Here is a 142,778-nt window from a genome sequence, read left to right as displayed (position 1 = left end):
CTCCGAGTTAATACAGTACGACAAACACAGGGTTTCAAACAAGCTCAGAACCCAGATATGGACACACTTTTTTTTTCCACGTAACGGTGACGTTTCGTGATTTTTAAAACGCTAGACGTACGAAAACATCGTCGTTTTAATATCCACAATGCGGCCAAAAATATAAACGGGTCGACCTTGTGTTAAGTATGCCCGCAAACCTTGGATTTTGATGGAAAGTCCCCGAAGGCGAAAGAAAGAAAGAAAGAAATTAGTAATTTGATCATCTTTAATCGGGTTGGTCCTAGATTTTAAATGCGGGCCAATGAAATTTGGGTTTAGGAGAAATACCCAAACAAAATAATGAAAGGGTTTAGGAGAAATACCCAAATAAAATAATGAAAGGTGAGTCGAATTAAAAGTGTGTCTAGAATGGAGAACATTTTATTACCGATTATCCACATTTTCAAAAAGCACCCACAGCGTAAAGATTAGTTACTCTTCCTGGTAGTGGACATTTTAGGGCTAGTTTGGATGGGCGTTGTGTTTACCTCCGGTGAGGTTAAAAATAGCGGTGGCGGTGAGATTAGTTACTGTAGCGGTGAGATTAGAAATAATTGTGGAGTGTGTGTTTAGATTCAAAAGCAGCTGTAGCGGTGAGGTGAGAATAAGAAATGACTATTAAGTACATCAGATTAGAATTGATATATAATAGAAGTTATTTAAATTATTTTACTTTTTTAAAATTATTAAAATATATGAATTTATAAATTCATTTAATAAAATGTTAAAATGTATCTTCTAATATTTTAATGAATTATATAATTAATTTAAATTATTTATTAGATAAAATGATAATTATTTTTAATTTTTTTATAGTTAAATACTTTTTTATAATAATGATAAATATTATTTTCACAAATAGTAACATTATATTTGGATCAAATTTCTGCTGTTTAGTTCCCAAATCTGAAAACAAATAAGATTGAGAAAGAAATTAGTTTAACATCTAAGGATAAAATGATAAATTAATAAATTAAAGTAAGGGTATTATTGTCTTTTAAAAATATCAATTGCTCTAGCTACACCTAACTGAAGCTTTTACCTGCAGCCAGCTCAAGGCTGTCCAGTGCAGTGGGAATCCCTCACTGTGCTGGAAGCCAACACATCCAAAGGCACAGCCTTTCCACTCCACTGCAGTCAAACTAATAATAAAGGGTAAAAAATCCAACGCACTGCTGTGCGTTGGCATCCAAAGGGGACCTTAGTCTCAACTAAAAAATGCAGTACATTTGGATAGATAAATTAATATTTTAAATTTAATCTATTTTAAAATATTAGTATAATTTTTTTTGTTTGAATGAATACTTTTAAAAAGAAAATTTATGCTATTGGAATTTAATATTGAAATTAATGATAATAAAAAAAATACATACTTTCAAAAAATACATATATGAATAAAAATATGGCATATAGATATAATTATATTTTTAAAATATGTAAATATTATTAATAATATAAAATATAATATATGCATGGGATGAAATAAGTAAAATAGAAAAAAAACCACTTTCTAAGGGTAATTTTGGATAAAGGATTTTTTTTTAAAATTATCATAAATTTTAAAATTTTCATTATCTTAATAAAAGTGTATTTGAAAACAAAAGCCATGGATTTTAAATTTTAAAAATATGTACTTACACAAAATTAAAATCCTTTTAAGAATGCAGTGATATTCCTTTAACGGTGCGACGTGCTCATAATAAATGCAAATAACACCACCCACAATTATGGATCATCTTGAAAATGCTTCAAACAATTGGCAATTCCTTAATGGTTAGTACAAAATGCGAATCACAATAGGTAGGTAACTTTGTGGGCTAGGAACAATTAGAGCAGCAGCAAAAGGTTACAAAAATTAAAATTTTAAAAAATTATGAAAAACTTTACGAATATATACAGATAGGTTATATAAAATTTAAAGGATAATTTTGTTATTATTATAATCAAATTTAAGTATAATTGATAAATATATATATAAACATTCGTATTCGAAATTGTTAATAAATTTTTTATAAAGATGAGTTTAACGGAAAGAAAAGATTATGAAACATATATATCATCCTTTTACAATAACCACTAATTTTTACCTAAAATTAACTTTAATAACCACTAATTTTTCAATAGATACTGAAAAAAAAACTTATTTGAGTATATGTGTTGTTTTTTTCTTCTTCTAAATTTATTATCTATGTTGTTTTTGGGACGCGCTTTTACTAAAAATAAAAAAATTATTTTTTTGTTAAATGGTTAAATATTAGTATTTTTATCTTTGAGTCTCAAGTAATTTTTTTGTTAGATAGTTAGTTAATTGTAATTTCATTATTGAGTTCTAAGTTCGATTAATTAAAAAGAGTTATTGATTATAAAGATGAATTAAAAATAAAAAACTTAAAAGATCTAGTCAAAAGAATTAATGTGTCAAAAACGTTAATAAAAAAAGCATAAAACAACATGAAATAAAAAAAATACAAAAATCGAATCTAAAACTGAATATACAAAAATACTATCATTTAACTGTATGAAAAAAAAATCTAGTTTTGGTGAAAACACGCACTTGCCCTGTAACACGCTCATTTAATAATATTATTCTTACTTAAATCCTACACAGAGACTTATGATTCTCTGTTTTTCAAATTACCTTCTTTTGAATTCCAACTTAAAATATAAACTAAAATTTTCAAATTTTAATCATATTCAATCGCCTGATGTGCATTTGATAAACAAACATCAAGTCGAATCAAAGTTTTCATTCAACCATTGAAATACATCTATCTATTCCACAACCGAAACGACACAACAAGTGATATCTCTCAAGTAAATAAACCAATTCAGAACACACAAAGAATTTAAGATCCCATATTCATGGCTGCCGCAGCTTCCTTTCCAGCAAGGTTTTGAACGGCGGGTTACAGAGATTCCCATCGATAAACATGTCGGCGACAACCTTATACATGGCTTCGGTGAGATGGACACCATCCCAGTTGATATATTGGGCAGGGTTGGAACAGGCGGTGACCGAAGGATTCCCGCACGTATTGAAAACCTCGAAGTTGTACGGCTCCCCTGTTCCGCAACATGCTTTGAGGCTCTCTTTGAATCCGTATTTTTCTGGGCTTTGCATCACCGTGCGATAAGCATTCCAGTAATCAGCGTAAACAATGATGGCTTGGGGAAACTGTTGTCTGAGATCCGACACCTTGGATTGGAGGACGAGGTTATGGGCGTTGCTTTGGTTGTTCACGCTTTTCACGCACCCTATGTCATCTCTGTCGTCTGAAGGAGCCAATGTCATCGCCAACGGTAAACAACCTGTCGTCGGCAGTGCTTCAACGACCACGTATTTTGCACCTTTCTTCAGCAATCCCTGCAAAATCAATTGAACCAAGTCAGTGCCATACTTTATTAACATGATAAGAAGACACAAATTTTGTTGGTTACCTGTAAAAACTCAGTAAAAGTATTTATGGCAAGCTTTCGAATGGTGTCGCCTGACACAGTTGATCCAATAGTATATGCATAATCATTGACGCCAATTTCACCAACCCAAAACAGAGCATCATCAAACGCTTCTTTGCACTGATCCGATTCTGGATCTTTACAACCTTCACTCTCCAAATACTTGTCAAACCACATCATTTGTGTTTGAATCGACTCGGGAGTGATATCAAGCGAAAGGTTGTTCTTAACAAAGAAAGCATGGTTTATCGCCGTCGAACCAGCCACCGCGAAGTTAACCCCGTAAGTTCTGTTGGCTTTTCTGTTACGGTACGGCGGCAAGAACGGCAGAGACAGTGACTGAGCCACGAAGTCGATGACGAGTCGGCCATCGGAGTAGCGGTTGGTGGGGTGGTGAAAGAAGGTGGTGCCGTAAGGTGGGTTGGAAACGCGGACAAAGCCATTGGGGCCGGTGAGGGACTCGGTGTTGCCGGTGTCGGTGAAGGAGTCGCCGAAGGCGTATATCTTCTTAAATGGGCGGCGTTGGTCAGTCTCAGTGATTGCAGAATAGGAAGGCAGAAGAGATGATGCGAGGAATATTATGGTGAACGTAATGAGGATGTTTTGTGAGGAAGAATGAGTTGAAGAAAGGGTAGCCATGGATTGCGTACTACAGGTTTCTTCAATGTCCTTTGGGACTTCAGCATATATATCTATTGACACTGACACTATTTATTGGATGGCATCGCAATGCATGGTGGCTGTACATTTTCTGATCACATATAATCTGTTAGTTTGGGTGGAGTGAATGTAAAATTACATAATAAATATTTTATAAAATAATAAAAATAAATGAGATTTTAATTCAACTTAAAAACATTTTAAAAGTTAAGGGTGTGTTTCATAAATAGTTGAAATTTTTTATTTTATTTAATATTTTAAATGCATTTAATAATTATTTTAAATTTTTAATTGATATAAAATTTTCAAGAAAAGAAGGTTGAATAGAATAAGTAGGTAACTATTTAAAATCATATAAATTATTATATTAATAATATTAACATTTAAAATAAATAATCTTTTAAAAATCAATATTTACTTTTATCAAACCACATAACTATGTTCACTACTTATATTTATTAATTTATCAAACAATTTTCCAATATAAAATTTAGCAGTAAAAATTCAGTACTTAATTTTTCAGCACTTGAATTTACAGTTTATCAAACACACCCTTAGAGTCTCTTAAGTTCAGGTCTCATAATATGTTTTTATTTAAAAGACAAAATAAAATAAAAATACTTTCAAAATAATATAATTGATTTTGTATAACAAAAAAAATGTTGTGATTTATGTTTCATTTGGTTACTAGTATAATAACATTAGAAAAATGATTATCTAATACATGTGTTAAAATATTTTTACGTAAAATAAAGAAAAATTAAATAGTAAAGATTAAACTTGAAATTAGAAATATGAGTACTAAAAATAAGAGTTTTTCAAAATAAGCAAAAAAAGAAAAAATAAACTTCTCTTTGTAAAAAATAAGTAAGATACGCGGCTAAAAGTTACAAATTAAAATTAGTTTATTATTAACTAATATATTCAAACATGATTAAAAATTAATATTTTTTTACCAAAAGTAGCATTAGAGTTCAATTTAAGATTTATAGGATTTAGGCTTCATGATTTAAGTTTTAGCGTTCAAGGTTAAGATATAAGATTTAGAATTTAATGATTTGGAGTTCAAGGTTTAAGAATTGATATTTAAAATTTTTGGGTTTAGAGTTTAAGATTTAAAATTGAAGTTAAGAAACAAGTGTAAGATTTAGGATTTTCTTCGGTTATTTAATTATGTTTATTTTTCAAATAAATTTATTAGATTTAAATTAGAGCAAATATGATCCACATCTTTTTATAATTACGTATCTTTAAAATTTTATAATGTGATGTTATTTTTTACTATCTAAAAATAATACTTTTTAGGATCATCGTAATATAAAATAAGTTAAAATATGCTCCAATCTTTGTATTCTATGTAGATTTGGAATTTAGTCGCTTTATTTTTATTTTTAAGAATTTAATATAATATGTAATAGAAAGGGACAATTTTTACATTGATAAAAAAGTTACAAAATAAATTTATGATTTAACACTCAAAAAGAAACACGCCAACATTTTAATTTAGATTAAATTTTGATAAATAAATATATTAGACTTGAAATCACTGCAATCATTCACGTGAATTTTAGATAAATATTTTAATCTTACTTTTATGTTGTTTTTTTTAGTGAAACAATTTTTTTTTTATAACTAGAGGTAGTTTTTATTGATTTTACGATTTGAGTATAGTTCTATCCGAGCCGAAGTGATATTACTCTTTTAAAAATGTCTGGAGAAGTAGTCTACTTCGATCTCTTTCAACTAATGTTTTTAGAACCGAGTTTGTGGTTGAACCGACAGATAATTAGTTTATCGGTTTGATTGGTTCAATTAAATAATTATTAAATATTTAAAAATAAAAAATATTAATATATATATATAGTTCAATTGTTAGTTCAAATGTTTTTTAACCGATTCAACAGGTCTATATTGATTCTTGACCTAATTGATTCAAAAACCATTCTTTGAACCGATACTCCGATAAATTATTAGTCTAACTAATCCGACCAACTAACCTGATTCGATTCAAATATCACTGGCAGCCCATAATGAAATTCACGATTTATAAAATAATAATAATGATAATGATGATAGTGGTGGTGGTAAGGAGTGTTTTATTTAAATAAAGAGTAAACTATAATTAAAGTCACTAAATTATTAGTAAATTTACGTTTTGAACATTTAACTTTAAAAAATTACAAAATGGCCACTAAACTATTCAAAAATTTTCATTTAAGTCATTGGGATATTAAAATCGTTGTTGTATGGCTTTCTCTCTTCGCACCGTCTACACCAATCGAAAGCTCTTCTTCCCTTTTTCTTTTACAGTTCAATTATTTTCATGAAACAATTTTGAATGTCACAAATCTATGAACCAGAATCCAAATAACTTTTTTCTTCAATCTCTGGCACTAACCATTAAATCAACTTGAATCTAAGGTATGTTATTCTAGTTGTTGATGGGTACTGATTTACCGTACTGTTCATCAATAGCCATACTTAAAAAAAGAAAAAAACTTAACAGCCTAATGATTAAAAAAAACTTTTAAATAGTTTAATGATTTAAATAAAAAATTTTAAATAATTCAACGATCATTATGTAGCTTGATGAAGTTGAGTGATCAAATATAAACTTATTAACAGTTGAACATTAGTTTACCCTAAAAGAAAGAAAAGAGTAAAGAGTATTAAATGCTGTTGGAAGAAGATAGAAAAGTAGTTGAAACAAAATTTCTTTTCATGGAAGTAGTTGAAACAAAATTGGTTGGGGGCTTTAAATGTGAAAATTAAACCAATCAACTGTTTCTTCGGTGACTTGTAAGAAAATCAACAATTTATTTGGTTCGTTAAAAGAATTAGAAAAATAAAAAAAAATATAGCTTTTTGGTTAGTGAGATAGAATAAAAAATAAATAACATTAAAATGATTTGGTTGGTTAAAATTATATTAAAGAATACTTTTTTGTTTACTTTTAACATATTTTGATATTAAATTGGATATATAATTATATATATGAAAAGTTGATTTGATTCAATTATGTTTATTTTAAAAAATATATTTGCTTATTTTTGTATTGAATAAATATAATTATTTGTAGAGGTAAAATGTAAAATAATTCATTATTAGTTGACAGCATTAAATTCAAATGGGATAAATTTTAAAATTATACATGGATTCTAATTTAACGTGCAATATGATACATGAAATTGTGTATTCTATATATGATATTATGATTTGATTAAATTTTTGCAAATTATTAACATTGTTGTCCACGTAGTACTATTTTACATTTGCATATTACATATATAAATAAGAGCTAATATTTAGTATATTGGTAGTGTATTTTTTTTCACAAACAACTTTGAAAATTTAATGTGTGTTTAATTTTTAAAATATTTATTTTAATATTTTTTATGAATAATTATATTTATCTTGTATGAGAAATTTTGATGTAAAATGTATGAATTGAATTAAAATTAAAGTTTTGATATTTTTAATTAAAAAAATAAAAACTTAATATAAAATTATAGTAAATAAAAATTTATATATCACATGCATAAATTTAATAATTCACAATTCGGAGGTGCAGATAATAAATTCAGTGTACAATCGGTAGCCAATTTCCACGACAATGATGCAACTAGTAAAACGGTGTCGTTTAGAATTCATTCCATCTAAGTCTGGCACACAAACGAGGGAGTGTCGGCGCCTACGTATCAACATTCACATTGATTAATTTGTTTCGGTTGGTTAGTACGAATTTCCCCATTTCACCTGCTTTTTAAAATTGTTTTTATATGTTCCACGTCATATTATTATATTTTGCAATGGCTTTCAATTTATTTTTATTTGTAAATGTTGACACGAATTAATGGAACATTAATTTAATTTAAAAACGATCATTTATATTTAAAATAAGATATATTATCTGTAAGTATTTTAATCTTTTTAAATTTTTTAAAAACCCAATAAAATTTTTATGCGTGATTAAATTTAAATCCCATGCTATTTACATCAATGAAGTATTAACTTTAGATTAAACTAAAGCTTTATTTTAATATAATATTTATATTTTAATTATATTATGGATACTTTATATACATGCAATAGAATTTCTTATTGACAATATTGTTGATTCAGTTGGTATAATAGATTAACTCAACAATAACTCAAGTTTGATGAAAACACCATAATAAACATTTTTAGTGATTTAGTATTCTTAATATGATGTATTTATGTGTTTAAATTTCATTTTTACTCACAATTTAATCTCTTTTCATTTTATTTTAATATCGTACATATTTCATGTGTTAATATTGATCGTTTTCAAACCATACATTTCATTATTTATTATATGTTTCTTAACACACCTTTATATTCTAAATATGTTATTTTCACAAGTATACGCACGTGATAGAATTTCTAGTTGAATATAAAACTCTTGACTAAGTTGATATCAAGTATTAATTAGACACTACCTTAAATTTAAAGTGACTAAAAAAATAATTTATTTAAAATGTAACAAATATTATTATAATAATATTTTATTTTTTTTATGTTTTTATAAATTTAAACCTAAAATAAATTCAATAGTAGAATTTGAGCATAAAATTCAAAAGACCTCAAACCTTAGTTTATCTTTTTTATATAATTTTTTTATAAATACTAAATTATGGCGCATCCGTGAAAAAATAAAATCATGTAGCATTAAAAATAAAATCATATTTATAGAAGATTAAAATAAATAACAAATGAGGCATTTGGTTGAATGGTAAAGTATAATATTAAAAATTATAAAGGGTTTGATTCAAATATTATTATATATGAATATTTTTTTATTTTTTATATAAAAGGTATAAAGTAATAAAAATACCTTCAAAATAATGCAAATTACCTTGTAAAGAAAGGGTTTATGTATTTTGCCTCCTGAACTTGCCCATTTGTACCTATTGGGTACTTTTTTATGGGGACTTAGTTGTTATATGCACTTGTATTCTACCATCGAGGTTGGTACCTCTACAATAACACTGTTATAATTTGTGTTCATGTGGCATTGATCACCAATCCAATGGTGAAAGCTTATCAGTATGCCACATGAAAGTCTATGAGTATGCCATATGGAAAACATTAAAAACCTTTAAAAATATATAAAAAAAATATTTTTTCACATCAAGAATGAACATAAATACCCTTATGTCCAAATTCATTCCAAAAGTATTTTTAACAAGTTTATATATTTTTAATTTTTTTATAAAAGATCATGTTATTTATATTATAATTATAAAATTAAAAATTATATAAATATTTAAAAAAAATAAAATATATAAATGAAAAAAAGTATAAAAAAGTTTTTACATTAAAAATTATCTTATGTAGATGGTTGTCCGGATTCAATTGCATTTGGATGACATTTTACCCTGATTCATTTTTTTAGCTTTTTAATATATTTTTCATAAATTTTTAATTTTTATAAAATTTATATATTATAAATTATATATTTTTCAAGATCTTATAGGTTTATATATATTTTTTAATTGTATATATTTTATAAATTTGTATTTTATATATTTCTCAAAATAATAACCTAAAAAGATATTTTATAGAAATAAACTAAAAATATATAAAATGATACTTTTTTTTTTACCATTATTGTCCTTGTCCCCAAGGTTAGATGGTGAACTCCCGACGTCGCTTTCTGAGACTCCTACTGTCCTTGTCCCTACGGTTAGTAAACCGACTTCCTTGAAGGATCTATAACCCATTTCTTTATGTTATAATGTGCTCTATAATATAGTGTCGAAGGTCTTCGCAAACTGCTCAAAGTTAATCTTGCTTTCTATAGTATCAGAGAATCAATCTGCTTTTGTTCCTAGAAGATTGATAACTAATAGTGTGCTCGTGGCATTTAAATTGTTGCATCATATGAGGAAGAAATCCCGAGGCAGTGGCAGTGAGGTGGCGATGAAAGTGGATATTAGCAAAGCTTAGGACAGGGTTGGGATTTCCTACGAGCCATGCTTGATGCGTAGGGGTTCCATAGAGATTGGATTCACCAAATGATGGTTTGTGATACTTCGGTTAGCTTCTCGAAGTTGGCAAATGGTGAAGAGGTAGGACCTATCAGGGTATATAGAGGTTTTCGTTAAGGGAATCCATTATCCCCGCACTTGTTTGATATAAGTGTGGAAGGCCTTTCGGTTTTTTCCAGAGATGCTGAACGTTGAGGGAGCAATATTACTGGGTGAGGGTGTGTAGTTCGGGACTGTTGGTTTCTCATTTGTTTTTCACGGATGACTCTTTCTTCTTTTTAAGGCTACAGATAAGGAGTGTGTTGAGGTGAGAAATATTCTTAGCAAATATGAGCGTGCGGCGGGACAAGCTGTGGATTATGGGAAATCGAGTGTGTGTTTTATCCCCAACGTTGTCGACGATGTTTGACAAAGGCTCTTGGGGATATTGGGTGTTACGAACCCTCTAGATCATAGTTGATACTTGGGTGTTCCTTCACTGTTTGGAAGGAGTAAAAAAGCGGTGTTCGATTTTCTTCGTGACCGTGCATGGTAAAGAATACAAAGATGGAATAAAAAATTCTTATCTTGGGAGGGGAGGGAGATTTTGTTGAAGTCCATCGCTTAAGCAATACCATCTTATTGTATGGCCTGTTTCCTTGCTGTTGATTTCGCTTTGTGAGGAGCTGCAACTAACTCGTTTTAGTGGGGTTTAGCAGGTAGGAGTCGAAGGGGGATGCATTGGCTTAGTTGGGATCGGATGTGTGGTAAGAAATGTTGGCGTTTGATGTTTGCAATAGAGTATAAAATTTACAAAGCTAGATATTTTTATTGATACCTTGGGGGCTCCAAAGAGTTTATCCGAGCTATAACATCGATTGATGACGGTAGCTTTTCACCGATAGTAGCGGAAGCCGCAGCGCAGTGGATTGTTCACAGTACTATTGATGTTGCGGTTGCATGGATTCGTAGAACAAATAATGAGATAGCTCGATCCATTTTGATGGTCATACTATTTAGAATTTAATTACATATTGTATTTTAAACTTTTTTACATTTTTATAAGTTATGTATTATTATTAGTGTCACGTCAAGTATCAATTAGTAAATTAAGAAGCAAAATATATATTAATACTTTTCTTTATTAGGAAATCTAGTATATGGATCTAATGCTGATGCTGAAACGACAATTGGGGAAAAATGAATGATGGCATAATAAAACTAATAACGACCAACCGAAAGGAGAGAATAAACAGGGAATTTCCTAAAAAAGAGTGTGTGCCTCAGCCTCTAACCTCAACATGTGTCATATTTAACAAAACAAACATTCCTTAGTATCCTCCTATTTTTGTCTCTTTAAAAACATGTTTCTATCCATTTTTTTCCTTTGTCCCCCTCCTCTTTGGAAATCCCCTCTCTTTTTATCTTCTTAGAATCATATAATCTGTCATTCATGGCGGTATGTAATTTAATCTTACACATTTCTTTTATCTCACTTTCAATCATCTTCACATTTCCTAGCCTTAATATATATATGATGTCATAAATATATATATCATCGATCTAAAGATTTTTAGATTACATTTGGTATGAGATTTTTTATTTTGGAAGCAAAAATTTTCTTATGAATTTATCCTTTGATTAATTCAATGGGATATTGTTTTCCTCTCAACTTTAGCCTCTTTAATGAGGCTGTAGACTATGTTTTTTTTTTGGTACAAATGAAGAAATACTACTACATCAATTAATCAAAGATTAGATTGAAACTTCATAAGTAAGAGTGATATTTTCCCCATAAGAAAACTTCTTTGCAACAAAACCGTTAGATAAACTTTCCCTCAAAAGCAAATGGTATCTCAGAAATTACGGATTGACAATATATATACTATTATTATTATTATTATTATTGTGTACACCGTTAGTGAAATAAATTAACTTTGCAAACAAGTCCATAATGATGGGGTTTATATTTTAGATATTACAACATGAAATACATTTTTTAGATATGAAGGTTTGTATTTCATATATAAGTGAGTGGGAATTGTACAAGAGTATTGATTGAAATTGGATGATGAGGAGCAGGAAAAAGGGAAAGCGTTGCCAAAGTTTGGGGAGTGGGACTTGAAGGATCCAGCAACGGCAGATGGATTTACGGTGATATTCAACAAAGCTAGAAATGAGAAGAAAACCAGAGCTACTGCTCCTCCTCCTCCTAGTATTGTCCCTCAAAAAGTTGATATTGTCAATAAACCTCCCCCTTCTCCTCCTAAGGTATCTATCTATCTATCTATCTATCTCTACTCGATTTCCTAACAATTTTAACTACCACAAATTAATCTTATTATAGATCCTTATCATATCTATTCTTTTTTATATAATACCTAGAATTACCCATAATCCCTCCCCAATCCTTAAATAGAAAGATAACGTTGCACTGGCAATAATGTCAATGCCAATTGAGCTAAGATTCAATCGATAGATTACTATCTAATTAGATGAGAATTTGAATAATAATGAAAATAAAAGAATTTAAGTATAGGTTGGATTATCCAAAAATTTTTTAACAATTGCACAATTTCAGTTAAGCTTCCGGTACTTTATATTTATTTATTTCCTTCTAATTGTCATTTGAACCCATTTTTTCTTTTTTTTCAGACCAAATGCTTTTGCTTTGTTAGAGTTTAAAAGGTAGCATTTAGGGGGAGATCGGAAATGGAGAATTGAATGATTTGGCTAGTGATGAGCAACTTGCCTTTCCCCTATATATGTATATATAATATTACACTATTCATAATTGGCTGCAATGGAATGGGACCACCTTCTACTCTTCTAATGTATCTACCTTTTCCTTTTCTTTTTCTTTTTAAAGTATTGCGGGCTTTGTTTCGAATTTACAAATCTTGAGTCATGCTACTCACTATTATTTACAGAGGGGGACCAAGGAGATGGAAGTACAAGCACTAACGGCCACTGACGATTGTATTTTATTCCAATTTTAATATATTTTACAAAATATAAAAAAGAGGAACCTTGTTTAGGAAAATGTCTTATATGTGTATATATATTCTTTAAAATGCTCACTTTCATGCATTCAACATATATGGTTTAATGCGGTCTAAATCGAACCAGACCCGGACCGACCAGACCAGTTACCATTTCAAAAACCTGGCAAAGACAACTTACCTAGGAAAGAAGTCGAAGAAGAGGTGACGTAGTTCACACACCATTTCAAAGGAATTGTATTAGTTTGTAGTATGACATGAAACCGAGATAATTTACATATCCTGATTTCATTTTCAGCTTCAAAAACTAGCAACACAACAGCATCCTAACTACGATATATTATATATTGCCATCCCCAAAAAGCTTGTGGCAAAGGAACACGGGGTAGAAACAAGTTAAATGGAGTCTTGCAGTTCAGAAAATAAAATTTAGAATCCTTGCTAATGTCAGATCTAAAAAGCTAGGGAGCGTTGGCTGAAAATTCTTTTTACACAGGCTGCTGAACTGCAGTATCAGTACCAGCGGCGATTGCGGTTTGTTCTGTAGCAGCAGAATGGCTGAATGGTGGAGGCTGATCCAGTCCGGCCATTGCCATTGTTGATGGAGCTTCCTGTTTTGAATGGTCAAATTTACAGGCTGGTCCAAACTTGCAAATACCATAGCGGCTATAGTGTGAGCAGATGGTTTGATCCTGGAATTCCAAAAAAAATAAAGGAGTTGAAGCATTAATTTGTTAAATGCATCAGAACTGAGAATTGAATTACTATAACCGAAACCGCAATCCACTAAAGGGCCTTTCCCCACGAGCTACATTTATGTAGAAATTCATTTGTACAACAGAATAATCATTAACTAGTTGAAGAAATCAACTACCAATTTCTAAAACATGCAATTTCTATTGATTTTTCTTAAGGAACTTGTTTCAAAATAATTGGAAACATAAGGTCACAAAAAGAAATGAAGCAACGACAATTGTGAGAATATTTACTATTACATGTATTACTTTTGTTTTCATTTTATGTATGCATATACAAGCTTTGAAACAATCTATATCCATATCTGGTTTATATATGTTTCATGGGAAGAACCAAAATAAGCACAAACTTACAGGTCTGAGTGGCAATCCCTTGTCACTGAGAACACATGGAGCCATCTTTGCAACTCTATTTTTTGGATGATGATATTTGCAATTAGATTTAAACTTACAGTCCCCAGTTTTCAGGAAGTAACTACACTCAGGTTGGCCAGGCCGTGCAGGGAATTCATCAGCCACCATCTGAGGCTGGTTATGAGTATAGACAGCGGTTTCAGTTGCCGGGTTGTTCATGACATATGCTGGGGCTGGATGCAAACTCCCTTCTGGTGGGGGGTACACAGTTGTCTTGACAAGGCACGAAAAGATAAGTTATTATGCAGAAACATACTGTAATAGGAATAAAAACAATAAAAGTCTGGGAAAGACATCATTTAAGAGATTGTGGGTGAAGGTAAGAAGCATGTGATGCAAAGATCAACTCAATAGATGCTATGAACTACACAGCATGCCACGATACACCCATAGATGCTATAGACTCAAGGATAGTATACCACGATTAACACTAATAGCATAAGAGCAATGACAGTACCTGATACCCATTCCATTCTGGGTTTGGTGGCGGAACAACTTGCGGAGGTGAAAACAAAATCGGTATATAGGCAGCAGTCTCATTCAATGCCCTAGGTGATGACCAGGGCAACATATTCACTTGTGATGCAGCTTGAGGTGAAACAGATCCACCATTACCATATCCGGAAGTTGGGTCACAAGCCCCAGCAGCTGTAGGATCAGGATGATTAAACCTGCAGTTGGCTCCATACTTGCAGGACCCATTACGCATGTAATAGGGGCATTCTTTCTCCCCCTGTGATGAACTAAATCTTTTCAATTCCCAGAATGATTACTATAATTAATCACTAAAACTAGATCTGATACAATTCGGCTGATAGTAGAAAGAACTCGACGAACATCAGGACTTAGTATAGAGTCCACAAATTCAATTATTCAGTAAGAGCATAACTACCTGTCGGATAGGCAACCCAAGAAAGTTAAGCTCTAAAATTGGACTCGTTGAAGATTTAGCTGTTGAGTGGTTGAACCTACAAGCATTCCCAAACTTACATCCACCAGTTCTTAGGTAGTACTGCAAAGATCTCCAGCAAATTTGTAACATCAAATAAATGTACCATCAACGAAAGCACATTTCTTAAAGACGTAGCTGAAAATATATAAAGATGAGTTCCAGAAGCATCTGAACAAACACTAAAGATATTTTACAGGCCGTAATAGATCATAGAATAAAAACAAGATGTGATAATGACCTGAAGGACCAGCTACCAACCAAAACATAACATAAAAAGCATTCAAATCAAATAAGTAAACACTCATCAAAGTGATGTCCATTACTATCATAAAGAGTTATTGTGCAAACATAAATTAAGAATATTGACCTTACATTCTGTCTGGCTAGGTTTCTCTGTTGATTCAACTTCTTCCTTGACCTTTTCCTTAACAGCCTGCAAACATCATAATTCCAGAACACCCAGAATGACAGGAGAAAAGGAATAAATATAGGTCTGTAGATAACACCCAAAATCATCATAATTGCTATGGGATACCGGAGCGCGTACCTATGGTACTAGGCAAGGCGTAATGTATACAAAGAAAAAGCTAAAAGTTGTATTTATATCGACATGAAGATACTCAAATCCCAATATTAGATTATATCTCAGCTGTTGTATGATGATCAACCACTTCAGCGAGGAAAGATGGAATTTTTTCCACCAGCTGTCTGGGACAGAAATAACCACATTTTCCTCAATAATTAAAAAAAAACTTACCTGTGATTTTTTTCCAAAACGTCAACACACATACCGTATAAAACAACTTAAAGAAAATAAATCAAATTAATCTTTCATAAATTGTACTACTATTATAGCGACAAAAACAAAAAGAAGGGGGGGGGCATAAAAGCAGCTCTCAATCAGCTAAAGGAAAAGCACTTCAGCACATATAAAGACGATGACTAATAAGAAGGTTAGAAAAAAAGACCTGGGTCGTCCTTCGAATAGGGTGATTAAACTTGCAATTATATCCAAACTTGCAAAGTCCAGTCTTCATATAATAAGCGCAACTCTCTGCATCCGGTCTCACCGGATAATGCGACCTCTTTCCTTCACTTTTCTTCACGTTTTCACCATCAATCTCGTTATCGTTTCTTTCTTCCTCATTCTCGCCGTCCTCGTCTTCAGCAGCGTTTCCGTCGGCATCGTTGTTGCTTTCTCTCTCTCCGTCATCTTTCCTATCAGTCTTCACTTCTTCCTCCTTCAAATCGAGATTCTGGAGCTGCTGTTGGAGACTGCTTTCTTCGTGCTCGGTTTCTACAGCGGAGTGATTAAGATCATACGGTGAGAGGTCGGGACTCGAAGTAGAACCCGGATCGGGAGATTGAAGCCCTAAGTGAGAGGTTGAATCGGTAGGCATAGCGTCAGGGACAGGAGTTTCTTCAGATTGTGACATTGTAAATCCACATTTCAAAAACCCTAAACTTTGCAGAAGAAGAAAATAGGGAGGGAAGAAAGAGAGAGAAGGAAATGTCTTTTTTTAGTGGGGAATGGAAGTGAAGCGAGTCATTGAATTTGAACCAGCGGCGAATCAAGTCCACATGGCAGAGTGAGATGTTACCCCAACTCACTCACTATTTTCTGATGAATAATTTAATAAATGAATTAACAAGATTTTGAAATCCATTATTTCAAAAAATAAATGTATTTATTAATTTGTTAGATTATAATATAAATAACGTATTCTAATAATTATTTGTATTTTATTATTTTGTATTTAACAACACAAAACATTAGTCGTTTGCTTGTCTGTAAACTTTTAGTTATCATCCGACTGTGTGTTAATAATAATATCTTTTTCTTCATTTAATTTATAGCAACTAACTTGGGGCAAATGACAAAAAAAAAAAAGTCCTTTTTTCAGAAATTACTGAAATGGGTCAATTATTTAATTATTTTTCAGAATGGTCCATTTTTCGCGAAATCGCGTCCATGTCAGCGCGATTTGCTGACGTGGACACAAATCGTGCCCCCTAGGACGCGATTTGCTGACGTGGCATGAACAGTTTATGTTTTTTAGCTTGGAATCGGTTGTCCGATTGAGACGATTTTTTTTTTATTTCGAATAAATTTTCGAGATCTACGCTCTGACAATCAGCCGAAGGCAGTTTGCCGAACTTTTTATCGAAAAAGATCCATTTTTGCCCCTAAATTTCGATTTTTTCGGTTCAAAATTGAATTTTGAAACATTCAAATCATTATTCTCCTTATTTATTTGGAGTAAACACCGAATTTTTTTACAGAATTGTTGTATTATTTTTTCTGATTTGACACGTGTATGGAATAGGTCCAATAAATCGTTAGAACGTAAGTAATATAGTTAAGATAATAACAATATTTTTATAATATATCAATTAGTTAGTTTAGTTTAGTTGGTTAAAATGTTTTTTTTTTCTTTAGTACATTGGTTCGAATCTTGTTGGTAACAATTTTGAATCTTTTTCCAAAAAAAAAAATTATGGCCTTTCAAAGAAAAGATTTTTTTGGTCATTTGCCCACTAACTTGAGCATATTTAATTTTTTTTGTCAATCACATATTTATTTATACTATAGTTAAAAGAGTTAGTGTTACCATTAACTAGGTTTGTTTGATAGATCAGTGAAAAAATTAAATTAATAAAAAATAATATTTTAATGATTTAAATTTTTAAACGTGATTTATAATTTAAAATAAAACAATCTTATAGAATTTTTCTATAAAAAAGTGAGAAAAATAGCAAGTAGAAGAGCTAGTTATTAGTTAATGTAGAATATTTTCAATTAATTTAATTTAATTTAATTTAATATTATATTATTCTATAAATATTTTGTGTTTAAAATTTGATTTTTGTTTAGAATAAAGTAAAATGTTTTAAAAATCAACATAAAATGTAGAATATTTATTTATAATTTAAAATCTGCATTTATCAAACAATCTAATTATATTTAATAATTAATTTTAAGTAATATATTAAACAAATTTATAACTTAAATTATGTATTTAAATTTATCAATACTTAATTTTCAATTTATCAAATAACACCTCAATTAAAAAATTACAAAAAAACAATTTGTATAAAATAACAAATGTTATTTTGAGGGTATAATAAGAATAATGAAATTTGAACCCAATACATCATACTCTTAACTAAACTACTTTACCATTTAAATCTTATCATATATTAAAAGATTAACTTTGTATCATCCACCTACCAAATTAGGAGTATTCATAGTTTGGTTAAAACCGAATTAACCGATTGAACAGATCTAATTCGGTTAATCGGTCGGTGACTAAATTTAGTTATGTCGGAGGTCGGTTAATGATTTTTTTTAAATTTCGGTTATCGTTTCGAAATCGGGTAATTAACCGAAATATTTATCGTTTACAAGATTTATATAGTGTTTGGTTGTTAACTTTCAAGACTTATGTAGTGTTTCTAATATCTTATTTGTTATTTTCACCTCCATTTAAAGTTTTTTGAACTTTAGCAATGTATTTTTTTTATATGTTTTATACTTATTTTAACCAAAAGACAAAAACATATAAATTTCTGTTAACCGACCGAATTAACCGAAATATTTTGGTTCGGTTAATGTATTTAAAAAAAATTCGATTCGGTTAACGGTTAAAGATTTTTACAATAATTTTTTTTATCAAAAACCCATTTCTCTTAATCTATACCATGCATTAACATCCCGTTTGGTACGTCGGATGTAAAATAAAAGTGATGTATTAAATAATACTTAAGTATTAAAAAGATGGATAAATGATAGATGTTATCATATCAGATGTTAGGTTGTAGGAAATTATGATATTTATTAATCTTCTTATCTTGTGTTTAATAAGTGTTAAAAGATAAATGTTATTTACGAATATGTCATCTTTTAGTTGTTATGAATGCTATTAAGCGGAAGTTCATTATAATTAACCTTTCACATTTTATCTTCCTTAACTTTTCAACTTTCATATCTTTATAACTGTTTTTTCTATTAATGTATTAGAAAATAAGGAGTCTAATCTCCCTATATGAGTATCCTACTTGTTATGTGTAGAATAATAATAAAAATGCAATAGAAATCCCCTCCATTCTCATATCCATCTCTTATCTATTATTCTTGTGTTCTTTACATTATTATTTTATAACATTAGTTTCATATTTATTTAATTGTTTTCACTGATTATTATATTTTTCTTAGCAACATTATTATATTTATAAACTTAAAATATAATATATTTTAGTATAAGATAACTCAAATTGTATTTAACCAATGTAATATTTTTTTATACAATGTAACAGCAAATTGACAATAAATCACAATTAAAAATATAAATAATTCAAAATAGTCCAAGCAAAAAAAAAAAAGAATAGTTATACTCATTATAAACTAATGTTAATTAGTAAAATTACATTTACATTAAAATTCATTATCCACATTATGTTTCAAATAATCAACCTAAAAATGTATTCATTCCAAGAAAAAAAATTAAATAAATGAATGAACTCATATGTTCATATGCTTCAATATATTGATCCAATAAATAAACTATTTCACATAAAAATAGAATGTAAGTAACTTGAAAATGATTTAAAAAAAATTAAAAGTGATACAAATCAGATAATATTAACTTATGCACCATATTTAATGCTAGTTTCCTAGCAAATTTGCTTAACAAAAATACATTACATCTACAAAAGATAACACAAAAGTTGGTTCATTTACTTCAAATTTTAGATAAATATTTTTTCTCGGATAACAATCTCCCCACCCACATCTCTTTTTGTTCATCTAGGATAGATTGGATTACTAGGGATCTTGTAGCAACAAGTTATTTTGTTCAAGATAGTCTTATAATTTTCATCCCAAAGTTGCATAGACCTCTGAGTAATCAAGTGCTCCGTCCCTAAACTCTTTGTTAATTATTTTATACCCTCAACCATTTTGCATCTCAATATCTCAACAATTCCGTAAAATTCAGCCTTATCTTTCTAGTTCCACCACTCTTCTAATCTTGACTCTACTAGTAGATGGGGACCTTGAATGGTTATTATCTTCGAAATCCATTGACAAGCCAAGGTTTTCAGTTCCATTAAAGCCATTAAAGCCATCTTCTTCCACACATATACTATCTCCAATGTTCTTAGTTCCACCATTGTCATTCAGAACAAGTTTACCAAATGATAGGCTCAATCATACTATAACAAGAAACAAAATGAGAGAGATAAGTGACGTTTATTTCTTGAAAATAAACAAATGTGTTAACATAAAAACTAACGTGAACATAGAGTTTATCTCAAAAAACTAACATGAATCATGGAGTTAATATATATATATATAAATGAGATTTTTCAAAAAAAAAACACAGTTTTTCTCATGAAAATAAACAAAAATAAAGTAAAGAAACGGGTTTCAAATTCCTTACTTTGTTTTGGATTAGATTGAAAAGAGAAGAGTAGTTAAGAAATTGTAGAGATTTCTATCATTTATGCAAAGCTCACACCAACATTTCTCATGCATTGGAGATTTTGAGTATCGGTTTAATTTAGAATTTTTGCTTAATCCGAGAGATTTTGGTAAATTTGAGAAATTTTAGAGCAAGGATAAAAGTTGTAATTTATTTAATTATATGAGGATATAATTGGAAAAAAAATAAGAATCAGCTCACAAGACACTTGTGTTAAATAAATACTACCTCTACAACCGTGATAAATATCACTCAACTTGCGTCTAACAAAAAATGATGTATTCATTTACATGTCTACCAAACACATGGTTATTTCCATGTTACGTAATACTGACATATTAAATAACATGATACTTGAGTATCAACCCAACCAAACGAGACATAAGGGATTGGTTGAGTTGGCATCACCCATCAACTATATCCCAACTCAATAATACGATACGTGAGTATCAACCCAACCAAACGAGAATATCATTTTTTTCTATAATTTTTTTGGCATTTTTATCATGTTTATAATTGTTTGTTATTTTTATATATTTTTGTAATTTTCTACAATTTTCTATTATTTTCTATTAATTAATAATATTTTTTTAAAAAAAAACTATATACTTTTATTTTATTAATTTATATGTATTTGTAATTATTATGATTTTGTAATATTCTTTTAACAAATTAAAAAGAAAATATCATTTTCTTTGCGGCATGATACACAATTATGCCATGTGACAAACATAACCTAAAAATTTTAAGAAATGGAACCGTTAGATTTTAATGATCAACTATTAAAATTAACAATCAAAGATGTAGTTGAATTGGGCATATTTTTTTTAACTCAAGATTATTTGATTTCTTCGAATCCATTCAAAGACTTTATGTACCCTTAAGCCATTAAAAATTTACCAAAAACTTATTTCTTTTACAAAACAACAAATATTATTCCAAGGGTACAATAAAAATCACAAAATTTAAACCCAAAACATCATATTTTTTTACCTTTTTGAACTAAAGTCATATTTGATTTTTAAAAAAATGTTAAAAAAGTATTACATACATATTTTCACCCACATTATAATCTAATTTATTTTTTAAACAAACTAATTTATATACAATTGAAAAAGAGAACTAAATAAAAGTTTACTCGTTGTCGTTTTATTTATTTATTCGCAAAGCCTCGAGCTGCATGTCTCAACTCTTAAGTTGAAGGCAAATTAAAGGCAAGATTGTACTAATTAAAGCATTGAAATGTTCGTCTCCAACTAAATCCACCTCTTTTTTTTTGTGATCCTAACTCCCAAGTGATCCAAACACAAATTCTTATATGTACACTACAGAGTTTGGATAGATTTCTGTAATCCCAACAGCTCCAGACTGGGCATAAACAAATCTTTAATATTAGGGTGAATATTCAATCGAATTGAGTACAAAAAATTTTAGTTAATTAAATTAGCAATTCATATTTTATCATCTTAACTCGAATTAAATTTTTTTCGAATCGAGTGAAATTATTCGAGTTAAATTAAAAAATCAAACATATCAAATTAAAATATTATTACAGTATAACTAATTTCATGTTAAAACACATAAATTTGATTTTCAAAACAAAATAATAATAAAATAAGATATTTTAATATCATAAACTTGAATAACTAATTAACTTATTTAAGTTCCAAAATTATTATTTTAATTTTTTAAAATTTTAACTTTCTTTATATATTCTTTAATTTTTTTTAATTTTTATAATTTTTAAAAATACAAATTTTGAAATTTTTATAAATATTTTGAGTTTTTGAAAATTATTTTGAATTATTTTGTCATTTTTGTTGAGCGAGGTCAATTTGCTCATTTTCAAAATTGACAGGGATCAAAAAGATATTTACCCAAATTTATTATTTGAATAATTCGAATTGTAAAATTCAAATCAGCTTGAACTCGAAACTTGAATTACTCATATTCAATTAACTAGAAATTCAATTTTTATTTTCGATATTTTTCGAATTAAATCAAGTTTTGCTCACCCATCCTCAAAACTCTCTTCATTTTAGATTAGATCCGAATCCCTTCAACTTCCTTAAATTAATCCAAATCTTAAACGACTCAACTTAGTATAATCCAAACCCAAAATGAACATGTTAACAAGAACCTAGAGGGTAAAAATGAATACTAAAATGACTAGAAAATAATACCAGAAACTACTTAAGATTCAACAACTACCGTTCAATATTACAATTAATATCATTACATGTCATTTGTCTTCTTTGCACCCCTCTGAAAGTTGCAAGGAAACAGGGCAATGGTCACTCCCATAGAAACCTGCAAATTTTCAAGATCAATGCAGGATGTCTTATGTGCCAAAAACAAAGCAAAACTCGTTAAACTAAGGTATTTAAATAATACTGAAGTTCCAATAATTGTTTTTGGCTAAAATTCTTAAAAAAAAGCTCCCAAAATGTCATTTTCTTGAATAAGCCCCTAAACTCCATGTTATTCAGATTCAAACGCAAGTGTCCGATATGGATGTGTCCATCATGGGTTTGCTGAAACTTTTAAAGTTTTTTTCATTCACTTTTACCAAGGACACAAGTTCGAACCCTTGTATTGCCTCAGGCACAAGGCAGAAAAGAAGTGCTAGGCTGAGTGAAGTAAAGCACAATCCGTATATGTGTGTGTTTTTCTATGTGTCTATATATAGCATAAGATATATAATAAACTCTAACGTGGATCTATATCTATAAAACATGCAATTTTTATTGGTCAATATGCATTATTTCCCTATGTTCCATGTCTGTTATTGAATACTCAAATATAGAGAGGTATATAGTTTAATACTGTCACATTTTTCCTAAAAAAAGGTATATATCTAATTTAAAAAGTGAAAAATAAAAGAAATTGAAGATACCTTCAATGAGGCGGGCCTTTTTTATGCCTATTGTCTTACAAAAAGGGAGCCTAGGCGCAGCAGGCATGCGCCTGATTAAATGGGCATCACCCGAAAGGGTTTTAGGCACTTTGTTGTATAGTGCTAAGGTGCAAGGTGCAGGGATGCCTAGGCGTGCTTGACAACACTATTTCCATGTATTTGGAGGGTTTGAAGGATCATATCCTCATACCCTGTCCAAATACATATTGGACAAAAGTGTCGGGCAAAGCTACTTCAAGAAAAATGAAGAGTTGGAGTCACATAGTCTATACTTCGATTGTCCCCATCTAAATTAAAAGTCAGGGACTTATTTGGTTACAGGTTACAGGTTACAGGTTAAAGGCTTGCACATACAAATTAAAATAGTTAGAAGCTTATTTGGGTATTGTAAAAGGATAGAACCTTACTGAGATGAAAGGGTCTTTTTTATTTTTTATTTTAGCCATTGTTTTTCTATGCGTGTTAGAAAAAGAAGGCAACTCTATACTACATGATAATGGAGATATGGAATTGAAGGTTCATAGCTAGCTACCTAAAGATATTGAAGAAATGTGACCATGTGCTTGCCACTTGGCCCACACAAGCAGTCAAGCAACTCAAACTAAAAAAAATGGCTTACACTAGCTCAACGTTTTTATTGTAGCCAAAAGAAACAAGGAAAAATTCACACCTTCTAATTCAATCCCTTTCCCATGCATTTCACATTCAGCAACTCTTTCCTTGAGCTTCTCTGAAACAATGAAATAGTCTATTCTCATTCGTTTTCCTCGATACCTGAAATAAAACCACCCATGATGCATCCCAAACAGAGATTAGTAAACTATCTCCTACAAAAATAGGTACTTAACACATTTAAATAGGTTCATAAACTCCATCCAAAAATGGTCCCAACGCCTTTGAATAATGTTAAGAAATATAGGAACAGTCAATAACCACAAAATATAATATAATCATAGATATTTAAGTAGGCATAAAAACTACGTACTTCCCAATGGGGTTCCCCGACCATGAAAACCCACATTCCATGTCCTTCTCCTTGTGCAGGTATCTATACGCGTCTACTAACCTTCCCCTGAGCATAATCCACAAAACTCTTTAAAGTAGATTGAAATGAAAATCAAAGAAAAGATTATATGATTATATCTCATTACATGCAGATAAGTGAAAGTATTAGCTCAAGCTTTTCAGGTTCGTAATCATAAGTTTCAACTTAGGTCAAATGGTCGTGTGGAGATAATATTACTGTACAGATCATGGTTTTAACTTTCAATGTGTTAACCATAGAAGAAAGGGTTTTCCAAAGAAATGACACACTCTTTCAATATTGCCCCAAAGCGCTTCCTCTCAGCTAAGGTAAATCCTGGCTGCCCACAATCCTGCGCATCATTGTGGACTATCATGTCAGTTATTATTAGACTACAGCAGTTTAATGCATTCAATGTTAAGATTAAAAGTTCAAAATTGTACATTCTTTATTGCAAGGCCTGCATCAGCAAAATTAAGTGATACTTCAACCAGCAAATTTCATTTCTAAAGTAATCCCAACCCATCAAATTCTGAACTAGATCCAATATCACTTGGTGGACCACCTAAGATGATCAATTTTGCACCACCAGTTGTGATCTAACTGCCACATGGATTTTTGTGGTTTGCCTCTATGTTACTCAAAGTCAGCTCTGAGGATTGGATACGGGTATGTGTCAAATTCAGGTATTTATATTTTGGAATATATTTGGAGGGTCCTTAGAGGATCATATGCCCGCACCCATGTTCGAATATGTGTCTGATACGGATGTTAGACATTGCTACTTCAAGCACAATGAGAATCAAAGCAACATATATTTGTCTTCTAGTTTTGATATTCATCTGTTTTAGGGATCAAGTTTAAAATGAATATATCAGCATGTAATGTGAACTAAAAAAATATCATGATAATGTTTACAAATGGTTCATATCAAATTTAACCCTCAGTGAAAAGAAAAAGAAGAAGTTGATAACCTCTTTATTTGGAGGAACATAACCATTCATCTTTGCTGCACTGAAGAATTCTGGATGACTCACATCGATATCCTCATGGCTAGATTAGAAAAGGAACTTTATAAGAACACTGTTCATTTGTGAAAGTGATGTATTCTATGAACCTAACAAGTTTATTAGTCCACCCACCCCTTCACCACCCAAAGAACTCACCTAACATTCAAATCTCCACACCAAATAAGAGGTTTATCTGACAATTGCACAACAAACTCTAGAAGCCTTTTATCCCACTTTCTTCTCCGCTGGAAAGAATTTTCCTCATCTTTCCAACCATTGTTCGGTGCATATGTATTCAATATGCGGAGTGTCTCAAATTCAGCTAAAATAACCCGGCCATCTGGTTCATGCTTCGAAACTAACAAGGAATTTGGTAAATATATAACATCCAAAGAAATATGGAAGAACATAAGACACGAAATATCTCCTATTAATTGGTTATATACTATGGTCCCAATGTACAATCACTAGGACAACTAAAAAGGGTGTGCATATATTCATATCCACACACAAACACAGATTACATATGGAGAGAGAAAATTGAAAACTTTTTTCTCAAGTGCAGAAAAGCATAGAATAGAGGATTTTTTTTCCTTTTGAGCCTAATTCCTATGCGAAAGGTTTATAGTTTCAAATGCAGTCCTGTAGGAAAAATTTTCCCTACAGGGAATTTGAAGAATTGGTGTTTGCAAACAAATATACCTGTTCCATCAAGAGAAAAAGAAACTTTTAATGGTCGAAGACACTTCTTTACTAACAATGCAGTGCCTGCATATTTTGTGTCAGCCAGAGACCACCAAACATGATAATTTCCAAATGGTGGACTAGAAAGAGCGCGCATCAATATCTGCATGGTTTAGAAAATTATGAGTAGATCACAAATAAACCACATGCATTACACTGATGTGAAACTGTTCTGTAACAGGCTATTTAGGCCCTTTACTTTTAAGGAAAAAACACTGCCTTTTTTGTAGCCTAGCTGAAAATGATATAACAATTTATCAGGGAGCAAAAGATAATGAAAATATGCCAAAGCATTATAAAACACTCTATGCATGCTCACATGTATGTATTACAGTGAAACCTATACTTTATAATAGGATGCAATCACATAGGATCCTCACAGGTTACACAGCATGTTTACACGCTGTAATTTGTAACTCTTGCAATTAACAAAAAACAGTGTTGTATGATTTTAAAAAAATGTATAAAAATAATAGACTTATGCTGCTATGAAGATGATGATAAAGATTCAACAGAGTCTTTGCATTATGATTGTCAAGGAGAATATAAAACACACTAGGGCAATAACCATAGAGAAGTGATGGGGCAAACACGAATTGAACAAATAGAGTTAACATTACGGTAGCATGAGAGAAAAAACTTACCTGCTTTTCTTCTCTGGAGGAGCTAGTATCATCTTTTAACTCTCCTGGCTTTTTAGGTGCACCTTTTGAACCAGCAGCTGGCATCCTTACTTCCTACCATTGACAGACTATTAGATGGTTTCTCAACAAACACAAAGAAACACAAACTGTAACACCCATAACCATAATTCAGCATAGTCATATATGAACCAATGATATAACCAATTGAAGCAATATGATTAACAACCCATATGGAACAATGTGATTAACAAAAAAATACAGGAATTAACAAAGAACCTCCTAATTACCAGGTAAAACAATCTAGCACAAATAAATGAACTTTGAGAAAATAGCATTAATATCTTCAAATAGAATTCAACAAGAATCTGCCTTCTGCCCATGAAATTAATCAGATACATGATTATGCTCCTATGTTACTTGGACTCTCTTGTAGATGTCAGATACATGCATGCATACATACATGTATATGTTCAATTTTTCCTAGGTTAGGTTTTGCATGTATTAGGAGGATCTTTGGAAGATCATATCCCAAACTCACGTCTAAGAAATGGGAAAGACGCAAGTGTCGTACATGGAAAGTTCAAGAAAAAAGGAAGACTTGTAAAATAGTTTTGTTCACATGTTGCAACAAGAAAAAGACAGCTGCTAGGGTAGAGTACAAGCTGATTTTCAGATTGATCCAATAGGAAGTTCATAATCAGTAATCACATTGCCATTTAACTGCATTTAATCCTCTTGCAGAACAACCCTTTCGCTACCTCACAAACATTTTAAAATTGCTGAGAATGGAAACAATTAACAACAAAATAAACAAGGAGGAGGCATCATCAAATATAAAACAACTCTCTTTTAGCTCCAAATGCAGCAAAAAGGGGGGGGGAAGAAGTCTGTTTCACTTAAACCAGTAAATACCCAACTCTCACCAATAATCATCAAAGCCCCTCACAAAAACGAAAACAACAAAATATCAAGAAGGTAGGAGAAAGTAAGAGAAACAATTCACCTGTATAGCGATGACATCAGGGTCGAGATTGGAAACGAAATTGGAGAATTCGGGCCAATTGGACTTGACTCGAAGAAGCAAACTGTTAGCGTTCCATGTGAGGAACTTCAATGGCTCTTTCTTGACGTCCACTTCAGGTAGCGCATCGCCGTTTTCAGCGCCATTTTTGGAAGGAGAAAGCGAGGGCTTCTTGGCAGAGCCTTCCTTCTCGATGGGTTTGAAGAATCGCTTCATCGTGTTGCTCACAGTTCAAAGTTCGTACGTTCCCAACTCTCGTTCTTTTGTCATTGAACTTCAACTGATTCATCTGAGGAAAGAAAATTTAAAAGGTTGGATTGGAGTGGATTTATACATGACATGGGCCCTATTTGAAAATTAGATTAAGGGCCTGAGTTGTATATATAAGTTCGGTCTCCTCTCTCTGATATTCAAATACTTGGTGGATCAACCCGTCCATCCTCGTGCTGATTTTCTTTGATTATTAAGGTGACGTGGATAAATATTGCCGAGAATTTTAATTTTAAATGTAATCATGAAAATATAGAATTTAATTTAATTTTAGTATTAATTGATGCAATTCAAAATTCATCGAAATTTTAACCAAAACGTTATAGATTATTTTGTACTGGTTTAAGACTAGAACAATATGTTACGATCAATATAACCTATACCTATACAACACCGACCATCATGATTACGCAAATTAACAGAGAGAGTCATATATTTAACTTTGTGTACACATTGCCTTATTTTTGTAGGCCTTTGGTTCTTGCCCAAAGTTGAACAGGTAGATGCTCGGATCTAACACTTGGCTATTGAGCTATTCCAAATTTTTAGGGTTATTAAATCTCATGTTTTTGAAAATTTGATAGATGAAGATGCAAAAGCTCTTATATAGGAGGAGATAAAGGTTTTCAAAATCAAATTGGTCAAATTGTCAAGTTAGTTTGTTTAATTCAATTAAATGAATTATTAAAAAACATGATTTAATAAATTCGGCTAATTAATTAAATAAATTCACATGTGAGTAAATCTAATTTATTATTTCAGAATGAGATTCCGACCCATTGTGAAAAAAGTGGGAGGAGCGTTGATGCTGAATGAAAGAGAGTCCCTCTAAGACCTAGATGGCCTAGGCATCGAAGGCCAACCCGTTGTGGATTTGCTTGGGGTTGTTTTTGTAACTTAGATGGGCTAAATTTAGCTCAAGCATATTGAGTATTAACAGATTTGAAAGTATATTTTTATATGTTTTTAATTATGAATCATTATTTTTATAAAATTTTAAGTAAAAAATAATATATAAAATAAAATTTAAGGGAGATCAAGACAAACTCAAATATATATTAACATAAAAATCTAGTCAGGAACGAACTATAAAATAAGAAAAGCGTCTGTCTATTTGTGGTGTATTATCTGTCTATTTTTCTTTGAAATAATTTAGGTTTGAATTGTCATTATACCAAAAAAACTTAACTAGTATAGTTTTCGGCTTACGCTTCGTGTTGAGTTGATTATATGTTTGTATCAAGTTTCAAAGTAAAAATAAAAATAAATTAAAACATGCTCTAAGCCCCTATACATTTTGTACAGTTGGAATTTAGTTATTTTATTTTTATTTTTAAAAATTTAGACTCTCCACTTTTTAGATTTAAAATTTTCTAGTGTGACATTTTAAAATTAAAAGCAAAATCACTTGGTAATCATGTAACAATAAAAACAACATTAAAAATATGAATTTTTTTTCTTAAAATCACTAATTCGAACTCATCATGTTAAATATTAATTATTCAGATTGACTAATGAAATTATAAAAATGGAGAGCCCAACTTATATTAAAATTAAAATAATAGATTTAATTTTAAGTTTCAACATGGTTTAGAGTCCAAAATTAAGATTTGACAGCATCATAAACCTAATAAAAAAAAAGAAGATACATGTTAGTTTTTAAAACTTGTAGGATATATAATTATGTAATATTTTAATTGGAAAATTAAAAAATAATTAAAAAAATTATAAAAATAAAGAAGTAAAATTATGTTTAAATTAAAGTATTCAAATGTAAAAGAAGAAAAAGAAAAGGTATGGGTGGCCAGGTGTGAATAAAGGTATGAGCTCCTTTACATAGAGTTGTATAGATTGGATTATGAATGAGCATAGCCATAAGCCCATAACCATAGGGCTATGGTGTGGTCCGTCCTAATGGAATTCTGACGCAGGCCATGGTTTCCACAGCTCGATAAAAGATCACATAAAACTAAAATTCACGAGACGTCTTTCACAATATATTCTATGGGAAGCGTTAATGACCAGCTATAGAAATGTAGGCGTATTAAATTCCACAACAAACTCTCCCCCCATTTCATGCCAATATCATCTTTCTTGCATGCTACTCTCCACTCTCCATCTAACCCTTTTAAATATCTCCATTTCTATCTTCATGAACCAACTGCTGCAATTTGTTCCATGAATGATTAGCTGTTTTTCTTTTCTTTTTTATTTCTACTACTAATAATTCCAGCACACCCACCCAATGCATATAGCTACCTAAATCAATCATACTCCACATTTTGTCCTCCACTATACGCCCAATCATCCCACATCTAATATTTTTTTATCCAATTCTTCATGTTTACTTCTACAACTAATCTAATAATTAAGAATGATAATTCCAACACACCCACCCAATGCAAATTAACCATGCCCCACATCTTGCCCTCCACGATACGCCCCATCATCCTACATCTAACATGCTCTTTCTCTATTTCTTCCTTATCCAATTCTATTTCACCCCCAACGGCTATTGCTGGGCTGAAAAAGACATATACATTATTTAATAATTTTCAATATTCAAAAACTTTAATGGTCGCTTTTCGGTGCCTCATCAATTTGTTTGTTTCTTTAGGACTAAAAACAATACGTTTGGATTCGGTCCCTGAATCACAGGTTTCCTTTTTCAACCTTTTTTGCTCGTCTCTTTGCCACTTTGTCCATTGTACAAAAACAACAACTATAAACATAAACCAAACCCCTCCAACAAGCGACTGCCATTTACGTCTGAGTTTTATTTTGGAGGGTCGGTTTATACTATTTTTTAAGAAAATGTAAGAGGGATTTGACATTTATTTAAGTTCAAGTCTCAATTGTGTGTTATTATCCAATCTCATCATATATAGTTTTTATGTTTTATCGGATTATATTTTATTCATAAACTCTTAAAAACCTAATACATTTATTCAAAAAAAATGTAAAAATATTATACAAACACCGTAAACTTATTAGATAACAAATAAAATAATTATCTTTAATATGATTTATAGTTTTTGAGGTGAATCCAAAAGCATGCAAAGATTTTAATCCTATAAAATTGATATATGTTTTCTGTAAAATTGTAAAATTATAAATTAATATCATCGTAAAATTATATTTTTTATTCTTAAAAAAAAAACTGTTAGCTTTCCCTCTATAGATTTAATATATTTAATAATTTATATCATAATTATATTCAAGAACTAATGCTGTTTTAAAAATATATTAACTATATTGATTAATTAAAAGTAAAATTTGCATGGAAAAACAATTAATCAATCAAGTCTCAACAATATGTAACCGGTTGATTAAAACAATTAAACTAATGGATTGAAAGAAAAAAAAATGGAAAAATTAAGATGAAACAATAGAAATCAACTAAGAATTTTCAATCTTCTTCTTCTTCCGAAAAACAACCTCAGTATCGAGACCAAATGCATCAACTTTGCTCACCTCCAAAAGCTCCGATTCCTTAAACAACTCCACCAATGGTTGAACGCTATACAAATCATTGGCCGAGTACTTATCCGCCCGCCGCAGCACCGCCACGTGCAGAACACAAACCCCGCCGGGCTTCAACGTCCTTTCGATCTCCCCAACAAACTTCCACGGGTACAGCGCGTGATCGAACACGTTGGAGAACTCGAAGTCAAAGGTCTGGTTCTCGAATGGCTGTGCATGGAAATCCCCTTTCATTACAAGCGGAGGGTACGGCACCAAATCTATGCCGACCGAGTCCGACACTCCGACCAGCTTCATCGCCGCCACCTCTTGCCCGACTCTAGCTCCGATAGACAACGCCTTGGAATGGTTGGAAATGAGGTTTCTTTGCTTCAAGCTTTGGAAAAAACGGGCGAAGACCCGGATTTTCCTGTCCCAATCGCGCGTCGTCCATATCTTTCGGAGTTTTGGGTTAAGGGTTTTGTTGAGCTGACGCTCGATGTAAGCGTTGTAGGAAGAGTAACCCGGCCGTATACGGAGGCTAGCGCCGCCGTTTCCGGCTCTGGAAGGTGGGATAGTGGGGGTCTGAAGGGCGGTTCTGAGGCGGAGGAGAGGGGAGTAGGAGTGGGAGGCTAAAAAGGCTAGGAAGAAGAGTGAAAGAAAGAGAGAAAGAAGGAAAGGTTTAAGAAGGATCGGTAGCTTGGGTAAGGAGGAGGGGTTCATGGTTTGCATAAAAGAGAAGAAACAATGAAAGTGGAAGCCAAAGGAGAAGAAGAAGAAGAAAACTAAAAGAAGTATTCAGCTGATAAGGGTAAAGTTGTCAGCTGTCATGCATGGCTTCTTTTAGGGGCAAAGTGATTTTTGTTTCGGAATCTGAGTGATGGTAATCGATGAATGTCGTTCGGTTTATCTGTTTCTTCTTTTGGTCAACGTTTGGTTGGTTTGAGTGTTGATTAACATTATGGTAAAGCAGTGCATTAAGTTAGTTAATCCTCATTTCATAATTTTTTTACTTATATTCAAAATGTTTAAGATAAATAGGTAGGTAAGTCATTTTTATCAAATATTAAGTCAATTTTATCTTATTAAATAAAATGAGATATTAATAAAATTAAAATTATACCAATTGTCATATCTATCTTTTATTTAAAACTATACAAAATAATATATTAATAAAATTAAAATTAATAAATAATCAATATTTTAAAATCAATATTTACTTTTATCAAACAACATAAATATATTTCATACTTATATTTATTAATTTATCAAATAATTTTTTTAATATAAATTCAACACTTATGAATTTTAGTACATAATTTTTTAACATTTAAAATTTCAATTTACAAAAATATAAAATAAATTATTTGTTTTCTCAAATATTTATTTTAAAAAATATAATCCTTATTATGTATGTATAAATAAAATTTTAAATATGAATTTGTGGGATAAATATAGGATGAAACTGGACATCTTTTTTGGTTATAAAAGTGGGTTAAGAAATTTAAAAATATATATTATAAATCCATTAAAATGAAAAAGTAAAATTAAAAAAGTTTTGGTGAAAGTACCATAAAACTCCCTATACCATATTTTAAATTGCATTTTAACCCATTTATTAAGAAAATGAGCAAATTGTCATTTGATATTTATATGTAAAGTATAATAATAAATAATAAATTTAGTCCTCAATTTTTATAAAAAAAATATTAGAATTTATAAAGAAATAATAAAAACATGGACGTTAATTTCAGGAAATATCAACCCAAACTCTCATGACTTTTCCCTGTTTTTGGGTCTTCATCAATATCCATTAATGGCGTACTCCAGACCTCGAACCAGCAACACTAACTCTAGGGATAGAGCTGCTACCATGCTACCGATTGCATGTACACCCAAAGCTTTTTCATGTTCATCACCACAACCCTTTCCCCTTATTCGACCATTCGAATTAAAGACCAACAAGATCAAGCCCACTCGTCCTCCATCGTTGATATGAGCGATCACCATATCAAGCCACGTCCGCTTCTCAACATCAATCTCAACCAACTAGCTTTTCCTGAAATCGCTTGAATTTTGTTTTCTTTTCCATGCGTTTGTCGTACAATACAATGCAATCGTAAAATAAAAATTGTTAATTACGGCGAAAGCTTCAATAAGTGGATGTGATTGTGAAATAGTTTGATCATAAAGAAATCAACGAAGGTGGAGATATGTGAATATACTTATAGACGATAAACTCTCCCTTTTCTTGCAACGTTGAAACATTAATTTCTGTTTGTTGTTCTAAATTTTGTTCATCGATTTTACTATTGTTCATCGAGATACAAATGCAACTGCTCATGGTCTGGCAAGATTGGGTCTTAGAACTTATTTCGTTCTGCTTTATTGAGTTATCTGCAAATGTTGGAGAAATTATTGAAGTTAATAGGACTTTGTTTTTGAAGGATCCTTATTTATTTTTGGTCTAAGATTTCCAAAATCTAATCCCAATTTTTTCTTTAAAATTTTCAATTTTAATGGGTGGAGTTTGTTACTTTTTGATAAAAATTTGAACTTTTTTATAACCATTTTATTATGATTTTTTTAATAATTTTTAAATTTTAAAAGGGTTTAATTGATTTTTTTTTTAAAAAAATTTGTTACTAAGGCTTTGACCATTTAGTCTTATTAGTTTTAAAAGTTTCTAATTTACTTTCAATAAAAAAATAGGGGCCAAATTGAATAAAGGTTTAAAAGTTGAGGACTAAATTATACCTTACATATAAAACACCAAAACAAACTTTTAACAGCACAATTATAATGGAGGAACTGTTTTGCTCATTCATCTAATGAACAGGGACTAATTTTCTTATTTTTTCAGTAGAGGGGTTAAAATGCAATCTTAGGTATAGTACAAGGGTTTTGTGATACTTTTACCAAAAGTTTTATTGGCTAGAACGGAACAAACATTCATGGTTGGTTGGACATGTGGGAGGTTTTCAAGGTCTTACATACAAAATGCGGTGACAAAATTGAATTCAACAGTTTAGCTTCACCTGATGATGACAAATCGTGAGAGCGAGCAGTTCACGAGCATGAAATAGTGGTGGGGACTGTTTTGTGGGGCTGTGGGAGGTTTAACTTTCCTTTCTTCAATCAAAGCTACTCCTAGAATTGTGCCTCAAACAGTGGGATCTAATTTAAAACAATTAAAAGTGACTTTAAGTCGGATCGGATTAATACTTGCAGTTAAACAATCTTTGAAAATGAAGGCAAAATCTAAACAGATTTTGTTAACGCTTAACACAAGTGTATTTACGAAATCAGAAACAGTCTTCTTCTCAATCTCAGCTATTCAGGGCAGCTTTGCTTAATCATTGTTGATACAAGCTCGAGAGCCTAATTAGATAATTTTACAACTTCGAGATTCGAATTTCTAAGTTGAGAACCAAAAAGACAACTTGCTTTTTTTCAAGGAAATTAAAGATTTGAATATAAAGATACAAAGCCATGTTTTTTCACATTTCCTCTATACTTGTACATTACATATACACATATTTCAAGGGTAGTTTAATTAATCTGGGATGATAAATGAGGACAAACCTGCACATAATCTAGACAAAGCCACAGTTTTAATCATGTTGGATTTGGCTGCATCAAGCAATGGATCTGACTGAAGTGCTTTGTCAAAGCAGAACTTGGCTTCTTCCCAATGACCCTCAGCAACAAATACAAGACCGAGATTATTAAATGCCGGAGCGTATCCCGGCTGGAGTTCAAGCGACTTCGTAAACATTGCCTTGGCACGATCATATTGCTTTTGTTGTCGGTAGAGATTCCCAAGGTTGGAAAATATTGCATGTGCTTGTTCAGTTGTTGCTAATGAAAGTGCTCGCTTGTATACGCATTCGGCTTGGGATGTCTCCCCAGATAATTGGAGTGAGATGCCTGGGAAAATATATGCTTACAACTGAATTTCAATCTTTAACTGTTTTATTTCAAGGATGGTTAAAGGAAATTACATACCTAGGTTCGACCAAGCATAGCTGCTGCATTTCCGGAATCGAACCACCGCAGCCTTAAGGTACTTCTGCGCCATTTTAAAATGTTGAGAACAGAGACTGTCGAGGCCCAGCTGGTTCCATTGCATGGCATCATCTGGGTCTTCAGCGGTTGCCTGGTTAATTCCGTGGGATGATTGAAATGAAAATATCAATGGATGAAAAGCATTTCTAAGAGTAAATCAGGCCAATACATGTACAATACAGATACCTGCTATAAAGTTTTAAATCTGTCAATTACACAATAACTGTGTTAATTGGACTCGGTTGCGAGTTTCAAATACAGATATGTTAGGTTTTTCTTTCATTTTTTTCCCCTAAGGTTTTTCATGCATCTCTATACCCTGTCAAGATACATGTCAGTTACGGATGTCAGACTCCACTCCTCTTTGCTAAAACAAAACAATCATTTCCTTACATGATCATAGTTTCAATGACCGGAGACAAACTCAAATATTGAAAAAGTAAGAAAGCACGTGATATTCTTTAGTAAGATACATCTCAAATTTCAACCACTAATTTTGGGATAACCATATTCTTCAATTTCATTTTCCAGTCTCTTTTGGACGAAATATCAAGAACCTTTGTAAGATGTACACTACATCCGCAGTCTTAAAAGTACTCAACATCTCACACAAATATTATTTACACAATTGATTCACACTCTCTTTGGTTACATCTTTTAAATGGGAATATATGTAAGAAATATTTAGATGGTTTTGAACCATCAGACAACCCATCTTAACCATTTATAGAAAAAGGTTAACAATTAAATTTGTAGAAAAGATCAAATGAGAATCTCACCTGCTTTAAACTGAAGATAGCACGCTCTTCAACTTCGACCAACTCATTTTGATCTGTCTCAAAGGCTGCCACAATCTCATGCTGTGCCTTGTGAACCATGGCCAGTCCAGCCCATGCAATAGTAGGCTCAATTGGCACAGAATCTCCTTCTCTTAGTACTGATGCCATTTCATTGCCTGCCCAAGAAAGCTGTTCACTAGGATCTTGTGACCTTTCAACATCCTTGATCCGATGGACTGCAACGGCATATCGAGTAGACATGCAATTTGGTTCCAGTTTTGCAGCCTATTTAACAATAAACAAAAGCAATAATAAATTAAAACTTGCCCAAGACCACAGAAAGCAAGCATTAGTAAATTAATTGTGATTTTTCCATTATATGCAGACAGTATCAATGAGCCATTAGCACCTTCTCCAAGCATTTGCTGGAACTACGATGGTCACCGATCAAATAATATGCATTAGCTAGATTTGCCCATGTATGTGCTGCTTTTGGATCAGATTTTACTGCAGCTAACAAACACTCCCTCGCAACATTGATAGCTGCAAACTGATCCCCGGAAGCTCCTTCACTGGCATTTGCACCAGCACCTGAAAAGATAAAAGAATGAGCTTAAGCAACTTACTTTTAGCCTGTATATCTCATTTGCCAATTACAGTCACAAATAATTGAACACATACATTGCTGCATTTGACAGTTGTTCCAAACAACAACGCGAGAACACTAGGGAAACAAGAATTTAGACTCATCACAAGCCTACCTGCAACAATTGAACCATGTTTACAAAGAAGAATTGCAGCATAGTTCATTAAAGCCGCTGGATGGTTTTGATCTTTAACAATCAAATCTTGGAAATACTTAGCTGAAAGCTCCAAGTTTCCACTAGAAACATAGATCATCTGAGTTAGAAGGTAGATGACATGCATTGAAAACATAATCATATTAATGCATCAATGAATGTACGACTTGAATGCAGATTCATAATATCACTGTAAAACAATAGAAGAAAATATTCAGATGGTCATTAGCCATGGCTTGAGGTTCATGTGACTGTTCTAAGATATATGTTTAATGAATTTATCAAGTACATACACATTCTCAGATATAACCACAATTAATTGAAGGGGAATTGTGAGTCTTGGAAACGAGTTATCTGACATGCGTATTGTTAAACTTTTCAAAGTTTTTTTTTATATATTTGGAGAATCCTTAGATGTCATATCCCCATATCCATGCAACAGACACAGTGTTGAACATGGGTACTTTAAGAAAAATGAAGATTACAAGCAACATTGCTTTGCATGAAGCACACATTGAAGACATGAAGCTCTTCTATTCTCGATAAAATTTAATACTAGCTAAGATCATTGACATGACCATCGTGAATAATGACAACTAGAAAAAGGTTAGACATATGAACTAATTCAGCAATACCTGTAGCCAATATGCAGGACAAATGAAAGGAAAGAAAAAGAACAGACCAGAAATGGATGAAAAAGATCAAGAAACAAAGAATCATGAGCAGTTTACAATCCAACCATACGCGTATTAAAATTTTTAATAGAGTCCATATTTGATTTTCTTAGGTAGAAGACTGCTCAAAGTTATCCTCTCTTACCCTCACTTGAGATTTTATTATTGCTTTCCCATTTCTGACCAATTCTACAAGGCATGATAGCAAAGTTTGAAATAAAACCCAAAAGCCTAAAGAACACATAGTGCCATATTGAGAAAACCTTACCTCTGGAGATAAGCAATCCCAAGGTTTCCAAGGCAATCATAGTCATCAGGAGCAAGAGCCAGTAAAGACGACAAAACTGTGATAGCAGTCTATACCAAAATTAAACTCCACATCAGACCAAGTAATGAGAAAAATACTATTCAACCAAATGATAATTTCATAGTTATACCTGCAGTCGGCCAGTTTTGAGAAGCATCAAGCCAAGGGTGTTCCATACACCTGCTTGTCTAATATCAGACTGCATTGACTCCTTCAATTTGGAAAGGATCTCATCGAGCTCTTCAGGTTCAAGCTCTTTGTCCAAAACGTTATCTCCTGAATTCTCTAGGAGAAGACACTGCAAATTTATCAATGCTAGATTAGAAACCATATAAATTTATGACAATATTCACTCTATCATGCTAGAAATGAGTCAAGAGAAAATGAAATTAATTTACAACTGCACCTGTGCGTGGTGAATTTGTACAAAGGAAAGCAACTCTGGCCGTGCAATCTCTGCCTCACAGCGCAGCAATATCTCTGCAGCTTTCTCATATGCCGAAATTGCCTTTAAAAAGAGGGAAAAAGGGGTATTGACTGAAATAGACGTACTGTATATTCATGAAGCTATGGTGTCTGATAAGTCAGATAAGTTCCATACCTTTTGAGGTTGACTGAGCCTTTGATACATTAGACCAAGAATAAAATGAGCATGAGCATTTTTTGGCATCTTCCTTGCAACATGTACCAAGCCCTAAAAGAACATACAATGATTGTTAAGTAACAAACAAGCTGCAGTGTGTCAGTTTATGAATTTACTGAGTACCAAGAATATTATAACAAAAATCAAGATATCCATATAATTACTCAAACCCTTTCGCTGGCCCCTCTCAACAACATAGCTATGAAACGCTAACAGTAGCATAAAAGGGGGGAAATTATTCAAAATCCCACAAAATCAAGGAAAAGTGAAGAAGCAACTGTAGAAAGAAACAAGTCCATGGAATTAATGCTCTCCCTCCTAACCCTACACTGTTTCTCAGTTTGAGATAGTGCAAAACATATAAGAGATGATACAGCACACTCAATTTGATATCCATCGACTAGAGCACCAAGCTTACAACTACATGGAGGATGGGACTAACAGTTTTAAGGCTGCTGACTTTTTCCTCACGAGACGAGGAAGCCCCTTGACTAGGCTGATCCCCATCTGCATCCACTCCACAGTCGAGTAAAGCATCAGCCTTACTTACTCTCGAACGACATTTCTTGTTTAACTTTTTAACTGCGCCTTCTATGGCATCACCGTCTTTGGAAATTAAGGTACTTTTCTCCTGACTGCTTTCATCGTTAGTTAGCCTACATCATGTAAATTGTAATAATGTTCAAACATCACCTCAACTTCTTAACTCAGAAAACACAAAACACAGTCCTTTTAAGCATACAATGATTTCATCAGAGATGTTAAAGCAAGGGTTTTCAGGGTTTTTGTTTTTGAAGCAGTTTAAAACCCAAGCTTCATCAAGAAAAAGCCAAAATTAAATTAAATTGCTCTAAACTCGGCCATTTCCAGAAAATAAATAAAATGGAATTAAATATAAGGAATAAAGAAACCCAGAAAGCTCAATAATTATTCAATAATTACAGAAAACACAGAACGAATCCGAGCAAAAGGAGTAGGAACCTGGAAAGGTCGGGAGCAGGGAGAAGTAGAGAATCGTGGTCGTCGGATTCAGGAGGGTTGACGTTAAGGTCAGCCAAAACGACGACTTTGGGAGGCGGAAGAAGCGTCTTGGAGCTGTCAACGCCGCCTGCGGCGGCATCCACTTCGGGCTTTATGGAAACTTGAGGCGGCGGTTCCGACATTTCGGGTTCCATTTCAGGTAAAAACGCGAAAACACCGCAGTTCAGTACAGAATAGTGAAAGACCCCAAGAAGAAAAAGAGAAGAAAAATGGTGGATTGCGAAAAAGAGGAAGGCAGCAAAAAAAGACGAAGGCTTTATATATTTTTTGGTTGGGTTGTTAGGTTTATTTGACTTGCTTTTCTGGAAGGAGGGTCAGTAAATGGGCTTGATTCAGCTTTACCAGGCTCCAGACTGCCTTCTATTACAATCCATCTTCATAATTTTTCTATTTGTAATAAATTGAAATTGTAAGTGTCGAAAATTTTTATTTTATAATTGATTAATTTATATTAAAACATTATTTGGTAAATTAGTAATTATAGGTAAGGAATATAATCATATTGTTTGATAAAAATAAATATTTATTTTTAAAACATTATTTGTTTTTTAATTTTAATATTATTAATACAATATTTTATATTATTTTCAATAGTTTTTTTTAAGTAAATAAGCGTTTTATGAATAATTTTAGATGAAAGATAAATACATTAATTTGAATGTCTCATTTTAAAAAAATAATTTATTTTAATTTATTTTATATTTTTTACATTAAGTGATAAGCAACTATACCTATTTTATCTTATTAAGTGAAAAATTAAAGAGAAATTACTTAGTACATTGCCTGTGGACGATTGTGATTTGACTTGGTAGGATCTTACTCTCCCATAATTTTCGATCGCGAGGGTCAATGGTATTGCACTCGACCAAAGATTTCTTACCGTAAGTCTTCCCCCATGCGTTTGGAAGCATGGATATTATTGTTAAACCTTGTTCGTAAGCCTCCCCCATGTGTTTGAGAGTAAGGACATTATTGTTAAACCCCATCCGTAAGCCTACCCCTATGTGTTTGGGAGTGGAGATATTATCATTAAACCTTGCCCTTAAGCCTCCCTCGTGCATCAAGGAGTAGAGATATTATTATTAAACCCGTCTGTAAGCTTCCCCCCATGCTTCTGAAAGCAAAGATGTCATTAAACCCCATCCACAAGCCTTATGCATTTGAGAGTAGGGCCACATTATCACCTTCTGTAAGCCTCCCCCATACGTCTAGGAGTAGGGCCAATTTATTGCTTTCCATAAGCCTTCCCTCATGTGTTTGGAAGCAAGGTCACTTTATTACCTTCTATAAGCGTCCCCCCATAAGTCTGGGAGTAGGTCCGGTTTATTGCTTTCCATAAGCCTTCCCCCATATGTTAGGGAGCAAGGTCACTTTATTACCTTCTGTAAGCCTTCCTCCATGCGTCTGGGAGTAAGGTCATTTTATTATTTATTGCAAACCTTCGTGAACCTTTAGGGCTCTCGGCGGAGGTGAGACATATTTTCAACATTCAGGCCCCAACATGAACCCTTTAGGTTCTCAATAGAGGTGAGATATATCTTCAATATTCGGGTTCCTCTGTGAACCCTTCAGGCTCTCGATGAAGGTGAGGCATATCATCTTCATAAAAATCAAAGTTAGGTTAATGAAAAAATTATAACTATGAGCAAAAGCACTTTATCTCTCCATATCAACAATTATTTTCAAATTAGGATTACAATACCACATTTTGTAAGCACTTACTCAATTTTAATTTACTCGTCAAAAACTCAAGCCAAAAGCTACATTCGTTACCATTATTTATAACAAAGGATAATCTTCCCGCTCATATTTTAACGGGCCTTATGCATTTCTTATGTATTATATCGCCAACGAATGATACACATTTCTTCTGTTTTATATTACCAATAGACAATACACATTTCTTACATTTTATATCGCCAACAAATAATATACAATTCTTATGTTTCATACTACCACCAAATGGGTCGTGTCTCTTACATTTTATATTGCCAACAGATGGCTTGAATGTCCTCTTTTTACATTTCCAATCATCACATCCACAATATGCATACATGTCTCCATTGTAGAAATATGGATCTTCTAATTGACAACTGCATCACTCAAGTCTACATTAAACATTTTTGGATTGTCAAGCCAATGGGTATACCACTTGCTAAATCACAAAGCGAAATTTATATGTGTCAACCATAAATCAAAATATCATCCGCAAACACATTATCAAAAAGGGTACACATTAATTTCAATAGCCTTGTAAAGCATCAGATGTTCCCGGGTCATCCAACTAATAAATTGTACCCTTCGTCTCATTCCTTTATTTGCAACAACTATCATCCACGAGAGTAACTTGTGGATAGTCTCGAGGTAAGGTCACTTAATAACCTACCTCTTGATTAGGGGGACTATTATTATATTCCTACTTCAAATTGGACCCAGTTGGACCCTCTATTAGGCCATCCAAGGCCCATTGACCCATTAAGTGGCATAATTGGGTAGGAACCGTCACTCTCCTATAAATATCCAAATGTATCAACATTATAAGGTGACTCCTCTCCACTCAAAACCCTAATACACTAAGCATTTATCCTGAGTCTTTCTATATTTTCAACTCTTAATCCTAAAATGATGAATCGACATTTTTTGACACTGCCTCTTGTCCTCCTCCTCCATCTTTGTTGATACAGTATGTATCAACGAGCAATTCCAAATTAAATGTTAAGTATAGTAATTGTAATAATAACACATCATAAAAAAATATTTCAAGTTAACATCCAATATTTGAGGGGGTTTTTTTGCCTTTATGTCTATTAATGTAGTAATTCTTTTTTTTTTTTGAACATAATGCAATACTTCTTTAGTTTGTTGATTAAAAATTGTAAATTGAATTGGAAATTTCAAACTAATCCCAAATTTTCATGTTTTTAATAATTTGAGTCATTTTCGACCAAAACCTTTTCACATGCACTAATTGGACAGGTTTATAATATTACAAGCAGACACTCCATACAACATACTCAAACTCTCGACCACATAATTCAAGCTAAAATTCTATGTAATCCCAAAACGTTGCTAAATTTCTATTAAATAAAAAAAATCTATAGCTAGCCAAGAAAAACATCTCACAACCACATAATTTCCACCCATACGGATCGAACAATTTAGCTTACTGCCCTCATCTCACCCACTGAAGCTAGCTAGCCAGAAAAAAAAAAAGACAACTCACAAGGACATAATTTCAACTCATAAGGATCAAAAGGTTTGACTCACTGGACTATTTTTACAGGCACCAAGTTCTTAATTTCCATGGAAGCTCAATATAATCTGAAGGTTTTCAATGCATGAGCAGTTCTGCCCATTGTTTCCTTCAGCTCCTCCTCTCTCTTTCTCTTGGGTAGAGACAGCGACAACATAGCTTTGGCCGAGCAGACCTTCTTCACAAGCAGCTTCCACTTCGCATCCTCTCCCATTTTCTGTTGTGCTTTCCATTTGAATTGCCTGTCAACGCTAACTGTCCTAATATATTGATTCAGCCAGTTAATTCGAACAAATAGCAACTTTATATTCAGTTATAAGTTTGAAAACTATATGAAAAAGTTCTAAAAATTAAATTTATCTGTGAGAAATAGATATTTTAGTTTATGGTCATTCATGGTTAAATTGAAAGGGAAGAAAAAAGGGACCCAATTAATGAAGAAAATGACAAAGATGGGAGAACTTGTTAATAAATAGCCGACGGGATGAATGATATTTTAAGAGCAGGACAAGAAGTCAGTGTGTTATTTTTCTGATAACAAAACAAGCTACCAGCCTACCAACACCATCAATAATAATTATATTTGCCAGTTGTAAGAATTGACAAATTTTCAGTCGGCTGTCCAAAAGATTGGTTCATCGAAAACCCAAAATCTTGACAATAAAAATGTGCTGTCTAATTAAATGATGAATATAATAAAACCATAACAAGTGAAATAATAATGGAAATAACCTGTAAAGTGGAACCCTGCAAGAATCAGGGTGATCACAGATGGAGGAATGGAGTCTAAGGAGCTGCCACATGCGGTTGCAGCGACAGCAGCCTACGCCACTTGCCCTTCTCTTACACAAAACCAAATGCTTTATCAACATCTGGACACCTTGGCACGTCGCGTACTTGTCGCAGGGGCTCGGTTTCTTTGCCGTCTCGACGTCGTACGGCCCCACCGTTGTGCACCCTTCCCTGCAAATGTGCTCCAAACACTCGAGTCCGTCGCTTAGTTGTAAATACAAGCGCTGTTCTTTCCTCTGACGCCACCTTCTCTTTTTTTTTCTGCCAAAACAATGTTCACAAACCATTCGTAACCAATACACTCCAAACTTTGGTTAATATTTTAAAGCATTTGAATAGAAATATTAAGTAGTTTGGATGAAAATTAAAATTCAGTTAAAAGATATTACAGACTTAAATTTAAGAGTTGAGGTAGATTAGACTTACTAATTTTTTTACTTATTTATATCACATAAAAATTAAATATATGATATTATAATATAAATATTATTTAAAAATTCAAAAAAATTATACAAAATTAAAACGTACTAAATAAAAATATTATTTTTAAAAAATGAAAAAAAAATCCAATAAGTTAACAATCTATAAATATAGATATATCAATTAACAAGAGATATTGTATTTTTAAGGAAATATAAATCATAAAACGGAAAAATATTTGATAGATGAAATGAGATTCAACTAGATATCTCTAATCTAATCATGTTGGGATTATAATTTAAATTCTTAATTTGGGTAATATTATGATAAATATTTGTTTTTAAAATTTACCGATTCAGCTTCGTCCATAAATCGGAGAATGTGGAGCTCGAGCCAGGGATCATGTTCCTGCATGAATTTCCAGCCTTCGGTTTGCTCGACAGCTTTGAAACGGGCGGTGACCTGCTTCAAGCACTTGAGGTAAAGGTCGGGTACGTCGCAGAGCCTGGCGAGTTGGAGCACGTCCACCGCATTCTCCACCGTCAGCCGCTGACTCACTCCCCTGCTGCACCGCTGCTTCAGCTGTGGCACCAAATAAACGTGTGATAATACTAGCAGGTGAATTCCATATTTCTCCATTTGCTCCTCCGTGCACCTATTGCATTCGCAACACCAGGGGTCATTTCCAATATAATACACGCACCTTGATATATTTACATTTATAAGTATATGCTATCTTAACGTCATTATGATTGGAAGAATTAGAGGAGGGTGAAAACCGGAAAAGCTTAAGCAACTATTTACTAACATGGAATTATAGAGGTATTTAATAAAAGCGGTAACGGCGTCGCATGGAACGCCGAGAATGGGGATGACTCTCTCAGAGCTCCCATGCTTAACTGGCCTTTCCATTATGTTGTCCAGCACTGGCGACACCATTGCCTATTTTAAAATTAAAAAAGAAATAAAAGTCATGAAAAGAAAAAATAAAATCGTTAAAAAGTGAAAAGAGAGTATTTAGAGTCCTTGCCAAGATGCTGAAGTGAGCGGGGATGCGGACGCCGCTGGAAGTAAGGATCTGGACATTTGGTTCGGGTAATTCAGAGGCGGAGGACATGGCGAAGGTGGAGGTTGAGTTATGATTGTTGTCTTCCATGAAAGAAAAGAGAAAAGAACAGAGTATGTCGCTGCTACTAGTTCAATGATGTCCAAATTGGCTGTCTTGAACTTTATAGACAGCATAAGGAAGAGAGAAAAAAAATACTTTAAAACGTAAAAAGCGTAGCAATGAAATCTGATGTGTCGTGACATGTGTGACACATAGCCTTTACTTCTCCTACGCGCTTCCTTTATATCTTTCCTTGCACGTCTCCCAAAAATGTTAAAAACTAGAGCTACCAAAAGAAAACCAAAAAAATGGGAATGCATGATAACTAGGCCTTGAGTTTTGGCAAACTCTGAGCACTTAAAATGCGTAAATTTCATGTGCAAATTTTAAATCTAAAATTTATTTTGATTTAAATATCACACATATTTATTTAAATTTAAATTTAAATATATTGAAATTACTAATTCATCCATGACATTAGTTTAATTTTATATTAATTATAATTGTAATTTGGTAGTTATATGAATGTGTATTAGTTATAATTAGGAATTGCACTTGTAGAGTAAGAAAATGGATTCATGATACACGAGTGAGTTGATTTATATACGGGTTGGGTGAAAAGAAATTTTGAAATGTGCGTGGGGGAGATACGCCACTAAGAAACTTAATCATTCCTATTCCAGATTTATCCTCCGCATTTCCTTAAAATTTCACATTCCACTATAAACAAATATCTATTATTAACTGGACGACCTTTTCGAGCTGACTTGGAAAGTAACAAACGACGAGAGTCAGTTTTAAAAGAGTCGATTTTGTAAATAAACGGCTTTTGGTGAGCTGAAGAGGTCTGCTTCTGTCTGACGTGGCACTTGTTCTCATCTATTCAGCATTTAAATAAACCCAAACAAAACACTTTTTCTGCAATTTGCCATGTCTTTTTCCACGTGTCCATAACCCACCGGCTAAGACTTGTGTAACGATAAAAACCGGTGGGTGACAAACATTTGGAAGGAATTGATTGGCGGGGAATGATTGTCGGACCAATCAAAATTCGTGTCGGAACCGGCTTGGGCTTTGAAAGCCATGTAGGCAGCGGTGGTGCGCCGCAGTGGCAGATAATAGTACTGCCGCGAAATGGATATGGTTAAACTCATTTGATTAATGAATTAATTTTTCAATAAAAAAGACATGCAGTTGAAATAAGAAATATTAGAAATCGAAATAGAGTTGGTTGGTTGGTTGGTTTTAGTAATTGACGAAACGTGAAGGCGATTTGTAATTGGATGATAAAATATTATTCAAGTTGGATTTGATTATTTTTGTGCGACAAGTTGAAATTTGGATAAGATCTGTTTTTCCAAGCCAATGTTGTTTTTAAGCTTAAAAGTTTGGGTGGACTTGCAAAGAAGTTAATTAAGGGGCCTCCGAGTGTACATTTTGGATGTTCTTCAATGCTTCAATTAATTAGGGTCTTTTTTGAGAAATAATGAAGAAAATGTTTTTAGGGTCAGTATAATAATACAAGGACTCAAACAAATTAAATTGGAGAAAAGTTTATGATTGGAATTTCAAATTTTAAAAAATGTAAAAATTAAATTTTATTAATTCAAAAAGTATATAGATTAAAACTAATTAAAATAGAATATAAAAAGTAAATTTATAATTTATTCATAAAAAAAATTAACAATAGAATTTGGCCATAATTATTTAACAACGTGTCTTAAAGGGCACATTAAATACTTTTACATATATACAAAGAGAAAAATATTTGTTACACAATTGATGGAGCTTAAAAACTTCATAAGTAGAGTTAAAGTGATGATGATAAGTAGATATATCAACAAGTGTAGGGTGTAATGGTAATGCATATTGCATTCTTAAGGGGGAAGGTAGGTTTAAATATTAGAAATGACATTAATCAGAGGAACAACCACAAACTTCGAATAAGTAAAATAGCCCAAAAAAAGACAAGTATATACCAATCTATATATAAATAACTAATAAATATTATAAATACCGAAATAGATGTTTTAGGTCCACTTAGATCTCCGGAAGGTTTTATAGTTGTCATTCGGAAATGGGAAATGTTGGTCAAAGGGGGCAAGAGATATAGTGAAAATTGTGCTTAAATCTTTGCTTGAGAGGGATGTTTGAGAGACTTGCAGGTTGGGAATTTGATTTTCCAAACACACTAATGTGGGTGTTGGGAGAGGAAGGTGAAAGTGAAGGAAGTTTCAATAAAGACATCCAGTGAATGGGTAGTTTACCTTTGAAAATAATTTTGACATGATGTGCTCACACTTGTTGCCTATCCAATGTTTCATATTCAGTGGTGCCTTTGGCGTGAACATGACCGTAGGACATTTGATTAATATTTCTGTTACTTTCGCTACTTAGTTGAGGAGACAAAGTTATATTGAAAAAAGATGCAAGTTTATGAGTAGAAGTTTTAGATCAGCTTGGATATCAAATTTGAAAATTATAAGAAATTAGATTTGATTGGAGAAAATTTTTTGATAGTCACTTTTACTCTTATAAAAGCGATAAGATCAACAATAGCTCAGGTATTTGAAAATTAAACCATAATGGAATCTGCCAAGAGCAAGAAAACAAAAGGAAAATTGCTAAAATCTACTTTTTACTCTGTTTGCTTCAATCTAAACACCAACTGTTAGGGCCCTGCATCACACCTAAGTAAAATTTTCATGTATCCAACATTTGCTGTTAGGGTCCTGAATCTTATTTGTAATCATACTTTCAGTGTATATATATATGCTTTTCCTTAAATTCTTTTGAAGAGATTAAAGTGGGACCTCTCAACTGAAGCAAAATCTGAGATCCATGGCAAACAAATATTCAGGATATACATTAAAGTTATGGACTAAGTTTACAATTGGAAATAAGAAAAGTTATTTAAAGAAAAAATAAAGTATAATTAAACTGAAGATTGAGTCTTCCTAGTTTTCTCTGATATTGTGGAAGTCTTAGACTTGATTATTTCAAGTATATCTCCTAGAGTTTGTTTCTGCGACTTCTGGACTTTTGGTTGTTGTTGTTTTTTCCCTTTTCGTTTCGTGTAGTATGGAATCTGTCTCTTTTGTTTGGTACCTCTCAAGTGGGTATACAAATGGATGAAGTTCTTCTTGGGGTTTGGAAAGGCTTGAGATTGATTGAGAAGGAGGGGTGTTGTTGAGGTGGATGAGTCTAATAGTGTGCTCTCGGTGGAGGTGACTGCACGCCGGTGTATAAACATTGAGCACAAAATTAAGACAAAATATAGAGATTTAAAAGTGGCTTTAACTGCAAGTGTGATAGGTCTATTGTAATATTTGTAAGTGTACAATGAAACACTTAGAGCATGTCAAGGATCAAACTCAAAAGAGATCGGGTCATATAGTGAATAGACAACAATTAAGCATGCAATTAGAAAGTCTAGCTAGCTAATGGTTGATATGTTCACTGCATTCCTTTAAATCTTTTAATAGGGATAGCATGTTGGAGCCTATAAAATCAATTTGGCGATTATCTCGATCTACTAGTTTTGTTATTGTGTCTGAACTACTTATGCTCATAAAATTTGGTTCCATAAAGGATAAGTAATAAGTACCGAATGTTAGAGTATACTTGCTAGTCAACAAATTGTTGATATTCTAACGAAACCTCTAACAATAGGATTGTTCTCTTGGTTTAGAAGTAAGCTTAGGGTTTGTTCAATCAAAGAATTGTTAGGAGAAAAAGAATTCGAAAAGAATGTTAGAGTATTAACAACTAAGCTTAGCTATTTACAAAACATAATTTAACATCTTAGTTGCTCTAACACTGGATGGTTGCCCATGGTTTTTTAACAAGAAGTTACTTTTTTTTTTCAAGAATATAATGGTGAATTTCGACCGACAAACTATGCTTTTGGACTATTTTTCCTAAGGTATCCTTCAAAGGAAACAAAAGCAAAAGTTTGAATCATTTTTCCCAGAATTCATCCCAATACTCTTTTACCCTTATCTATACCTGCTGTAGATGACACTGCAGGACAAGGAAGAAGAGGAGGAATGCTGACCTTAGTGGAACATATCCTTGGTGCAGCTAAAAATTACAAAAATAATAATTCAATAACATTCTACACAAGTCAAACTAAAACAATACACACATACAAATTTATTTAAATTTTGATTAACTTCACATACCAGAAGTTATGCATTAAACAAGAAGTTGAGGTATAACAATAATTGTGGGTTTCATACCAATGCTAAGCGTAGCAGCAACGGTTGAGGAAATCACCTTCAATGGTTCAACTTTAACTATTATTGTACTACGGACACCCTTTGTGGTACTAATAATAAGTGGTAGAGAAGAGCTTAACCAAGAGAGTTTAAGACCCCTTGCAAATGAATTCCCTTCCCAACAATTAATTTTAGTTTCTTCTTAGGGTTTTTCTTCTTCAAAATTGATGAAGATCTTTGTTGTTTGGCCCTTTTTACTAACTGAATTCTAAATGAACTTAAACTTGATACTAAATTTGAGCTTGTAGCAACAATTACGGACGTCGTAACAACACTAGCAGTAACGATAATGGTAGCAACAATCGTAGGTATGATACTAGGATCATTGACAATGACCACCTCCTCGTCATCTGCTACACTTTTGGGAGTAATTGTTGTTGGCTTTCTCTACAAACACCTTCATTGCTATTAGTACCACAAATTGTTGCCATTTCTTCTTGCTCTTCTTGAAGATTACCACCTGAAAAACCAAAAAAAAGTATTGATATATATATAAAACAAGTAAAGAAATATCATAAGACTTTACACATATCAGAACTTGTGTTAGATGAAAAGTTAGTATAAAAAAGTAGCAACTCACCTAGATGCTCAACAATCCATATGTAAACATTCAGAGGTTGAACTTTTATCGTTGAAGGATTAGTCATTCTTTGCGTTGATAGCGTCTCACCTTCGTAATATCAAATTTTTCCATAAAAAAGCACATAACCTACACAAGCAAGGCATTTAATCAGAACAAAATTGTAGAATACCACCCACAATTAAATCAATGTTGGAACTTGCATGAGATCTAGCATCCCCGGATGAGCCTTTGCCATACTTATATGCATATCTTTTTCTTTTAGGTTGACTCGTAGGCTCCTCTCCTTCCTCTACACCTACCAAATTCTTATTTTGATATTCCCACTTTTGTTTCGCACAATGGGCATAACTAATTGGAAAATCCTTAGGTTCACTTTCCACACCCAAAAAAATTTTCCTAATTGCATCCTTCGCATCATGTGCCTAAGCTTTACTACAGGGCATCATTCTCTTCAGCTTCCCACTCTCCATAACGTTTACATCAATCTCATCCCAAACATTTGGACTTTTCCCCATCAAACAATACCTCCAAATGTTGTGTAAGCTATGAGTATCCTCAACCTTTAATGGTGAACTTTTGGATAAATGGAGATATTGGTCAAGCTCCACATTGGTGTCTAAGATGCAAATTCAGAGTACTCCGGTCCTTCGAGGGTATACACTAGGATATTGAATGTAATGCCCCAACACTTGATCTAGTCACTAGATCTGAATTTGTGATTTCACATTATGTTGCCAAAGCAACTCAGGTTAACTTACTACTTAATCACATCATTCAATGAAAAATGGTCATAACAATCCATTTATTCATCCAATATATTATTAGGCATTCATTATTTATGTATAAAATCTTAATTTATCAAGTTACGGGGTTATGCTAAGTCAATTTGAGAGTTAGAACTCAAATTCAAACTCAATTACCAAATTCATTGTTGTGTCTCGATACAGGGGACTCCATGTTTTGAGGAAGGCCTTAGTTTATTTTTGAGAATTTTAGTTTTGATGTTCACATGTCTTGAGACACTAGAAGTTGTGTCTCGAGGCAAAGTCCCACATTTTTTGAGATTGGGTCTCGAGACAAACCTCCCCTATTTTCTTATTTTAGCTTTGAGGTTCTTGTCTTGAGGCTCGGAATACGACAAAACTAATTTAGTTTCAATGTGCCTCTGTCTCAAGATAGAGATGAAATTGTCTTTAGACCTAATGAGAGTGGTCTCAAGACCAAGATTGATAAAACATCTTGGATCGTAAAATTTGTTCTTAGAGCCTCGAGGCATGTTCTTGTCCTATGACTCAATGGATGTTAGCCTAAATTGAACATTTCAAAGTGACCAAATCATAACCAAAACTTATTCAACTTACCTAAACATTATAGAAATTCAATTCAACCAATTAGCACATGCAAAACACAATTATACTTCATCAAACAATAGCCTTCAACACATCAAAGCATAGCCAAACCTTTTTTCATATCCACACATACAGAAATATTAGCTACCAATTAAAGGATGAAGTTCAACTTTTAAAACCTTATAGGTCAAATTTTAAATAGCCAAAACATTAATTTAAACACCAAACCACGACAACTTAGTTACATGCCATATAACCAAAACACACACACATTTACATGCAAAAGAGATAATTAAATGATTTCCAAGTTAAGTTGTTGAGTTGGATGCTTAACCACTTCAAACTATGGAAATCCTTGTTTGAAACCTGTGCTAAAAAATAAATATAATCATACACTGAGTATTGAATATTAAGTGATGCTAGTATAATTCAAGTTCAAGTTATATTAGGATTAAATTAAAGTGAGTAATGAATACTAAGTGATGCTGGTATAATTCAAGCTCAATTTATATTAAGATTAAATTAAAGTAAATACATAAACATGACTTTAACTACAATACTTTACATTATCACATGATCGATAATCATATAATTCCCAAACTTTCTCATTCAATGCTTATTTAAATATTTCAATATTTCATATCATGATGTAATCAATGATTTAATATGTCATTCGATATTCTTTTTAATGCTTACTTTTTTAAGCCCCTATTTTATAATTGAGGCTACTCACGACCCTCTACGAATTGGAGCTAATAAACCACTTATATCAGTGACCCTATGACATACCAACTATACTTAAACTACGTCTAACATCGTTTAACAGGACATGATCATTATTACCATCATTATAACACGAATCAACATGGTAACAAGATTCAAATGCTTATATCCATATACATGTCAAGTATATATGTTCATACATATACAAAGCACGATTCAAGAATTCCTACTTAATTTAATAATCACAATGTCAAAATCATCATCTCATAGTTTTTGGGAAAGATAAGATTACCTCGACATTTATTTCATATTTGTTTATAACAACTAACTAGTCTACAAATGAGTTATTGAAAGTGAATTATAAAAGGACAAACCGCAGTATTTAATCGATATTTGTCTTTTGCTTTCCCTTTGCCTTGGATTTGTCAATGTCGTCTTTCACTATGTTCGATAATACAATTTCAAAACGATATCAGTTTCTCAATCAAATGCACATATTAATAATAATTAAACATGAATACATTTTATTTATTTTAGTCCCTATAAACCCGATATCCGAAATGCTCGTAACTTTTGATTTACTTTATTGGATTGAAAATCGATTTCATATTTCTTTACTAGGGACCTTAAGCTTTCAATTCATGACAATATTTTCTTCGCTACTAAACATTATAAGCAATGCATTTATATTGGAAAATTGTTTGAAAAATTAGTAAAATATAAGTACTAAATAGAATTATTTTATGTTGTTTAATAAAAGTAAATATAAATTTTAAAATTTAGTTATTTCATAGTTTTAATCTTATTAATATAATATTTTATATTATTTTGAATAATTTTAGATAAAAGTTAAATATGATAATTTTGAATATCGGTTTTTTAATAAAAGGATAATTTATTTGAGATATTTTTAATAAAATAAAATAAACTTAATATTTTCAACAGTAAGTGATAAGTAACTACTTATCTATTTATCTTATTCAACACTTTTTTTTTTGTTGTTGAAAATTTTATATTAAATAAAAAATTGAAATGATTATCAAACACATTTAAAATATTAGATGTTAAATAGTTCATCAAACACATCCTAAGAGTTTCATTTGTGGAAATTTTAACTGTGCAACATTTAATTGTCTTATTATTTGCTTCAAAACATTGCTTTAAATAATATATATGATATTATGCATGTATCACTCTAACTTTGCGCACGAAATGTTAAATGTGAATTGTTTGGGCTTGCCCAAAATATTGCCCCAATGAAAAGATGCAATCAAACCCAAAGGCTATGGCCCAAATATAAAGTAGCTTCTCTACTAAATCCATCTATTACAATTTTTTTTAATAATTTCATTATAAATTTTGATTATATCTAATTTTTTAGTACAATGCTTAGGAATTATCCATAATCTCTTTCAAACCCGTAAATAAGAAGATAATCCCTTTCACGTCCTCTTACATTGCTAACAGTGCCCATACCAATGGAGTCAATAATCAAATTTTGAAAATTGATATTTAGATATAATGTTATTATTTTGAAAAATAAGTTAATTTAAATAATATTTTAAAATTTTAATATTATGATATATGAAATGTATAATTTAAATAATTAATAAAATATAATGTGAATATATAAATTATATATTAGATATTAAGTCACATAAGCATAACTTTTATAAATTAATAAAATTTTTACAAGTGATGAAATAATTGATTCAAATGTAAAATATCTTTATTATTTTATTTTGATATTAATAAATATTTAACTTAAATTAAAAAATAATTATGAAATATGAATTTTAAATATTTTTAATCAATCAATAAAATATTTATAAAATCTAATTTGAGCATATAATTATGATTTATGATTTATAGTTAATATAAAAGAGAGGTAAATTTATGATGTAATGCGCAAACTAATTTTTGAAAATTCAAAACCAAAGTTTTAGCTTGAATGCGGATTTAGTAACACCCTTAAACTTACAATCTACGGAGTTGGCTCCAATTACTGTTTACATACAAAAATATTAGGAATTAACTTATACTAACATCATCTTAAAATATATAATTTTAGACTGTCACATCATCAACTTTTAAAGGCACATAAATATTATTATACACTCATCCATATATAATATGTTTTCTACCTTACTTAAAATTAATAAATTTACAAATGTTAAAATCAATAATTAAAAATAAAAAAACTAATAAAAAATCATAAGCAGAGAACTGAAAATAAAAAAATTGAAATAAATAACTAAAACTTAAGAAAATTAAAAAAAATTAGCAAAAAAAAGTTGAAAATTGAAAACTATTTTGTGGTGTTATCAAACTTTGGTATTTGATTAAAATTTTAAAATTAAGAATTATCTGCTTAAAAACTAAAAAAAAATTAGAAAATTAGTTGCAGGGAAATAAAAGACTGATAAAATAAAATAAAAAACTAAAAATGACTAAAATATTATAAAAGAAGAATATATGTTTATTTTATAAAATTTTTAATTATTTTTAAGTAATTTCATTAAAATTAAATTAAGTTAGAAAATATATCATATATGAATAGATTTATAATAATATTTATATGCCTTTAAAATTTGATGATATGATATTATTCTATTGATGCCTAAAAAATTATATATTTTAGGTTGATTAAGATATAAGTTATTCTCTAGTATTATTTTTTATTTAAATTTTTAGTTATAAAAAATCTAAATAATAATATAAAATTTATTTTTTAAAATAAATATAAAATTTAAATATTATTTATATAGTAAAAGAACTTGTGGTTTCATTTGGACCTACCAAAGAGCCAACTTTTGATAAAAACAATTTTTAAATTCGAATTTGGTTCAACTTGATCCCATGAAGAAACACTATGCATGTAGATTTATTATTTAAATGCAACTTTATATTTTTATTTATTTTTTGAGCTAAATTTGATTATAAAATTTTTAAAAAGAGTCAAATGGTTTTTCTTTAATGGAAATGTTACCTAAAATATTATTTTTTAATAATATTGGTAAGACAACTTGTGTGACGGTCTACGTGCACTGTATGTTGACATGACATTATTTGTATGATATGTTACATCAACAAATAATTTAAAATTTATAAAAATATCCAAAAAAGGTAAAATACATCTAAAGTCACTAAACTATTAGTAAGTTTACATTTTAGTCACTCAACTTCAAAATGTTACAAAATAGTTATTGAACTATTCAAAAGTTTTCAATTAAGTCATTAAACTATTTGAAAGTTTTTTTTTTATTTAAGTCACTAGGCTAACAAGGTTTTTTTAAAGTCTGGCTAACAAGCTCCAAGCGACAATTTGATAATCAATAGGATGAAACAATACCCATCGATGAATAGAGGAACATACCTTAGATCCAAGTTGATTTGTAAGTCAGTGTCAGAGATCGAAGAAGAAAGTTGTTTAGATTTTGGTTCACAAACTCGTGACGTTCAAAATTTTTTCGTGACAAAAAAACTGAACAATAGAAGAGAAAAGAAATGAGAGTTTTCGATCGGTGTAAGTGGTATGAATAGAGAAAGCCATACAACAATGATTTTAACAATCCAATGACTTAGATGAAAACTTTCAAATAGTTCAGTGACCATTGTGTGACTTTTTGAAGTGACTAAAACGGAAACTTACTAATAATTTAGTGACCTTGAAGTGACCAAAAGTTACAAAATGGTCATTGAACAATTCAAAAATTTTCATTAAGTCACTGAACTATTTGAAATTTTTTATTTGAGTCACTAGATTGCTGAGTTTTTTTATTATTAAAAAAGTTAGATTAGAGAGCTCCAAGCGATGATTTGACAATCGGTACAGTGGACCAGTACCTATCGATGAGCAAAAAACATACATTAGATCCAAGTTGATCTAATGATCAGTGTCAAAGAAAACTGTTTGAATTTTGGTTAGTAGATTTGTGGCGTTCAAAGTTGTTTCATAAAAAAACTGAACTATAGAAGAGAGGGAGAATGTGAGCTTTTGATTGGTGCAAGCGGTGCGAACAAAGGAGCCATACAACAATGATTTTAACTACTCAATAACTTAAATAAAAACTTTCGAATAGTTCAGTGACCATTTTGTAACTTTTTGAAGTTGAGTGACTAAAACATAAACTTACTAATAGTTTAGTAATAGTTTAGTGACATTGGGTGTAGTTTACCTTTAAAAATTTAACGTTTTAGTCAGTATTTTTGTTAAAATAATATCAAATTGCCTCTTTTTAAAAGGCTGATGGTCAAATACAACTTTGTTTAAAAAGTCAAATTTAACTAAAAAAGAGGTCAAATTAACAAAAAAAAATGTAAATATTAAAGGTTAAATTTATCATTATGCCTATTTTAATTTTATAAATAAAAACCCTAGGCGCTCAATTTTTTCAAACCAAATCATTGTTTTGCTAGTGGTGGAGCCAACCTTCAGACTAGTTGTTGGTTGCAACTTCTTCGACAATATTCTTTGATTTTTAATTTTAATTCACATTATCATGGTTTTTGTTTTGTCTACTCTATTTTCTCTAAAAGTAATAGTAGTTTAATTTTAATTTTTAGTTTTTGGTTATGTTCCCACAAATATATAAGATTTGTCAAAGTAAGAGTATAGTCATTTGTTGAAAACTTTTTTTGGAGTTTATTGTCATGTTGGTATAATGATGACAGGGTTGGGATACGATTTTTCAATAGTTTTGATCAAGGTAATGATGCATCTTTGATTTGTTTTTAAATGATTTCAGTGTTGTGATTATTGCCCGTTTATTTTTTTTCTTTTTTAAGATTTTTCTGGAAACATTGCATTTATGCTTAAGTTACAAATTTTTTTTTTGTACTTTTGTACTATCTGTCGTATCTTTATATTTTTATTATTAATGGTAACATTTCCTTAAAAGTCCGAATAATCTCCCAATCAAGCGTATAGCACATGGCAATGAGCTAGTTTTGTTGTTTCTTTTACCCCAAATGTTAGAAAAGCCATATTCTGTACCGAAATCGTAGACCTTGATAGTTGGGCAGGGGGAGGCCTTGATCGTCGCCGTGATCTCGGTTAGACGGCTGCCTTAGGTGGGGTCAACCTTGCGGCTGCCACTGCCAAATCTTGTGAATGGAGGCCAGGGAACGTAAGCCTTTCCATTATATCTACTCATTCGAATCTTAGAAAATCTATGGCAATGTCACCCAATTTTGATTCCACCCCCTACAAGGAATTTTTTATGGTCCAAAAATGCTCTATTTGATGTCTCTTCTCTTCTCTTCTTTTTCTTTTATTTTGGATACAAATTGACGTGTCATCTTTGATAGGCTAATTGTAGTCGCCATCCAATTAGACTCCCCTACGCACTAATCTTCTCCCACATGGTCGGGTCCATAACTTGTGCATCACCAAAATAATCCTTTAATATTCAACACCAAACCTAATCTGAATAATGGTATATTATTACGTAAAAGGGTGAAGGCAGAAAAATTTTTGAGGATTAGAATTAAATTTTAATTTTTATGATAGTAAATATGCAACTTCACCATATTAATCATCTATAATTTTTATCGTTTTTAAAGGAGGTCAAAGTGTAATTTTACTTTTGTTAATTTAAAATTTTTAAAAAAATTAAAGGACATAAATGAAAAATTTTCCATTTTAGGGCCCTTGGCTACCCTTGATTACGTATATATATTTATCCAAATTAATCACAAATCCAACTTGGAAGATTTTCTTCTAATAAACCTCTAAACCGAATCTGAATTTTTTTCAAGCTGGTCAAATGATATAAACATCCCTCCTAACACTTGTCACGTTAACATATTATGCACTTTCTTTTTTCCTTTTTGGTATATTCACATGCTATGTTTGATGATCATAAAGTGAAGTTACATACATTATTTTACATTTTTAAAAAATTGTTGGTAAGCATCGGACATGAATGAGTAATGGTGAAATACCATACTTTCTGGAGAGAAAAGATGGTCCTGGCTTTGGTTAGGAAGGTGATGTCTATATGCAACATCATGCTGCTGTCTGTATTTAGCACAGAAAGAGACCCATTGTGGGGAAAGCAGTTCCAATCCATGTCCCTGCTTGAGAACCACTCACCTTGTTAATATTGTTGGAAATACTCTTCTCACCCAATTGGACCAAAGGGGTCCCATTTCTTTCAAGTTTCAAGGCAGCCATGGCTCTGTTTTTTTGCATCATATATACTCTCGCTACATCTATGTTATCTGATACATAGAGAATACGATCCCTAGCCGACCAAATGAGAATCTGAAAGTGTGATCTGACAGCAGGGCCAAATGTACCCTAGAGCCCTTCCATATTTGAACACTTGATCATATATACACGTATGATATCCTATACGATGTATGCATGGCAAGGAGAGGCCGGTTCCACTGTTCACCATTCAAGGTCTGCATGTGCAAGGGCTAGTGTATGATGAATCCGGGAGTTGGGGTGTCTAAGCTCCTCATTAATAAAGAAAATGACTTGTTGAACTTGGAAAGCTTAGTCACTTTTGTCAAACATCTCCATTATAACTTATTACCAATTTCAAGCTTTGAACAAGTGAGCCGCATATTGTTTTGACTTGAAAAAGTCGAATTTAGATACAAATACTTAATTCAAGTAGTTTACAAGAATAATCATGTTTAAAATTGAATGTGTTTAACTTGATAAATGAGTTTAATCCGAATTAGCTGAAACAAGTGATATCTATTCTGTATTGAATTTAAACTCAAGAAAAATATATTTATATAATCTCAATTCTCAACGATTATACCGTGATTTATGCAGGGGTGAATGAGGACTAATTGCCGACGAATTGTGTGGATTTATGTGGATGGCTTTGAGTGGAATCCCATGTTTGAAAATTTTGTTTTACTTTGTAAAGAACCGATGATGATTTAGTGGTGTGGTGGAGCCAATTTAACTATACTTTTTATACGAGTGGTCGTTCAACTTTCCTTCTCACTCAAATTTAATCCATCAATGTACCCTTTCAATTCTTCGTTTCATTATTTTTAAGCTCAGTTCGTAATTATGATAAAGGGATTGAAAAGAGATGTTAATGGAAAATAAATAAACGTAAACTTGGAATTTTAGTATACATATATCAACACATCTACACTTGCTTTCTCAAAGTTCATCAAGACTCTATAACAGAATCCCTAGATGTTCTAAGAGAAACAGGCCGAGGTTGTAATAATCATCACAGATTCACTGTTGAATGAACAAACAAAGGAAAAAAAAAAGAGGGGAGGGGAGGGGGAAAAGCCGATTAAATTAATCCTATTGGTAGACTTTTCTTCACCTTCACCTTCTTCATTTTCTTTTTCCTTCTAAAAACTGAATTTAATTTGCAGTCAAACACCATTTTCGACCACTTGGTAATTAACGAAGTGTCGTACGTTTTGGATCATATATGTCTCAATCAGCAACGAGAACCTTTCTTGCAATTAAGTGAACCAGCATTAGTGGTTATGGTTGCCACCAGTGAAGATGGCCTAGCACCCAAGCTCGAAGCCTTGGAATAGCTCGACGAGGCACCGGCACCCGACGCCGTGAAAAATGCACCGTTCACCATCAGGTCGCCTTCCGATCTCCAATTCCAGCTCTTCCAGTCACTCTCTGGTGCATCTTCATGCTTGGTCACCTGCATGAAAAGTAATCAAAATTTTACTGTAAATGAAATAAATAAATAAATAAAAACTGTGTTCAGATATTGTTAATTAATGGGTTTTTACCTCTTTGCTGAATCTATCGTTTGGTGCTGTAAATCTGTTGCCTTGGCTATTAATAGTTGGGTTTGCACTTCCTCCAATGGCATACATTTCCCAATGGGTGTAGTCATTGTTAACCACATGGAAATACCCATGTCTACATCTGTAAATACAAAAAACAAAAATTAGGACACTGGGATTCGAATCTTAAACTTTTTGGATATTTGAGTATGAGATTGTTTACCTTGGCATTCTTTGAACAAGCCCTTCACCAAAGTGATTAAAGGCTATAGTGACTTGCATGTTCTTGTCTTGAGTATAGGAATCACTGTGCCCCAAAAGCATGACTTTATCATGGTGAGTCATGTAGTTGTTTGAGATGGTGATTGCGGTGGACCCATGAATGGCATCAACCAGACCATCATTGCAGTTGGACAAGGAGTTATGATCCACCCAAACATGGCTACCACCGAAGATAGACACACCATCCCCATCCGATATGGTTCGCCAACCGTAATGCCGTGGGGAGTCCCTCACCATAGCATTCCCTCCTTGCTTGCAGTCATGGATGTTGAGTCCATGAATGATAATGTTGGTCACATACTGAATGGTTATACAAGGACCCCCTGCAATGTGAACACTGGCACCACGCCCATCGATGGTCTTGAACGAGTTCATGATTAGTTCCTCCTTCAACCGGATGGTCATGTCCCGGGCAAAAATGATCCACAACGGTTCATCTTGAATCACGGCATGTCGTAAAGTTCCCGGTTTGGGGTTCACGGCATCATTGTCACTCGAGTCAGTGACAACATAAATCTTACCATCTCTTCCACCAATGGCATTCTTGCCGAACCCAATTGCACAGTCTGCTAGCCTCTGGCGGTTCTTCTCCCAGTTAGGGTCACATCGCCAGCAGTCATCAATGGGGTTGCCGGTGCCGCAGGATAGATATCCAAGGTTCCTCCTAGACGCATTGATGGCCCTGCCCCAACAACAACAACAGTAATAATAAAATGTTATTTCTACACAAAATGTGACAATTTAGACACCATGACATAAAAATGGGATCGCAGTTTATTTACCTATGCACATCTTCGACAACAAGTTCAGGGTCTTGAACAGGGGAAGAGGAAATGGGAGAGGGGATTAGGAGAGAAGTGAAGAGGAAGAGGAGAGAAAGGGAAGGGAGTGGCATTGTGGCTTTGAGGGTGGTGTTTTGTAATAAGAGGGAGGGAAAGGGTTTGAGCTTGAGAGGGAAGGAATGGGCGTGGGGGGGTTTTATAGAGGGGAGTAAAGCCATGCTCGATGGCGCGATTAAATTAAAAAACAAGGTAGGGCCGACTGTCGTCCATGCTTCGTGATTTCAGGTTTTACGGGATTCCAGTTGGGTAGTTTTAGCCGTTAAGCAAGGCCTTGAATAAAGCTGTCCCCAAACAATCAAAAAAGAAGAACACTTGGGGGGAAAAAAAGGTTGCCCTATTGTCATATTACAAAAAATTCTCTTCTCTCCCTTCGTTTTTGGCGTTTTCCCTGATTTCTCACCCTAAACTTGACTGACTATCATACAACTACAATTATGCAAATAAAACGAGGGTTGGTAAGGTAATTCAAAATCCTCAGCTTTTCCTATCATATGATCATCTCACTATTTCTGGTTTTCAATATTTACTGATCTACACATTTCATTGACTTTTACTAGACTTTACCATTGTATTTGGTTTAATTGGTACTTTTTTTTAACCAAAATTTAAAGTGATTCGAGATTAAGATTGATTTTGGATGCTAAAATTAAAATTTAAAATGTCAAATCGTTACTATTATAAATAGAATAGAAAAAAAGAAAATGATAGAGAGATATGAAACTTAATTCGAATCTAATTTGAGTAAGTTAATTTGCTGAAGAGAGTTGGTCCAAATGATGGAAATGGGTATGACTTCATACACAAAGGGAATCAGTGGGGGAGAAATGAACCTAAACTAAGAAGACTTTGAAGCACCATTGGTTGATTTGTTTAGAAGTAGGCCAATAAATTTTATGGATTTTATGGGTCCCCTTTTAACATTTTGCTTGATTTTGTCTCTAGAGTTGGAGTGTGATGAAAAATAAATAAATATTGACAATGTCTTTATCTGCTTTTTGGTTATTAAATTAAAGGTTAAATTTTGTTATTACTCTCCCTATTTGTATTTATTATAAATTTAATTTTTATATCTTAATTTGATTATTTTTAGTTATTATATCTTTTCAATTTTTAATTTTCAGTTTTCAATTTTAATCAAATGATAACGGTTAATATTTCCAAAATTTAATGCATCAAACATATTATGCATGTGTAATCTTATATCAATTTGTTATTTCACAAGAATTTCAATTTATATAAATATTTATTCAAACGTATTGAACAGTTTCCCAAAAATTTTTACATGCTTCTAGCATTCTAAATCTTTCAAGGATTTTAATATAACATTTATAATATAATGATTCATATAAAAGTTGTAACGACCATTAGACACATGTTAAATCTTTCATAAACGGTTAGACTAATGAGATATCTAAAGGTTTATTACATCCACCACAAAAGAATATTATATCTTCAATTTCATGTACCTAATTTTTTTTTTAAATTTAAAAACTTAATTTAATTATTTTAGAGTTTTAATAATTTAATTAAATTAAACTACAAAGAATAAAGTTGAGCTGATTAAAGTAATGACCTAAAAAATCACATGTTTCGATCCTATATCTAAATTTTTTTTATTTATCAAAATTTAAAAATAGCAATGAAGAAATGGAATATTCAATAATATTTTATATGGGTTTTACAAATATGAATAAACTTCTTTTTTTTTAAGTTATTTTGGTTTTCATCATTAACTATGTTGGTAGGAAGTAGTTAACTATAAACTTCCACGTGTCAGACTGTCTGCATTCTTAAAAACTTGTTCTCTTAAAAATAGATGACAGTTAAAATGCATTAAAAATTATTAGTGACACAGCACATGCTTTTTTGCTATAATTCAAACTTGGTAGGACCTTATATTTTCTTCTTATAATATATGCTTTTATGGCCGCAAAGTTCGCATAAATGATAATAAATAATGAAAAAGGAAAAATATAAGCTACTGTGAATCACACAATCTGCCACTTGTTTGAATAATTAGCCGACACATCTCCATTGAAAGCTACGTCGATTCTTAACTTTTCTCCTTCATCGGAGAATCATGCCCGTTGATTTCGGATTCTAAGGACGATCGCCGCCGTTGGTAGGGGGCGTGGTCCACTTTTACAAAAAAGCTGGACACTGGACAGTCCATATCTACCAAACGTGAAACCCCTTTTCTTTTCAATAGTGAATGTCTTTTTCTTTTTTATAAAGAAAAATGTAGATGTATGGGTAAATTACATATAAAAGTCTTTTTTTTAAATTATCGAAATGGCCCTATTTTCTCGAAAGCGCGCCCACGTCAGCGCGATGTCTGAAGACGTGACAGGAAAACACGTCCATGAGGAAGCGTTTTGCCTACGTAGACAGAAATCGCTCCCTCAAGGGCGCGCTTTATGTTTAAGTAGGCAAAACGCTTCCTCAAGGATGCGTTTTGCCCGTGTCTCCTGCGATTAGGGTTTTAGGTTATTGGTTTAGGGTTAGGGTTAGGATTAGGATTTTGGTGTTTTTAAGTTTAAGATTTTAGAGAACAAATTAAATAAATAAGGGATTAGGGTTTAGGATTTGTCAATTAAATTAATTATAAATTTTTCAAAATTAGATTAGGTTTCGTGTTTATTTTTTTTAGAAAAAATCAATTAAATTAAGGTTTAGGGTTACTTGAGTAATTTAATTAAAAAATTTAAAAATCTGATTAAGGTTTAGAGTTAAAGGTTTTTAAGAAAAAAATCAAATAAAATAGGGTTCAGGGTTACTTTAGTAAATTAATTATAAATTTTTATAAAGTTAGATTAGGGTTTAGTGTTTAAGGTTTTTAAGTAAGAACTTAAATAAATTAGGGTTTGGGGTTTAGGGTTACGTAATTAAATTATTTGTTAATTTAAAGAAGCTCCCACGTGGATGCACTTTTGCTGCAGTAGCTCTTGAAAAAATAATTTTGAGTAGACGTTTCTGAGCAAATAGTGTCAAAAACGCTTTAAGCAGGATGCTTTGTCAGCAAAAGTACTGAAAGAAGCTCCCACGTTGACGCGCTTTTGCTACAGTAGCTCTTGAAAAAATAATTTCGAGTAGACGTTTCTGAGCAAATAGTGTCAAAAACGCTTTAAGCAGGATGCTTTATCAGCAGAAGTACTAAAAGAAGCTCCCACGTGGACGCGCTTTTGCTACAGTAGCTCTTGAAAAAATATTTTCGAGTAGACGTTTCTAAGCAAATAGTGTCAAAAACGCTTTAAGCAGGATGCTTTATCAGCAGAAATACTGAAAGAAGCTCCCACGTGGACGCGCTTTTGCTACAGTAGCGCATGTCTGGCCTGAGGCTATAAATGATGCAATTTTTTTTCTCAAATTGCGTAAGTTACAGCAAAAAAATTTTAGAAAGGCTAAAAATGATAGAAATTGAAGATGAGTGAACGTATCAGTGCTGTTATTTACTATGATAGTGAGGTTTGCCACATCGAGAACGGTGTTATTTTTTTATCGGAGAATACAGTGCGACTGATTTTTAACCAGGACATAGATTTGACAAAACTTCGTAAAAGAATTAGGTGTAAAATATTCGAAATGACACCAATGAAAGTTTTGTCTATTACGTATCGATTTGTTCTTCTGTTGATCCGATGACATATGACTCGTTCGACATGAAATGTGCTCGTAGCTTGGAGGCAATGGTGCAGACTCATCTCATTAGTGGATCACCCTATATTGAGTTATATGTACAATTTACATCGCCAAATGATGCACTTGCGACTGGTGTTCGAGAGGTATACGCAACCCCTGCTCGACACTCGGTTAGTGGGTTACAAAACACGAAACAACCCATGTTTGGTAGCGGTGTGGAATACACAACCCCTGCACGACACTCTGTCGGTGAATGGGACATGCACCTTGGTAGGTCAATGTTTGATGCTGGAAATACGTACTGGGGAACGGCGTCAACTTCTAGTGGTTGACAATCTACATCCAATTGGAGACGTTATGAAACGCCCAGAAGAAGGGATGATGTACTCCCTAAGACGTCCACCGGTGAGGGGACCTCGTACGTTGTAGATGATGGTAGGTTAAAAGATGACTCCGGTGTGGATCCACCTCGAGAGCCAGGGCCCGATGGTGCAGAAGTTGCATTATTCTCTGAACCGGAGCCTATTCCAATCGAACCTGAAGATGTTGAAGGGGGTTCAGATGAAGAAGATCCACGATTCAAGGCATACTCACTTTCAGCCTACATGAATAATATTGATCTGTCTGCAGACGATGCGTTGGAATTTTCAGATCTGCCACACCGGTTGCGTGATTGTACAAGTTCGGTACTAAATTTTGATGAATTTGAAGTTTGTAATCAGTTTTCCAACAAGGAAAGTTTTATTGGTGCTTTGAAATAACATAGCATCAATAACGACGTTAACTACCACGTCGTTAAGTCCAAAGCTAATAAGTTTGAGGCAAAGTGTGCAGTGCAAGACGGTACATGTTCATAGAAAATCTACGCCTCGTTAAGGAAAATGACAGGGTTGTGGGAGATTAAAAAGTATAAAAGTCCACATACATGTGCTGCAGGTACAATATTTAGGGTTTTTAAATAATACTGTTATTATGTAATATTGCATTATTTAATGTACTCCGTTTATAGGTATGTCAGAAGATCATCCCAAGATAGATTCAGTTATGTTAGCTAGCTTGATACTACCCATGGTGAAGACAGATCCCAGGACTTCAGTGCCAGTCTTAATTGCCAATATTCGTAGCCAAATGGGGTACACGTTCTCTTACCACAAGGCTTGGATAGCTAAGCAAAAGGCGTTGGAGAAGATGCAAAGTGGGTGTGACGCTTCATATAAAGAAATATGGCAGTGGTGTCAAGTGCTAGAGAGATACGTCCCAGGTTGCATAACAGACCTTCAAACGGAACATGTATACTACAACGACCGATTGCTACATGGGTGCCAAGTGTTCAAATACCTATTTTGGACCTTTGAGCAATGCCGAGACGCATTTTCATACTACAAGCCATTGGTACAAATTGACGGTACCTTTATGTTTGGTAGATATACCCATCGGCTATTGGTAGCAGTGGCACAGGATGGCAGTGAGAGAATTCTTCCACTTGCGTTTGTAATAACACCAGGGGAGTTAGCTGATAACTGGGATTTTTTTCTATCTAGGTTAAGGAGGCATGTGTGCCCCCAACCTGATATCTGTTTTATTTCGGATCGGGACACTGACATACTAGCTGTAATTGATCGACAAGGAAGCTTATGGCAGTGCACACACCATCGGTATTGCTTAAGGCACGTTGCTTCTAACTAGTACAGGCAATATCCATCTAAGAGTGAACGACGACAAGTGACCAACATGGGTATTTAGTCTCTATTAATATAATTTCGTTTGTCATTTTAGATTTATTCTAATTGAAAGAGTGATATGTAATATTCGCTATGAACTTATATTGGCAGGGTATGAAATAAATAAAGATCGTTTTCATGAGATGTTGGCAGTTTTGTGTTCAATTAACGACGAAGGCGCGGACTATCTTTGTAACATACCTTTCGAACAGTGGGCACAAACATACGACGGTGGCCTACGATATGGTTATATGACCTCAAACCTGGCTGAATGCATAAATTCTGTTTTAAAAGGAACACGCTATCTACCGATAACATCGGTTATACGAGAGACATATTTTCGTTTGGCGGCTCTATTTCCAAATCGAGCAGTGACTTATGCAAGCCAGATGTAGGGAGGCCATGTATGGTGCAGTAAAGTAGTGCAAGAAATTAAAAAGGCCAAGGCGCGAGTGAACACTATGCACACAGTGTGTCACGATCGAGACAACTTATGGTTTCGCGTGACAGAGTTTGACAGACCGCACCAATGTGTTATTGGCGGGCAATATCGTGTACACTTGCAAAATATGACTTGCGACTGTGAGATGTTTGACGCACTTCGTTATCCATGCGCTTATGTAATTGCAGCTTGTCAAAATATTCGTTTGGATCCGATGAGTTATGTCGACGAAGTGTACAAATTAGAAAACATGTACAACGTCTAGAGACACGTATTCCCACCGGTCGTCTGTGTCGCTTGCTCCCTTTAAGCTGTTACCGGATAGAGAATTGCGTCGCAAACCAAAGGGTCGACCTTGCTCAACTAGAATATGTAACAATATGGATATCTGAGAAACAGCCAGTCAACAGAAGTTGTGCGGATGGTGTAGGAACCCAGGCCATACAAGCTGATCATGCCCAAATCGCAATAGTTGAATGTTATTGTAAAAAACTTTGTATTATTTATATTTTTTAAATTAAAAATTGGTACAAATATTCAGAATATTAACTTATTTAAAAGAAAATCTATTTTATTAAAAATATTAAAGTAAATTACAATTACTTTATTCAAAACAACATTTTATTTTATTAAATGAAATAATATAGAAATATTCAACATATTGCCTTATTTAAAAGAATTTCTATTATATTAAAAATATATAAGTAAATTTCTATTTTAGTACATGAAATAATATAGAAGAATTTCTATTTTATTACATCAAATAATATCAAAATATTCAAAATATTTGTACAAATAAAAATCAATCTCTGTGCCCACCGGATTCAGTGCTACATGGCGGTCGTTGACGGTTATGTGCTAGATTCCTCTTTTGTCTAGCTTTCGGCAGGGGTTGTGGTTGCTCCGGCGGGGATTCTAGTTCCTCTGGTAGGGGATCTGGTTGTCGGTGTTGGAACGATGAGCCACCTTGATAGAATAGTGACTGTGGAGGTGTTTGCATCACCAACGGTGAAGCTGTTTGAAACCTATACGGTGATGGGGTTTGGTAAAAAGAAGAGCTCCCCGACGGCCCCTCTTGCGATCTCTCATGCGACGCTGTCCTATACATCAGTTGTCCACTCAGAGTAATCGAAAATGAAGATGAACCGGGCCATTGACTCTAACCTACCATAGGACTAGAAAAATGAAACATATAAGGGTTAGGATACATAAAAGGGCTAGGATACGCACCTGGCATCAACTGAAAAGGTTGTGTCGTTAGTATCGTCGGTTGAACTGCTGGGTCGGGTGACTGTGTCGGTGCTGTTCCTGAGCCTGGTGATTGTATGGGCGATGATGATAGACCAGATGAATGTCTGGGCCTCGTGATGGGCTTGCGTCGTTGTCCATTCTTCTTGGATTTAAAGGGCCACGTCGTTCCCTTTGGACACGTAATTGTCGCTGCCTCTTCTCTGCCAATTATAAATACAGCTTGCAATAAATCCTAAATCATGGTATGTATTCCAGCACGCACGCTAACTTTGGAACGATGATCAATTCCCGAGTTGGTATATAATCATACCGATCTTCTAATATTTGGATGTAGTACGACCAGAATCTCGATCAATCCGTATGCAATTGTCGTAGGTCGATTTTGTGATGATCATCCAACACCTCAGGTGCCACGAAAATCGGTTGTCGGAATCCAAATTGCCGTAATACTCTGTCTGACTGGTGCATCTCCACAGTCGCAAAGTTGACCGATGAGACTTTCATATGCCAAGCGTTTGGATTTTGGAAGTACTCGTCTGAAATTACTGCCCGAATTGCCGGATCCTCGCATGGTGTCCATTGAAACTATATGACCATAATGGAAATATTAGTTATATACTAAATACTAAATACCAATCGACTATCTCATGATGGAAATATCTATTTTATTTAATACTTAGTTGTGCTTCCGACCGTTGGTCTAATAGAAGCCGTATATCTTCAAGACAGGTAGGTAATCGAGTATAACTTACCGGATGGTTCCACCTAATTAAATAAATTTATAGCATTCGATTATATTTTAAATCTACGTAATAATTGTAAAATCTAATATAAAATTTACCTCGTTATGAGTGAGAATGTATACGGGTGGTCCACTTGAGGACGTAAAAATAGAAAGTGAAATCGTGCCTGTAACACCCCTTACCCGAGACCGTCGCCGGAATCGAGTACGAGATGTTATCCAATTTAACTTACCAATTCGGTGTATAAAAATTTGCTTTTAAAATTAAATTCACTGTTTACAACAAAACTATCCACCTGCGCGACTGTCACTAATTTAATTATAATTCAAGTTACAAAACTCAAAATTTAAATCCGTAAATTTTCCCTGAAATTAGACTCATATTCCTACTTACCATAAAATTTTCAGAATTTTTGACTTAGCCAATTAGTACAGTTTATTCATTAAAGTATCCTCTGTTTCACAGCTCGACAGATCTGACCTCTTGCCACTAAAAATCAATTATCTATTTGTACAGAATTCATATAAGGTTACCGTTTATTTCTTTTGAAAATATACTCACTAAGAAATCTATAAATATAAATTATGACCCATAATTATTTCTGTACAATTTATAATGATTTTCCAAAGTCAGAACAGGGGACTTCAAAAACTATTCTGACCCTGTCTCACTAAAATTCAAATATCTCAAAATAAAGAATTCCTTTTCCTACACCGTTTCTTTCATATAAAAATAGACTTGATAAGATTTAATTATATATATAATTCACTCTCTAATTCCATTTTTACTATTTATGGTGATTTTTCACATTCACGCCACTGCTGCTATCAAAGAAACTGCTTCTTTGAATTAGTTACCATTTTAACATATATAACACCAAAACATATTCTTTAATAGCTACTTCAATAGCTAATATTAGCCATATCATTTGAAAATGCTCAAAATGATTAAGACTCTATACATGCCATAGTTTAAACATTTTGAAAACACATAATACCGAGATGGTTATGATAGTGTGATACGAGCTCCGACGATCCCCAATTCGAACAAGCTCAAATCACTATAAAACAAAGTAAATGAGAAAATGTGTAAGCTACAAATAGCTTAGTAAGTTACATGTAAATAATAGGTACTCATTTAATAATTAACACTTTTAGCATATAACTAATCAAAACATTTCTTAGCAATTTCAATCACTTACACATGCACAATCTTACCAATTCACTTTCATATACATTTTCACACTTAACATTTATCACATATGCTCATTCTTTCAATTGTACCTGCATACACACTTCATTTCATATTCACTTTAACTCATTATTAATCATGTTGAACACTCGGAATATACACAGATACGTAGAGATTTAGCACATAAGTGCAACACTGATATGTAGCCGAAGCTACCACTGTTATGTAGCCGAAGCTACCACTGATCAATAACACTGGAAATGTCCACGGGCCTGCTCACACAAGCTGTCAGGTGTCTGCAACACATGCTAGATCACCCAGCACCCGGGACTCACTGTAACACTGATCTCTAGTGACATGTCACTTGTATCCACTTCTATTCCTAAGTTCAACCGGGAATTTACGCTTAACACTTTATTTTCAACACTTTAACACTCGAATAATTCATGAATAATTTTCCTTCCACATTGAATATTAATTCACATATCAAATATAATTCACAATTTATAAAAATATAACTATTATTTACACGTAACTTACCTCAGATGCAAAACGACTATTTTTGTAATTTAGTCGATAACTTTCTCTTTTCCCCGATCACTTCCACTATTTCTTCTTTCTTGATCTATATTAACACAATTTAATACATTTTATCAACATTCCATTCAAATACAATTCATGCACAACATTTTGGAAAATTTACATTTTTCCCCGAAACTTTTCAAAAATTCCACTTTTGTCCCTAAGCTCGTAAAAATAAAATTCACTAAATTTTTAAATTTCAAACTTCACTAAATCATATTTCATGCTCATAACAGCCCTCAATTTCACAAAATCACAACTTTATGCACACTTTACCATCTTTCACAATTTAGCCCTTTTTCAACATTTTCATCAAAATTCATCTAGTAAAACTTGTAATTAACACTTCAAACATTCATTATCTAACATCACTAATCAATTTACAATTATATCATGAATGAGTCAATTTTTAAACTTTAGTTTCATTTAAATTAAATGGTAGAAACATGAAATTCAAGCTTCAATAAGCATAAAAATAAGAAAATAATTAAAAACGGGGCAAGAAATCACTTACAATTGAGCTTAGGAAGATCAAGAACCCTAGCTATGGTGACATGAAAATTTCGGCAGCAAGCTTCTGATTTTTAAGAAGATGGACACTTATTTTCTCTTTATTTTGTCTTTTTCTCAATTTGGACAAAAATGCCCATGACCCATTACTTAGATATTTTTTCTAGAATTACCCTTTTGTGTCCATATCACTAATTTATGGTCTAATTCCACATAAACACTTCCAATTTCATGCAATAATTCAATTAAGTCATTTAATCACTAATTAGACACACTTTGCATTTTTCTCAATTTAGTCTTAAAAATTCAATTAGGCACTAAATCATTAAAATTTGCTATCCATATTTTCACAAAATATTTCAATCAATCAATAACTAATAAAAATTTATAAAATAAAACTATTTCACTTCGGATTTGTGGTTACGAAACCACTATTCCGATTAGGCCCTATTTCGGGCTATCACAGTGCCCATGACTGCGGTAGTGACAGGCAACCTCTAATTTTTGCTTTATTCGGTCGCGTCGCCCCGCACATCTTCCGGTACAATGTTGCCAACACTGCAGACCCCCAACTAAATTCACCAACTGCTCAAAAATCAACGAGTTTCATCATCCAACTTAGATGTACGAGGTTTTATGACAAGTCTGGCATCATATAACCTCCAATTATCTGAAGAATGTATGTCCGAGCATATCGAATTCTTTCTAGTTCGGTTGAATCATCATTCGGATCCAGGAATGTGTCTCGTAACCAGCCCATCTTGATCCGACCTCCGTTAATATTCTCCGGAATAGCGCCCAAAAGCTCGTAGCATATCGCTCCCCAATCACTAGATTGAACAGACCCGGTGACTGTGTACCCGTCCACCGACAATCCTAATTACAAATTGACATCTTCCAAAGTGATAGTGCACTCTCCACATAGAAATGGAATGTGTGCGTCTCGGGTCTCCACCTCTCAATCAACGCATTGATAAGTTTCGGGTCCAACCTGCATCCCCGGCCTACCGTCACCACGTGCCAAAAACTCGCCTTTTGCAGGTAATTCTCTACCAATGGTGATGGAGGACTATGCATATTACGGATATAGCATTGCAATATCCGATCTACAAACTTTTATAACAAATAATAAAATAATAATTATTTAAAATTGCATAAATAAAAAATCTTAAATAATATTTAAAAATTAAATTTAACACTTACCATTTTCATTTGTTCGACGGATATGTGCTCGTCATCAAGACGAATCAATTCTCCGGCCATTGCTAAATTGGTACAAATTTTTACGATTTAAAAAAATTCAAAAATTTAAAATTTAAAACTTTTTTAAAAATAATTAAAAAATTAAAGCTCTTTTAAATAGGAATTTGAGAGAATATTAGGGAGAAATTGAGAGAAAATATTTAGTTGTGAAAAAAAATGAAAGGGGGTTTATATATATTACTGTTGGGGGGTCACCAACGGTAGAAAAAATAGCCGTTGCTACTGTTCACATGCAGGTAAAAAGCGTCCCCAAGGGAGCGCTTACGTGGCAGGAAAACGCATCCTTGAGGGAGCAATTTCTGTCCACGTAGGCAAAACGATTCCTCAGGGACGTGTTTTGCGTTTTCCTGACACGTCCCCCGATATCGCGCTGACGTGGACGCGCTTTTGGAGAATTGAACCATTTCGATAAATAATTATTTACTGGGCCTATTTCGATAAATTTTTTTAAAAAAAGTTTTTATATGTAAACAAAAATGTTAAATCGTGGTGCGTTTCCAAAACTAATATCAAATAAGTCAATCACTTTTTTATGTAAAAATATAATATTTAATAAATATATAAATATCTCATTACAATGCACAAACTAAGGGTGAAATCCAATTCTTTTAAGAGACCAAAATTGTGAGGTTAAACAGTAATTTAAACTTGTATTGACTTACAATTTCATATGATTAAATAGAAATATTTTTATAATTTTATCATATATTAACGAATTTTGAATTGTTATCATCAAAAGATTAAAAATTTAAATGAAATAGAATATTAGAAAGGCACAGCCATGTTATTAGTTGGGCATTTTTAGAGATGATTGGTCCGTGCATGCTTTTTTCATTTCCTTTTCCTTAGGGATAGTGAGTGAAAACAATGGGGCAACTCCCTCATCCACTTAACACGTGGTCTGCGCTTTTCATGCCACGTGTCACGCCATACCTTTTTGTTCATTACGTGTCATGCTATGTTCGCCAATAGTTTTCCTCCTTTGCACATGTATGGTATCATGTTATTTCACACTCAGTAGTTTATTCCTTTTTTTTTTTTTTTTCCATGTTCATATTTTGCTGCTTAATTCATGGGATTAGGATTTGAAAAATCATCCTTAATAGTTTTTGAATCCGGGTAGTGAGAATTAAAGATTAAATTGAATGATGTTCATATTAGACTCGATTTTATCACTATTTATGTTGCCCAAATTCTTAATTTATCCTATTTATGTTTTTTAATGATTAATTCGGATATAATATTTTTGTTATTAATCATTCCATATATTTATAATTATAAATAGAGTATTAATAGTTTTTACGATTAAACATAATTAATATTCTAGGTATTGAAAATTAATAGTCAAGTTTTTAGGTGATAGTCTATAATTAATTAACTTTGGTCAAATTTTGTATACATTTTTGTTGGGAATTTTGAAAGCTACATTTTTAATTTTCGAAAAATATTTAATATTCTCTCTAATGGATGGATTTTTTTAAAAATAACCCTATCAATACCAATAAATAAAAAATTGCTAGTATTACTATTAAAAATGCTTTGGTCAGAAAGTTTTATATGATTATGTGAGATTTGCTGTTTTCATATCTTGTAGTTATATAAGTAGCCATTTCCGCAATTAAGATGTGAAGATGCATAATTAATGATATGGTCGCAGCCCATCCTCATATTGCAATAGAAAGGTGTAACGTATTTATCATTGTATGTTTGGGTTTCTTTATGTCTGCATTTGTCACTTCTTATCGCGAACCTCAAACATGCTTGTTAATGCATGTTGGATAATGATATATATTCATCCAACAAGTTGAGGGAGATAAGGGGATAAGTACGTCATTCAATTAACCTTTGAATCACTTAACTTATAATTTTTTTTAATATAATTTAAACTTGATTCGAGATAAAAAAATTTTAAAGTATACCATAAGTTTATTTATCTTGCAAAAACATAAGTTTAGTAATAATAGTAGACTTCAAACTCTATTATTTATCATAGAATTTGGAATATAATTAAGATTTTTTTACATTATTAAAAATATATTAAAATGGTAAAAATTCAAACACTTCATCATAATGCAACTATGATTGAATCGAGTTTATTTATTATTGAACTTACAAGCCTATGTATTTTTCACGAGAAATTATTTTATGAACCCTTCTCACCACATCATTTATGGTCTCTTTTCAATTATTTAATTATATTTTAATATTTTTTATGTCAATGACACATAATCTTGATAAAAAATTTACCCTAAACCTCGAACCTCAAACATTGAGCCTAGAACCCTCTACCTCAAACACCGAACCTTGACCCATGAATCTTGACCCCCAAATTTTGAACTCTAAACCCAAACTCTAAACTATGAACTTTGAATCTTGAACCCTAAACTATAAGTTTAGGGTTTCAAATTCGAGTTTATGATTTGAATTTAGCACTTAATATTTAGGGTTTGAAGTTTAAGGGTTGGGGTTTGAAATTTATAGTTTTGAGTTTAGAGTCCAAGATTCAGGATTCAGAATATTAAGTGCTAAAATAATTGGAAAAGAACTATGAATGATATGATGAGAAGGATTCATAAAATAATTTCTTCTCTTTCACACACCTATTTTCACAATTTTCATTGGTGCATTCATATTTTTAAAAGATATTAATATGTGTCAAAAAGACTTAAGAGAGAAAGCAAGAATGGCAGTGAGAGGGGTGGAAGGATGGGCCTACACATCAACCACTCATCAAAGCAAATGGTCTAACAAACTATGATTTAATAGGATGAAGGGCAGAGAAGGGCCTTTCTTTCATTTCTTAACCGCAATAAGAAGACCCACGCCTAGACTCCGCACCAACTCAATTCCTCCCCACATACCACTCCTTTTCTTAATTTCCTTAATTTTATTTTATTTCAATAATAATAAAGTGTTTGCGTTGTTAAATATCACTTTCATCCCATGTGTATTTTGATATATGATTTTTAGTTCGGTGTAGTTGTATACGTAAAACTTGAATTATAATTTTTAATTTAGTATAATTATTCACATGAAACTTGAATTGCAGTCCATATATACATAAAATTTTAATTTTTATTCAATTGTATACATTTAAAAAAACTTAATACATACATTTATTTTCATATTGGGTTAATATAATTATTTGTGTATGTAATATGTCAACATAAAATGGTGTTAATTCGATAATTTTGTAAGTGATTTGTGAAATTTGAATCACATTAAAATTTTATGTATAAAATCGCATAAAATTGAAATTCATGTTGACAATGTACATTGGATTAAAGTGCATATGTACAGTTTTGATATTTATCCCTTTAAATTAATATAATTTTGAATTCGAATTAAAGAAGGATTGTTATTTGATACATAAACGATAGAGTATTTTTAACTTGATATACAAAGATAAGAGACCGCCCTCTTAACTCTTTTTGTGGAGTTAAAAAAACTCCACCTCTTGTGTATCAAATGATTGAAATAATTTTATCATTTTCAAACCTGTATCAAACAGATGTCTGACAAAAGTTTTTATCACCGCTCCATTCAAACCAAGATCCATATAGTTTAGTTTTAGGTCATAATTATTTTAGAAAAAAAAACTTACCATAATATTTATGGGATAAATTTATGAAAGCGGTCAACTGAAGTGGTATTTTTTTTAACTATTGTTTTTGAGATTGTAGACGAACCCTTTACATTTTGGGCGTTCAAAATTGGGAAGCCCCTTAACAAGTTCGATATTGTTCTTAGAGGAGATTTTATCTCTCAAATTTACTGAGAACCTAAAGAGGCTTGTCTAAAAAGATGATAGGTTTGCATAGAAGTGTTACGATGGATGCTTGAGAAGGCAAGCCATACATGTTGGGTATGCCCATCTGCCAATATTCTCACCCATCAGTGTCATAATTGTTATAGGACGCAAATTCGAGTCTAACCATAACAATACGAATGATTTGCCTTTTCAAAAACTCGATATGACATATTACTTGTGAACTTATCACCTCTTCAAATAGGATAATTATCTGAGTTGTAAAATATTCCAATCATAATCAGATAAATAGTTTCTTTTTCTCTCTTTTAAGGCCTACAAGGATTGAATTAGGGTCCCTAAGCATCGCTTCCAGCAGCTTTCAATTATTGAATGAAAGAAAAAGAATAATTTAATATGACAGATCAAAACATGCTTTTAACCAACAAAAGTTTTACTATCCAAATCTAAATGGAAGCATGAGAGCTCTACTCATATAGATCATGATGGGTTGAATTTACATTAATTATCAACTTGTTTGCGTAGATGGAAAGCATAAATCTCATGCGTATATTTATACATTAATTACATTCACTTCTTTGATAGTAATAAATATCTATATATTGAATAGAAATTAAAAAAAATTGCTTATATAAAATCTAATTTGATAAAAGTATCATAAAATGCATTTTAACTTTTTTTTTATTGAAAAAATAGGTAAATTAGTCCATGCACATTAAATGAGTAAGCAAAACAATCTTCCAGATAAAATTTGGTGTTTATATATAAGGTATAATAATAAATTGTATCTCTCAACTTTTACGCATTATTCAATTTGATCCCTACATTTTTATTGAAAGTAAATTATAAAATTTCAAAACTAATAAGCCTAAAGGGTCAAAAAATCCTTTAGTAACCAAATTTAAAAAGAAACCATTTAAGCCATTTTAAAATTTAAAAAGTATTTAAAAAGTCATAAAAATTATAAACAAAATTTATAAAAGAAAGTTTTAAAAAATTTAAAATTATAAATTTTTTATTAAAAATAACAAGGCCCTTTCTAATTTACTTCCAATAAAAGAGTAGGGGTCAAATTGAATAAATGCATAAAAATTGAGGGCTAAATTTGTTATTATACATTATATATAAACACTAAATTTTAACAGAGGGGTTGTTCTGCTCACTCGTCTAATGTATAGGGGCTTATTTATCTCTTTTTTTCAATAGAGAAATTAAAATATAATCCAAAATATAGTATAGGGTGTTTTATGATACTTTCATCAGGTTACATATATTTATATATATAATAATTAAATTTTAATTAATAATTTATTTTATACAAATTTTGGTACATTTTTGTATGTATGCTGTGGGTTTCATTATGTTATAATTTATTGAGTAGTCTTGTGATTCAATTTAGAGAAAACAAATAAATATTAATAATTTTAAAATTTTGGTACATTAAATTTTTTTATTTAAGAATCATAAATTTTGTATTTGCTAACAACTTAATCAAGCATGTTGTAAGAGGTTTTACATAAAAACATATTTATGGTCGGATCGAATTTAAGCATGATGTTAATATATTTATGTCTATTTAAGTTCATCCTGATTTAAAATATAAACCTAAATAAAGATGTTCATGGATTGGTCAAACTTAAGTATGATATTAACATATTTTATGTTTATCCAAACTCGACTTGACTTAAAATATATGCTTAAAGTTTTGCCCCAACTCGTCCGTATTTATAAATAGGTCTAAAATTTTACCAAACTCGATCCAACTTAAATATTTAAACCTAAATTTAATCTATATTTTAAACATGCCTATTTTTTTTTGGTTCAAATCCATATTTTGAAGTTATATATTAAAGAAAATAAGGTAAAAAGGGAGATGAATAATAAAATTGGTAGTCATGTGCAATGGGTGTTGTATAAATCACGTTACCCCTTTTTGCCTTTGGTAGCTAGCTGTCATTATACAAGTTTTAACCCAAAGCTTCTTGCCCCTTACCATAAAATTGTATTACCTTCAATCAATGATTATGTCTGTCTATAGGTAAAAAAGTAATAGCTTTACCATTTAATTGCATCATATCTTTCTCCATGTTTCGTTTCATGTACTCTTCACATAATTAAAGCCATGATCTTAAATTTTTTTAAAAAAAATTTATGCACATTTTGGATTGACTTTAAAATAGAATTGACACATTAACAAAACTATATTTATGGGCTTTATCCAATTTTAGAATAAATTAGGGGCTGGAGATTTCTTTTCAATGGACTTTCCTTCGCAACGCCCTGTAAATCATAAACCATAAATTATAGTAAGATAGTTGCTCAATATTGATTGGCTAATCATCAAGAAACTTATGGCTTAGAAGGCTGATTCTAGCTGACCTCTCATTTTATCCGAAAGGGTTTAGTTCATCATCCCTTTGAGCTAATCATTTGTTTTCTATGGAAGGTCTTCATTCAACGCCATTTCTTTTATTTGGAATGTCACTCCTTAGGCCACCAAACCCTATTGTTCCTGAACTCTGTAGGAATGATAGAATGTGTGTCCCATCACGGATATCCTTCCCATGCATCCTACAATGATGGCATGATAGCAAGTTCACCATATTAGCACTACCAAACATGAAACCCTCCTCTATATATACCCTTCTGTGTGATGAAGATAAGATCAACCCTCAAGCATTCAAGCCTCCTTGTTGTCCTCAGCATACTCCTTTGCAATCTCAACCTCCTTGCTCTTTTACCTCCTTTGGCTCTCCACCCAGATAGAATGAACCGGCCTCCATTAGTACGACCACTTTCTCCTCCGTGTCTCCTTCTTTGTTGATACCTGATATCAACAATCCATAATCATTCACCACCTTTACATTAAAGGAAAAGAAATATTTGTACTTGAACTCATGTCCTCCTAGTTGTTATAATAAAGGTGTCAATTGAGTTACACTCAGTTGACAATATTGAAATTTAAATATCAAATTAGTTAAATTATACATTTTAAAAGAAGAGGGATTCACTACACATTTTCATATATTTTTGTATGATTAATATTTTAATAATTTAATTGTTGAATTTATCAATATAAGTACTTGTCATGCATATAAATTTTCAAATCAATCTGATATCTCTATCATATCAACCTAAAATATTATATATATTTAATGAAAGAAAGTTTGTTTACATAAAACAAATTGCTAGAAAATTTTAATTCATGTCAAATTTGAGATACATAATCTATATAAATATGACTATTATATTATTAAAATATTAATCAAACAAAAATATTTAAAAAATTAAAATTTTAATTTTATACAAATATAAAGGGTAAACTACTAACATAGTCACTTTTATTTGTCTCATGTTACATTTTAGTCACTTATGTTTGAAATGTTATGTTTTAGTAACTTACATTATCGTGTTGTAACATTTTAGTTACTGAGCTGTTTATTCTCGTTAACAGTGTACTGATAAGCTGACGTGGCACGTTAAATCATCATTTCAAACGAAAATTTTAGGTTAAATTATACAATTGGTCCCTATATATTTTTCATTTTGAGCAATTTATTTATTTTTTCTTTTATGTTCTTTTAACTTTCTTTGTTTTTCTTTATTTTTCATTCTTTTTTGCTTTTCCCTTTGTTTTCCCCCATTCTCCATTTCTTTTAACATAGTTTTTCTATGTTTTTCATTTGGTTAAACTAGTCCCTGTACTTTTATTTTTTTGAACAATTTAATTTTTTCTTTTTATTTCTTTATTTTCCTTTTCTTCTTCCCCTTTATTTTTCTCTCTTCTCGTATTCTTCACCGCAGAAACATAATGCCCACCAAATAAACCAAGTCCTTGTTTCTTTCACATTATTCTTGAATTGAATTTAACTCAAAACTGAATATCAATCATTTTTAATCAAATCTCGATTTGAAACTAAAATTAGATCTAACTAATCAACATAAAAAATCATAACCTTAATCAAATCTAAACATAAATTGAATTCCTTATATTCAAAACAAAATTTTTTCCGTTTCCAAATTTTTACAGAATTGTGTGGATTATTAATTTCCTTTTATTTTATTTTTTGACGAATAAAATTAAGCAAACAATAAAATTAATCTAAACCTTCTTGGATATTCCTAAGCAAGCTTGATTGGAAGCCAAGCATGGATGAACCGAAGAGAGAAAGGAAGCATGGAACCAAATTGGTTTGGGTAAAGTTGAGGGTGAGTTTTGTATGGTGGATGTTTTAGTCATTGAGGGTGGAGAGTTCCTTGAAGAATCCGTGAAACAATACAATTTCGAAAGGGTGAGAATGTTGTAGGTAAGATAGATGAGGTGGTCGTGGGGGTTGGTTAGGAGGTTGAGGGAACAGGCTCAGAAAACTTTGTTGAGGGTGGACTGCCATAAGTCACGACTGGCGAGGTCTTCGAGTTTGGTGAGCTTGTGAACTAGGTCATTGAGAGATCCAAATTGGTTCATTAAAGTGGTGATGGTTGATGAGAGTTTGTAATTATGGGGTGAGAATATGCGAAACAAGTTTTATTTTGGTTTAAGCTTTTGCCTTTTCTTTTTTCATAAACATAAAAAAGTTTTAACAAATGGAAAATATAGAAAAAAAATATATTAAAAGAAATAGAGAAGGGAGGAAACAAAGGAGAATGAAAAAAAAAGGAAACTTAAAAAACATGAAAGAAAAAAAAATTAAATTACTCAAAACGAAAAAATATGGGGACCAATTATATAATTTAACCTAAATCTTTTATTTGAAATGATGATTTAATGTGGTATGTCAGCTTATGGTTACCCCGTTAACGACAATTAATGATTCGGTGACTAAAATGTTATATATAACATGATAACGTAAGTGATTAAAATGTAATATTTCAAACATAAATAATTAAAATGTAACTTGAGGTAAATAAAAGTGACTATTTTGATAATTTATCCAAACTCCTCTTAAAAGTAAATTAGTGGATGAATTAATTAAGTTTTGGATTTCCATGCCTTCTAAAATCTAAAATAAGGATGTAAACTTTTTTAGTTTTTTTCTTTTTAGAACTAAATATGCTTTAAGAGCCCAATGGATAAAAAAATTATATATTAAAAAATAATTTGACCTTTTTAGCTCTAATTAGGAGGATTATTTAGTTATTATCTCTAATTTTACATTAAAATATTTATCACATTTTTAAGAAGTTGATAATCTCATCAAATTGACTCACTCAGGAAGTCAAGAATTGTGAATGTTTGTAAGATTTCTATTGGGGGAGTTAGATTATTCTAAGTAGTTTTTTTTTCTTGTAATCCCTTCTTTATAAAATTTTTTAAAAAAAAATTAACGTAAATTTTAAAATGAATTTCTTTATTAAATAGAAGTAGACTGATGAATACCATAGTAAATGGGGCAATCCAGGAAACAGTTACTTTCAAGCAACTGTTACGTAAATATAAACATGTAAATTGGTAATTATCTTTTTGAAGATGAGACTAACGTTGCATCCAATATTTGTTGTAAAACTACCAATAAATGATCAGATTTAAATTAGGACAAGTACATAATACTAATATATTTAAAGAGTTATATTTGTCCATAACATAAGAGAGGAGTAATTAAGTGTTTCAATTACATTTCAAGCAATTTTTTAAATTGGATCGATAGTGGAATCAATCAGGTTACTAGTTTAACCGATTCGATGAAAAAATTATTAAAAAATTTTTAAAAAAAATCTTAGTTCAATTAGTTCGGCCGTTGATTCAATCGATTTTTTAGCCAGTTCAATCGATTCGTACCAGTTTTCGATCTGGTTCCCGATTTGGTTCAAATAGCATTAATAATTAGGGTTCACGTTTAGTTGATGTAATCTCATTTTTTTAATTTGTAATTTAACTTTAAAAAATAAATAAAAACCCGAATATTTTAAAAAAATCGTATTTATAAACACTTTCATACAAATACAATCCTTTTTCAATATTGTTTGAACCAGATCGAACCGGTTGGATTGACAAGTAATTGGAAAACTAGTCAGAAAAAAAAACTTTGAATCAACCAGACCACTGATATGATTTAAAAAACCATTGACATTCTTGTTTTTCAAATTTTATATTTCAAAGGCAGTTTGGATTTGAGGTCAGAGAGATTCGAACTCCAATTCTTTCAACAAAGGTGATACCATTAATGTGTTGTTTTTTTCTTTGAAATTTCTATAATTGAAGGATTATATTCCAAGTAGTGAAGATATGGGAGAGAAATACTTTGAACAAAAACAGAAAAGATGGAGCAATATGGTTTATGTTTAAAAGAAAAAAGAAAAACAATAAAGCATCTTAAAATCTAATTTGAATTTAGCCTTTCACAGAGAGACGATTGATGAGGTCTGGTTGCAAAGGTTCAACTCAAACTGCATTTAGGTTTAGTTTCTGAGCTAATGTCAAAGCAGTTGCAACAAAAGTTTTTTGGCATGTTGATTAATAAGACGCATCTTTTTCCCTTCCTTTTGCTTGTCTACCTCAAATTTGTTCATGAAACTTACTTCTTTTCCCCCATTAATCTCAAAACCTCATCTCTAATATCTTCCCCCACCCCTCCATTGTCTGTTTGATGCCCATAAGAAACCTGTAACTTGTTCATTTTTTATTTTCTTCCTACTTTTCAATCTCTATCTTCTATTCAATCCTCTCCTTACATTCTTCTATATAAGCTTTATACTAAACATCTCCCAATTCCCATAATTTGTTTGTGTCGGAATTATGAAGACGGTTAATGCCGTGTTATCAGTTGTGGTCGCGATGGCTCTGGTGCTCGGAATAGCTGAGAGTTTCGACTTCCATGACAAGGATTTAGCATCGGAGGAGAGCCTGTGGGATTTGTACGAGAGGTGGAGAAGCCATCTCATGGTTTCTCGGAGTCTAGATGAGAAACACAAGCGTTTCAACGTGTTTAAACAAAATGTCAAACATGTGCTCCACACCAACAATGACAACAAGCCTTACAAGTTGAAGCTGAACAAGTTTGCAGACATGACAAACCATGAATTTCGAAATGCATATGCCAGTTCCAAGATCAGATATCATAGGATGTTCCAAGGGACACCCCGTGGAACAAGGAGTTTCATGTATGAAAACGTGAACAATGTCCCAACCTCCGTTGATTGGAGAAAGAGAGGTGCTGTCACCGCTGTTAAGGACCAAGGCCAATGTGGTACGCCATCACCATGCATTTTTCTTTTAATCACCGTCGCCATCCATTTTGATTGTGTACCCTGGAAATTTAGGTTGCCAAAATTATCAGAATCATCGTGTTTTAACCCCATCTTTTACAGTTTTTTTTTTTATTATTTTAAAAATGGCCTCAACTTTTGATTAAACGATGATTTTAGATACACTAACATGTCTCAAAATATTCACTAAAATAACTCTCTTTTAATTTCGTAACTATTTTTTATATATTTTAACTAGCATGCCTTAACTTTTACAAGATTTATCACATGAATTTGATTTAATTTTGTAAATTAATATAATATAAAGCATCCAGTAAAACTTTGCATCTTGGAACAAGATTGAATATATATATTTTTAGAGTCAGAGATAAAATCTTAAATAAAATCGAATTTGAGTAAGATTTTGAGTATATAGATAGATAGAAGTTGAGCTAAAATCGGGATAAGCAGAAAAAAAACCGCTTCTCTCCTAGTGTTGCGATCCTAAAATTGTTAACTACTCCTGTTGATGCTAGTCATATATATATGTTTACATGTGGAGTAAGTGTTAACAGGTAGCTGTTGGGCATTTTCAAGTGTTGTAGCAGTTGAAGGAATTAATCAAATAAAGACGAATAAATTAGTGTCCTTATCAGAGCAAGAGTTGATAGACTGTGACACTGAAGAAAATCAAGGGTGCAATGGAGGTTTAATGGACATTGCATTTGATTTCATCAACAAGAAGGGTGGGATCACTTCAGAGATTCATTATCCTTACGCCGCTAAACAAGGCACTTGCGACGTTTCCAAGGTAAAATGAATATTAAGATAAAAGGAAACATACTTCATCTTAAGATTTGATTTAACTCGGTGAGAAGCTGTTGACCATTTTGTGTAGGAGAATTCTCCGGTGGTGTCGATCGATGGGCACGAGAACGTGCCGGTTAATGATGAGGAGGCTCTGCGTAAAGCAGTTGCAAATCAGCCTGTATCAGTGGCCATTGATGCTGGTGGTACGGATTTCCAATTCTACTCGGAGGTAAATTTATCTGAATGTAGGGTTGACTAAATATCCCAAGCCCTCAGATTCGGAACTGAATCTGAAGTTTTTGGGGTCAAGTGGGTGGTGGTTTTAGATTAAATTCACCCTGTACCTAGATATTTAGTTTTATAAAATTAATATAATATATGAAAAAATGTGGGGTGGGCAAGGTAGAGGTCAGAATATCTTTATTTTTCGGGGTCAGTGACTAGAGTACTCAATGAGACTCCCAAGATCTGATATATGGAGGAACCGAAGAAAAGTATTAAAAGGCTAAAAGGTTAAACGGACTCTTGAACTATTTCACTTTTCTTAAATAAGTCTATCAAACCATTCTCTTTTGATTTTTCACCAACACAAGCTCTTATATTCAACCACAATGTTGATTTATATTAAGAGTTCATTTAGATATTGTTAAATGCTAACTACTTATTTTGGCACAGGTTAAAAGAGTAAAAGACTATTTGAGTGTAATATAAGTATACTATATCTACAATACTTTGTTGAATGGGAAACTAAGGATTTCAAGATCTCGGACAAATTTTTTATCCCTCTGTAAAGTTGCAGAAAAAATGAATGCTATCATAATAAATTTTAGCTAAATTCGGTCTGCAGGGGGTATACACTGGACAATGTGGAATAGAGCAGAACCATGGGGTTGCAGCAGTGGGCTATGGAACAACCCTTGATGGAACTAAGTATTGGATAGTGAAGAACTCATGGGGACCTGATTGGGGTGAGAAAGGTTACATAAGAATGGAACGTGGCATCAAAGACAAACAAGGTCTCTGTGGTATAGCAATGGAAGCTTCATATCCCATCAAGAACTCTTCCTCTAATCCTACAACACCTTCCTTTTATCCCAAAGATGAACTCTAAAATTCTACCCAACTGATTCCAACTTCGTTCTCATAATTATGATTGAATAATTTACACTTCAACTATGTTACGACGCTTATGTTTGATATATATATATAGACATTTGTATGAGACTACAGATCTTCAAATTTATGAAAAAGCTTTAAAACGAATGAATGTACCTGTATCAAACATCTACTTCAGCTTTCCGAGTTGTTCCATGCGCAACCCGTGCGGATCATGTCCAGGTACAGACAACCCCATTCTTATCAGCAGAGGCTAATGGTTTTCCAATTGCACTCCATGTACAACACAGGATGGGAGCAGTATGTTCCTTCAGAGTGCTAACTATGTCAGCTTTGGAAATTGACCAAATGTAGATGGACCCATCAGCAGAGCCTGCAGCAATATTATTGTCATCCAGACTAATACACGAGCGACTCCAGTTTGATGCCACTTTGTTTCCGGTTGCTCTGAATGTACCAAAAACTTCCAAAGATCGGATATCAAATAAATTGTGTGAATCATCTCTGCCACTAGTCAATACTACATTTCCGTTTCGTGACAGAGAGAGAGATGTGATACAAAGTGAATGTGCAGAAACTTCACTAAGCAACTTTACTGTCTGGATATCCCACAAACGAAGATTCCCGTCGACATGACCTGAACATATAGTCAGTCCATCGTGCTGAAGCAAAGTGCGTTGCAGTTGCTGTGAAATATTATTGTGTTAGTGCAGTAACCTTTCTGCAAATCCCATACTTTTATAGTGCGACCATAAGCTGAACTCACAACATGACGACTTGAAACTTTGCTCACATCTACGGCACACACTTTATCTGTGTGACCGGAGAGAGTATGACGGACACGTCCCAAGTTGACATCCCATACAAACAAGTTGTTTGAACTACTTCCTGCTATTATGGATCTATTGTCGTGTGTAATTGCAAGATCAAGGAGAGAAACAAGACAGCCAAAAAGACTATGACTTAATGATCCAGTGCTAGAATTCCAAATTTTAATAGATCGATCCTGCCCCCCACTGAATTGTACTCAAACATTATAGAAGCACAACCACCATCATGAGCATTGATCCTGTCTTTGCAAACAGAGGGAACAGTTGATTCCACAAAGAACTCAGCACCTTCTTCACTTCTACGGACAATACCATCTACTTTCTCTTGGGCAAGTTTCTCTAAACCACTAGCCTTAAGCCGCTCAGTCATATCTTCATAGAGTGCGTTTGCCTAAATTAAATAAAGGAAAACTAGAGGTAACCACTAATATCAATTATCTAAAGCAGGCAAATTGAAAAGTATTATACTCTGTCAAAATCAAGGGGCAGAAGCCAAACCTCATACCCCACAAATATTTGGCATTTTGATTTCAACTTTAGACTGTTGAGCTATACCATTCTGAGTGACAGTTTTTCTCATAATATTCTATCAACTGTGATAAGTTAAATGAATGCTAAAATATTGGACCTAGAAGAAGTTGTAAGAAATATAATCATCGAAACATTACTACCTAATTTTATAGCTTATTGGCCATATTCACCAAAACCCTAAAGATTAAATACAATCCTTCAGGCCCTCTTTTCCATTTCATTTTTGTTATTCCATTTTCTTAAGTGTTGTGCAATCCATTGGGAATGCAACTCTCAATTTATGTTTGTTCTAAGATCCTTTATTCCATCAAATTTTGAAAAGAAAAAGTCCCAAAGAATGCCAATGGTGAGAATTGTATAATGTTCTAACTTAACTACTGCATGAACTACCTCTTAATGAGTCACATGCTTGATATATTTTATTTGTTAAGCACATAACAATCCAGTTCTTCATCATTCAAAGACAACTGATCAATATATACATTATTCCGTGTTTTCATGTAGCTATGAAAACAATATTCCATACCTCATTAAGCCGTTCAGCATCCTGCATCTTCTGAAGCATCCAAAGATCAACTAACCTCTTATTTTCAGCCTCTGCATTCGTAGCTCTAATAGTCAGTTGTTCTAGTTGAGCTTTGAGTTCCTTGCACTCGCTCTACACTAATTCCAACGCTCTAACCTTTTCTTCAAAATCCGTTTTTAGTTGAGAGTATTCATCTCTGTCTTAATAAACAATGTTCAAATCAACTCCAAATCCAAAAAAAAGAGCATCACCCTTGCAAGCCAAACCATAAAGGATACATCAAACCTCGTTTGGGTCAACTCCTTCTCCAATTCAGCCATTGCAGTTTCTTTCTCTTGTAGAAAAGCTTTTAAAGTTCTGGATTCAGCTACTTCCACCACAAGCTACTCAGATAATCTTGATTGCGCTTTATAACATTGTTGAAGTTCTATTTCCAATTTTTCAGCTTTCTCTTTCCATTCCGAACCCTATAACAAAATTCACCAATAACCTAACATTGCTATTTGCATAGCGGCTATCTTTTATAATGAAAACTCAGAGATTCATCCAATTCCTAATTTCAGATAGATTTGTTTTTATAACTATCAACTAACACATCGTCAACGATCAAATAAGCCCCCCAAAAAGAAAGAAAACCTGGGAAATGATTGGCCGAGAAAGAGCAATATAAGCAGGAGCATGAGCCCCTTCTTCGACTAAATGTCGTTTCTTAAGCGCCTTCAATGCGTGCTTTATAGCTTGCTTGGCTACCTCCTCTTGCGACCTGAAAACAAGATTGAACATCAAATTTGTTTCGAACAATTAGTATGTCGAAGATTAATTTCAGTAAACATTGAACGAAAGAAAACATAATTCAACTGGATTGAATCAGTTCGCAACATTTTCATGTGCTCAAAGAACAGAATGTTTAAAATTTCTTCAGTCCAATTGATTTGACTTACATCGGAAGCTAGCTGAGTTTATATGGTGGATGAATCGATTCATAAATCGGAACTGCTTTAGCAAGAGATTGAAATGAAGGCGATATGGAGAAAAAGAGAGAATTGTTCGATGAGTTACTTTTCCAGGAAAATCGGATCCGATGGTATTTTCCAGGCAAATGAAACTTTTCCCGGCACGCTTTCAATTTCCCACACACTTCAACCATCCATCCAATCCAAGATTTCCGAATCCGTCACCGTTTGGACAACAAAACGGGCTTGGTACAAAGAAAAAGGGTTCGGACCTCAACATTTCGCACTCGGCCCATTGTTAATTATATAATATTACATAATATTTTATAGATTATATAATTTTTGTTTATTAAAATGATAATATTATTTGTTAATTTCATCACATTTAATAACTTAAAAAATTAAAATTAAATAAAAATATTTTTAATTTTTAATGATATGTTTCTATGTTGTATGAAACATGATTAACTGAGTTAATATCTTAAGTCAACTCGATCATGAAAATATCAATATAATAATAATTTTATCTTTTTATTATTTTTATATAAAATATTTAAATTTAAAAATCAAATGTTGAATGATTGAATCCAAAAATGACGAGCGTTTAATCATAAGTACTTTACTATTCTATCTATAATTTAATTAATAAATCATTTTTATAAATATATTTTTTTTATTTTTTTTCTTTCATTTATAAAATCTCTTGTTGAATTTAGTTTCCTAAATCAATTCAACATCAATTTAAAGCCATTTTTAAATAAATTAATAATTTTACAATATTTTTATTCTTACACGTTTATATAAACTAAAAACTACAACTTAAAAAGAATCAAACGTTGGAATTAAACCCAATATCCATAAGGATTTTTATATAAACACTTCACCGCTTTACAATTCATTTGTTAAATATTTTTTTATAAATAAATTTTAATATACTTTTGATTCTCTATAATCTATTATTTTATTATTTAAATTATTCATTTATAAATATAAAAATTGTTTAAAATAATTTAAAGGTCCATTATTAAAGAAAGTGTTGATATTGGTGTTTAACAAGGGAGGAAACAAGAAGAGATGGTGATGACAATAAGGAGGTCAATTCGCCTAAATCATGCGAGAGTCAATGTATAGAAGGGGAGTGAAGGGGATAAGGATAGGAGAGGAAAACTTTATGCTAGGTAATATGCTTAAGGTTGCTAAAGGAAGGGAATGGATCCTTTTATCCTCATGCCTAAGGCTTTTATAAGGGGAAGACCCCTATGCCTGGTGGTGCCATGTCACTGATAGGAGTGGTGGCCCAGTCGTGTGGTTGACTAGGTGGTAAGTTTGTTCTTGTTGGTTGTCGTCAAGCAAGGGTGGTCCGTAGTGGTCTTCTATTGGGGAGTGCGTACTTGCTAATAACTGGTAGCTTAATGGAAGACCCATTAATAGCAGGTGGCCCAAGATGATTGGCTTTATGGTTCGAGGCGTGTAGGTGGCTGGTGATTGGATGACTAGTCAATAATGAAAGGTGAAGGGTCATCCATGGTTACTTTTTAAGTCACTTTTCAGGTCGCAACATGTCCAAGTCAAATAAGGGTATAATAGAAAGAAAGAGAAAATAATGTAAATTTCTTATGAGTAAATTATATAGTTGGTCACCCAACTTTTAGGGTGCTTTCAATCACCTAAAATGAAATCCTTGCAATTTCATCACTCAATTTTTAAGACGCTTTCATTTTAGTTGCGCAATCATTAAATCTCTAACAATAGTTAACTATACACGCCATATCATGTTCACATTTTCATTTTGGTCATCCAACTTTTAGGTTGCTTTCATTTTGGTCACTAAAAAATTATTATTTTTTAAAGGATTAAAGTGAAAAACTGGTAGAAATTAAAAAAATGCATTAAAAATTGTCAAATGTACTTATTTATCACATTGCCAAAAATTCTAAATTCTTTTTTTTCAATATTAAAAATTTAAATTTCAAGAAAAAAATCAATTACATAAATTGTTATAAATTTTTTCCTTTGATAATGTTAACCTATTTGTTATTGTAAAATTATTAATTAAATTAACCTCTTTCTAAATTTTAAAATTTTATTTAAAATTTAAAAATTTAGAAAGAGAATAAATTAATTAATTTCAATATTATAGTAAAAAATTGATCGACACTATCAAGGGATAAATTTTTTTTTCAATAATTTTTTGAAATTTAAAAATTCAATATTGAAAAAAATAAAACCTTCGACAAGGGGATAAACAAGTACAATTTGAAAATTATTAAAGCAATATATTTTTTGGGTAACCAAAATAAATGTGTAAACATGACGTGATGTGTATAAGTTAATTGCCGTTAAAGATTTAACGGTTGAGTGAAATATTCTAAAAATTGAATAATCCATCTCATCTTATTAGTAAGAATTTAAAGGTGTAGCGAAAGTGGGGCTGATGTCACCGTGAACTAATACGGGAACATTTTGTACTTGATCTACAAAGATATCACAATGTCTAATTCGCACAAATAGCAATGGCTTAATACAACTAATTTCTTTTTATTAAGTAAAACAAATCCGATTATAATCAAGCGTTGAATTCTTGCACCAATTAATCCACCATGACATGACAATTGAGGTTTTTCCAATAAATCAGGAGAGAGAGAGAGTGTTATTGCAGTGCATCTTTTTTTGGCCAGACATATCTTACAATGTAACAAAATCCGTCATCGTTTAGGGAAAAAAGAAAGAAAAAGAAACTATAGATAAATAAAGAGGAAGATTGATTTCCAGAGTTATATATCTATATATTCTGATATAAATAAGAGAACAACTGGTATTAGATGTTATAACCCGGATTAGATAAGGCATAATCTAAAGGAAACGTCGGGTTGGCCATCCACCTTCACCATTTGCTGCCCCAACAACAACTGGTTTCATCACACAGTAGCCTGTGTTGGAACAACCACCCACCTTACCTCTCTTGAAATCTTCTTCCACGCCCACTCTTCGCTCCATTTCATGTCTCTCACCTCTCCTCCGAAGATTCTGTCTCTTTATCACAGAACCAAGTTTTTTATTACTCCGATCTTTTCTCCGACTAATCGTCACCGGCACCGCCTCCAATCCCATCAGCTTCGCCACCACTCCTGGTTCGCACCAAATCACAGTTTCGCCACCCAAAGTTGATGGCAAACATGAAGCTTTGTAAAACCTTTCTCTCAATCCATGATCGCAGCAAACCGAGTTCCTTCCATTGATTTTTTCAGGGTTTCGAAACGATGATCGGTACATGGAATCTTTCCCGTCGAGGGAAAAACGAGGGTACTGATTCAATGCATTCCTTGCAGACCGTAGTATGTCGGAGTTGTTGACGCAAGACATCCGACCACCTCGAAAATTCTCACTGTAGTATTCATTCAGTTTTGATTTTCTAGCAAGCTCTTCTTCCAGCTCTAACCTCAAGATCATCTCCTCCAACGTTGTGGGAGGGCTTTGCGCCGTGGTGTTCGAGGCAACAACCGATGGCGGAGCGACCAAGTCGGACGAAGTAATAATACCGGCCCCGCCATGGTCGGTTCGGTTTTGGTTAAGAGTGGAGGTGGAGCCATCACCATTGCAAAAATTACGAATCCCTTTCTTCATCTTGGCCCCAACCGAGTTCTTCAAAAGGAAGAAGGATAGATCTTTCATGGTGTCGATGAACTGTGAGTATTATCACACAGGGTTTGAATTCAATCCAACTTTTTAGCATAAAGAAAAAGTGTATTAAATCGGTAGTTAAAACGTGAATGGATTAAATTTGGAGCGGTTTAGGGTGATATAGTTGGAGATCTACAATATTAATAAATAGCTTTAAAAGAGATCACATGACAAATGATTATACATATTGTTTTCACAGGTTTCTTCTCCAACTTCATGAGTTTTAGACATATCAACAAAGCGATGCTTAATTGCTTCTTTATTTGAAGGCTTTTGAATACATAATTCACTGGGAGTGCCGGTGGGTGATGCATATATAAATATAAATGGAGATCATTTACTTCTGGAATTACAGTTTGTTAGAAAAAGCCCCTACACTTATTAATGGAATTACAGCTGGTTATGCTTCATCCTTGGAACTGCAGACGAAAAGGTTAGTGGTTGTTCACAAGAGATTTTATCCAGTGAAGCACCACCGGATATAGACAAACTAGTAACCAACAAAGAAATCAGAGCTGTTACGTTTTCATTGAATAGTCTAATGGATATATATGACTACTTTAAAATTGATTCAATGTTGGCTGCTTTTAATGTCACTTTGGTGCTTAAATGCCTTAACCCCATCTCTATAAAAGAGTTTCGACCAATATCATACCATTTTGTATTTTATGTGTATAACCATGATTCATTCTAATAGAATTCAAGCTCATCTTCCAGAGGTTGTTAACAAGAACCAAAGTGCTTTTTCATCCCTAACATACACGTGAACAGCCATATGGAGGTAGGATCTTCCAAATATATAGGAAAAACTTAGAAAAAAATTTAGCATGCCTGTGCTGGAAATACAAGTGATGACAGAAATTAAGGGTAAGTTTTGATATTATCACTGAAGATCATGTCTGAGCATCATGGAATTCCCCATGCCCAACCTCTTCATCAATCCAAATAACTTGTACACACAAATAAACAAGTCACATATAAATGCTTTATTATATGTGATTCAGTTCAAATCATCAACTAATTGCAGGTAAATGATTCCCATGGATGCTAAAAACAGAGACTTCAATCTTTTCGTAAATTCTACAAGGAAACCTCTCAAAGTCTAAACCACCCGGCATGAACTTTGATGTTAATATGTCTGCTTTATGCCCAAAATAAGAGGCAAATATAAACTATCATTTCGTATATTATAAGATACCAGTAAAAAAACTAGTCATTTACAAGTTACACAATCCAAAGAACAGACGAGCATGCAAATTCTGAAATTCAATCTCAATCTGCTTTGGGCAAAACCCAAATGTTCTACATTTAAAGACCTTAGAAAGTAGAGAGAACCAATCAAATAATCATGAAGAAAACACCAAATGCCAAGTATATAAATACTGAATGAATAGATTAATCCAGGACACAAAAACAAAGAAATCTGATCTTTTTTTATTAGTCAAGGGGTTAACAAGGAGTGAATTTGCAATTGTGATTCTAACTTAATTGGCTTAGCTTCCATTGATAAGGCAGTGACACTCGGGGTTAATGAGGGCTGAATTCACAATGGTGATTCTATCTTATTTGGCTTAGCTTCCTTTGGTAAGACAGCAACACTCGAAACTTGCATGAGTAGAAAGACAATAGACTATATTAACCCAACCGGTGTAATCAGCTAAACTTCAAGTGTGTCATTTTCCCTTATTTGGAAAACAGACAATCATAGCTGAATTGAAATTCTACATTACCTGAAGCCTCAACCTACATTCTCTACCAATTTCTTAACTCATTCAACCTATGTTACTTGGATTCGTGTGTGAGAGTCAGATTGGGTATATTCCGACAGGAGTATGCCCATTTCCCCCCCTAAGTTTTTCCATGTATTTGAATAGTCATTGAAGGATTATATCCCCATACCCATATCCCGATATTTGTCGGATACAAATGCTTCTAACAAAATGAAGAATCTGAGCAACATGGAATCTAACAAAAACCATCTTCATTCTACTTGAAGACCAACAGGCATCAGTCCTAAGAGTTAGCTCTTTCCAAGCTACCTTCTAAATAGCCTTAACTTAGCAACACAAACTTTGTCAAAAAGTTTAATTGACAACAAAAGTATCAGTTTCATAAAAGAATAAAGGGAAACCAAAGTGGATGAGATCCATCTAAAGAAAGGACATCAACTTCACACCATTAAAATAAGAAAAAAATCAGAAAAACAACAATATTTGAGAATGATTTTGCCTGATACACACTTTTTCATCTCCCGTCAATCCTAGTCCCATATCCAATAAAGAAGAAATCAATCATATCATATGCATAAATCACTTCATGTCAATTGTTCATTGTTTATCCTATGATATTTGACATCTTAACTCATACTCAACTATGATAAGAATTTCCACCATATGTGAGGTAGGATTCATTCATACTAGTAAAAAAAATTAAACAACAATGCACACTCTCAAGAGAAGGAAATAGTCAAGTTCTTACAAAGGAAGTCGTAGTCCGAGGGTAAGATAAAAGGATTTTGTGGATATTAAGATTCGAATGCCAAACTCATTGAATGCAATTATCTTTGAAAATTGTATGATGGTAATCGTTCCTGTCAATGTTAGTAAGCTAACTCAGTTCAGCTGAGCTAATTTATTGTCATCGGATGTGAAAATTCTGAAACATTCCATTCCTATCCTCAACTCAAATCAAGTTTTGTTCAAAAAAATACGAAGGGAAAATTTAGTCCCAGATCATCTAATTCCAAAATATTTGAATAAATTATATATATAAAAAAAAGACACGAAATAAAACTACTCCGTGAAATTCTCACCAGAGAAAAAGCCTATGTTTTTCTCCTGAGACGCTTCCTGAGTTTCTTGTATTTATGCTTGTTCATCTTCCTCTTCCTCTTCTTCTTCACACTATCGGCCCATACTTTGCCGGTATTATCATCCTCAGTCTCTGCTTCCCCCTCCTCGACCTCCATGATAGCCATTGGGTCAAACCCAATTGAGCTAACGGGGTTCAATAAATACCCAAACGGGAAACTTGGGTACAACTTCAAGGGTTCAGTAGATTTGTCATTTTCAAGGGAATTTTTAGGTTGGATTAATGAAAAATGGTGGGTTTGTTGAGAGATAAGTGAAGGGCTAAGTTTTGAGAGTCGATGTTGGTGTTGTGGGGTTTTGAGAGATAGGATGAATCTTTGAGTTGATTTGTTTTTGAAGAGTTTGTGCATGAGATATGCCATTTTTGCATAGAAGAAAGGTCCAAAGAAGTGAGCCTGACTCTTGAAACTCCAAAAAATAAGTGAAGAAAGTTGGGATTTGGGTACAAATTTTTAGCTGTGTTTCTTTAAGGTTTGATTCGAAGAACCCTCAAAGGTTTAAGGATGAAGGCCAGGGGTTTACGAGTCCCAAATCCCGAGGGATTTTAAAATTAATGCCCCCACGCAGGATCGAACTACGGACCTTCAGTTTACAAGACTGACGCTCTACCACTGAGCTATAGGGGCTAGCTGTTGCCACTTATCTAATAGGATGTATTAATACAAATTTACTTAATTTAACCAAGCAAAAGGATTCAAATAAAGAAGAAGCGAGAAGACAGAAAGCGGATTCACTTAGGCCATGGATGACAATGAAGCTCCCACTTTCGAACCAGTAATCCCTATATTTTCCCAAAATATTTCCTTACTTTTGGGTTATCAGAATCAATTTGTTTGATACATTTTTTTTGTTTCCTTGTTTTAAGGATTTAATTAGAGCCATTTTCAAGCACATTTGGATAAAAAAAGCTCAAGGTTTGCAAGTCCCTCTCGCCCTTTTCCTCCTCCAGTTTTATTCTCTCCAAAGATTTAAGGGTTTGTGACTGATTCCCTTCCAGAGCGTGAAAGGAACGGATTCCCAAACACTGAGGCCGGAGATTCCGAGGTACCCTTCCTTTTTCTTTAAAATTTTCTCAAATTCAAATTCTTCAGTAAAATCTTTTGTTTTTCTTTCTTTTATCCTTTTTGGATTCTTCAATTATAGGTTGGAGCTGGAACATCAAAGAAGAATCGACCCACTTCCGGTAACGTTTTGGATCAACAGAAAATATGATCTGTTGTTACTGAATTTTAAACTATTTACTCTATTCGATTGCAGCTAATGCAAATGCCTTGAAGCTGAGTTGTGAACTTCTTCGGATTTTTATCACAGGTTTTTTTTTTGTCGAAAATTTCTTTTTGTTTTAGAACTTTGATTATAATTTTAAAATAAAATAAAACCCCAATTTTGTTTTGAACACAGAGGCTATTCAGCGAGCTGGTACAATTGCTGAAGCTGAGGGTAGTACCATGATTGAACCAACTCATTTAGAAAGGATTCTTCCTCAATTACTTCTGGATTTTTAAGGGTACTTATTAATGAATGCCCCTTTTTTTTTTCCTTTTTATGTATGATTGTTGTACAAATGAGGGGAAAAATGGAAGAAAATTGTTTAATTAGGCTGTTTTTTTTATCCAATTGGTAAAAATAGAAATTGTTCGAAAATTGAAAAGTACTAGAATACTATGTTATGTGGACTGGGGTTTTAAGTGTCCTACAAAATTTTCAAGGTTTCCGTGTTAAAATTTCTATATCGATGTTGGAATATAGTTGGACATAGGTGTTGGATATTGGTCTTTAAAGAAAAATGAAGAGTCAGAGCAACATAGCTTGAACCTGATGAATTCTGTTTTGCGATTGAAGCTTAGTTGATCGAAATTAAACCTATTGCATTGTGAAGTTGCATAATAGTATATAGGTCAGTGTGGTGATTCAGAATGCCATACTTTCCTTTACTCTGTAGTTTGATTTATCTGAAGAATATGTGTACTGGTTTATTGTGATGTTGCATATTTGTTTCTTCTGCTTTACTAATTGACTATTCCCAAAACCACACAAGATACTATAGGTTTCTCATTCATCAAGCAAGTTGGTACTACTTACTAACTTGGCTAATTGTGATCCATAATGTGGAGCAATATCATAAACAAATCCCTGATATTTGACATTTTATTCTATCATCTTTATTTATTGTTTAATAGAAAATAAAGCATAGACCTGGAGTTATCTGATTGTAGTTACTAGATGTTGGGATTGTCTTGCCGACAGCTTTGATTGTAGAAAGTTGAAACATTCAACTAGACTGCTGATTGAACTTTATTTGTATCTTAACATCTGACCAGGGTTCAGCTCGCTAACTAATCTGTTGGAACTGATAGACATCTATGCAGTTTCTCTACATCGGCTTGTAGGTAGTATTATCGTATTGTTTATTGATTGTGTAGTAGACAAGTAGACTTTATTGGCCTAGTAGTACTTTAGTATCAAGTAGATCTTCCAAGTGTTTTATTCCTATGAACTTACTACAGTATTAATGGCTTAATACGACCGAGGTCGATTTTAGTTGACATGACATTTGATTATACAGTGGTGAACCACAGTAATTGTTTTGATATATTGATAGTGTACAGATCGTGTTCTTGATCTCATCACGCTACTTTTTTTGTTTTCATTCATGAAAGGGGTTTACAGATGAACCTAGGTTCACAGGTAAAAAAGAACGGACCGGCCAGTTCAACCAGGTTGAGACGGTTTAACAATATATTATACTGGAAAATTGATAAACTGACTAAAACAATTAATAATCGGTAAAACCAGATTCTTGGTGTGGACTTCTTTAAACTAAAAAACATGGACTTTTTTTTTATGTTGTGGACCTGTTTAAGTTTTTAACTCAATTTTAAGGTGATTTTATAACCCAAAATTTTAACTAAATTTGATTAATTTGTGCAATAATAATAATGGAATTGGTTTCTTGTTAATATAATTTCTCTTTGAATTTTACCCTTTCAATGCTTGAAAAGCAAAGCTTTTCTTAAAGAGGGAACTACTAAGAAATTCTGTTCATGTCATGAAAGGGAACGTTATTTGCTGCTTTTGTCGGCCAGAAGAAATGATTGATTTAATATTTGTCATATTCCTGGAAAGGTTCCGGGGTTTAGCACCATTATTTTCAAGTTACGGCCGCTTTTGCACCGAAGAAGAACATGTTTCACGATGGTATTGCTCCCCCATTGGCGACCCATGTGTTCTGATTCAATGTTTTCGAGTTGTTCTCTTTACAACTACAAATATGTAAATTTGACCCATAAGATTTCTAATTTAGGTGCACAACCCAAAAGCCAGATAGATTATATTTCTTACAAGCATTACAATTACAGTTACAAAGCATAAGGATCATATGCTGGAAAGAGAAAACACGTTACATAAACTAAAAATTATTCAAATATTCTTGATCTTCTTGCATCGTCATGATCTGACATTAATTATTGGCTTGACCTTCGCTCTTGATTTGGGACAACATGCATCTCACATCCTTGCTACTAGGCCTCTCCTTTGGATCATCCAAAGTACAAAAGTAGGCGATTTTCAGGACCAAAACAATCTGTTCATCATGCCCTTTTCCCTGAAGTTTAGGATCGATAGCTTGGATGGCGTTGTCCGAAACCATGATGTTTCTCATCCATTTCACCAAGCTCATTTCATCAGTGAATTGAAAGAACTCATCGGATGGAAGCTTTCCCATCACCAGAACACCCAGTATAACCCCGAAGCTATAGATATCGCACTTATCAGTGAACTTGAGTGTTTGATGATACTCCGGTGCTATATATCCCACTGTTCCGGCCACATTTGAAGTGGTTACATGGGTGTTAGCATCAGGCATGGCTTTGGCAAGCCCGAAATCCGCAATTCTAGCTTCCATATCATCATCCAGAAGGATGTTTCCAGGTTTCAGATCTCTGTGAATGATCCGGGGACTATGATGCATGTGAAGATATTCCAGCCCTGCCGCAATTCCGGCGGCGATCTTGTGGCGAGCGGGCCAATCAAGCTCCCTTGTACCATCTGAAACTTGTTGCAAGAGATCTTGTAAGCTTCCATTCTTCATGTACTCGTACACAAGGTAATGACAGTCGGGTCGAGAAACGTGAGCCAACAAAGAAAGAAGATTCCGATGGCGGATATGACCGACAGTGGTGATCTCCGATCGGATTTGGCGCATTTTCTTGTTCAGAAGCTTGCTATCTTCATCAGTCAATTCAGTTGCATCTTTTGGAGGCTGAATAATCTTCTTAATAGCAATCATTTTGCCATCACTTCCTGGCAATTCAGCCTTGTAAACTTCCCCACACCCTCCTTTGCCTATGATCTCTAGTGAATCCAACCCATCATCTTTCTCTAGAAATGCTAAATCTTCAGCTTTCTTTATCAATGGACTGAATATGGATGGACCTGAGTCGCTACCTCTTCCTCTAACAGTTTCAATCACCAGCTTAAACATCACTGAGAAGACAAACCCAGATAAACTGCCAGCTGTCCCTCCAGCGAGGAACCCCAAAATCCATCCCATTAGTTTCCTGATACTTTTTTTGTGTTTGTGTTTAGGTGATGGTACTGGACTGGGGGCGGGAGCTTCACTGCTTCCGTATGGTGATGGAGCTGAAGCTGGACCTCCATTATTGCTTGTTGAGTTCCTAGTCTCGGCGAAAACGTACCGTTTGGGGTACCTGGACACTGCTGCTTCGTCAGCTTTGCTCATCAATGGAGCTGAACCTTCAAGGAAACTGTTCCCGGAGAAGTCGAAGAATCGAAGGTTTCGAAATGAACGTATAGATGGTGGGATTTTCCCGGAAAATTGATTGTTTGCAAGGGAAAGGCTTTCCAGGTTGGGAAAATGCTTCAGGAAACTCAAGTCGCCAGTAAACTTATTGAAGGACAGATCGAGAACTCGAAGACGGATCAAAGAAGACAAATTCGATGGTATCTCACCATCAAACATATTGTTTTTGAGGTCAAGAACTTCAAGTTTTTTACAGTCAACGATTTGGGCGGGGATTTGATAAACAATATTGTTGTGAGAAACAGTTAGCTCTTTGAGCTCAGTAAGCTTCCCGATTTCAGGCGACAGAAACCCATCCAACCCTTTGGATTTGAACACAAGCCTGGTGATTTTAAGAACGTAAGTTTCGTTGTGGGTGAGCCTTCGCTCACAGAAAACTCCGGCCGCGGTACAAGGATTAGTGGAAGGGAATGGTTGAGCGTTGATGCCAAGGTTTTTAACAATGGTGGAAAGAGCTTTCAAGTCTGAATGGTGGAGAGTTAGCCTTGCATGGGAGATGAGGAAGAGAGAGAGGAGAGTGAAGAAGAGGAGGTGGGGGTGGGGGTGGCGTTTGGCGGGAGAGAATGCCATTGTTGTGGCGGAGGGATGTGAAGGAAGCTTTGGATATTTAATTAGTTCATAATTAAATAGAACTAATATTTTGATATGTTTTATAAGCTCATAACCGTGTGGAATATTCATGGTTAGTGTTGACTGGGCCTTTGCTTTTAATATGTTTTTTGATGGCCACATAGTGCCTTTTGTCATTTGCTCTCTTTTTTCCAAATGTAATATTTAGGTCAGTTTTTTGTAATTTCTTTGAACGTGCGTGATAATATGTTAATATTGATAGAGAGAAATTGGATTGTTTAAAGTGAAGAATGGAACCAAAGCAGACGCTGCAACTGGTTGTTTTTCTCCACCGTATACCCCACGCCATGGCATGAATACACACTACAGGGAAATTTCAAAGAAATATACAAGTCAACTCTGGCTGAGTCAGTCAAGTCAATCCTATGAGTCTTTAAGTCTTCCTTCTATTTTTAGCCCTTGGATCTTCTTTCTTCTTTTCTTCTTTCTCTTCACTGCTGTGCTGAAGTCGACACTCCTCAATGCTATTAAAATCTTTCCAGCTACACAACCATAGCCACCCATTTCACCAAAATCAACTATTTATTAATATTCTATTTGGTTTTATTTATCCAAATAAGCAAATAAAATGCACAATACTAATCTATACAAACCATTAACCTATGTAATAACCTAATGCCTCAAACTAAACAAATTGATTCTAGTATTTGATGTTTTTGTAAAGCACCATATTCGACACAATTGTTGGTTCCAAGTTACGATATGTCACATTTGTTGTCGGAACAACTACGATCAATTATTATTCAATATTAACTATTTACACATGCTATTAAGTATATTATACATTCATATTTGAGTCTTATACGAGCTTATTTATTTAAGAATTATTTGTAAATTTTTTGATATGTTCGGTAATTTTTCGTAACCCTGTTTCGGAGACGGTTTAGGGTTAGGGGGTGTTACATTTAGTGGTATCAGAGCTATCAGGTTTAGCCAATTCTTGAACTAAATCAGGCTCGGAATTGAGTCTAGATGTACATGCCACTGTCGACTCAAACTGAGTCGGGATCTTTGGATGCTGATATAATTATTTGTTTTGTTTTATAGTTAAAATGTCGAATGAACACGTGGAAGATGTAGATCAAGAAATGTATATCAGAGATAGAGAATTAGATGAAACAGATCAGCTACACCGAGTGTAAATCCATTAGGTAACCAACCTCCTAAATAGAACGGGAAAATGTTAGAGACAGAGATTAATCCCATTTACTGAGAATTATAGCCAATGCTTTGTAACGAGTAGCGGGAACTGTACCTACTACGACATCTACTCCTACTACTAGACAGGCCCCAATTAAAGAATTAAGGAAATACGGTGCTACTGAATTTTTGGGTTTTAAGGGAATTGATCCATCCACTGCAGAGAATTGGATGGAATCAACGAAACGAGTTCTGCAGCAATTAGAATGTACCCCCGAGAGAGCTTGATCTGTGTTGTTTCTCTACTGCAAGGAGAAGCATATTTGTGGTGGGAATCTGTAATACGACATCTGCCTACAGAACAGGTGACATGAGACTTATTTCAAAAAGAATTCCAGAAGAAATATGTTGGGGAACTGTATATTGAAGATAAGATGCAGGAATTTTTTATGTTGAAACAAGGTAATCTGTCAGTTATAGATTATGAACGTGAATTTTCCAGACTCAGCTGATATGCTTCCGAGTTCATACAGACAGAGGCTGATAGTTGTAAAAGGTTTCTTCGGGGTTTGAGAGATGAGATCAGGGTACAACTGGTGTCACACTGAATTATAGAATTTGTAGATTTAGTATAGAGAACGAATATGGTAGAGCAGGTGTTGGGTTTGGATAAAAAGCCTGAGATAGCTAGATTAACTGGGAAACAAGCTGACATTACTATTTCAAATCCTTTCCGAAAAGATCTCGAGAATCTAGAGGTGGTTGGAAGTCAAGTTTCAGATCTGATCGAGGGGACAGAAGTCAGGGGAAACAGATGACGGTATCCACTGGTAGTGTAAGAGCTCCACCCAGGGACACGAAAATTTTAGAATGTGGATATTACGGGAAGAAACATTTAGGTGAATGTTGGAAAGTGACTGGAGGCTGCTTCTGTTGCAGGTCAACAGAACATTTTGTTAAAGACTGTCCGAAAAATAAAAATAATATTTCTGATGCATCACAAAGATCAGTATCTACTGCTCGAGGTAGAGGTTCTGACAGAGGTGGTTCTGTATCTAGAGGTGGAGGTGTTTGGAGAAGTAGTGACATAGTTTCACAGCAGTCAGAGGCAAGAGCACTGGCTAGAGCCTATGTAGTTCGGACAAGAGAAGAAGGTGATGCCCACGATGTTGTGACAGGTATATTTTTATTGCATTCTGAGCCTGTTTATGCTTTAATTGATCCAAGGTCGTCACATTCATATATTAATTCAAAACTGGTTGAGTTGGGAAAGTTAAAATTTGAAACGTCTAGAGTTTTAATAGAAGTGTCTAGCCCTTTGGGACAAACTGTGTTTGTAGATAGAGTATGCCGGAGATGCCCGTTGATGATACGTGATAAAATGTGTCCTGTTAACTTGTTGATTATGCCTTTCAGTGATTTTAATATAATATTGGGTATGGATTGGTTATCCAAATACGGGGTGATTTTGGATTGTTACAAAAAGAGGTTTAATATCCAGATAGATGATAGAGATCGAATTGAAGTAAATAGTACAAGTACTAGTGGACCGGCGCGTATTGTTTCATTGATAAAAGTTAATAAATTACTTCAGCAGGGTTGTACAACATATTTGGCATATGTTATTAATTCTGATTCAGTTGGAAGTTAGTGTAGTCAGATCAAGACCATATGTGAGTTTCCAGATGTATTCCCTAAAGAACTGTCGGGCTTACCACCTAGCAGAGAGGTTGAATTTGCTATAGAAGTGTATCCGGATACAACACCGATCTTTATACCTCCCTACTAAATGTCACCCACTAAATTAAAAGAGTTAAAGGTACAGTTACAGGACTTACTAGATTGTGGATCCATTAGACCGAGCATTTCACCTTGGGGAGTTCCAGTGTTATTTGTTAAGAAGAAAGATTGATCTATGAGATTATGTATTGATTATCGACAGTTGAACAAAGTAACGATCAATAATCGGTATCCATTACCTCGTATAGATGATTTGTTTGATCAGTTGAATGGAGCATCAGTATTTTCAAAGATTGATTTGAGTTTCGGGTATTATCAACTAAAGATAAAGGAAAGCGATGTGCCAAAGACTGCTTTTCGTACTCGATATGATCATTATGAGTTTTTAGTTATGCCGTTTGGGTTAATTAATGCTCCAGCTGCTTTTATAGATTTGATGAACCGTATTTTTCAACCGTATTTAGATCAGTTTGTAGTGGTTTTCATTGATGATATATTAGTTTATTCGAAGTCAAAGATAGAGCATGATTAGCATCTCAGAACTGTGTTACAGATTTTGTGAGAAAAATAATTGTACGGGAAGTTGAGTAAATGTGAATTCTAGCTATTAGAGGTAGTATTCTTGGGACATGTCGTATCTGCTGATGGGATTAGAGTTGACCCAAAGAAGGTTGAAGCAATTGTTCAGTGGAAAGCACCGAAGAATGTATCTGAGGTACATAGTTTTCTTGGTTTAGCTGGGTATTATAGAAGATTTGTAAATGGATTTTCGAACATAGCTTTACCGATGACCAAGTTACTACAAAAGAATGTTCTATTTATTTGGGATAATCAGTGTCAGAGGAGTTTTGAGACATTGAAACAAATTTTTACAGAGGCACCAGTTCTAACATTACCAGAGTCGGGGAAATATTTCATAGTGTACAGTGATGCTTCTTTGAATGGTTTGGGTTGTGTATTAATGCAGGATGGAAGGTTAATAGCTTATGCATCTCGACAGTTGAAACCACATGAACATAACTATCCGACTCATGATTTGGAGCTAGCAGCTATAATTTTTGCATTGAAGATTTGGAGACATTACTTGTATGGTGAGAAATGTTATATTTACACTGATAATAAAAGTTTCAAATATCTTCTGTCACAAAAGGAGTTGAATCTGAGACAGATACAATGGATAGAACTTCTGAAAGATTATGATTGTGTTATAGAATATCATCTAGGAAAGGCAAATGTGGTAGCAGATGCATTGAGCAGAAAAGCAGCGGTTGAATTACGGGTAATGTTTGCTCAGCTTAGTATTAATGATGATGGAAGTTTGTTAACTGAGTTAGCCGATAATGTTTGATCAAATCAGAGTAGCACAGCTAGAAGATGAAAAGTTGACGAATAAAAGAGAAATGGTACAACATGGTACGGTGGAAAATTTTAGTTTTGATGATTATGATTGTTTCAGATTCTGGAACTGTATTTGTATCCCAGCTACTTTTGAGATTAAGGAGTTAATTCTTCGATAAGCGCATGATAGTACTTTTGTTTTGCATCCTGATGGAACAAAAATGTATCTTGATCTACGAGAGCTATATTGGTGGCCAATGATGAAGAAAGATATAGTCGAGTATGTTGGTGAATGTCTGACTTGTCAACAAGTAAAAGCAGAACATCAGGTACCGATAGGTTTGCTACAGCCCATTATTATTCCCGAGTGGAAATGTGATTGCATTACCATGGATTTTGTTATGGGATTGCCATTGTCGGTAAGTAAAAAGAATGTCATATGGGTAATTGTTGATCGACTCACAAAGTCAGCTCATTTTATAACAATTAGAACCGACTGGTCACTACAAAAGCTTGCCGTGGTTTATATTCGGAAAATTGTTAGATTACTGGCATTCTTGTATCGATAATTTTAGATCGGGACCCTCGGTTTACATTGAGATTTTGGAAGCAATTACATGAGTTGTTGGGAACTCGACTTAATTTTAGTACTGCATTTCCTCCACAAACTGACGGACAATCCGAACGGGTAATTCAGATATTAGAAGATATGCTTCGAGCTTGTGTCATTGATTTTGAATCAGGTTGGGAATGTTATTTACCATTGGCCGAGTTTGTTTATAATAATATTTTTCAATCTAGTATTCAAATGGCTCCGTATGAGGCTTTATACGGTCGAAGGTATCGATCACCAGTATGTTGGAAAGAATTAAAAGAAAGAAAAGTGATTGGACCGAAATTGATTCAAGAGACAGAGGGCACAGTTAAAAAGATTCAAGATAGACTGCAAGCCGCATTCGACAAACAGAAACCTTACGCAGATTTGAAACGATGAGATATTGAATATTCCATTGGTGATAAAGTATTCCTCAAAGTATCGCCGTGGAAGAAAATTTTGAGATTTGGTCGGAAGGGAAAATTAAGTCCTCGTTTTGTTGGGCCGTATGAAATTGTGGAAAGAATTGGGCTTGTTGCTTATCGATTAGCCTTACCTCCAGAATTACAGAAAATTCATGATGTTTTTCATGTTTCGATGCTTCGGAGATATAGATCGGACCCTTCTCATGTCATTCCCACTAAAGACATTGAAATTCGATCTGATTTAACTTATGAATAAGAGTTGATTCAGATATTAGCACAGAAGTAAAAGAATTAAGAAATAAACGGGTTCCTTTAGTCAAAGTTTTATGGAGAAGTCATAGTGTGGAAGAGGCGACTTGGGAACCGGAAGAGACAATGAGAGCACAACATCTTCATCTCTTCTTAGGTAAATTTTGAGGACGAAATTTATTAAGGGGGTGAAATGTAATGACCCAAAAAATTCACGAGCATCGGAAAAGTATAATATCGGGCCTCCGTCTTAGTAAATTGAGTTCAAAAATAATTATTAGAAATATTTACTAGACTAGTTGTGTGTTTAATTAGGTTTTAGATAGGTGAATTTAGCTTAATTAAGAGTAATTAGTAAAAAGGATTAAATTACAATAAAAGTGAAAGTTTAATTATAGATTAAAATAAATTAAAGGAAAATTATAGGGACCAAATGGGTAATTAAGCTACATTTGGAGTTTGAGGCGGCATAAAATTGTAAAAATCTTAGATTTTTATATTATTTATTTATATAAATATATAAATTAATTATAAAGTATATTATTAAATTAGTTATATTATAAATATTATATTAAGAAATAAATTAAATAAAGACAAATGTATTGTAATAATTTTATACAAGTGTATTAATAAAATACATACATTTGTAATACTTATATTTAATTACTAAATAGATATTTGTTTTAATTATTATTATATTAAAGTAATTAAATTAGAGAACAAATAAAAGAAAACAAAAGAAAGAAAGAACAGAGGCATTCGAAACAGGGCAGGAAAAAGAAAGAAAGAAAAGAAAAAGGAAAAACTAAATGTTTAAGGTTTAAAGCTTTGATTGGTAAGTCAATTAAGCCCTTTTTATTTAGTTTTGATGATTTAGAAGCTTTAAAACAAAGTTTTGATGGAATTAAGCTGATATTTTGTAAGTTCATAGGTTTTTAAGCATGGTTCATGTTGAATAAATTGTTGAATTAGGGATTTAATTGAATGAATTTTAAGTTAGAATTGATGAAGGGATTAAATTGTAAAAGAAACTATAAGTTTTATGTTTTAGGGACTAAATTGAGGGAAATTCGAAATTAGGAAAATATGCTGAAATTTTAATAGTTACATTTGAGTTTGGATGAAATTTGAATAGAAATAGAGTGTGAACTGAATTAGGAAAGTAAGTGAACTTAGTTAGGATTAAATTGAGAATAAGGAAGAAATTGAATAGAAATTCAATTATTTATCATAATTAGTGCTGAAATTAATAGTGTAAATTATTATTATTTTCGTAGCTAGCAAAGAACCAGAAGCATCAGTACGGAAAGGAAAAGAGAAGATTATCGAGGAGTAAACTCGAGAAAATCACGGTTTGTATTACTATAATTCAAATTATTTATTATTTTAAAGTTAAATTTAAATTATGTGTATGGTAAGTAAATAATAAGGTAAGTGAAATATAAGGTAAGTATTATTATTAAGTTGAAAGAAATTCAATTGAATAATGGATATATGTGTGGAATTGAAATGAATATTGACTTGAAAATGGAAAAGTAAATTTGAATTGAATTGTGATTGAAAATGAAAAAGTGAATTTGAATTGAAATGTGAATTTGAAAAGTATGTGTTGGTATTGCATTGTGTTTTGATTAGTGAATGAAAAAGTATAATTGATATTGAAAATGAATTCTTGAAAATTGGATTGTGAAATTGAAATACCCTATTAACTAGTCAGACTGAGTCGGATGTAATTGGCATGCCATAAGATTTGGAAGAGTACAGGATTTATCAGCCTTGCCGATCAGGCACTTTATGTGTCATACATCAGGCACTTTATGTGTCGTATCAGGCACCTCGTGTGTCGTTTCAGGCACTTATGTGTCGTATACTGATTAGGTACTATGTACCATTTTAGGCACAATGTGTTGTACTAGTGTGTTTGGGTTGGAATCCGTGTATCCGTCAAAGTCCAGATTGTTAATAAAGTGAATAATTGAAATGAGGAAACCAAATGAATTTGATCGATTGTGGTATTGAATATGAGAAATTTTAAATTTTAAAATTGTGAATTGAAATTGAGATTGAAAATGAAAGGCATGAATTTAATGTTTATGTAGTGATTGAAATTGCTACATGTGATATGTGATTGAGATTGAAGAATAGCTAAAAATTGTATTGTTATTGTTAAATAATGAAAGTTTATGAATTAATTGATATTTAAAAAAAATCGGATAGTTACATGTTTGGTAATTATAATTCTTTATTGCTATTATAATTTTAATTATGGTAATACCATTGAGTATAAAATACTCAGCGTATGGTTGTTTCCGTGCGCAGGTTGAAAAGGGGTCAGAGTTTCGGTTCAGCATCCAGGACAATCCCGACTCTAGCATAAAGATTTTGGTGATGTTTTCTTCCTTTAATTGAAAGTGGCATGTACATAAGAATTATAATGAGTATTTTGGTATGTTATATAATTTTGTTGTAAAAAAAAATATTTGATGTTTTGATGATTATATTAGTAAAATGGTAGAATTTATTTATAGCATTGGTATCGAATTGAAATGGCTTGATTAGTTTTATGAATTAATTAGAAATGATAATAGGATTTTCATTAATTAAGTTGTTATGTCAATATGTCAAGTATAATTTAAGTATATAAATGTATTGGTTGAATTACTGGGATTGGTTTGGTTGCGATTTAAAATTTGTAGGGGGTTTTATGTAAAAATAAGCAGAAATGCTGCCGAAATTTATAAAAAAAATTAATGAAGTCAATTAGTAAAATTTATATGAATTCATGATTTATTTTAACATGTTAGTTATTTATTTAAGAATTATTTGTACATTGTTTGATATGTCTGGTGATGCCTCGTAACCTTGTTCCGGCGACTTTAAAATCCACCTATGTAATATCCCGAAAATTACTACAGTAAGAATGTAGGTATCCTTAATACAGTAAAATAAAGAAATAAAGTGACAAAAAAGGAAATTTTGAGTTATGACAACATTGGGAAGTATATTATGATATATTAATTCAAGAAAGGATTAAATCGCAAAAGTGAGAAAAGTTTTGTTGATCAAGAGTAAATACTCAAAAGTTGAGGGAGTAAAGTGTAAACATGAAAAAGTTGAAAGACCAATAGTGCAAATATTTTAAGGGTGGAATAATCTAGAAACTAAGGAATATGGATGAATTAGGACCAAATTGAAAAAGTGAACAATTTTGAGGGATTAAATTGTAATTTTATCAAATTAAGTAATGACTCAAGGATGAAAATTTTAAAGATTATGAAGGGAAAAATGGTCAATTAGAAGAGAGAGAAATCTAGAAGATAATGATGATGTTGGAGATATTTTAGATTAAATAAATATTAGTTTATTAATATTTTAATTTGATTTTTAAATGATATTTTATTATTTTATTAGTATTTTATTTAGTATATATATAAGAAAAGAAAGATGAAGAGTCATCATCCCACCATTTTTCTCATGCACCAACGTGAGAAGAAGAGAGAAAGAAAGAAAGTTTTGCTTTCTTTACAATTTGGTCCTTTACTATGAAATTTAACATTTTCTTTCAAATTCTTTGGAAATTTTCATAACCACCCAAAAGAAGAAGTGAAGTAGAGACATTAGAGAGTTAAAATATCATCTTGGAAGAAAGAAATTGGAAGTGAAAGTGAAGAAAATGGTAGAAAAAGTGAGGAAATTAAAGAGACAAGGTAAGTACTTCAAGAAATTTACTTTATTTAATTTTTAATCAAGTATAGAGTATGCTTAATTAGTTGAATTAATTGTGAATGTGCTAATATTATGTATGAAAATTAAAATGGTATATTGAAGTAGTAGAAAAAGAGAATAAATGGTAAAGTAAACAAAATAAGTTATGTGAATTTGAATGTTTAAAAGAGAATACAAATGAAGTGTGATGATATAAAAAGTGAATGTGTGGGAAAATTTCAAATTACAATAAGGACTAAATTGTAAAGTGTAAAAAATTTTATGTGTGAATAAAAGTATTGTGTTAGGAAGTTTAAATGGAATGTTAAGTGTTAGGGAATTAGTTACAAAATCAAGTTAAAGATTGAAATTAATAGGACAAGTATGAACATCAAGATTTCAATATATATATTTTAGTTTGATATTATTGAATAAGTATGAAATTGATGTTAAAATAGAGTTTATTATATAAGATTATATGTCTTGATATGTTAGTGAAGGGAAATAAGAGGAAGTGATGGGAAATATTGTAGAGAAAGGAAAGGAGGGTGTTATAAATTTGATTATCAAAATTTTACAGTAAAACAATTTTGGATAACAACAATAGTCTGACTTTGAAAAATCACCAAAAATTGTGAGAATCGAATTAGAAGATGAATAAAATATGAAATTGAATCTTATTGAGTCTAGTTTCTCATAGAAGAAACGGTGTAAACAATGGAATTGCAAATCATGAGATATAATAAATTTTTTGAGATAAGGTCAGAATGATTTCGGGTTCCCCTGTTCTGACTTTGGAAAATCATAAAAAATTGGAGAAAAATAATTAGGAGCTTAAATTTATATGTTTAAATTCTTAATGAGTCTATTTTTAATAGAAACAAATGGTGACATCATCCGAATCCCGTACGAGGAGATAATTAATTTTTAGTGAAGAAGAGTCGAAACTATAAGACAATAGAAAAGGGATGAATTTAAAGAATAAACTGTACTTATTGGCCAGACCAAAAATTCTGAAAATTTTATGGTAAGAATATATGTGAGTCTTGTTTCAAATAAAATTAACGGATTTCAATTCTAAGTTCTGTAGCTTAAGATATAATTGATTTAGTGACCATGACTCAAGCGAACAGCTTGTTGTGAGTAAACAAGTAAATATTGGTATTATGTATATACTAAGGATGTGGAATGGAGAGGGGGAGGAGGAAAATATATGATTAATCAAATAGCATGATTTTTCATTAAAAATGACTAATTTGCATGTTTTAGGTTCAGGGACTGAATTGAATAAAAGTAAAAATTTTAAGGGTAATTTTGTAAAAATATCAAAAAGTGACAAAATTGCATGAAATGAATTTTTTATTATTTAAAATTAATAAAGTGAATGAAATATTAATTTAGATCAAGATTTGGTGGAAATTCATGGAAAATAAAAAATTACCAAAATATCCCTAAATTATGGTATTTCTGTAATTTAGCCTAGTAAGTTCGTATGAACTATATTCTGTATAATTTTAATTAAAGTGAATGTTATTTGGTGATGAATATTATATAAATATGTGTTTTGGCATGTATAAGTTAAATTGGCCAATGTTAGCTCATTAATGTTTTGATTTTGATTGGTTATAAATATGGATGCTTGATGAAATGAAATGTCTGTAAATTAATTTGTAAACTCTGGTAATGCTCTATAACCTTATTCTGGTGATCGATACGGGTTAGAGGTGTTACAACCTATACATGCGCATGGAATAAAAACAATCTGGAACTATAGGTACATGCTGAATGTAGATTGAATGTTGAATTTGAGCATTTATCATGTTTTCAATTTCTAAGTTTTCATGAAGGTAACTATTCCTAAAGTTTCCTATTTTTCCACATCGAATGTAGATTTTGCAGATGCGTTCATAGCGGAAGTCAATCTACTTCTTGGTGCCACCCTCCAGTTGGATAGTGCAACCTACGATAAGAGACCTCTAAAGATTTTATCAACACAGACCCTTAGGAAGTGGATGTTGCATGGGTGACTAACATTGTCACCCACTTGAAGTATGTCACTTGCAACTTACCCTAATTAGGTGCAATTGAATACTTGAGATATTCCACCGATAAGCCTCAAATTTGGATATAGATAGAAAGCGGTGTGAAAAGATCAAAGTTGAGGTATGTGTTGAGAATCTATCCCATCAACAATCAAGGGCCCTCTTAACGGATGAACATTGGATTAGACCATATAGTCAAAGCGAAGGAAACAAACACATTGTCGTTTGAGGAGATTGTTACATGACCTTAGAGATTTCAATTTTTTTAATAGTCTTTAAAGGATTAGAAGAAAAATTGATTGTAGTCATGAATATTTCCAATGAGGAAAATGTTCCAATGGGCTTTGTTGTCTTCCAATTCACGTTTGCTGAAGGCAAAATTGGATCTCTTCGTACCAAAGCATTATTGTTACAGCCCGATTTTGACCCTAATCTGAATAGTAATTTTGGGACTACAAATCCGAGTGTTAAAAATATTTTGATATTATTTTCTGTGTTAATTATGTGTGAATTTACATGTGTGAAAGTTTCGTGAATTTATTTTATTGTTTGTGTGCTTAATTTGAGAAAATGGCTTAATCGCGCAAAATGAAAATTTAATGGTTAAATATGAAAGTGCCTAATTGTTGTTGTCTTTATAATTTAGAGGTTTTATGATGCAATTAGCCCACTATGTAAGTTAGTGGGTGGCAAAGGACTAATGTAACCTTATTATATATGTTATATATAAATTAGTAAAGGTTAATATAGTAAATTAATAATAAGGTTAATATATGTTTAATATAAAAAATTAAAAGCCATGTTCTTCATCTTTTGGTCGAATTTGAAAGAAAATAAAAGGCTTTAAAGCTTTGTTTCATTCAGCACTTTCAAGTTTTGATTAAGGTGTGGATTTTGTTCAATTTTTGATGATTTTTATGTTTTTGAGATCGTTGCTTCGAATACTATCCGACCCATGCTTGAATTTTTGATTTTGATGAATATTTTGAGCTATGCCATTGATGAATAATTGTGTTTTGTGATGTTTGATAATGAATAATGAAAGATATTTTTTAGATTAATATGTTTTGTATTGAAATTTTTGATGAAATTGAGTAATTAGGGCTAAATTGCAAAAATAATATTTTTAGAGACTAAACTATGAAATAAATAAAATGTGTGGACTTAGATGGACTATAGAAAGATTTAGCCTAGCTATGGTATATGCAAATTTTGTGTATTTTGTGTTTTATGCAATAGGGACTAAATTGCAAAAAATATGAAATGTTAGGGGTAAAATGGTAATTTTCCCATTTATGTGTTTTTGGATTGAATTGAATGAATGTGTGTTTAAGTTAGTTAAATTTGAATTTGTTTAGATCAAGAACGGAAGAAAACAGAATTAGATCGGAGGAAGTTGAAAGTAGTCGAATAGTCGATTATACAGTCCGTCGACATCCGAGGTAAGTCTAAAAGCATATAAATGATGTTAAATTTGCAAATATATGAATGTTATTGGTTGAATTGAATTTTGTGGATTATATGTGTATTGGTAGAATGTGTATTAAGCCAGGAAGCTTTATTTCGTGTTTGATTCGATCGAGATTCAATGCTCGAAAGCCCCGTACGAACCTTAGGAATAATTAGGATATATATGTCATGACATAGGATTCCGATATGTGTTTTCGTGTAAGACCACGTCTAGGACATTGGCATCGACTTGTGATTCGTTTAAGACCCTGTCTGGGACTGTGGCATCGATATGTGATTACATGTAAGACCACGTCTGGGATGTTGGCATTGTACGGACTTTTCGATTATCTACGTATCATTTTTAATTCTAAACAGTTCAACGGGCAATGTGAAACAAATATCGAATGGGAAATTGAATAAAAAAATTTCAGGTATGTGTTAGTTAATTGTTCATATGAAATAAGGTAAGTAGATTACTGGAAATGATATTAAGTTATGTGAATATTAATTTCGGGTTAACATATTTGAACATACATGTGTTTCGGTTTATTATATGTTTGTGGTAATAAAATTGAATAAATATATATGTGTATTTGATTGATTATATTCGGCCTTGTGGTATATGTATAGGAGGTTATAATGTGACCTAGTTGTAAATGATAACTAGTATTTGATATTATGCACATTCGACCTGGTTAACATAATGTATTATGTAATCGTTATTATATTTGTTTTGCTTATGACTTACTAAGTTTAAATAGCTTATTGTGTGTGTATTTTTGTTTATCTCTGTTTTATAGATTTTGGTATATCGATTCGAGCTCGGGGATCGTCAGCAAAGTCTATTACACTATCGACTTTTTTTGGTATTTTGTTAAATTTTGAATTCGATCTTATGGCATGTATAGGCTTGCTTATGTTGGTTAGTTTTGGTTAGTTTTGGATCATGTATATATATGGCCATGCGAAAATGGCCTAATTTCCATGCTTAAATTCGGTTGGGTTAAAAATGGCTTAATCTTTATGTTTAAGCTTGGTTTTATGCGAAAATGGCCTAATTTCCATGCTTAAATTCGGTTGGGTTAAAAATGGCTTAATCTTTATGTTTAAGCTTGGTTTTATATGTTCTCAGTTGAATGTTCAATATGTTTGGTTTCAATGGTTCGACCATGGTCTAAGTCTACTTGGTATAGTTGATAATTAGTATGATTGGTATCTTGATTATATGTCTTGATTGGTTACGTCATGAATAATTTATGAATTAGTTTATATTAGTAAGTTTAAAACATAGTAAGTATGCTTGTAAGTTTTTACTAAACAAATCGGCTAAAGAGTATGAAGAAACATGATGTATATTTGATTATGATCTAACCTTAATTTGAAGTGGTGTTTATGCTATAAATTGGTTGTTGGATAAGTTTCGGTTGTGGTATGATGTTGAATTGATGGAGATGTATGTTTTGTATTAAGAATTGATGTTGGTCATGACATGTTAATTGAAATTATATATATATTTATATATGCGCATATGTCATAATGGCTATTGTAATGAGTTGGTCGAATAAAGACAAGTTGGTATGATAATTAGATTTATTTATATGTTAATAAATTTAGGTGAAATGTTAATTATATTATAGATGGAATGATAGTTCATTTTGATTATTCATTACGAAATAATATATGTATATTAGATCTTATGAGTTGCACCAAAGTTGTTTATATACTTGATTAATGAATGGTAAACAATGGGTTTATGATGTATTAGATTGTATATTGGCTATATAGGTTCGGCTATGATAAAATATTACTATGCTTGAATATACATTTGATTATTAAATGGTATAAAATGGTTCGGTTGGTTAATATGCACAAGTATTGAAGTAAAATGATTGATAATCAATTTATGATATATATGTTTTGATTTATGTTTGATATATACTATATAATGTTATATGCTGAGATATGTCTTAAGTGTATAAATGCCATTAATGTTAAGTCATGTGGTTTGGACATCTTTATGAATTAAGTACTTGTAATATGTTTTATTGCACATTGTTAAATTGAATACGTGATTATTTAGATGAAAATAATTTGGTTAATTATTGAAGCATGATTGATATGTGTGTTATGACAAAATAAAATAAAATAAATCGATTTTGGTTGATTATGTGATCCATATATATATACACGAGTTTGCTTAGTGTTTGAATTCAAATAAATGTCTTGTTTTGAACTGTGTTATATTCGGTAATGCCTCGTAACCCTAATTCAGCGACGGATACGGGTTAGAGGTGTTACAATTATTTAGTGGATGAACTTTACCTGAATAAAGTATTGCATATTGTTATCCTCATTAGAAGAGATATTTAACTTTATGCTCTGATACCAATTTCAATCTCATGTGGGTTTAAAGGAGTAAAAAAGATAGATTTGGGTTTATGACGAAGCGAGAACGAATGTAAAGAGAATGAGGCAAGGGAAGTGTTGCATGCATAGTTAGAAGGAGAAATGTTGATGGAGGAAACATATTTGGATATTTTTGCCACTTAAAATGATGAAGGCTCATGTTTAGGATTGTGATAGATTTAAAGAAACGAGGGGTGATGCCCAATCCAAATGACATATATTAAGGCATCATAAGGAAAAAGAAAAAGCATGAATGGTAAAATAAATCGTCTAGGTAATGATTAAGGGGGAAAACAAAGCGTAGGCGATTATGAAGTTGAGTCATGCGACAATTAGGTAGACAATAATTTTGGGAAGTGGAAAAGAATATAAGGGGTAAAGGTAGATAGATAGAAAGGCTCTACTAGAGAGAGGAAGAAAGTATCCATTAGACTAATGTCTAGGTCGACTTTTTATGGAATAATATGGAAAAAATATATTTACCTAAATAACATACAAAATTTATTTACCTGAATAATATGGATTTGTATTGAGGATTCCCAAATTGTCATGTTGACTGGCGATTTGGGGTGAAATTGATGTAATTATATCTAAATCAAACATGGCAGAATGTGACTTACTTTGGAAAACCAAATCTCCAAATGTCACTTTTTTCCTTATTTTATCTCATCGTTCAAATTTTTTATAAATAAAAAATTAGTAAATATTCAAAATAAAAAAAAATTGAGTGAGTATCAAAATCAAATATATGAAAATGATCATTTTTCTAATTTTGATAAATAAAAAAATTTAATAATATGTTTAACCTTTTATTAAAAATTTTCATTTACCAAAATTTAAAATAAAAACGTGGTAATTTTCATATATGTGATTTTGATACTCACCAATTTTTTTCTTGGCATAATAACTTATTTGGTCCTTCAACTTTACAAAAAAAAAACTCATTTTAGCCCTCAATTTATTTATTTTTTTGTCTCTTTTAACCTTTAAACTTGCATTGTTTGTCAAATCACCCCAAAGTTAACAGGCAATAACTTTTCCATCCATTTCAGGTAGTAAAAATGAAATCCCTCTTACAAATTCTTCACCCAAACACACTCTAAGGGACACGAGAAATCATCTTAACCTTACTTGTGGAATTTTTTTTTCTAGTAACAAAATACTAAATGATAGTCCTTTTTAAAATTATCATATCTTATAATATTTTTATTTTAATTGATTACAAATAGAAATAAAATTATAAATTATTACAAACAATATATTTATTAACCTTAAGAATAATTTTAGCAATTTTTTTTTCAAAAAAGAAAATAGGCCTAAAAAGTTTTCAGTATTCTTGGGGCCAACAGGATTCGGTCCCAAATGAATGGGGCGAAGGCCCAACTAATGACGGAAATGAAAATATCGAATTGAAAGCCGCTTAGCATCACGAGAAACATCTATCAGATCAGTAAAATAGCGTAGAGAAATTGAAGTTGACTGTGGGTTCACCGAGAGAGCAGAGCCCTGCAAGTGTGAATTAGGATTAGCACTGAAAATATATGTTGAGATGGAAAGGCCGAGAAACTGTATAAAGAATTTTAAAAAATGATGAATCTATCATCCACAATGAAGGCATATGGATGCCGCTATTGCGTGTCACCATTAAAGCAACTCTTACACACCACTAATCACCATCTCCGTTTTCGACCACGCTCTCCTCCCTTATTCTCTTCTTCATTTAACAATCTTAAGCTCCCTAACTTTAATCTTCTTCTCACTTATAACTCTCTCTTCTTCACCACGGAGGTATCCCTCTCTCCCTCTCTGGCTTTATCATTTTTGCTTTCTGGGTTATTTAATGTGATCATGTTGGAAGTGGGTTTTTCCAGAAATGATGACCTTGGTAAAGAGTTTTTTTATTGAGTTTTACAATATTATTGTTTGTTTTTGGTGTTTGAAAGCTATGAATTGAAGGGACAGTTTTGAGAATTATGTAAGCAATGATTATCAATGAATTGTAAACAGAACCTGGTTAAAGAGTCTAAAGAGCTATGCTCATATGTGGAAGGCACATTTGAGTGGTGTTGTTGGAATTGTTGACTGCAACCTTTAATGGACTTGTATACCCGTGATGCTCATGAATGACACAGCTTTTGATTCGGTGGTAAAAGTAGAGGAGAAGTTGTTCATTGAGTTGGGCTGTTCTTTTGTTCAATTCAAATGAGTGAGATTCAGTGCTTAACCCTTGTCTTGATAATTTGTAGCACTTGTGGGGTCGAAGTGGGATGAACACTAACAAGAAAATGGTGGAGCATTTGCAGCAGTATGGGGTGATTTCATCCGAGAAAGTTGCTCGAGTAATGGAGACTATCGATAGGGCGTTATTTGTACCAGATAGGACCCCAGCTTATGCTGACTGTCCGCAGGAAATTGGTTACAATGCTACCATTTCTGCACCTCATATGCATGCTACCTGCCTTCAATTATTGGAGGAAAAATTGCAGCCTGGCATGCATGCTTTAGATGTTGGCTCAGGTCCTTTTTGCAACTCCACACTTTTTTCACTATATCTTTTTTTTTTCTTTTGAATCTGAGTAACATACGCAATATTTCTTTTTGTAAAACCATCAGCAAGTGGTTTATGACTTTTGAGGCAAAAAGAGGGGCATTAAATGGGGGGAGTTGGGGTTTTTGGGAGGATCATTGAAAAGAGTTATTACTGTCATTGTATGCAGTCTCTATCAACTTTTGGCATCTCTAATTTCTTTGTTCTGTAGGAACTGGCTACTTGACTGCTTGCTTTGCAATGATGGTTGGACCACAGGGCCGAGCCATCGGTGTTGAACACATTCCCGAACTGGTTGCTTCTTCCATAAACAATATTGAAAAATCTGCGGCGGCTCCATTGTTGAAAAAAGGCTCTCTTTCGATGCATGTCGGCGGTATGTACTTATCAGGAACTTGCAGTATTTTAACATACTGTGCTCTAAACTAAACTGTAATTCGAATTCTCAACCTAGGTATTGCATCTCTTGGTTCGAGACTGGATCTTTTCATAAAGAATTCATTTATACCTTGTCATGGCTACAAATTGGATCATCTAAATCTGTTTGTGACTCCATGTTTCATTGAATGCTTATGAACTGATTATGTTTCATTGACATATAGATGGAAGGGAAGGTTGGCCAGAATGTGCACCCTATGATGCTATACATGTCGGGGCAGCAGCACCGGAAATGCCTCAGGCACTCCTCGATCAATTAAAGCCCGGTGGCAGGATGGTGATTCCTGTAGGAAATATATTCCAAGATTTGAAAGTAGTTGACAAAAATCCGGATGGCTCGATTAGCATCCGAAGCGAGAGTTCTGTCCGGTATGTTCCTTTGACGAGTCGTGATGCTCAGTTGCAGAGTTAATTGAATTCGGAAAATGCATCAATTGGCTTAAAGCTTGTTTGAAACTTTATCCATTGTGCTGCAGAATGCTAGTAGTTTAATGGTTCATTTTCCATAATGCTAGGAATATATCCCCATTATGGGATATGAGTATGTTTACTGTTTCACTTCTTATGTTTTCTTTTATTCGGATATAAATATTTTAATAACATCTGCCGATATTATCTAAAACTGACTTGAAGAACACAGTACAACTCTCATTTCTCATATATTTAAGGAAAAACAGATTTACAAAGAATTTGTTAATAAGATTGCTTAAAAGAATTGAGAGATATCTGTATGAAAGTTTTGTCATTTGACATGTTAAATGATACCTCAATATATAAACTCAATATCTCTAAAATTGCAATCACCTGTTAGATCAAGTGTCAATAATCCGTTCTCAGAATTGTATATGAATTCCTCTTCTTCCATATCCACCATACAAGACCCTGGTTTCAAGCTTGTATAAGCTCCAAATCTGCCACGCCCTCGAACTTTGATTTTGATTAACTCTGAAGAATTTTTCATGTTTTCATCAATGGATTCCACTGCTCCTCCTGAATTGTACATGTCAAGCAATCCTATGGGGGCAAAATGAACACCCTCACCCAATACCTGTTTGACATCGTTTTAAAGATTACTACAGATATGTCAGATATTTCAAGAAAAAGAAAAAGAGTGGTGGATGGATTTTGCTCACTCTGATTGGGGAAATGGTAAATGTTTCACATTTAAGAGTGGCCAATGTCACTTTAATATTTCCATTCATTGGCAATCTGGAGAGAGATCCTGCAATTGAAAAAGAAAAAGGTTAATATATATGTGTGCGCCTGTGTTTTAATTTCAGATTCAGCTTAAAGGTTAACCTGAATTGAAGGCATATACTGCAAAATCTCCATTCCAGTTTTCCCCTGCAACATCTTCAATGAACTCGACATCACAGGGACTAACGTTGCCTGAAATGACCAAAGGTGTGCTTGGCATGTCTTTAATTCTTTGTTTCAATGGCCAACTTCCTGCTCCTTGGCAGTTGAAAACACCCAACACTCCACTTAATTTGTTCAAGTTCCATATCTTCAGAAGACTGCAAAACACTTCATATTTGTTGGTATATATATATTGAAAGTGAAATCTGTAATAAGCTTTCAGCATTTTCTTCTACCTTTTTCCATCCATGACAGGGTCTCTGAATAAACAATCTCGAGTGGGACGGCCAGCATGTTTAGCTCTTAGAACCGATCCATCAGGCAATACCAGCTTTCTTAGGATCTCAAAATCATGATTGCCTGGCTTGTCACTGTGATAATAAGTGGAGAAATTATAACAATGTTCCTATTCTCAAACATAACAAGAACAAAAAATTATCAAATAGTTGTGGCTAACCTTACATACACTGCACAACCCCCTATTGCCCTTGCGATACCATGGAACTCAGCTGTGTCATGTTTGCTCTGCAATAAACAAGAAAAAGAACAATAGAAGTTGGGTTGTGCCATGTGATAAGCGAGAGGAAGTCTTCTATGTGATCCAGGGTAGAAGATAGGGGATACTGAAGGGATTACAGATATTGGGATTCTAAGCCCGAACCTACTGGATGCCACAGTTTAAGTCCTGAGGGTGATTATATGAACTAACTAGGTTAAACCCGGAGTTCTGAATGTGATTCAGATGTTAAATGTGCATTCAAATGAAAGTTTCAATGCAAAAGAAAAACAGCATACATGGAACATGTCCCAATCTGGCACCACAATCTCCCCAAGAAGTAGACTGTTAAAAGCAACAGATGCAATATGTAGGGTCTGAAATGTTGGCTCTCGTGGCATGAAATCTTCCGATGCTCTTGCAACCGCACTGGTTTTCCAACTGAAAATCATACAAACATTTTATTATCAGTACTTACATTCAACTTAGCAACTTGGGAAATATTTTGATTTGATGATATAATTTTACCTATAAATTGAGTCTGAATTATGACTCATACAACATATCAGATTATTATCTTTGAAGTTTCTTGATGTAGATTGTTCGAGTGCTTGTTGATATCGTCTAGTCAGTGAAACTCGTCCACCGAAGCCAGAACCTAAGGTCTCTATCAAATTCTGGGCATCTACCTTGACTCCATCGACGCCATTGCTGGAGAGATAGCTATGGAGATCATTGTAGAAATCAAAGATTTTCTGAGGGTCGATGATCCCCACACCATACTTCTCCAAGCTGTCCGGGATAATGTCTCTCAAGTTCCCTATATTACCAGGTGATTGGATTGGATAAACAATCTTTGGATTGTATTTTTTCATTGTTTCAGATGATGGAAGTACACCTCCCCAATAGCCAGTTAAAGCATGCCAGACGTATACATACCTGCATGCATTAACATGTAAGTTTCATCATAAAAATACAGCAAAAAACAGCATAAATCCTGTGTTAGTCAGACTTAGGGTGAGTGCCAGACTTGGGTACTTTCAAGGAAAATGAGGAGTTGTAGTAACATAGCAATAGAATATTACTAATAGAGAAGTTTTCATCTCCAGAATTGAAACCTTACTTTAACCCATATTTTCCTTTGATCATGTTGATGAATTCATGGAGCTTGTTGCACCCGGCTTCCGATTCCGAACTTTTGAACTTGCTGTTTTCTTTGATATCTACTAATCTAGTTGCAAACCTTACAGAGAACAAAAGCAGCAAGAAGCATGATTAATAAAACAAGGCTCGAGCTCGGTACATATTCAAATACGGGTATGGTGGTGTGAGCCTTCAAATATATGAAAAAATGTACCCAACACTCATCTCGAGTCTGGGCACATTAGCATTACTTACTGTGTCCCTTCAATGAGTGGTTCTCCTTCTTTATAGAACTCGTTTACAGTATCTTGCCATCCATCATCAATGATTAGGTACCTTGGAGAACAGCCTCCATCTGAGAAACTGCCCAAGTTACAGAACAAAGATCATATGTTGTATGAGGTTTGTAATGAATTTGGAGAAACGAAAGTTGAGTTTTATTTATTTATTCTTTTAGTACCTCTGAAGACCCTCTTTGATGTCTTGAGGGTTCACTTCAGTATAAAAGGCATCCCAAGTGCACCATCCAAACCAGTCCAAATGTGCAGGGATCTGTTCATCAAAACATCCCAAATTTATGAATGGAACAAATGTTGATGTGTACAATGTTCAACAGTGTAAGATTAATAAAATACCTTCTTGTTTTCAATATGTCTGAAAGTGCCCTTGTGCTTCTCCAATATCCTACACAAACACAAACAATGTAAATGTCAAATGACAACAAATTGCAGCAGATACGACATTGGTAATCAGTTTCGTGTTTGCTTTTTTGAGCTTACTTTATGGAATTCTTAATGAGTTCAAATGGATTATCTCCTGAACTGATGAACACTGGCTCCAATATTTGTGAGTTCTGGACATTGGCATCACCTGGAACATTCAAACAGTAAGCCTATAGGCTACTACTGTATAATGTGAGCATGGAATACGAATATGTCCTATTTTAAGAAATATGAAGATCGTAACACGATTGAACGAATAGAAAACTTAAAATTATAGATAAAATACCAACCACTTTCCGCACAAAATTGGAGCTCATTTGCAGGAGTTCCTTGCAAACTTGTTCGGAAATCACCATCCAAGACAGGCAAGAAAAGAACATAGAAAGTGGTGGGTGTGGGAGGACCAGAAGAATCGTCATCTTCAACAATCGATTCTTCTTTTATTTCCAGAAGAAGCAATTGAGTCTCCAATGGAATTTCACTGCCAGATTTCCCATACCCTGGAATCATCCACCATATTTTGAATCTATACAGACATAGATGCTTGTATCCCCTGTAATAATCAAAACCAAAAAAAGATGAAACCAAAGTTCATGAAAAAGGAGGCAGATTCGTATGAACAAAGTGGAGGAAACTGGGAATTTACTCAAGGATCCCAAGAGTGAAAACATGGCGAGAAGTGGAAATGGGTGAAGTTGAACCCAGAAAAGCTGCCCCTGAAATTCCCGGAGAAAGGATTATGTTGGTGGGAACATGAGTTAAAACCACCTTTCCCCGCACCATGAGGCAGCCATCATTCACACAGGGCGCTGCTGTGATCGTCATTTGTTTGAGGAAATCAAAATGAAGAAGAAAGAAGAAGCGTTTGACAGGTTTTTCAATGGAAAGGGCTCAGCTATTTATATGTTGAAGTAATTCAAACGGCGTGAAGTATAGTTATCCAAATAAAATGTGAACTCCAAGAATGAAAGCGTGTGGTTAGACTTGGATTGATGATGACGAAGGCGATGTTGTCGAGAGTTTGGTCTGCTGCATGTTTGGGTCCTCTTCAGTTACAGCTTGCAATGCCACGTCAAACACATATCAGTTTTGGTAAGATGTTTATCTACATGCTTTCATCGGATTCGGTTTTATCTGGTCGGATGAAATTTAGTTTTAACTCTAATCAAACCCCATTTCTTCTAATTTATCAACCAATCAAAATATCTATCCTTTTATTGTTTTAATGAGTTAATGTTACTCTTTATTTAATTACTAACTTAATTATGAAAATACTGAAATTTATTTTTTAAATTTATAATTAATCTATATCTTATTATTATATTTAAGCACTTATTAGGTTAGTGTTATTTTTATTCGGGTCACTAATTTAATTATAAAATTATAAAATATTTTTTTAAAAATTATAATTAAGTAACATTGCGAGACTTTTATTTTTTATACTTTTATATTGTTTTAAAATAAAACATTTAAAAATTACAAATTAAGGATTAAATATGTGTTTAATAATATTAAATACAAATTTATTGCCTCTTCAATTATATTCATTATTGAATGAATTTTTAACATATAATATTTTTTCACCTAAATTGTAGATATGACAAAATCTAATATATATATATATGATACTTTTTACGAGGGTTATAAGCTTTCAACAAATTGGATTCTTTTTATGTCTAAGGGTGGGTTTGGATGGGCGATTGGGTGCGGTGCGTTTAGCTTACTTTTTGTCTCACGCTACAGTATCGCTACAGTATCTATATCATCGTCACCACTGTTTTTACACTAACCGTAGGTAAACGCACCGCCCATCCAAACTCACCCTAAGTTTATAGTGTATGAATAAGCCATAACAAATCCAATTCAACCTGAAGACTTAGGACTCTTTTAGATGGACATTTATTTTTAGTACGGTACGTTTAATTTTTTTCTCACATTACAGTATTTAATTTTACTGTCATCGCTGTTTTATATTAACCACAAGTAAACGTACCGTCTATCTAAAATGGTTTTTATAACTAAAAAAATAAACATGTCAAACTAAAATATTTTACAATATAACTAATTTCATGTTATAGCACATAAATTTGAAACCCTATATATTTGAAAAAAATTTCAAAGCAAAAAAAAAATAGTATGATAAACTTGAATAACCAATTAACTTATTTAGATCTCAAAATTATTGTTTTAGAACATTTTTAAAATTTTAACTTATTTAGGTCCTAAAATTAATTAATTATTTATTTTTATAATTTTTTAAAAATATAAAATTTGGAATTTTTTTAAATATTTTGAGTTTTAAACTTTATTTTGAATTTATTTTGTAATTTTTGTTGAGAGTGAGACCAGTTTGCTAATTTTCAAAATTGATAGGGACAAAAGGAGTATTTACACCAATCTATTATTTGAGTTATTCGAATTAAAAAATTTAACTCAACTTGAACTACTTATTCAAGTTGACTCGAATAACTCAATTCGATTAACTTGAAATTTAAATTTTTTTCAATTTTTTGAATCAAATTCACTCCTAATTACTTTGTCTCCAATTCCTGTGTGGTTCAAATATGAGGGCTTATATATATATATATAATACTTGCTAATCCCACCTACATCCAAAACTATGACCTTCTTCTTCCGATTCAATTTAGAATTAAAACAAACGTACTATAGTGATAAACAGACACCTCCATATTTTTATGTAATATTATTGTCTCTTTTTCTTTAACGTTTGGTACATTAATTCACTTTTCATTTTCTAACTTTGACCATTTTTCTAATCCTATAATTTATCATTTTTTATCACATTGCTATTTACGGTACATATATTTTAATATCCGAATCAACTAAAATTTAATATTTTTATCATTTTGAGGAAATTTAATTTCACCAAAACTCAACTTTGGAATACTATGTTGTGGAGGTTGTTACATTACATATAGAGTATCGTGACATTGAACTTCAAAGTCGTGATTTTAAGTCCTCGAGGTTGTGGCTCCAAACCAAATGTTGAAGTGAAGGGAACCTAGTGGCTTGTTGTTCATGTCATGACACCAGCAAGGCCGTGTTATGGGTGTTGTAACATTAAAGACTGACAAGTTAAAAATTATAGGAACAATTCTGTAACCAAACAAACTTAGGTCACTTTTCATTTAAGGATATAATTGTCTTTGGCAGGTTAAGTGTTATTAGACTATAAATACTACTTTATAAGCTTTTGAGAGTAGATTTTGGGAGGCAGAATATTTTCTTTACTTTTCATATTTTTAGATTAGGTTTCTTTTATTTTTCTTCTCATTTTTTAGATTAGATTTTCTCTTCACTTTTTGTAATATTTTTGTTGTTGTTGTTGTTTTATCCTCTTTCTTGTTAATGACTTTTGTAAATGGAGATGGATCAAACCTTTTGGTGTCATTGGTTCCACATCTAAATGAACATTTCTTACCTTTATCTTTATATTGTGCATATCAACTGTTCAATGAAATTTCTATTTGGGTGTTAAACTTTATAATGTGTTGATATTGCTTGTTAGTTAATGGATGAGTTGATTGTTAGATTAAGTTAATGTTTTATGCTTGATTGTTTGGTTATTCTTTTATATTGGAATTCTTAATACGCTAGAAATGATGCATCTATTGAAAAATTTAGATAAACAAGACTGAGAGGAGAGTTTATCATTAGATAGTTCGAGATAATCGTGTCGAGTAGTGAGACCAAGAGGAAAGCTTAATTGGTAATTTTGAGTTAGGATGAGACTGAGAGAAGATTCTTCATTCGAGTAGCAAGTAATATAATTGGGATATGTTATTAATTTAATTTGCAACTGACTAATCAATCAACCATTGTTTCATCATCGTCTAAAACAATATAAAAGAAAACTAGATTAGTTTGTTTAATTTGTTAACCGAGAATTATCTTAAATATATCTCTTTATTTGATTGCACTAATAATTCTTGAATAAATTATATTAGTATTTGCTTAATTTTCAATTAACTTGATAAACGCATTTACCATTTTAATAATCCTTTGAGTTCGATCCTTGAAATATTACGTTTTCAATTGTAACACATAAATATTACAACTAACTTGTCACACTTGCACTCAAAGTTGCTTTTAAATATTTATATTTGTGCTAAGTTTTTGCTTGGCGCATGAACACCGACGTGTGCGATCAATGTAATACCTCCTCCCGTATTCGTCGCCGAAATAGGGTATGAGTGTAACACCCCTAACCCCAAACCGTCGCCGGAATAGAGTTACGAGGCATTACCGGACATATCAGATAATTTACAATAATTCTTAAATAAATATTAAACACATTAAGATAAAATCATAAATTCATATAATATTTTAGTAATTGACTTCATTCATTTTTTTTTTTTTTTTTTTTGAAAAATTTCGGCAGCATTTCTGCTTTTTTTTACATAAGACCCCCTGCAATTAAAAACCATTTCATTTTCAAATCACAACCAATTCAACCAATTCAACCAATTCATTTCACATTCTCGATTTCTATCCCAATTACTTTCTAATCAACTTAATCAACATAATATCAATTTAAATTTAACAATATACTAAATTAAATAAATATAGATAAACTTCTTTCATTATAATTCATAAACTTATAATACTAACATTTTCAACCGTTTATATTAAAACATAATAACCTTTATACACGTCCTATGTACATGACACATTACCAAAAGAAAATATACATCACCAAAATGTTTGCTGAAGTCGGGTTTGGCTTTGGATGCTGGTTCAGTACTTGACTTCTACAACCTGCGCACGGAAACAACCGTACGCTGAGTATGCATATACTCAGTGGTATCACTATAATTCAATTTATAATTAAATACATTAAATCACACACATACTTTTTATTACAATTATCACTACTAATAAACAATTCAATCATTTAATATTATCAATTAATTATATATATAAGCATCATTCTTATTTCTTTATTTCAAATTTCACCTTTCACATACACTATATCATTCAAGAAGTAAACTTATTTCATTTACCCCTATTAACTTGACTCGGACTCGACGGATACACGGATTCCAACCAAACACACTAGTATACAGTAATCAGTAACAGTAACAGTATCAACACACAAAGTGCTAAACCTGTAACAGTAACGGTAACAGTATTCGACACACAAAGTGTCGAGTCGGTAACAGTAACAGTAATAGTATTCGACACACAAAGTGCCGAATCAGTAACAGTAGTCGGCACATAAGTGCCTGATCAGTAAGCCGGCAAATACCCCGTACACTTCCATGTCCTATGGCATGCCAACTATATCCAACTAGCCCGACTAGTTAATAGGGTATTTAATTCACTTTTCAGTATAAATTTCCATCTTAATTCAGTATCAATTATAATTCCTTATTTCAATCAATTTCACAGTATTACAGTAATTCTTTACTTCAGTAATTTCACAATTCAATGCATTATACACAACAAGATTCAGTATTTTCACAATTTACTCAGTAATCAAAACAATATCCAGTATTCTATAACTCGGTTCAGTATCAGTTTCAATTTCATTACTACATTATAAATTTATTATTTATTAAACACTTACCTTAAAATACTTACCACACATAATTAGCAAATTAAACACTTAATAATAGTAAAGTTTGAATTATAGTGATACAAACCGTAATTCCCGTGTCTATTCCTTGTCCACTTTTTCTTTTCCTTTCCTCGTGGATGCCTCAGGTGCGATATTAGCTACGAAAAGAAATTAAGATAATTTTCATAATCATTAGCACAACACAATTTACTTGCTGAAATTTTTATCTAACTTTTACTTTAATTTCAATTTAATCCTAACTAAATCTATATATTTTTCTTTCTCAATTCATACCTCCTTGCTACTCAATTTCTTGCCAAACTTATATGTAACTATCTAATTTTTATCATATTTTCATAATTTCGAATTTATTTCAATTTAATCCCTAAAATTAAAAACTTATAGTTTAGTTTACAATTCAATCCTTTATTCAATTCCAATCAAAATTTCTATCAAATACATCCCTAATTTAACAATTTATTCAACATGAACCATGCTTAATAATCTATAAACTTCCAAAACCTCAACTTATTTTTAACAAAACTAACTTCTAAAACATCTAAATTAAAAGAAAAGAACTTGATTGACTTACCAAATTAAATTTCAAGCTTTAAAAATCCTATTTTCCCTTTTTCTTTCCTTTTCTTCTTTCTTTCCCCTGTTTCGTTTGCTTCTCTGTTTCTTTGTTCTTTCTATTCTGTTTCTTTCCTTTTGATTTGTTTTTATTTCCTTTTATGTTTAATTAATTATTATTTATAAAATATCTATTTTAACAACAAATATAATTAATACATTTGTACCATATCATAACCTTACAATTGTCACTACTTAATTTGTTTATCAATAAAAAAAATCTCATTATATAATTATTTAGTTAATTAATATCTTTTACTTAAATTTGAAGTAAATAATAATTATAATACAAGTGTATATATATTATTATTACACTTGTACCATCTTCTCACCATACATTTGTCTTAATTTTAATTTATTCCATAATAAAATAATATAATTAATATAAATTACCATTTAAATAAATAATTATAATAATTATAATAATTATATACATATAATATTTATATATATATAACTTAAACAAAATCTTGAATTTAATGCATATATGCCGCCCCATTTATGGGACTTGGTATATTTGCCTATTTAGTCCTTTTAACTTTCTTTTAATCTATATTTAGACTTTCACTCTTTATTCAATTTGATCCCCTTTCCTAATTATTCTTAATTAAGCTAAATTCACCTATCAAAAACCTAATTAAACACACAACTAATCTTGTAAGTATTTCTAATAATTATTTTCGAACTCAATTCACTAAGACGGAGGCCCGATAATACACACACTTTTCCGGTGCCCACGGATTTTGGGTCGTTACAATGAGGCATTACCGGATTTTACCGAATAAATTTTTCGTTATTACGAGTTAAATACTATTCATTTATCGAAATATGTCATGACTTCTCTTGGATGGGCCTCCGAAGCCCAAAACATACATCAGGACCAAACCGAGATTAAATCGAAACCATAAGAAATTTTTCACAAAATTCTAAAGTTTTTTTTTTGAACTCAATATAACCCCTTTATAAATATCTAATTCTCCCTGTAATTTTAAACCGAGACCAATCAAACACAACCAATCCATTTCAACATATTTTCAAGATAGATTTAACATATTCATAAGATAACCTCATCACATACCAAAACCAAAATTTGTTAGCCATACCAATGGCTAACCATATATTCATTTCACATTAACATTTAATTTACTACCTTATACATGCCATTGATTTCCAAAATAAAGTTTCTTTATATATCGAGATCTTGAGGTTGATAGTGTGATACGTCTCTGACCGAATTCGACCTCCGAGCTCTTAACACTACAAAATAGGGGAAAAAGAAATAGGGTAAGCACTTTGTGCTTAGTAAGCTCATGTAACAAGAATTATACTTACCTAATATTTTCAATACAATGCAATAAACATTCATACATCCATTCAATACATTATTCCCCTAACATGCACAAACTCAACATTTAAGTTAGTTCAATAATTCCATGTATCAATAATATATATATCACGATTGATGAGCTCATCAATACTATGATTTTCACTCCCTTGTTATTTTTCCATATTTATCTCGTTGAATTTCTCGAAATTTCGATAGATTTTCAGGGGTACACCTTAGTGTACAAATTCGGGTCCGTCAATTCATATTCATGTGCGCACATTTCTATTTCAGAGAGCACACTCCCGCGAACCTCATTCTTACAGCAGGATTACCAGTCCAAGCTAAATCCCCTATAATATAAACTCATAGAGTATTGTTGGGATTACCAGTCCAGGCTAAATCCCTTGCAATGACAATTACTTTAATGAGCTTGGATCTAAATTACCAGTCCAGGCTAAATTCAGACCCTAATTCGGATTACCCGTCCGAGCTAAATCCATTTTCCACATATTCTTCGGGAGGGCTATATCAGGATAGGATCACCCGTTCGGGCTAGATCCTTTTTACCGTCGATTCATTTTCAGAGATCCATCGAATTTTCCTTCCATTCAATCGGGATTTCTTCCCCTTTTTATCAAATATATCAAGGTTTCGTCCATTTTCATACAATAAACATTCAAATCATGTTCACATCAATAACAAACATTTCAAGCATTTAAGAATATAATTCAAGTTACACGAACTTACCTCGATACTTGTTCGTAAACAAAAATCTACTAATCCTGAACTTTTTCTTTTCCTCGATCTAGCTTCGTATTTGAATTTTCTGGATCTAAATAAATAAATTTAATCATTAATCTAATACATTTCATGTTCATATGTAACATTTCATGTTCATTAATCTAAATAAATAAACTCATTTTTTTAGATTAGATTTTCTCTTCTCTTTTTATAATAAATTTTTTTGTTGTTGTTTTATTTCTTCTGTCTTGTTAATGACTTTTGTAAATGGAGATGGATCAAACCTTTAGGTGTCATTGGTTCCACATCTAAATGAGCATTTCTTACATTTATCTTTATATTGTGCATATCAATTGTTCAATGAAATTTCTATTTGGGTGTTAAACTTTATTATGTGTTGGTATTGCTTGTTAGTTAATGGATGAGTTGATTGTTAGATTAAGTTAATGTTTTATGCTTGATTGTTTGGTTATTCTTTTATATCGGAATTCTTAATACGCTAGAAATGACGCATCTATTGAAAAATTTAGATAATCAAGACTGAGAGAAGAGTTTATCATTAGATAGTTCGAGATAATCATGTCGAGTAGTGAGACCAAGAGGAGAGCTTAGTTGGTAATTCTGAGTTAGGATGAGACTGAGAGAAGATTATTAATTCGAGTAGCAAGCAATATAATTGGGATATGTTATTAATTTAATTTGCAACAGAGTAATCAATCAACCATCGTTTCATCATTTACATCGTCTAAAACAATATAAAAGAAAACTAGATTAGTTTGTTTAATTTGTTAACCGAGAATTATATTAAATATATCTCTTTATTTAATTGCACTAATAATTCTTGAATAAATTAGATTAGTAATTGCTTAATTTTCAATAAACTTGATAAACGCATTTACCATTTTAATAATCCTTTGAGTTCGATCCTTGAAATACTACGTTTTCAGTTGTAACACATAAATATTACAACTAACTTGTCACACTTGCACTCAAAGTTGCTTTTAAATTTTTATATTTGTGCTAATTCTCTACTTGGTGCATGAACACCGATGTGTGAGATCAAACCAAAACTTAATTACAAATTATTTGAGGCCTAATTATTTATGTCCAATTGGCCTCTCCGCTAACTCGAGACAGCCAAAAGCGAATTGTGTATAGATCTAATCATATGAAATGGATGGAAACGATAAAGTAAGAGAAATAGATTGCATGTATCACTATCCGTAGTAAATACTTTTTCTCGCTGAGCACAAAAGATGACTTAAAAATCAATTTAATTTCTTTAAATTATTATTTAATTTAATTAAATAATTGAAATTCAAAATAATAATTAAATTAATTAGTCATAGTGGTTGTTGACACCATTTTTTTGATGAAAACGGGGTCAACTTGGGTTTTGAAAATGCAAACAAAAATGGGAGTCGCCACCAATCCTTTTTGATAAGGTGTGATCGGGTTACCTTGAAAAGTTGTTGTTTTTAATAAACGGTTTAATTTCATTAAAACAACGATTTTGGTCCACGAAATTTAGAAAAATAGGTTCGGGAGTCGGTTACGTACGAGGAAAGATTAGCACCCTCGATACACCCAAAATTGGTACCTAGTTGATTACTTAATGTCTTAGTGTCGAAAAACTGAAAACTTTAAAGAATTTTAAAAAATACGATCCTTGCACTAAAATATTGAAATTTTTTGGGAAAAGAAGCATATTTCACATTATTCGAGAAAGAGAATCATATCCAGTAAGTTAGGACACGATGTCTCGAATTCACGATACGCGAATAAAAATGCTTATTTAAAAAATATTTGGCTATCTCGGATTTAAAAGGGAGATCACGACCAGTGAGTTAGGACGCGATTTTTTCAAATCCCGAGATCATTTAAAACTTGAGTTTGAAAAGATTCGTGTATTTAGATATTGCGAAAATCAAAACCCAGTAAGTTAGGGTATGACCTTCTCGAATCTTAACACGAGATGCTATTAACAAATTTTGACATATCGAGTAAAATAAAATATGGAGTCGTAATAAAAGAATGTGAAAGCAAATTACATTAATTTGTTGTTATACATGGCAAAATCACAATGAATACGAAAGTATAAAAATGATACGAGCAATTGCAACTAATATGAAATAAATAAAAGGACAAATCGACAACATGCAAAATAACAACGTATACAAACGAATAAAATTAAAACATTCATTCCAGATAATAATGAAAATGAAAATAAATAAATAATGAATACAATTAAAAATGTAAAAAAGATATATATATATATATGTGTGTGTGTGTGTTCATGAAAATAAAATGTGTAAACAGATGTAGATATATATATAAAATATACAAGTATATGTATACATGTAAGTTATGAAAATACGCATGTGGGTATACATGTATATACATATTGTAGAAACATAGGCATATGAATATGAAAACTTAAAACGGGTATATAAATGCATACATGCATCAATTATAGAATAGATAATAATATAACCATGCATATATATTATTAAATATTAAACATGCATATACATATGAAAACAAAAGTGCACATAAATGCATATGTTATGAAATGCATGTACGCATGAATATTGTAAAGTATAAAAAAAACGTGTATGCATATATATACAAAAATATACATAGGTATATATACATATATATTATGAAAATAAAGCTAGAATAATAATAAAACTAGCTAACATACTAACAAAACAGTAACGAATAGATATAAGGAAAATGAAACTAATAATAATAATAAATAATAATAATAATAACACTAAAATAATTAGTTAAACAATAAAATTGCTAAAAAAGGGGACTAAACCGGAATAAAAACAAAAATAATGGGTGAATTCAAAATAAAAAAGGACGAAAAGGACTAAAACACAACACACGCCGAAAGAGGGGGGACCGAAATGGTAAATAGACCAAACCCCCCAAAACGCAGTGCTGCAGTGGACCGAAGTGAAACAAAAGTAAAATTTTCGAGCTAAATTAAAATAAAAGATAATAACGAAAAATGAGCCAGATTGCAACGTGCTGCAAAATCAGGAGGACTGCGCGCGCAATTATTTCATCTTTCAGAAACACGCGGATCCTCCCCCTCGGTCGGGTCACCGCGCGGGTCAGGGCCAAAACGGCGTCATTTTGGCTTCTGACCCTAATAGCTAAACGGCGTCGTTTCAAGTGCCTTTATAAATCAAAAAATATTTTTTTTTAACTTCATTTTCTGCCCCCTCTCTTAAAAAACTGATTTTTTTTACATTTATACGTTATATATATAGTTTAAAAAATAAAAGAAACAAAATCGAATACAAATAGTTTCGAAAGGAAGAAAAAAATAAAGAGAAAAATAAAAACTAAAAAAAAAGGAAAATAGATCTTATACCAAAAAAAAAAGTTTCTTGAATCTGTTTTTTTTTTTGCTTTTATTTTTTCAAATCGTGAAAGAGGGGCCGAACCCCGTTACAGTGATTCGGATGGCTTTTTATAGCCTTTTACAAGCCTTATTTATTTATTTTTTTACTCTATTTGCTTCTTATTGTTGCGTGTTTGCTGGTGGAGCAGGTGAGGACGGATGTGACCGTGGCAGTGCAAGTGGGCGACATCGGCAGAGGCTAGGTGCGGCGGCAGAAGGTCCTAGGTGCGGTGCCTAGGGTTTGAAAATTTTTTTGTTTTCTTTCTGTTTTGGGTTTGGGCTAGGGTTATTTTGGGCTTGGGGTATTGGGTCTATTGGGTAGGTTTAGGTTAAAATTTGTAATTGGGCCCTGGGTCAAAAATTGGGCCCTACAGTAGGTTTGTGGAATAATACAATTAAATATATTTACTCATAAATTTTAATAAGTCAAAGTTGTCAGGACTTTAATAGACTTAGAATTGGATTGAAAAAATAACTAAATTAAGAAATTAGATTTGTTAATATTAATTTATTAAATGAATAAAATTTTGGGAAATAAAAAATATTTAATGAGTTAAATAAATTATAAGTGTTAGATAAAACTCCAATAACATATATAGTTTGACCCAATACATGAAAAGCTCAATTAGGCCATGTTACATGCAAGGGGTAGCAAACCCTAGTATCCTATAGGGTATGTCGCTACCCCTTATGTCTTTTACTTAGAGCAGAAGTTGTATTTTGTATAAAAATATTATTAGATTATTAGATTTTATTCATACAGGACTTTTGTACCGTTTCTCTATAAGTAGGAACTATGTGTTGAACTATTAAAAGGAATACACATGCATTATCGAGCGTCGTTATTTTGTTAAAAAATAGTAAAAATTTATTTTATAAAATAAATTCTATTCTCTAGTTATAGAAAGATTTAACTTTCTCGATAAAAGTTAATTAAAATTTTCATTCTATGCGATTGGTTCGTATTGTTTGAGCCCATATTCAAAGCAATTGGTGATTTAACAATATCAAAAAGGTTTATATGATAGAAAGCTGGGATCAACTTAACTACCTCGTACAAAGTACATGTATAATTTTAAGTAAGAATTTATTAAAAAATACTATTTTCTAAACTATTTTTCCTAAAGAATGTAAATAGAGCTTGGAATCCGTTTACGGTGAAAGTTGATGGTCTTTTTATCCCACACGGGTTTTATTCAATGAGGCTGACATGACCCAAGCGCAGGTTGTGCAAAATACCCTTAATCAATTGCACTCTTTTTGGGCCATAAGGTGAATGCAAGAAAGACGTGGGTTTTTTTCTCTAACATTGAACCCTCTACTAGTATTGCTGGGAGGAATTTACTTGGGTTTGAACAAGTGGAAGACTTGGGGTGTATAGGTGTTCACTACTATACATGATCATGGCTTGGCCACTTGACTCAGTTCGAAGGTCAGTTTAAAATGTGATAAATTATGAGTAAAAATATAAATTTAAAAAATAAATTTAGATAAAATAAGGCTTGTTTTCTAAATGGGTCGAGCCTCGAGTAAATTTTTTTGGTCCGGATTCAATTTGGATTTACAAAAAAAATTTATGATGTTTTGCCATTGTTTTGCTATCATTTTATTATTATATTGCTACTATTTTGCTGTTATTATTTTAATATTATATAACTCTTATTTTATTGTTAATTTTGTTACTATTTTAGACACATTTGTTTGCTAAGTTACACTTATATTAGTGTTATTTAAATATAAAATTTTTTTAAATTTATTTTCAATTTATTGAGAAATATTTATTTTAATATTTTTAATGTATTTGATGTATTATATTTTTTACTTTATTTGTATATAAAAAATTAATATAAAAATTTTAAGACAAGCGGCCGGGCCGAACTCGAATTCTAGTATTTTTTATCTAGATTGAGTTTAGACAAAATTTTATATCCATATTTTGAATTGAACTAAGTCCAATTCTAAAAACGGATCTAAAATTTAGCCTGGGTCAGACTATGGTCAGCTTTAGTCACTACTAGCACCTTTCACATAATTGTTGAGAAAATCAAAAAGCACCTTAATGGATGGGATGCACGCCTCATATCTATGGTTGGCTAGGTCAGGTTAGTCATTGTCATTCCCAACGACTATACAAATGATACTGATGAGCATGCGTAAGAAGATCGAAAGAATTACTGAATAATTTATATGGGGAGCTTCAAATGAAGAGCGGAAAATTACATTAGTTAATTGAAGTCAATGCTGTTAACCTATAGCTAATGCAGGTATCGGCCGGCCTTAGGAGATTGCATGATCAAAACAAGTCTTTCTTAATCAAGTTGGTAATTCATCTTATCACCATGTGAGATTCCTATGGGTGCAAGTTATGCGTGCAAAGTACAAGATTATGAACGTCTCCCCTATGAGCATAGCCCGAAGCAGAGATGTTCCTTTGATTGGAGGTCACTAACAGAGATTTGGGACATGGTTCTCAATTGTACTTCCTGGTCAGTTAGTGATGGTAACAAGCTAAGATTTGGGTTGACAATTGGATACCTCAGCTAGGCCCTTTGTGGAGATACCGAATTATTGAGCACGATTATGATGGATCAACTTTAGCATGTGATACACTTGATGTTAACTGTTGTTGGGACTGGAATCGGTTTGCTGGTTACATATCCACGAAGCCGTTATGAATATAGCAGGCATTAGTCTGCCTTGTATTGTAGTTGGTTCCGACATATGCATTTAGTGGATGGGTTATAGTGGATAGTGCTTATGATTATCTTGCTTGTAACTCTTGGGACCCTAAATAACTAGAGTGGCAGGTTATTAGTGTCTCAAAAATCCTGGTTTCCCAACAAACAAACTTCGGCTCGGAGGATGTTTTGGCAAAGAGCATTAACTGAGTTATTTCTGTCAAGCATAATGACCACAACTACAGCAGCAAACCGCAATGATCTAGCTGACAAGCAAGATAATTAATAATGATGCTGCAAACCCCTGCGTGGGATCAAAGAACCTTACAAGGGACCGTGGGAAGCCTAGATTTGTCACATTTTCGTGAAGCTAATAGGCCCGTGGACCTTTTTTGTATAAATAGTTGTGTGATGCAGACTTTAATTTACATGTTTATGATAGTTCCACCATAGGCATTAATCATGTTTATCAAGTGATTAACAAAATAATTTTAAAATAAATTAAAAAATAATAAAAGATTACATTCATACCCTAACAAATCACAATCAATATTAAACTAAACAAATAATTAACCTATAATCACAAAAATTACTAACAAAATAACTTTAAGATAAATTAAAAAATAATAAAAGATTACATTCATACCCTAACAAATCACAATCAACATTAAACTAATCAAACAATTTATAATAGTTACTAACAAAATAACTTTAAAATAAATTAAAAACAACATAAAAATAACAATAAACAAACTACAGAATACTAACAAAATAATTTGTCCTCATTATAATCCATTCTATTTAAAAAAAAAACAAAAATATCTTATCTTTTTTTTCTTCTCCTTTCTTTATTTCTTTCTTCTTTCTTCTCTTCTGCTATTTTTTTGTTGTTGTTTTTAAACTACTCCTCTTCTTCATAGGGGACCATTAAAAGCACCCTCAAATTTGCTTCACTGGTACCGCCTATTGATATAGCACCACCCCCATATACCATTCCCGTATATCTAAGCAGGTAAGCAGGTATATGGACTTTCGAGCTTCTCCAGACAGTGAGCTACGCAGGAATTCAAGAGGTTGTCCGCAATCAAACAGAATCCGTAATGAAATGGACATTAGGGAGAAATCCGACGGTAAGCGTTGTGGATTATGCAGGTTAAGTGGTCATAGTCGGAATAAATGCCCTCAGCGAAACTATCATGTTGGACAGTCGTCCGGATCGGGGTCGAAATTGACCTAATGCTGTCAAATTGTTATATGTAATGTTATAAAAAATATAATTCATTTGGAATAATTAAAATTATCCAGCTTATGCTTATGATTAAATTGTATCCAAATTAAGTTATAAAAAGTATAATTCATTTGGAATAAGTATAATTCAAATTGTTATGAGTAATGTTATAAAAAGTTTCGTAGTAAGCATACCTAAAATTAGAATAACTAAATTTATACAAAAAGTACAAACTTTGTAATGTACAAAAAAGTGCAATAAACCCCTAAAATTGATGGTTTGATGGCGTGGTCCTAGGGGTATACCTATTCGGAGGTCGGTCACGTTCTGGGTGTTCGCCATGACCAACATCATCATTTGGCGCAGGTGGGGGTGTAGTAAACATAGAGGAAAAATCATGTGGCTCGTTCGACATCGACGAACTTGAATTGGAAGGAGTCTCATGATGCTGCGAATACGGGCCGAGCGTGCCGTACTGCTGCGAGTAGGATCCAAAGAGTTCAAAGTCGTATGGATATTCGCCTCGTGAAAAGCTCGGAATATAGTCACTACCCACCAAATCTAGATGATAGCTATGTGAATCCACTTGTGAATGTGATTGCTCGAGATCTGGCTGGGCTCCGGCTCGGGCTTTGGTTCCGGATCATGATATGCCAGAGGCTCCGCCTCTATCGGGGCCGCTGGGTACGATCTCTCAGGTCGCTGCATGTGCGGGGGGACTACAGTCAACTGGCCTCCAAGTATATATGGCTTTCTGCAACTATAGTACCATTGTATGTACTCTAATGATAGTTGCAAATCGGAAGCCATAACCATCTGAGGTCTTCAATGCATCCGATCGTTCCACAGCGTAACAAATTTTTAGTGCTTAACCCTTAATCCAACTGCGGTTTTCCTCTCTTATTAATGTCGTAAACAGCTCCCACCTCGCATGGCAGATCCAGGATATATTGGATGCAACCCAACTGTCGTATGAAGTGGTGAGTTATTTGGATAGTAAAATAGAGATCAAACCCTACCCATGCTTTTAAAAAAAGAAACTAGGCACCATGCATACATTATTAGTTCTGAAAATGGATCTAATGAAACATTTGCTTCGTATTTAATTAAAACTTAAACCTGAGCTACTTTAACCTTCCCTTTCCGAAAATAAATCTTGTTTTCAATCCCCAAATTTCCTTGCCCTTCACGATGTTTCCCACTTTTATTCACTTCCAAGTTGCTTAGATTCTCAAAACTACACATCTTTACAATCTTTTCAGGCACCCCTTTTTGCTGTTCCTCTGATGAGAAAGGATAACCCATAAACTCTGCCAATTTCTTAAGATACAAAACAGTATCTTCATTCATTTCTTCATATTTCAAGAACATAAACTTGTCCGGATGTTCCAACTTTGCTTTCCAGTATCCCAGAACATGGTCCCAATAAGGTCCGTACCAACTTACGCCTTCACAAAATAACTCAAACGCTTCGTCAAGTTCAATGGGTTGAGTGTTTTGGGATTTCGCATACCTGGTAAAGATGTGATACATTGAAACAAATGTATCCTTGGGGTCCCTGCAAATGTAAATAATTTTACAACCAGAATCAATTATTGATGTAGGTAAGAAATAATAAGGAGCATGAGTGGCAAAGAGAGAAATTCCAAGATGTCAATTAGCGGAAAAATGTGCATGATCAAGCTCCATGAAAGGCACAACATCATGAGGCATCTTGAAAAGCAAAGGGGTGGTAGAATCATCGTATGAAGTTCTTGTAATAGTGGTGAAAGTGAGAGATTTTAACCAGGCTATGCCGGTTCTAGGGACACTACAAAGTATGATATCAGTGGGTTGAGCCTCAAACTGTTGTTGAGCTAACATGTAGGAAAAGTGGTGTGAACCAAAAACCTTGATATTGATATAGATGATCGGGAAGACCCCAACTGTTCCCTTTAGGGAGAGTAGAAATCATCTCTTTGAAAGATTTCTGAAACTCATCTTCGTTATCTTGCTCAACATGGGAATCAAAGTGGGATTCCATGATTAATGAGTGCAAGTAGTATGGAAACAATGGCTTTATATATAGGCTGAAAGAATTAAAATCACATACGCATATTTTTTGGACATTGCGGTAGTGAAAGAGATTGGGAGCGAGACGTGGAGGTGGTGGTCCTGTCTTTCGTCAGCCTGATGGGACTCCCATTTTGAATTTCGTGCATCCATTCTAATATTTATTCAAACTAATAATTTTCAATTTTCAATTTTAATTTGGACGTCAAAAATTATTCGATTAGTTTTAAAATTATTCAAATTATTGATTAATATATTAATTATTTTGATGATTAAAATATTACGATAATAAAATGTTAAATTATAATTAAAATCTAAAAAATTATAATGAAATTCAATTTACATTTTAAAATTTAGCTAATAATTTAATAAAAAATTCTACATATTAATTTTTGAAAAATATAATGCTAATAAGGCTTTTTTACACTAATAATATAAAATATATAATTATATTCTTAATTGGTATGTCAACCAGATTATATATCAAAATGGCATATTAAAGACAGTGGAGGGTGATGCATAAGTGGCACCACCTTTTTAAAAAAAAAATTAATCTTTTAAAAATAATTTTATATTAGTGGTGCATTATTGGTAGGCGGCACCACAAAAAATACGTGTTTCGAGTTTAGTATATACCAGCTTAGATATACGGGAATGGCATACGGGAAGGATCAACTTGATGAACCAAAGATTCTGTTAACAGAGGAATTTAATTGATCATTTTAATTAACAACATATTTTTATATAAAAAAAATCTAACCAAAATATTAATTTGTAAGGGAGATGAAAACGAAATTTCTTTATTCAAACCTAACAAGATAATGCCACCGCTTCCCTCTATTTGAAATTGGATGCATATGTAGGTTTCTAAATAATAAAATCTAATCACTTGAATCTACCAAATTTAAAACACCACAAAAATTCAAGTGGACGTCTTTCTATGATAAAATATCTTGTCCTTCTTTTTTCTTCTCCTTTCTTTATTTCTTTCTTCTTCCTCTGCTCTTTCTTCTCTTCTGCTATCTTTTTTTTTTTGTTAAACTACTCCTCTTCATCATGGGGGACCATTAAAAGCACCCTCAAATTTGCTTAACTGGTGCCGCCTATTGATATGGCACCACCCCCATATACCATTCCCGTATATCTAAGCAAGTATATACTAAACCCGAAACCCGTATTTTTTGTGGTGCCGCCTACCAATAATGCACCACTAATATAAAATTATTTTTTTAAAGATTGAAAAAATACATTTTTTTAAAAAAAGGTAGTGTCACTTATGCATCACCCTCCACCGTCTTTAATATGCCATTTTGATATATAATCTGATTGACATACCTGTTGACACCATTTTTTTGACAAAACGGGGTCCACTTAAATTTTGAAAACAAAAACGAAAACGGGAGTCGCCACTGATCCTTTTGGTGAGGTGTGATTGGGTCACCTCGTAAAGTGGTTGTTTTTTTAATATACAATTTAATTTTATTAAAACAATGATTTTGGTCCACGAAATTCAAAAAAATGGGTTCGGGAGTCGGTTACGTGCAAGGAAGGATTAGCACCCTCGCAACGCCCAAAAATTGGTACCTAGTTGATTAATTAATGTCTTGGTGTCGAAAATTAAAAAACTCGAAAAGAATTTAAAAATACGATCCCTCTTTATATTGTGTTATTTTAAAATTACTCGAATAAATCAAAAATGGAAAATGCCTCCTTATCTCGAAGTAACAAGATGTCACATCCAGTAAGTTAGGACCCGACATCTCATATTTTGAGAGTAAGTTTGCCTTTTATTTTTTCATTTAAACCTCATTTGTTTTCATTTTAAAAGGATATTCGGTTATTTAGGTTCAACGCGAGAAAAAAAATCAAAACCCAGTAAGTTAGGGCACGACTTCTCGAATTTCCAAATACTGAATATTGCATTTATTATTTTTTTGAAGAATCCTCATCTCGAGAAAACAACGTGTCATATCCAATGCGTTAGAACACAACTTATTAAATACCCGATAATGAGTTTTTTATTTATATTTTGATTAAAAAAATCTCGATTATTTAGATTCAACGAGAAGGATTGGAACCCAATACGTTAGGGCCCAATGCTTTCGAAGATCCCAAATACCGAATTTTGCCTTATCTTGAAAGTTTTTTAACGAAATAACTTTATAATTTGTAATCTTTTGAATGGATAAAAAACGATTGTATAATAATGTACAACGCGCAATGATAATTCGTAGACTAAAGCGTACACTAACGAATAATTGATGAATACAACAAACAAACATAACAACAATAATCTCTATTGTACATCATGCCAATATCAATATCAACATTCAAAAACTAATAAAAACGAGCCAATTAATACAGATACAAACCAAATGTACAAGCTTGGAAATAACTAAAAAAAAATGACATGAAAGAAATGGAAATTGTAAATCAATAAAGTATGTACAAGCATTTAAAATAAATAATATACTAGAAATTGAAATAACCAAAATAGATAATACTATATATATGATGTAGTAGGTGTACAAAGTTGAAATAAGTAAAATAAAAAAATAGAGAATTTGAAAGAAATAAAAATAAATATATAGAAAATTAAGTGAAATATAAAACTTGTAGTCCATAGAATATTGTATAGGTATGTACGTATAATGAAAATAATTTAATATAAACATTGAATATGTACAAAAATAACGTTGTATGAGAATATTATTACGTAGATTTTAAAAA

The 142,778-nt window shown here is 32.5% G+C and overlaps 16 protein-coding genes, 1 long non-coding RNA gene, 1 other non-coding gene and 1 pseudogene across 20 annotated transcripts in view; 4 read left to right on the top strand and 15 right to left on the bottom strand.

Annotated features, from left to right (window-relative positions):
- LOC121224264 (kelch domain-containing protein 4) overlaps positions 1-218 on the bottom strand; it is a 6,536-nt gene extending 6,318 nt beyond the window's left edge. The window contains exon 1 of the mRNA XM_041107190.1: positions 1-218. This exon is cut by the window's left edge and continues 203 nt beyond it. The gene's annotated coding sequence lies outside the window, so the exon portion shown is untranslated.
- A 2,551-nt stretch (positions 219-2,769) lies between these two features.
- Positions 2,770-4,283, bottom strand: LOC107944603 (GDSL esterase/lipase At3g48460). The gene is made up of 2 exons (XM_016878413.2): positions 3,481-4,283; positions 2,770-3,406 (listed from the first exon to the last, which is right to left on the bottom strand). Exons 1-2 carry the CDS (start codon positions 4,135-4,137, stop codon positions 2,903-2,905), a joined length of 1,161 nt encoding a protein of 386 aa, XP_016733902.2. The 5' UTR covers positions 4,138-4,283; the 3' UTR covers positions 2,770-2,902.
- Positions 4,284-11,510: 7,227 nt separating this feature from the next.
- LOC121224263 (protein NOI4) lies at positions 11,511-13,228 on the top strand. Its single transcript, XM_041107189.1, has 4 exons — positions 11,511-11,607; positions 12,231-12,419; positions 12,804-12,982; positions 13,079-13,228. The coding sequence occupies exons 1-3, from the start codon at positions 11,602-11,604 to the stop codon at positions 12,831-12,833; spliced, it is 225 nt and encodes a 74-aa protein (XP_040963123.1). The 5' UTR covers positions 11,511-11,601; the 3' UTR covers positions 12,834-12,982; positions 13,079-13,228.
- Positions 13,229-13,360: 132 nt separating this feature from the next.
- Positions 13,361-16,892, bottom strand: LOC121224262 (zinc finger CCCH domain-containing protein 43). 2 transcript variants are annotated; one of them, XM_041107187.1, is made up of 6 exons: positions 16,240-16,892; positions 15,639-15,704; positions 15,212-15,331; positions 14,777-15,052; positions 14,260-14,532; positions 13,361-13,842 (listed from the first exon to the last, which is right to left on the bottom strand). In XM_041107187.1, exons 1-6 carry the CDS (start codon positions 16,705-16,707, stop codon positions 13,639-13,641), a joined length of 1,407 nt encoding a protein of 468 aa, XP_040963121.1. In that variant the 5' UTR covers positions 16,708-16,892; the 3' UTR covers positions 13,361-13,638. The 2 variants fall into 2 exon arrangements, with proteins under 2 accessions (XP_040963121.1, XP_040963122.1); XM_041107188.1 differs by lacking the exons at positions 15,639-15,704; positions 16,240-16,892 and having other exon boundaries at positions 14,777-15,062.
- A 5,935-nt stretch (positions 16,893-22,827) lies between these two features.
- Positions 22,828-28,430, bottom strand: LOC121224261 (DNA-(apurinic or apyrimidinic site) endonuclease). Of its 2 annotated transcripts, XM_041107186.1 has the most exons (9): positions 28,097-28,430; positions 27,094-27,186; positions 26,408-26,552; positions 25,862-26,063; positions 25,670-25,748; positions 24,986-25,047; positions 24,657-24,743; positions 24,342-24,445; positions 22,828-23,064 (listed from the first exon to the last, which is right to left on the bottom strand). In XM_041107186.1, exons 1-9 carry the CDS (start codon positions 28,328-28,330, stop codon positions 22,997-22,999), a joined length of 1,074 nt encoding a protein of 357 aa, XP_040963120.1. In that variant the 5' UTR covers positions 28,331-28,430; the 3' UTR covers positions 22,828-22,996. The 2 variants fall into 2 exon arrangements, 1 of the variants encoding a protein (XP_040963120.1); XR_005921870.1 differs by lacking the exons at positions 22,828-23,064; positions 24,342-24,445; positions 24,657-24,743 and adding an exon at positions 25,139-25,537.
- Positions 28,431-31,713: 3,283 nt separating this feature from the next.
- LOC121224260 (uncharacterized) lies at positions 31,714-32,829 on the bottom strand. The gene has a single exon (XM_041107185.1). The coding sequence runs from the start codon at positions 32,576-32,578 to the stop codon at positions 31,784-31,786; it is 795 nt and encodes a 264-aa protein (XP_040963119.1). The 5' UTR covers positions 32,579-32,829; the 3' UTR covers positions 31,714-31,783.
- Positions 32,830-35,163: 2,334 nt separating this feature from the next.
- Positions 35,164-40,419, bottom strand: LOC121224259 (probable UDP-N-acetylglucosamine--peptide N-acetylglucosaminyltransferase SPINDLY). Its single transcript, XM_041107184.1, has 11 exons — positions 40,099-40,419; positions 39,560-39,773; positions 39,076-39,168; positions 38,881-38,982; positions 38,605-38,772; positions 38,436-38,524; positions 37,455-37,576; positions 37,103-37,284; positions 36,694-36,978; positions 35,855-36,005; positions 35,164-35,776 (listed from the first exon to the last, which is right to left on the bottom strand). Exons 1-11 carry the CDS (start codon positions 40,290-40,292, stop codon positions 35,403-35,405), a joined length of 1,974 nt encoding a protein of 657 aa, XP_040963118.1. The 5' UTR covers positions 40,293-40,419; the 3' UTR covers positions 35,164-35,402.
- Positions 40,420-43,058: 2,639 nt separating this feature from the next.
- On the bottom strand, positions 43,059-45,863 carry LOC107944048 (BTB/POZ and TAZ domain-containing protein 1). Its single transcript, XM_041107183.1, has 5 exons — positions 45,654-45,863; positions 45,432-45,565; positions 44,975-45,278; positions 44,144-44,454; positions 43,059-43,653 (listed from the first exon to the last, which is right to left on the bottom strand). The coding sequence occupies exons 1-5, from the start codon at positions 45,777-45,779 to the stop codon at positions 43,470-43,472; spliced, it is 1,059 nt and encodes a 352-aa protein (XP_040963117.1). The 5' UTR covers positions 45,780-45,863; the 3' UTR covers positions 43,059-43,469.
- A 13,882-nt stretch (positions 45,864-59,745) lies between these two features.
- LOC107946592 (probable pectate lyase 5) lies at positions 59,746-61,818 on the bottom strand. Its single transcript, XM_016880991.2, has 4 exons — positions 61,471-61,818; positions 60,630-61,370; positions 60,410-60,548; positions 59,746-60,318 (listed from the first exon to the last, which is right to left on the bottom strand). Exons 1-4 carry the CDS (start codon positions 61,686-61,688, stop codon positions 60,097-60,099), a joined length of 1,320 nt encoding a protein of 439 aa, XP_016736480.2. The 5' UTR covers positions 61,689-61,818; the 3' UTR covers positions 59,746-60,096.
- Positions 61,819-82,817: 20,999 nt separating this feature from the next.
- On the top strand, positions 82,818-85,896 carry LOC107946590 (vignain). Its single transcript, XM_016880990.2, has 4 exons — positions 82,818-83,825; positions 84,399-84,634; positions 84,722-84,862; positions 85,481-85,896. The coding sequence occupies exons 1-4, from the start codon at positions 83,375-83,377 to the stop codon at positions 85,742-85,744; spliced, it is 1,092 nt and encodes a 363-aa protein (XP_016736479.1). The 5' UTR covers positions 82,818-83,374; the 3' UTR covers positions 85,745-85,896.
- LOC121224258 (autophagy-related protein 16-like) lies at positions 83,539-88,793 on the bottom strand (annotated as a pseudogene).
- A 2,310-nt stretch (positions 88,794-91,103) lies between these two features.
- LOC121224255 (uncharacterized) lies at positions 91,104-92,438 on the bottom strand. The gene has a single exon (XM_041107181.1). It carries the CDS (start codon positions 92,259-92,261, stop codon positions 91,443-91,445), a length of 819 nt encoding a protein of 272 aa, XP_040963115.1. The 5' UTR covers positions 92,262-92,438; the 3' UTR covers positions 91,104-91,442.
- Positions 92,439-94,421: 1,983 nt separating this feature from the next.
- Positions 94,422-95,223, bottom strand: LOC121224257 (uncharacterized). The gene is made up of 2 exons (XR_005921869.1): positions 95,083-95,223; positions 94,422-94,860 (listed from the first exon to the last, which is right to left on the bottom strand). It is a non-coding gene; the product is annotated as an uncharacterized lncRNA (long non-coding RNA).
- LOC121224256 (protein MHF2 homolog) lies at positions 94,876-97,686 on the top strand. The gene is made up of 7 exons (XM_041107182.1): positions 94,876-95,914; positions 96,006-96,054; positions 96,138-96,184; positions 96,284-96,323; positions 96,398-96,451; positions 96,542-96,647; positions 97,462-97,686. Exons 1-6 carry the CDS (start codon positions 95,882-95,884, stop codon positions 96,643-96,645), a joined length of 327 nt encoding a protein of 108 aa, XP_040963116.1. The 5' UTR covers positions 94,876-95,881; the 3' UTR covers positions 96,646-96,647; positions 97,462-97,686.
- TRNAT-UGU (transfer RNA threonine (anticodon UGU)) lies at positions 95,695-95,766 on the bottom strand. The gene has a single exon. It is a non-coding gene; the product is annotated as a tRNA-Thr (tRNA).
- Positions 97,687-98,439: 753 nt separating the features above from the next.
- Positions 98,440-100,811, bottom strand: LOC121224254 (leucine-rich repeat receptor-like serine/threonine/tyrosine-protein kinase SOBIR1). Its single transcript, XM_041107180.1, has one exon. It carries the CDS (start codon positions 100,707-100,709, stop codon positions 98,601-98,603), a length of 2,109 nt encoding a protein of 702 aa, XP_040963114.1. The 5' UTR covers positions 100,710-100,811; the 3' UTR covers positions 98,440-98,600.
- Positions 100,812-117,130: 16,319 nt separating this feature from the next.
- Positions 117,131-119,272, top strand: LOC121224253 (protein-L-isoaspartate O-methyltransferase 1). Its single transcript, XM_041107179.1, has 4 exons — positions 117,131-117,472; positions 117,931-118,201; positions 118,444-118,608; positions 118,835-119,272. Exons 1-4 carry the CDS (start codon positions 117,272-117,274, stop codon positions 119,080-119,082), a joined length of 885 nt encoding a protein of 294 aa, XP_040963113.1. The 5' UTR covers positions 117,131-117,271; the 3' UTR covers positions 119,083-119,272.
- Positions 119,273-119,297: 25 nt separating this feature from the next.
- Positions 119,298-123,459, bottom strand: LOC107946586 (probable galactinol--sucrose galactosyltransferase 2). The gene is made up of 14 exons (XM_016880986.2): positions 123,037-123,459; positions 122,681-122,943; positions 122,448-122,538; positions 122,304-122,352; positions 122,129-122,220; positions 121,924-122,031; positions 121,649-121,768; positions 121,054-121,464; positions 120,825-120,966; positions 120,487-120,554; positions 120,266-120,400; positions 119,970-120,187; positions 119,804-119,892; positions 119,298-119,718 (listed from the first exon to the last, which is right to left on the bottom strand). The coding sequence occupies exons 1-14, from the start codon at positions 123,213-123,215 to the stop codon at positions 119,437-119,439; spliced, it is 2,247 nt and encodes a 748-aa protein (XP_016736475.1). The 5' UTR covers positions 123,216-123,459; the 3' UTR covers positions 119,298-119,436.
- Positions 123,460-138,139: 14,680 nt separating this feature from the next.
- On the bottom strand, positions 138,140-140,047 carry LOC107946585 (flavonol 3-sulfotransferase). The gene is made up of 3 exons (XM_041107178.1): positions 139,887-140,047; positions 139,116-139,554; positions 138,140-138,961 (listed from the first exon to the last, which is right to left on the bottom strand). The coding sequence occupies exons 2-3, from the start codon at positions 139,527-139,529 to the stop codon at positions 138,872-138,874; spliced, it is 504 nt and encodes a 167-aa protein (XP_040963112.1). The 5' UTR covers positions 139,530-139,554; positions 139,887-140,047; the 3' UTR covers positions 138,140-138,871.
- Positions 140,048-142,778: the final 2,731 nt, after the last annotated feature.

This window comes from Gossypium hirsutum, chromosome D12 (genome assembly GCF_007990345.1).
Source record: "Gossypium hirsutum isolate 1008001.06 chromosome D12, Gossypium_hirsutum_v2.1, whole genome shotgun sequence".
NCBI classification, from domain to species: Eukaryota; Viridiplantae; Streptophyta; class Magnoliopsida; order Malvales; family Malvaceae; genus Gossypium; species Gossypium hirsutum.
The sequence above is the reverse complement of the archived record's forward strand: the minus strand, read 5'-3'. Positions and strand labels throughout refer to the sequence as shown.

What these genes read in the sequence shown, in the direction of transcription:
- LOC107944603 (XM_016878413.2), bottom strand. Translation starts at nt 4,137, where the DNA reads ATGGCTACCCTTTCTTCAACTCATTCTTCCTCACAAAACATCCTCATT. An exon ending in CTTTTACTGAGTTTTTACAG is followed by an intron (nt 3,407 to 3,480) that starts GTAACCAACAAA and finishes TTGATTTTGCAG; the next exon opens with GGATTGCTGAAGAAAGGTGC.
- LOC121224263 (XM_041107189.1), top strand. An exon ending in CTCCCCCTTCTCCTCCTAAG is followed by an intron (nt 12,420 to 12,803) that starts GTATCTATCTAT and finishes CTTTTTTTTCAG; the next exon opens with ACCAAATGCTTTTGCTTTGT.
- LOC121224262 (XM_041107187.1), bottom strand. Translation starts at nt 16,707, where the DNA reads ATGTCACAATCTGAAGAAACTCCTGTCCCTGACGCTATGCCTACCGAT. An exon ending in CAGAATGGAATGGGTATCAG is followed by an intron (nt 14,533 to 14,776) that starts GTACTGTCATTG and finishes TGCCTTGTCAAG; the next exon opens with ACAACTGTGTACCCCCCACC. An exon ending in AGGGATTGCCACTCAGACCT is followed by an intron (nt 13,843 to 14,259) that starts GTAAGTTTGTGC and finishes TTGGAATTCCAG; the next exon opens with GATCAAACCATCTGCTCACA.
- LOC121224261 (XM_041107186.1), bottom strand. Translation starts at nt 28,330, where the DNA reads ATGAAGCGATTCTTCAAACCCATCGAGAAGGAAGGCTCTGCCAAGAAG. An exon ending in CTGATGTCATCGCTATACAG is followed by an intron (nt 27,187 to 28,096) that starts GTGAATTGTTTC and finishes TGTCAATGGTAG; the next exon opens with GAAGTAAGGATGCCAGCTGC. An exon ending in TCGGGGAACCCCATTGGGAA is followed by an intron (nt 24,446 to 24,656) that starts GTACGTAGTTTT and finishes GTTTTATTTCAG; the next exon opens with GTATCGAGGAAAACGAATGA.
- LOC121224260 (XM_041107185.1), bottom strand. Translation starts at nt 32,578, where the DNA reads ATGCAAACCATGAACCCCTCCTCCTTACCCAAGCTACCGATCCTTCTT.
- LOC121224259 (XM_041107184.1), bottom strand. Translation starts at nt 40,292, where the DNA reads ATGGAACCCGAAATGTCGGAACCGCCGCCTCAAGTTTCCATAAAGCCC. An exon ending in AAGTCAGCAGCCTTAAAACT is followed by an intron (nt 39,169 to 39,559) that starts GTTAGTCCCATC and finishes ATGTTCTTTTAG; the next exon opens with GGCTTGGTACATGTTGCAAG. An exon ending in TACAAATTCACCACGCACAG is followed by an intron (nt 38,773 to 38,880) that starts GTGCAGTTGTAA and finishes ATAAATTTGCAG; the next exon opens with TGTCTTCTCCTAGAGAATTC.
- LOC107944048 (XM_041107183.1), bottom strand. Translation starts at nt 45,779, where the DNA reads ATGGAAGACAACAATCATAACTCAACCTCCACCTTCGCCATGTCCTCC. An exon ending in AAATACCTCTATAATTCCAT is followed by an intron (nt 45,279 to 45,431) that starts GTTAGTAAATAG and finishes CGAATGCAATAG; the next exon opens with GTGCACGGAGGAGCAAATGG. An exon ending in TTATGGACGAAGCTGAATCG is followed by an intron (nt 44,455 to 44,974) that starts GTAAATTTTAAA and finishes AGAAAAAAAAAG; the next exon opens with AGAAGGTGGCGTCAGAGGAA.
- LOC107946592 (XM_016880991.2), bottom strand. Translation starts at nt 61,688, where the DNA reads ATGGCTTTACTCCCCTCTATAAAACCCCCCCACGCCCATTCCTTCCCT. An exon ending in GTTGTCGAAGATGTGCATAG is followed by an intron (nt 61,371 to 61,470) that starts GTAAATAAACTG and finishes TTGTTGGGGCAG; the next exon opens with GGCCATCAATGCGTCTAGGA. An exon ending in CTTGTTCAAAGAATGCCAAG is followed by an intron (nt 60,549 to 60,629) that starts GTAAACAATCTC and finishes TTGTATTTACAG; the next exon opens with ATGTAGACATGGGTATTTCC.
- LOC107946590 (XM_016880990.2), top strand. Translation starts at nt 83,375, where the DNA reads ATGAAGACGGTTAATGCCGTGTTATCAGTTGTGGTCGCGATGGCTCTG. An exon ending in TAAGGACCAAGGCCAATGTG is followed by an intron (nt 83,826 to 84,398) that starts GTACGCCATCAC and finishes AAGTGTTAACAG; the next exon opens with GTAGCTGTTGGGCATTTTCA. An exon ending in GCACTTGCGACGTTTCCAAG is followed by an intron (nt 84,635 to 84,721) that starts GTAAAATGAATA and finishes CATTTTGTGTAG; the next exon opens with GAGAATTCTCCGGTGGTGTC.
- LOC121224255 (XM_041107181.1), bottom strand. Translation starts at nt 92,261, where the DNA reads ATGAAAGATCTATCCTTCTTCCTTTTGAAGAACTCGGTTGGGGCCAAG.
- LOC121224256 (XM_041107182.1), top strand. Translation starts at nt 95,882, where the DNA reads ATGGATGACAATGAAGCTCCCACTTTCGAACCA. An exon ending in TTGGATAAAAAAAGCTCAAG is followed by an intron (nt 96,055 to 96,137) that starts GTTTGCAAGTCC and finishes ATTCCCTTCCAG; the next exon opens with AGCGTGAAAGGAACGGATTC. An exon ending in CTGAGGCCGGAGATTCCGAG is followed by an intron (nt 96,185 to 96,283) that starts GTACCCTTCCTT and finishes CTTCAATTATAG; the next exon opens with GTTGGAGCTGGAACATCAAA.
- LOC121224254 (XM_041107180.1), bottom strand. Translation starts at nt 100,709, where the DNA reads ATGACAAAAGGCACTATGTGGCCATCAAAAAACATATTAAAAGCAAAG.
- LOC121224253 (XM_041107179.1), top strand. Translation starts at nt 117,272, where the DNA reads ATGATGAATCTATCATCCACAATGAAGGCATATGGATGCCGCTATTGC. An exon ending in TGCTTTAGATGTTGGCTCAG is followed by an intron (nt 118,202 to 118,443) that starts GTCCTTTTTGCA and finishes TTTGTTCTGTAG; the next exon opens with GAACTGGCTACTTGACTGCT. An exon ending in TCTTTCGATGCATGTCGGCG is followed by an intron (nt 118,609 to 118,834) that starts GTATGTACTTAT and finishes ATTGACATATAG; the next exon opens with ATGGAAGGGAAGGTTGGCCA.
- LOC107946586 (XM_016880986.2), bottom strand. Translation starts at nt 123,215, where the DNA reads ATGACGATCACAGCAGCGCCCTGTGTGAATGATGGCTGCCTCATGGTG. An exon ending in CCACTCATTGAAGGGACACA is followed by an intron (nt 121,769 to 121,923) that starts GTAAGTAATGCT and finishes GTTCTCTGTAAG; the next exon opens with GTTTGCAACTAGATTAGTAG. An exon ending in CAGATTGGGACATGTTCCAT is followed by an intron (nt 120,555 to 120,824) that starts GTATGCTGTTTT and finishes TGTTTATTGCAG; the next exon opens with AGCAAACATGACACAGCTGA.
- LOC107946585 (XM_041107178.1), bottom strand. Translation starts at nt 139,529, where the DNA reads ATGTATCACATCTTTACCAGGTATGCGAAATCCCAAAACACTCAACCC. An exon ending in GGAAGGTTAAAGTAGCTCAG is followed by an intron (nt 138,962 to 139,115) that starts GTTTAAGTTTTA and finishes TTCATACGACAG; the next exon opens with TTGGGTTGCATCCAATATAT.